At 47.3% G+C, this 144,179-nt stretch overlaps 2 protein-coding genes across 2 annotated transcripts in view; both read right to left on the bottom strand.

The window, feature by feature from the left end:
* The window catches only part of Loxhd1 (lipoxygenase homology PLAT domains 1), a 161,523-nt gene extending 118,398 nt beyond the window's left edge, over positions 1-43,125 (bottom strand). The window contains exons 1-5 of the mRNA XM_059246129.1: positions 42,996-43,125; positions 38,612-38,726; positions 30,880-30,960; positions 28,961-29,145; positions 7,623-7,721 (exon numbers count right to left, since the gene is read on the bottom strand). Coding sequence (XP_059102112.1) covers positions 7,623-7,721; positions 28,961-29,145; positions 30,880-30,960; positions 38,612-38,726; positions 42,996-43,125 — 610 coding nt within the window. The remainder of the gene's footprint in view (positions 1-7,622; positions 7,722-28,960; positions 29,146-30,879; positions 30,961-38,611; positions 38,727-42,995) is intronic.
* Positions 43,126-59,272: 16,147 nt separating this feature from the next.
* St8sia5 (ST8 alpha-N-acetyl-neuraminide alpha-2,8-sialyltransferase 5) lies at positions 59,273-130,134 on the bottom strand. The gene is made up of 8 exons (XM_059246610.1): positions 129,769-130,134; positions 107,879-107,986; positions 89,482-89,574; positions 77,027-77,113; positions 72,734-72,878; positions 69,622-69,734; positions 64,799-64,891; positions 59,273-60,414 (listed from the first exon to the last, which is right to left on the bottom strand). Exons 1-8 carry the CDS (start codon positions 129,897-129,899, stop codon positions 59,946-59,948), a joined length of 1,239 nt encoding a protein of 412 aa, XP_059102593.1. The 5' UTR covers positions 129,900-130,134; the 3' UTR covers positions 59,273-59,945.
* Positions 130,135-144,179: the final 14,045 nt, after the last annotated feature.

The following is a 144,179-nucleotide window of genomic DNA, read 5'->3' as shown; positions in this document are numbered from 1 at the left end:
AGTGAGATCTGCGTTTTCACACATCGGGCAGCCCGGAAGCACAGCAGGCACTGTGGCCAAGCCACCGCGGCTAGGATTGCTGCCGTCTTTGTGGAATCTCATTCTCTCAGTTACCAGCAGGCTGCTGAGAGAGCCCTGTGGATGCTGGGGACAGTTTGTTCATTAACCGTCCTATTGGAGCCAAGCGACAAAAGAGCCTCCCTGCTTTCTTCTCCGGCCATGCGATTGAGTTGTTCCGGACTTAACTATTGCAAATGTCACCGAAATGGACAGCTTTGTGCCCTTCCTCTGCACACTGGTAAAAACTGTGCTGCGCACACACACAGGGATAGTTGTTCATCTGGTGTACGCTCACCTTTAGTTTATCAGGCAACACAGCTCTCCAAAATGCTTACACGGTGCTAATTTCCACCTGCAATGTATGGGCATTTCCACTGCCCGTGATCACCACTAACATTTGTGCTTTAAAATTTTTATTCTGTATAGAATGCTATCTCATTATAGTTTTAATTTATATTTCCTTACTTTTTTGAGAGTTTGACCGTATGACATATATACATATATTCTGTGTCATTTAGGCAATGTGGCTCAGTCACTTTTCTCATATCTTTTGTTCCATTTTTTTTAAATTTCTTAGACTAAAAAAAAAAAAGTGCTGGGCAATGATGGCGCATGCCTTTAATCCCAGCACTCAGGAGGCAGAGGCAGGCAGATCTCTGTGAGTTCAACGCTAGCCTGGTCTACAGAGGGAGTTCCAGGATAGCCAGGGCTGTTACAAAGAAAGAACCTGTGTTGAAAATTTTTTTTAGACTGTTTGGTATTTTCTTTGATGCATGTCCATGCACATGCATGTGTATGTGCATGTGAGTACATGTGTAAATGTATGTGTGTGTGTGCGTGTGCGTGCGTGCGTGTGTGCATGCATGCGTGCGCGCGCGCACACACACATTTGGTAAATTGCCTATTAATTGCATCCCTAAATTAAGAGTCAAATTAAAAATTAATATCTTAGAATTTCTTTCAAAAATTCTGATAATATTTTTTCACATTTAAGTCTTTAGCCATCTGGAGTTATTTTTGTGCTTTGGGAAAGATAAGAATCTAATTTCATCTTTTCTCAGATGGCTAGACAATTGTTCAAACACCAGTAATTAAACATCTTATCTTTGCCCTCAGATTTATAATTTATAATGCTATCTTTCTATGTATTTCTAGGCTCTTTATTCTGCTCCATTTGGACAATTTTATTTGTCCTTCTTCACACAAATGTTTTGTTTTGGTTTTTGGTTTTTGGTTTTTTGTTTGTTTGGTTGGTTTGGTTTTTTGAGACAAGTTTTCTCTGTGTAGTTTTGGTGCCAGTCCTGGAACTCGCTCTGTAGACCAAGCTGGCCTCAAACTCACAGAGATCCTCCTGCCTCTGGATCCTGAGTGCTGGGATTAAAGGCATGCACTACCACTGCCTAGCCTGTTTTAGTTTTTAAAGATCTATGATTGGGCTGGTGAGATGGCTCAGTTCATAAGGCCATTTGCTACTAAGCTGGACAACCTGGGTTAGATTCCTGGGACCCACATGATGGAAAGATAGAACCAACTCACAGAAGTTGTCTTCCCATCTCCACACATGTGCCACAGCACATGTGTTTCTCACACATACATTAGACCAATTGAAGAGCTGTAGCTTAAAATTTAAAAATATCTACACTGTCTTAATTTCCGGCAGGGTAAATATCTCACATTATTATTGTTGTTCATACCGTTTCCTATTTTCACAAGTCACGTCTATTTGTTTTGTATGTGGAAGAAGCAACCACACTATGGTCCGTATGTGTGTGCCATTGTATAGGTCAGAGGACAACTTGCAGGAGTCAGCTCTCTTTCTCCACCGTGGGACTCCCAGGAATAGAACTCAGGTTGTCCGATTTGCTGGCAAGTAGTGTTACCTGCTGAGTCGGCCCACTGACGCTGTTCATACAGTTTCCAGTTTTTCAAAGCTATCTTGGCAATATTTAGCTTTTTATGGCTCTACATTTTTATAGCAGCCTAAGCTTCGTGTGTAGATGGAACCAACCGTCTTATTAAATAAGAAACACAGAGCCGATTCAGAGAAGAAAGCCAAGAGGTCAGAACTAAGAGCCTCACCTTTCCTGCTTCAGCCAAGAGAGCTCTCCGCAAGGGAGCTACTTCCTGTGTGTTTGTCTTTATAAAGACTTTCGGTTCTGCCTTCTCATTGGTTGTAAACCCATGCCTTGTCACTGCCTGTCTGTAAAGACTTCCAGGTCTTTGATGGTTGGGATTGAGATTAAAGGTGTGTGTCTCCAATGCTGGCTGTATCTTTTTACACACAGAGATCTACCTAGCTCTGTCTACCAAGTGCTGGGATTAAAGGCGTGCGCCACCACCGCCATGCTCTTGCTATGGCTCTAATAGCTCTGACCCCCAGGCAACTTTATTTATTAACATACAATTAAAATCACATTTCAGTACAAGTAAAATACCACCACATTTGTGTGTTGGCTTTACTCTTATAAAAAGAACCAGGAAGCCCATGCTTCCTGGCGGGTCTTTTCTCATCGAGACACATCTCTTCATTTACTTGTATATTCCTGTATATCTTTCAAAAACCTGTGTTTCCCAGAAAGCCCTCCCTCCAGAGTCATTCTTATGAACTAATTTCTAATGTAAATAGCATGTTTTACACTAAATATTTAAATCATTTGTTTTAGTACTTTTTCTTACTAATTTTTAATTGACTATCTTTAGTAAACTTTAATTTCTGTTGATTCTGATGATTTTTAACCTATATAAATCTTCCTGGATTTGGTGGGTGATGTTGCTTATGAAAATGAAAGGTTGTTAATAGCTTGTTGTAACACATACCTATAATCCCAGCATTTAGAAGATATCTCTGTTACATCATAAGACTGAGAGAGAGAGAGAGAGAGAGAGAGAAGGAAAGAGAGAGAGAGAGGAGGGAAGAGAACAGGAAAAGAAGTGAGATGAAGGAAGGACGAACAAAGGAGAGGGGAGCAGAAGGGAAGGGAGAGGAGGGGAAGGGAGGGGAGGGAAGGGGAGGGGAGAGAAAGGGAAGGGAGGGGAGAGAAGGGGAGGGGAGAGGAAGGGAAGGGAGGGGAGGGGAGGGGAGGGGAGAGGAAGGGAAGGGAGGGGAGGAGAGGGGAAGGGAAGGGAGAGGAGGGGAGGGGAGAACAAGTCTCTTCTTTCATCTTCAATCATTATAGCTTTCCTGTCTTCCTTCCTTCCTTCCTTCTTTCCTTTTTTTGGTTTTTTTGAGACAGACCAGGCTGGCCTCAGACTCAAAGATCTACCTGCCTCTGTCTCCCAAGTGCTGGAATTAAAGGTGCACACCACACTACCCAGCCTAGCTTTTACTTCATAATCTGGTCTTTTTTTTTTTCTGGCCTTAGGCCTTCTAGTACTGTAATGAATACAAATCATAATTAGCTCAAATATATCTAAGATAATTCTATTTTTTTCTTTTCGAATATGCTACTATGATAAAATCAATGAATAGTCTGCCTAGTGTTAAATTACTGTTGACTTCCTGGAATAAAACTTGTAAAACATAATGTTATCACTTACTCATATGTTTATTTAAAAATGTAGTGTGCTAATATTTTTTTAGGATTTAGGTTTTTTCATAAATGAATATAACTTATTTACTTCTCTCTTAATTTTATCTGCCTGATATTTTCATCAAAATTCATAAAATGAACTAGACAAATTACCTCTTTTTCTTTTCTTTAAAATAATTTATGGTAGATGGACATTAACTATTTCTTGAATATTTGGTAGTTTTTTTTTACATAAACAATTTGTGGGTCTGGAGTCCTGGGTAATTTTTAGTGGATGCTCTCATTGCTTTAGTGATGGAAACTAGCTTTCTGAAGGTCCTTGAGACAATCAAACCTTGTAGGATGCTGAGATGAAGGACCAGGCTAAGGACATATGGTGACATTAACAGGGCATGGACCCCAACTTCTTATCATGCCAAGGGAGAACCTTGTGCTTTACCAGGTACGGATGTTAATACAGAAAATTGGGATTGGTGTCAAGATTCTTCCAGGTCATACCCTTGTGAGACTCCAACTCCAGGACAGAGAGAAATGCTTCTCCAATGACGCAGCTTGAAGATTCTCAGCCCCTAGGTTAGTACCCCTCTCCAAAGTCTGCCATCTTACCTGGCTGCATCCCTCCTAGACAACCTAAAATGGGACAGAGGTCAGAGGCTTCCACACCTGCTATCAGCATTGTTAGCATCTTGCAACATATTCTATCCCAGATGATGATGGTGATAATGATAATGATGATGGTGATGATGATGATGATGATGATGATATCAGTAACATGCCTTTCTTTTCTTCCTCCTCATCCTCTTCTTCTTTGTTATTTTGAGACAGGGTTTCTCTGTGTAACTGTCTTGGCTGTCCTGGAATTCACTCTGTAAAGCAGGCTGGTCTCAGACTCACAGCTCTCTGCCTGCTTCTGTCTCTCAAGTGCTGAGATTAAGGTGTGTGCCACCACTGATCAACTCCTTTCTTCTAACAAAGTAGTTTGCCTACATCTTTACATTGGTGAATATGTACAGTGTTATTCCAGCCTCCTTCCTGTTGGTGAGATTTTCCCGGAATACTTCATGTTGCCTGATTCATCCCCAAATTTCTCCTCTCGTATGTTTAAGCTGTATTTTTTCTTTATTTTGATATAATATGAGAATATCTTTTTTTGAAAGAGAGTCATGTTAGTAGCTCAGGTTGGCCTCAAACTCCAGTTCTCCTGGACCACCTTCAAAGTGCTGGGATTATGTGTGTCTGGCCAGACAGTCTGTTCTTCACTAACAGACTTCCCCACTCCTGTGATAATCAATGTATTTACGTTTGCTGTCAGCTGGGTTTCCTCGTTGCTTCACTTGGATCTACTGAGTGTATCTTTATTCTCTTTTATTCATTCTGCTCACTTATGGATTATACATTTCTACTTTGGGTGTTTGCTGTTATCATTTTAATATTCACATTTAGCTTAATGAAGTCTGCAGTTGATAGTTGAACTCATCTGGGGATGGGGAGATGGGTAACAGACAATCTTTATAATGCTTTGTCCAATTTTCTTCTCAAATATTGATCTTAAATATTTTGGGTAAACATTCCTCACGCCCCTTATGTTAGTCATGGTTACGTTTTATGGTTGCTGCTCACTTAGATTTGTTACATGGCTATCAGTGTTTTGTTCACTTTTGTGTGTGTGAAAGAGAGACAGAGGTCTTCCTTCATATGTAAGGTAGGCTGGTCTTGAACTCAATATGTAGCCCAGGCTAACCTCAAACACCTGTTTCTATTACTTCAGTCTCCCAATTTTCAGTTATGAGCCTCCACATCCAAGAGTACGTAGTAGTGGCTGTTTACGCATGAGTGGAGGACACATAAATCCCATTTCTCTTTGCTAGAATAAACAGTTGTTAATTCCTCCCCCACCCCACCCCACACACACACACTTGGAATGATAGCTTATCTGGTATGGAATTGCTGCTTGAGATACATTCTTGCTGAGAATATTGAAGGTGTGATTATGTGGATTTATAACCTCTGTTGTTGATGATGAAGTTTTCCATCCGTCTACATGGTATTGTAGAAAGTGAGCTGCCAAATCGACTGCCTCTAAGATCTTTCTGTCTGCTTTTGGTTTCTTCATAGATTCTATTCAGTGACTTTAAACGGATGATTCCAATCTGTTGGATCTTAAGAAACCTCGTGCCATTAGCTCTTCGAATATTTCCTCTTGCCTGTGCCCCATATCCTCTGTTTCTAGAACTCCTACTCAACTTCTATCAGATCTCACTCCCTCCCCTGCTCTCATGGCTTTTCCTGTCCCCTTCCCAACCCTTTCTCCCTGCACGCCACCTGAGGGCTTTGCTCATACACGTACAGTTCACTAATTCTCTCTTCATCATCTTTAATTGCATTAACTCACCTATGAGATGCTTAAGTTTACTAACCATACTTTTACTTCCTATGGTTTTGTTTATTTTTCCTAATGTGTTGTTTTTAATGATGCTCTACCTTCTTCAATTCCTTCCTTCATGCTGTTAACAGCTTTAAAAAATGTAAGGTATAGGCTATCCCACATCACTCCATTAGCTGAAACCCCTAGGGATTTCATTCCAATTGTTGTGTGGTTTGCAGCTTCATCGAGCTGGATTGTGTCCTTAAGTGTTTTATAGTTTTGGAAAATAAATTCACCCCAACGCTTCCTCTGTGGGAATCTCCCACAGTCTTAGAAAGGTTTTCGCAAAGTGCTAATGGAGATTTACTTGCTATGAACCAAGTATTCTAATTTGGTTTCGCTGTTGTTGTTTGCATGCTGTTGTTTTGAGACAGGGTCTTATTATATAGCCCCAACTGACCTGGAGCTCACTGTGTAGATCAAGTTGGCCTAGAACTTACAGAGATCAGCCTGCCTCTTCCTCCCAAGTGCTGGGTTTAAAAGTGTTCACCACCACACCCAGACTGAACCAAATATTCTATGTGGGAGGAGAAGCGTTCTGAAATCACACATCTAGTGTGACAATCAGCCCTCAAGTCGCTGGGTTGCGTATGTTTTCAGTTGCTTTGTTTTTGGGTTCTGGCGGGGACACGGTGACGGTGCCAATGAGCTGTGGTTCTGCCTTTCACTGATGCTGTCACCGTGACTCAGGGGCTCCTGACCTCATGTGCGGTCCTAATTTCAAATCTCTTGCCTCATTCAGGACCTATGTCTCTTTTTCTGACCCCCAATGAGCATGAAAACCTGTCTTCTAGATAGATGAGCACGAAACCTCCTCCTTCTCAGAGCCAGTCTTGATTCGTAGCTAATACTTTGCTTTTGAGTTTCTCCTTCATGTCTGTTAGCTGACGAGTTCTTTTTCATTCCTTATAAGTTCAGCCATCCATGTTGAATTCTTTGATGTAGTCCACCCCAGATTTACACATCTCTGTAACTTTTCTGGCTCCTGTGCTATTCCACTAAATTGGCAGAAGTGAGAAAAAAACCACCCTCGCCAGCCTGTGACCTGAACTTCCTCCAGCACCTGTGCTGTGTCGGTGGGCAGCTTCCACTCCACCTGGGAGGCCAAGTGTTCCTCTACCCTTTAGTCCCACTCTGTATCATCCCACTTCACTACACTGAATTCGACTATACCCCACTATAATCCACATAAGCATGGAGCTTATAGCAATAAAGAAATTAAGTGAGAATAAATTCTTAGAAATGAGAAATTTGGGTTTATTCAATTTTAATCAATTCAAACAAAGGCATAACTTATTCTGAAAAAATCACACACACACACACACACATGCAGAGAGAGAGAGAGAGAGAGAGAGAGAGAGAGAGAGAGAGAGAGAGCCCTTTGGAAACCTATCGCACATATATACATTTGACCACATAAGATAGACAACCTACTGTTCAGGACAAACCATGGCAAATCACAGCACAAGAAGAGAAGAGGGAAGCTTGGCAGAAGGATCAAAAGGGGAGGGGCTCAAGCTGCTGTCCTCAGTGGGGATTCTAAAAAACAGCTGCTCTAGGAAGTAGTTCTGGGTATGGCTTGTGAGGAAATGATTCAAACGCATTACCTGTGTCTCCATACTCTCCAAAGATATTGATAAAGACATCAGCATCTGTCCCTGCACCAATCACGTCACCAGTGTATACCTTGATTTCATACTTGTTTCCTGGGAATAAGGACAGAGAACATCTTGCCTCATTAGGATCTCGAGAAGAGAAAACCATAGGTACATACATAGTTGCTGAACCATCCATCCTTCCCATGGATGTCCAGATGATAATGAATTATCATCATCACTATCATTACTGTCAATAACAGGGCAGAAGTCACTCAACATTGGCTCCAAAAGGTCATCACTAAACTCCATGTAATCCTTAAGTCATAGGTAAGAGACTTTCGGTTTTCATCTAACATATTCCCAAAGGGCCACCCCAAAACAACACCCACCATCATATCTCCCCTGAATTTCTGAAGTGATTCTAACTGGGTCCCCTACACCCCCATCACCTTTTCCTGTCCATTTTTCCACACGGTATAACAATACTGAAGTTCACTGGGGAGATTGGACTCTGGAGATGAAAATAAAACTTGTATATATCAAGGCCATAGACAACACAAAGGCTAGACTAAAATCATGGACAGTGGCTAGCAAAATACATGTTAAAAGACCCACATATGCTTCCTATGCCATTGCTGCATTCAGTGGACAAAAATCAATTCATCGTATCCCCAAACACAGCCTCAGTCATGGCTTCATAAGATGGGGTCAATACAGACTTGACAGTGTGCTGAGCTCAAGCCAGGCCTCAGAATCAGGAGTCTGTCTTAGGGTAGGGAATAAATGCCAGAAGATTATGTGTATGGTTAGGGCACTGAGATTCCTCCCAGACTTTCTTGGGTGTCAGCAACATGAGGACCGGGACCAGTCTCCCTTCCCTTCCTATGTGGCTTTCTAGTTTGCTTGTAGAAGGAACCCTTCCTATCAGATATGTCATGCCGAGTTCACTAAGCCAATTAAAAACTAGTTATTCTAGCCAAGGCCCCTTTGCCTACTTCCCTTAGACCCTTCCCTGCCCTCCACCTCCAGGCTCCAAAGGGATTTGCCCTCTGACTTCTCCAACTCCACTGGCATCTGTATGATGCCATTGAGTTTTGCTACTGAATGCCTCGTCCTGTCTCCTGTTGCCTGAAAGAAAGCCTCTCATTTCTTCTGACACTTAAAAAGGGATATATTTAGGACTCCCTTCCTCCTTCCCTCCTTTCTTCTCTCCCTTCCATGTCCCCTAGTGTACTGCTGGCCCTATGGGTAATGTGTTGGAATGCGAACTGAATTCAATTTCCTAAAACTTGAAGTCCCAAGGAAGTCATTGAGAGCAAAGGACTAAGGTAAGTCTGCCTGTTTCCCATCTCTGGTACTCTCTGAAGCACAGGATCAGCCTGGAGGGGTGATTACCACAGCATCTGAAAGGGGTGCACAGAGGACACCTCTATCCCTCCACTGCCTGGCAGATGGTCCTTGCTGGTGAGAACATCAAGCCTATAACAGATGTTCCAGCCTTCTCCACAGTCCTCACTCAGCAAAGCCTACAGAGGAAGGGGTGGGGTCCTCTGATCCTTGTCCCCAGCTGGAGACTCCAGGAGGAACAGTCGCTGTCAGAGCCCACCTCCTCTTTCTTAACCACAAATGCCCCTTGAGATAGCAGAAGAGGCCAGGCCTGGGAAGCCGATGGGGGACTGGCTGGAAACTTGGGCCTCGAGCGCCTGGAGCGTAGGTTAAAGACAGATGCCATGTTTCTCATGAGGGCTGCGAGGTCCTGCAGTTTGTAAGGATCAGGAAGACCTTACTCACAGCCAGCTGTTTCTATTCTTACCACTTCCAAGTTCCAGAGGCTCCAAATGGCCTTGGTTACCTTCTCCTCGTCAGAAGGGACATTGGTTTAATGCACAACCTGTATTTGTTACTTTCCAAATGCTGTGGTAAAACACCATGACCAAGGCAACTTACAGGAGAAAGAATTTATGTGGGCTTATGGTTCAAGAGGGTAAGTGTCCATCATGATGGGGAATCCTGGCAGCAGGTGGCAGAAACAGCTGAGACTTCACATCTCAAACCACAAGCAGGAAGCAGGGAGAGCAACCTCGAAATGACACAACTCTCTAAGCTCTCAAAGCCTGCCTCCAGTGATGTAATTCATAACTCCTCTAACAAGGCCACACCCCCTGTGTAGCATGAATCTTAAAAGGTCTTATTAATAAAAACAAACCTGGAGCCAGGTACTGGGGTCAATGCTGGAAGATCAGAGAAGCAGAACAGGCCACAGCTTCCTCACCTCGCCAATTCCTCAGCTGATCCTGTTTCCTCAGACTGGAAGCCTCTGAGTCCTCATCCAGAATGAATCTCAGCTGAACTGCTGCTAAAAGCCTAAAAACTTAACCAGCCTAGTTCCTGGTTTTCATGCCTTATGTACCTTTCTGCTTTCTGCCATCACTTCCTGGGATTAAAGGCGTGAGTCACCATACCTGGCTGTTTCCAGTGTGGCTTTGAACTTACAGAGATCCAGATGGATCTCTGCCTCTGGAATGCTAGGATTAAAGGCATATGCTACCACTGCCTATCTTCTATATTTAATATTATGGCTGTTCTGTTCTCTGACCCCCAGATAAGTTTATTGGGGTGCACAATATATCAACCATGCCCCTGAGCATCCCAAAACAGCTCCACCAACTGGGGACCAAGAATTCCAATGCCTGAGTCTATGGGGACATCCCATTCAAACCATCTCATTCAAACCAGCATACGACCTTCTCCAGCACTACTCTAGGGCTCCCTGCACACAGAGGCAAGAAAGACCCCTCTTACTGATGACAAGATGTCAGGTCACTGCAGCTGGGGGTACCAAAGTGGCACCCCAGGGGGCATCTAGAGGCCGTTTCCAATCACCTGGCAGTAAGGAGAGGCAGAGGGATTTCACAGGGACCCAGGCGTTGTGGAGCAGGGGTAGGATAAGAGAGGCGGGGAGACGTCTATAGTGAGTGTGTTCTGGATCATTCCAGAACACAGATTTGACGTCACCAGGCCAGATTATACGAGGAAAATTTTAACTCTTAAAGATTTTTGAACAGGAAAAAAAATAGCCACAAAGGAATGGGGTACCCTTTGGGTGAGTCCCCCATCCCTTAGAGACACCTAAGCAATTACTATGGGCCACACAGTCGGCTGGAGACTCATCTTGTCAGAGACACTATAGCAGAAATGCCGTTGGTGAAAGACTGTGGAGACACCAGACCTCCTTGACACTGGCTGGGGAGGGAGACCAAGAGATCAAGGGAACCATAGGAAAGATCTTTCCGGAAAATACCCGGTAGGACATGTTGTAGGAGTAGTAGACCATTTGATCTCCATCGCAATGACTTGGCCAACTCAAGGAAAGCCTGAGATGCAGGAGCCGAAAGAGGCCTTCAGACACACTGTGCCCAATCCTGCAGAGTCTGGATACCAAGCCAGAATGAAGCTAGCAGAAGCAGGTCAGGGTCAGGGCTCAAGAGCCCAGAACTGGGAAAGGGCACTGCAGGGCCTTTCCAGCTGAAGTGAGAATGGATCTGGGCCAAGGGATCAGGAAATTAGGTGGACGCTGTGGGAGAAAGGGGTGGGCTCTCTGCTGGCCTTTGGAACTTTCTAGGTTAAGATGGGGTTATGAGTCTCGAGATGGTTTCCTGGGTGACAGCAGACGTTTGATGTTAGGTGACAGTCACACCAAGGAAAGTATGAGAGAAGTCACAGGGATAAAGAGGTTCACCTTACAGTGCCATTATTCTCAAAGTCCCCTTAAATGGGCAATGAGAATTATTAGTTGCTTTCTACCTCCTCCTTTTACACACTTCCTCTTCAGCATAATTCCCTGATATATCTAAGTTGTCGATTTCCAAAACAAGGCCCAAGGGCACAGTGCCCCCAATGCAACACTAACTGGTGACTTGGGGTATTATTGACAAAGCAAGTCTTTACAAAAGCAAACAGTGCAGTGTGTGGAGCCTTCCTCCACAGGCAGATGCGGTCACACGGGACGTTACATTTGAACAGGAAATGTCCTCTACATGTTGGTCCCCAGCTGGTAGGGCTGTTTGGGGAGGTTATGTATGAAAACTTGGGGACACATGGCCACTAGGCTACAGAAGTGCATCAGGTCTTCAGAGCGATAGGTATCTGCTTCTGATTCTAACCCAAGCTCTCTGCTTTCCAACCAGGAGCTGTGTGCAAGTTTCCAGCACCTCGAACCACTCCTTGAAGCCATCCTTGCCACAATGGGCTGAAATCCCCAGACACCGGGAGCCTGGGGGTCCTTCTTCCCTCAACTTAGTTCTGCCAGGGATTTTGTCACAGCAAAGCAACAAAATAACTAACATACGTGGGCTGTCGTATGTAGAATTCGCCATAAGATCTGTTTGTCGATAAGATGGAAAATGTCCTCCGCTTTGGATGCAGGACCACATATTGAGGCTGGTAACCTGGCACCCTGAAACTGTCCAGAGTGAAGAGGCGATACATAGAGGGCTTAAGGAAACCCTCCCCAAAGGCCAGGGGGAGGTGTCGAAGCAGGGAGAAAGATGCCAAGAAGAGAGGGCTGAAAGAGGATTCTCAGGGGAAAGGTCACATCTCATCCATGTCAACAATGGTGACCCGCTTTCTTGGGTGAGCGAGACGAAGCATCCATGCAGGCCTTTGCAGCTTACAAAGCACTTGCACGGCTTTGAAGTCAGTCATATGATACAGGTAGGGCAGGCTCAGCTGATACCGTCATTTATAGACAAGGAAACAGAGCTCCCGAGGGTGGGGTGACCTGCTATGAACCATGCGTTTCTTGCCTTTGGACTCAGGGTTCTTCCTAAGATACACAGTGGCCTCCCCTGCCCTGTGTGGGGTCAGTATACTTTTTCTAGAAAGTGCCAGTTGGGACACCATTTGATCTCTGTTACAATGACTCAACTCTGCTGCTATGGCACAAACTCAACCACATGCTTTAGACCAGAGTTAAGTGAGGAGAGTTGACCATAAAGGAACGTGAAGACCTTTCTGGATGATGTCTGCATGTGGTAGTGGTTATATGGCTGTATGCCTTTCCCCAAGTCACCAAACTACACTGTATGGACAGGTGGGTGTTTAAAGACCTCAATGAGCTCTTTAAAAGTTTTTTAAGTAGCTATAGACCATACTATGTGAACAAAGTGGGCGCAGCAGTGTCCCAGTAAAGTTTTCTTGGTTGACACTTCACTGGAATCTCAGAATTTTGTGTAGCATGAGTAGAATTCTTCCTTTAGCTTCAATCATTTAAATATATATAAATCATTCTTTGCCCACACATAATTGATGACAGCTAGGTTTGTGCCCCCGCCCCCTTGGTTTTTCAAAACAGGGTTTCCATGTATAATAGCCCTAACTGTCCTGGAACTTGCTTTGTAGACCGGGCTGGCCTCAAACTCACAGAGATCCACCCGGCTCTGCCTCCCGAGTGCTGAGATTAAAGGCGTGTGTCAGCGCACTCAGCTGTTTCCAGGTCTCTTCGTGTGTGCTCAGGTCCTCCAGTCCTCACAGGAGAGCAGAGCTGTCCTGTCACAGAGTGAGCTGTCCCTGCTGGATAACAGGCGTTTGAACCAGTGGCTGAGAAGAAGCCCAGGACTCTAGAGACTGGAAACTAGTCCCTTTCTCTGCAGGTGTGGAGCCTGTGCCTGAGGTGAAGATAGTTTGGAGTCAGCTCTCTCTGTCCACCATGCTTCGTGCAGTGGAAGCTAGCCCTGGAAACACAGTATGACACATAACTACAGCACCAGTGCACCCCCACTTGACACGCACGTGCCTTTCACCCCTGGCCTGGCTCAGAGCTGGCAAAGAGCAGAGACAGAAGGAGTGGGGAAGGTCGAATTGGATAAGGAGAGTGATCAACGTGGAAAAACCTGCCTAGGGACAAACTGTGGGAATTGCTTCTTGAGCCAGCTCTAGAATTGGCTTGTGATTTGCCCATTAGGTATGCTACTTGTAAAAATTCTCCTGAAACTGACTCTGCTCTTTCAGCAGTGTTACCATAAGCCCATCCTGGCAGGCACACTTCGAAAGAATCCCTTCTTCAAGACACTCTGGTGCCATCTGTTGGACAATCGTATCGAGTACACAAACCTATAGCGAATATGAAGTGTCTCCTTATAAAGTTGTGTGGTGGAAAGAATACATCTTAGCCTGCATCCCTGCCACAAGGGCAACAGCCTCCCTCTGCTGGAGGTCAGTGCAAGTTCAGAAGAACACACAAGGAGGGGCGCAGAGCTGGTCTTGAGATAATGCCTAGCGCCCTCCAAAGCTAAGCAACCACAGCCCAAGCTGTGCTGTGGAGTGAGATTCCGTTTAAAGACACTTGTGCCTCATGGCCTCTTGCCCCGCTCAGTGGATACAAACACATGCCTGGCCTTGCGCAGTTTCCTCTCTGCAGGCTGGAGGCAGAGGCCCAAGGGCTACCACCCTTCCAACCGGAAATGTGTCCCTGGAGGCCCGCGGAAGCGCCTGCGTGGGCTTCCAGAAAAGGCAGAAGCTGGCAGGCCCTAGCTGCCTAAGCGTGGTGTGCCAGCCACCCCCACAGCCTCCCCTGCGCTGTCTGGAACAGTCAGCACACAGCAGCAACACAACACGTCTCCAGAGAGCACCCTGGTGGTGGGGGAGGCTCAGTGATGAGGAGTTGCCCCCCCAGATCTCGGTCTGCATGTACAGGTGAGCTTGGAGAAGCTGCTGGGCATGTTCCTGTCACATGTTGAGTACATGCCTGTCTCTGAACCCTGTGGCCCTAGAAGAGGGCTGTCTCACACCAACACCACTTGAGCCAAGGCTGGAGGTGTGCATGTGGCCATTTTTTTTTTTTAAATAGTCACAGGTAAACCTTGTCTTTCTCTTCCTTCCAAGCGTCCCTGGACTGTGTGTACACAGACTGAAGCCTCAGCCTTCGGGACGGTGACAGGGCCCTGGTGGTGTCATTTCACCCCACAGCCTGGAGCTCACACCCGCCGGGGTGTTAGAAGAGAGAACTCACAGGAGGTGCGGGGGAGGGAGGAGATGAAAACGCAGTGGGAGAGATTGGGAGGGGGAGGCGGCGTGCAGGGAGGGCTTCCCAGGAGGTAAGGATGTTCTCTCCCAGCCAGACGAGGCTAACACGACTCCTTCCTGCTCAGGTCGGGGAGATCAGGTGGGTAGCTGGCCACTGGCCTGAGAATTCAGCCCAGAGACCTTTATCTCTGACCCTGACCCTGACTCTACCCCTGCTGATTGTGCCAGTGTCTCCCATCTCTGATAGGTCCGGCTGTCTCCCCTCCCCTCCTTGTCCGGACTCCTCCTCCGGACTCCCCACAGCCTCTGATGGGCATTGGGAACTCCTGGGTTCAGAGACCCCAGAGCTCTCTCTCTTCCTTTGCCTTTCTCCACAATGCCCTTCTTTGTTCTCTCTCTCTCTTCCGGTCTGGCAAATAGGAGCAGTGTTTTCTATTTCCCTTTAAAAGGTCTCTACTTCGCTGCTATTGTAGACATACCCAAACAAGAGCCTCTTGTTACATCTGTCACCTCCGTCCTCACAGCAATGGGTCCCGCTGCAGCTTATATGTGCAATGTCCCCCAGGGACTCTGGTATTTTAAAACAGTTGAGCCCCAGCTGTTCTGCAGGGTGGTAGATCCTTTTGAACATGGCGCCTACCTAGCAGACCCTAGCTGGAATATGTAAGGCTGTAGCAGTAGGGCTAGATAGTTGTAGCTTGGCCTTGGTTCTGGTCAGTGCCATATGAGAAGCAGCTGCTACAGCCTCCCAAAGCCATGGGGCTACCTACAGCCACATCTTCCCCACCATGGTAGACTGTGTCCTCTCGAACTGTGAGCCAAAATCAGTCTTTCCTTCCTTTAGTTGTTACTGCCAAGTGTTCTGTCACAGTCTGAGAATGTGACTCTACAGGCCAGACAGTGACTATGCCACCATCTGACTGACGGGGAGAAAGGAGGCTAAGAAACTGGACCGAGTTTATGCTTGAGAAATGGTTAGGTCTAACTGAAACTCAAGAGATCTGAACCAACACTCTCCTTCATGCTGTATCAGCTCACATTCCAAGCGCTTTCAAAAGCACCCACTCCTGAGCCCACAGTGCACCCACCCCTGAACTGGTGTCTGTGGTGCCCATTGACACTTACATGCTCCAACACAGGCTCTGGGTTTAATCTCGCCGCAGCCTGGTTGACAGTACTTTGATAGAGGGAGACATGGCTCAATGAAGTGCTTGCCTTGCAGGCGAAAGGACCTGAGTTTGACCCCCAGGACCCAGTAAAAGAAGTAGGCATGGTAGTATATGCTTGCAATCCAGTGCTTAGGAGGCAAAAATGGGGGATCTCTGGGGTTGACCAGCTAGCTGGCCTAGCCTAGTTGTCAAGTACCAGGCCAATAAGAGACCCTTTGATGTCTACATGCACATGAACACACATGTACCAGCACAGACATTAACACACACACACACACACACACACACACACACACACACACACACAAATTTAAAAAATGAATAAAATGCTTGGTCTCTAATGGTTGTTTGTGGACAATCATCTACCCCCTCATTACCTCTATAAATACACAGTGTGTTTCTCCGTAATAAGCTGGCATGGTAGGATGCAGTGTAGAAGCTTCACATTGCCCTCCCCACCTCAGCCAGCTCATCAGCAAGCTCTGCAGAGCTTTCTGCACTTGAGCCTTGGTGTCCACTTGTTCCCACACTGGCTGTTCTGAGCAAACTTTCCTAAGCACCTCCACTCCTTCCCTGGGATCCACTGCCCCACTTGTCCCAGGCTTCCCTTCATTGCTACTGTTTGTCTCCTCAGACACTGCTCACCTGCAGCAGGAGGAACTAGAGCTTTGCTCAGCCTTTCTGGGAGTCAAGTGATTGACATATTATACATGCAGAAGTCTGAACACATGCAAACTGTGAGATCCCTGCACATAACAGTTTACAGGAAAGGAATGGTCCTGTTCGGTGTGCCTACAAGCACAGAATGCTTAATCATGCTAAAATATCCAAAATAGGAGACTGATGGGTGAGCTGTGATGTTCTTCCACTCATGGGCTGCTGTTTAAAATAAATGGTTAGAATTAGGTAATGCTGTACTGTGGTCACACATTGTGATGAAAATATATCTATATTCTAAGAGACTGAGACACTCGTTGGGCCCTACAGTGAAGTTCTCTGAAGACTTTAAGACTGCTATCCTACTATGTGCTCAGCCCATTTGTTTAACTTGCCTTAAGAGAACAGGGTAACAACCAACCTTACTTGCCTTGGACTTCCCATGTAACCAGCCCTTACCACCTAAGTAAAGGTATGTCTGTAATCTTAAGTTATGAACTCTTCCATGCCCCTGACCCAAAGGTAATGTATTTGTGTGTTTGTGCATTATGATAATCACTTGCTGAAAACAGCAAATATAGGTTGAAAAATCCTTATAAAACAAATATGGATCATCAATGTTGGATATCCTACATCAATATATGGATATCAGTTAGTTGATATCATCGGTTTGTTTGTTATCTGGGTCAGCTGTCATCAGTTGGAGTCAATGATTTAATCCCTCGTAAAACACTGTTCAAGTGTTCAATCCTTCTCCATGTGACACATTCCGTGCTGTTCAATAGAGAGCAAAGCCCTTTGTTAGGGACAGACATATAAAGGCAGATAAAGCAGCACTTGGACAAGTGTCTGACAGATTCAGACCCATACAAGAGACAGATGGGGACATCAGAAGACACAGGCAAAGCCAAATAGAGATTTCAGATCTGAGCTCGTTCTTGGTCAAATGATATCAACAGATTGCTTTATTGATTTCTATCCATAATGTGACACCAGTGTATTATCGATGACTCTGAGTTTAGTATTAATGTGTTCATAATGACTACACTGTGTGACTGAGTACTGAGTGAAAACGTGGTTACAAATCTAAATCTAAATTAACATGTTTAATATATTCATGAATCGAAATTTGGAGGGAAAAAAGAACAGGAAGGACTTTCACCAAGGGGTGACTCCTTACACAGGGATTGGTTTCCAGCAATGGGCTAACTGCTGGCTCCGTGTTTACATAGTGGTAACTCTGAGAAACATCACCTGTGAGTGGGGGTAGTAATATAATTCCTTCCTCATGGGTCATTGTAAATATTAAATGTAGTTTATGATAGATAGATAGATAGATAGATAGATAGATAGATAGATGATGGATAGATGATGGATAGATGGATGGATGGATGGATGGATGGATGGATGGATGGATGGATGGACAGACATTAGACAATTTGTTAAGAATTATGCCTGTCATGAGTAAGTGCCAAACAAAAATTGCCTACCACCATCTTCAGATAATAGAATTATGATATTTTGTTAGTTTTTGCACATTTTTCAGTACTTGGAGTTTGTTGGTCATGCATTTTCCTATCACTGGAACTAAAGAATAAGGTCACCTAGAGTCGATACTGGAGGAAGCCTCAGCCTCTGATTTGAAAGAAGCCCTTGAGAACCTTTGCCAATTTCCTGTGCCTTTGTGCTGGCTTTGGCACCAAAGATCTCCAGGAGGCTGGAGGGAAGATTAAGGAATGGATGTGGAATAAGGAGAGACTCAAAGGCCAGGGGTGGACTTCTAGCCCCCAAGAAGTAGGCACCTTTCTGAGACTCTCGCTGGGCTCAATCCAAACCACACCTGGAATCCAGGGGATGGCTACTAGGAATCCACTGGCGCTGGACTGGACACACACAATGGGGTTGGGACCAAGGCAGGGTCTGATCAAAAGTTTCTAGTTTCTTGGGCACAAAATGTAGAATAGAAAATATTCTATTTCCATAAATGAAAGAGTTATTTTCAAAATACCCATTTAAGAATCAAAATAACCAAGTTTGGAGAAAATCTATAATGATTCCATGCCTTCTCCGAAGGTTCTGGCTGCTCAGATGAGGAGCCTGTGGCTGGCTGTGGTCCTGGTAAGAGCAGAAGCCTCAGTGATGCTGGAGCTGGAGAGTGTGGGTGAGACACAGCCATCAGAGCCCATTGTTTTCCCAAGGGCTCTCATTCTATTGAAGCCCCACCGCCGCCGCCGCCGCCGCCGCCGCCGCCGCCGCCACCACCACCACCACCACCACCACCACCACGAATTCAGCCTGAGCTCAGCTTCTTCCTGGATCCCTCCTGATTCCACTTCCACCATGATCCCATTAGCCTAAACCATCCCCACTTAGAGCATAGTGGTTCTCTTCTCTGCCCTGTGGTTATTGACTCTGTCTTCTGAAGCCTCTAAGCTTACGGAGAAAGAGTTGCACACATCCGCTGTGAGCACAGGGTTTGGTGCATGGAAATAGCAAAACAGTTCATTCATCAAGTCACTGAATGAATATGCTTAAGAGCAATGTGAGCCAGCATGAGCCCAGGGCTCCCGCTCTGCACCACAGTCGGGCTGTGTGACCAACAGTGGGTTACTTGGCTCCCCTGGGTTTCCATTTTCTCTTCTGTAAAGTGGAGGAGGAGTAGATGAAATCCCTTTTAGTCCTAAAATTCTCTTTTATGCCTCACCAGAGCCTCATTGTGAGTGGTTCTCTCTTCCCACTCTTTCCGGAGATGATCTTCTGCAGTGCTGGGTGGGAGCAGATGGGGTGGGCGGGAAGCAGCAGTGAAGTCAGAGGAGGTGAATGTTTCAAGCCTGGCCCCAGCTCTCCAGGTCCAGGCCCATTTCCTGTCCCTGTGGGACTGGAGCCCCCTCCACAGGGTTATGAGGAATGATGATCCACCCTCAACAGCACCGGCAAGGTTTGCAGCTAGGTGATGGGGAAATGTCAGAGAGAGGGAGGAAAGCAGGGAAGGGAGGCTCTCCCTGCAGACTCCAGATGTTGTGGAGGCTGAGATCCCATCCACAGCTATCGTTTTAGTGAACTAAATGTCGCCTGGATCCTAGAGGGGACGGTGACACTGATAGTCCTTTCTAAGTCTGAGAGGCCAGAAGCTGCAGTCTGTATCTCAATCACAAGAACCAGGACAGCTCAGAATGTAGGAGAAGGGAGGAAACACCTGGGCTGCTGCAGGTGAGCTGCCACATCCAGGCTTCATGCTCAGGTCCCAGGATGATCTCAGAAGAGAGAAACTGATACTGCCCCTGTATTAGCGACTTCTGAATCCTTATGATTACAGAGCCTAACGGAAATGGTGTAAAGGAAGAAAGGTTTCTTCAGGCTCACTGTCTCGGAGGGTTCTTAGAGTCTACCATGTCAGGGAAGGCACAGAGGCACGGCTCAGAACATGGAGGTAGGGTCATGTGAGGAGGTTGCTCACATCACAGTAAACCAGAAAAGCCAGGCATAACCTTCAAACACTCTCCTTGAGCGACCCACCTCTGCCAGCCTGGCCCCCCACTTCCCAGAAGTTCTGTGGCCTCCCCAAAACAGCAGCATCAGCTGGGGAAACAAGTGTTCAAAATATCATACTGTGGGCAACATTTCCGGTTCAAAGAACAACGCCAAGTGTTCAGGTGAGAACATTACAGTGCTCAAGTGTGTGCTAAGTGTCTGTGCAAATGGTAGACTGGGCCAGCCAGGCTCTAACCACAGAGAACGGGGGTCACTCGGTAAGAAGATGAAAAGAAATGAGGGAGATGTATGGTGATATTTTATTTGTATTAAAATGTTATTTGTATGTTAATAAATAAAGTTGCCCAGGGGTCAGAGCTATTAGCAAGCCATAGGAAAGCAGGGCAGTGGTGGCATACGCTTGTAATCCCAGCACTTGGTAGGCAGAGCTGGGTAAGTCTCTGTGTGTTCAAGGATACAGCCAGCATTGGATACACACGCCTTTAATCTCAATACCAATCATAGAAAACCTGGAGGTCTATACAGACAGGCCGTGACGAGGCAGTCATGTGGTTGGGTTTACAACCAATGAGAAGGCAGAACAGGAACTCTATATAAAGACTTTAACACAGGGGTAGCTCTGGTTCGGAGAGGTAGGACCACTGCAGGAGGAAGGGTAAGGTTTTAGCTCTTAGCTCTGACCTCTTGGCTTTCTTCCTTGCATTGGTTCTGTGTTTCTTATTTAATAAGAAGGTTGGTTACATCTACAGAGATGTGCTTACAGCAGAAGAGAAGCACCAAAGGCACCCCTTCCTGTCCTACACCCCCAATATTCTACACCTGCTGGACCCCAGGCCACCTACCTGGTCCAGCCATTCTACAGAGGAGACATGTATGGAAGAGGAGCTGTGATCTGCTCCCAAGTCTTATTGCTACTGGCTTGGGAAAGCCAGAACCAGAACTCAGAGTGAGCATTCACCTCGTGTGCCTTCTGAGCCAGAGTGTTGCATTTTAAAAGTGATGATTCAATCACCCTGTGGCATTATTCTCTGGTACCCAATACAACTGTTTAATTATTCAGTGGTATCCAGAAGAACATGAGAAAGGCCATAACTACTGGTTCCCCTGGCAGAGCCTTGTGGTTATGTCTTTGCATTGATCCCCTGGCATAAGTGACCTGTTATTGTCACAGGTCATCATCAGTCACTGTCATTTGGCAAGGGTGTTGGTGCCACACAATCCTCTGGAAGGTCATGATCCACTGCTGGTCAATATAGTTTACACATGCCCTTCCTGTGCTAACCACAACCCCCACTTATTTTGTCCTCTCCTCAGACACACGGGATGGGTGGGGCGCCACGCCTGACATGGTCTTAATGAGACTTCGTGCACATCTGTAACTCAGTGTGCCAATCACAGTGTAGCACAGCATATTCTGTAATGAAGTCATAACCTAGATACCTCATGGAATGCCTGAGAGAAATGGTCGTGGTACTGAGAATAAACACAGTCCATTTCTACCTGTCCCCAGGGCCTGGGCCACCTCCAGACTGGCTGTGCCGTTGGGTATAGCAAAAGGTGGAGGGCAATTAGACTGGCAGTTCAGATAAGGAAAACGCTAGTGCTTCTTGAGAGATCTCTTTTCTCTACAAGCATCCCCTGGTCTCTATGAAGCATGTGGCAAGACGGGCTGCAACTGTCCCTACCACTAATCCATCAAAGATTAAATGTGTCTTAGGAGGTTTGTTCCTAACAGAGCCCAGGAAAGAGGTGCCAGCTGGGAGCCAGGGGAGGGGCAAGCCTGGGTCCTCTGGATAGAGGGGCTTTCTCCCACCATTTGTGACAGGGTCCAAGTGTGACACATTCATGAGCTATTAAGCATGGGTTCTGACAGCCTAGGCAGTTAATGGTTTCCCAGCCTGGATAGAATATGACTCTGGGTCTCAGAGGCCTGCCCCATGCTCAGATGGCCGAGCTTACCCAAAGTGATGTGGCGTAGGATCAGTACTAGTTTAAGCTACACAATCATTTCTACTTTTCAAGATGGATGACTTTGTGGGTTGGACCTAGACTGTGGCCAGAAGCTAGGAGTAACAGCGTGCTGGCAGGAGAAAGCCAGGCCAGGGTTGACCTATACAGGTCTTGCTCATGCTGCGGGACTACACAGACCCCCAAGGCAAACGCTATAAGACCCAATGCTGGGGCACCCCAAATATCTCATTATCCTGTCAAACCTTATCAAGCTCTGATATCTCTACATTTGCATCCTTCAGCACTGCCCTACACCCCACTTCAGCCTCAAGAATGGGTCAGTGGCGGCCTATCAGCCCTGTAATCTCAGCCCGTGTAACTCTGCATCAGGCTTACCAATGGCATGTAGGTCCTGTGCCTGGGAATGTCACAACAAAAGTGACAGCATTACAGTAGAAGTACAGAAATCAGTGAGTGGAAAAACCTGAGACAAGCAAGAAAGACAGCGTGAGAGAAAACCAGCATCGTATGGGACCTCAAGGGACATCCAGTATGGCTTCCTGGTAAGACAAGGAAGCAGAAATGTAGACAGTTACAAGTGACTTGCCCAAAGTCACACAGTGGGTGAGATGTGATCGCAGACCCAAGGGCTCTGCCTCCCAGGAGAGAGCTCTTGGCACCTGTCTATTGCTGTCTTTATAGGTGAAACACCACACACAACATGTGCCCCATAAACACAAACCTATTGCCAGCCGATGTTCATACAAGTCCTTAAGAATCAATGGAAGTGACAGGTGGTGGGGTGGGGGCAGGAGACACCCCAGTGTTACTCTGGGAGTGGCACAAGCTTAGTTAGAGATAGATAGGTAGGTAGGTAAGTAGATAGATAGGTAGATAGATAGATAGATAGATAGATAGATAGATAGATAGATAGATAGATAGATAGATATTTGGTCATGAGAGTTAAAGAGGCAAACAGCCATCCCTGCAGTGTGGCATTTCTTAGCTACTTATCCATCTCAAAACACCTGGGAGTTGCATCCCACGCTGTCAGCCAGAGAGATTTGCTTTGGCAGCTACTAAGGAGGATGCTGTGTCTCAGAGAGTGGGAGCCTGAACTTGGCTTCGGGCCCAGGGCTTCCATAGGTCTGGAGACAGCACCATGGCTGCTCTGCCCTTCTGATTCTAGGTTGTAAGAGGGGGAGTCATTCCAGACCAGACACTAAAAACCTTCCAGGAAGAGTCGGGCATGCGTGATAATGGAAGGGATGCCAAGAGGCAGATGGAAGGACAGAAAATTCACAGCTCCTCTGAAGCAGTTGAATAGCTAAGCCTGTGTTCCTAGGGATAACAAATGCAAATGTGCTGGAGAGGTGGCTGCCAGCCTTCCATAAATTCCAGAAGATGCCAGGTCCCCTGGTACCCTCTCTAAGTGGGAGACAATCAGGGAGATGGCTGCCAAGTCCCTGTGCAAGCTCCACGTGTGCCTGAATTGCTTAATTGTGTGTGCTGCCTGCCTGGACCATTCCAGAGCAGCACTGGGGAAGCCAGCCAATACAGGGACCCCACTGCCGCTGGTTCATGTGGGGACGCTAGGAGGATCCAGAATATTTTTCCAGTGGCCTTAAGTCCTGAGCAGGAATTGAAAACTTGGAGCGCAGCAGATGCTCTCTTTTTTTCCAGGCGAACAGAGACCTTTGACTGCAAAGTCGACATGATGCAATTCATTGTGAAGAAACACTTAATGACCATCCAGAATGAATTAAAAGAAGTAGGCCATCAAGATAGACAGAATAGTGTTGAAAAAGAAGAATAAAAGTACAGGTCTCTCAATTTCTGATTTCAAAGCTTATTATAGAGCAACAGGAGTGTACTGACTTGAGAATAAATATATTGACCCATAGAAAAAGAACAGAAATAACCTATGAGTATATAGTCGGTTATCAAGAGTGAAAGGCAACTGGATGGACGGGAAAAAATATTTATAAATCTTATATCTGATTAATATTTATTAATATTTAGAAAAATAAAGAACTCCTACAACTCAACAAGAACAAAATCCAAACAACTTGACATCTAAAACACGTGCAAAGGATTTAAATGGATAGTTCTCCAATGAAAATATGCAAATGACCAAGAAGCACATATGAAGAAATCATCAATATTATGAATCATTATGGAAATGCAAGTCAGAACCACAAAGAGATACAAATTTGTGTCTACTGGATAGTATTATCAAGACAATAAGCATTGGTCATGATGTAGAGAAACTGGAACTCCCAACACTGTAGGAGAGGATGCAGAAATGTTGCAAACACCATCAAAAACAGTATGGGAATTCCTCAAAATTCAATACATGATTGACCTAATCCTAAGTATAACCTACCCCGTGGTGTACATCCAGTAGAGCTGAAAGCGGCAACTCAACATGCACACCCATGTTCTCAGAAGCTTTATCAACAATGACCAAAAGGTACTAACAGTCCAAATATCTCTCTCATGTATATATACATACATATATATATGTGTATATATATATATAGAGAGAGAGAGAGATAAAATGAGTGAAGATGCAGTATATATTATATTAAGTATTGTTTATCTTAAAAAGAAATTAAGTTCTGACATATGCTACTGGGTGGATGAAGCTTGAAGGCATTGTGCTAAGTGAAATAAGCCAAGTATGAAAGGACAATTATTGCATAATTCCATTTACACGAGGTTATTAGAGTTGTCAAATTCAGAAAAACAGAAAATAGACCTGAGGTGACCGGGGCTTGGGAGGAGAGGGGCTACGTGCTCGAGTTTAATAAGGACAGAGTCTCAGTTTAGGAAGAGAGAAGGTTCTGGAGACAGATGATGGGCTGGTTAAAAAACACCTTGAGTATGCTTACTGCCAGTAAACTATAACCTTAAAATGATTGAAATGGTCGTTTTTGTTCATGCACGTTGCCCTACAACTAAAAACAGAAAAACAAGATGGTGGAATCAAAGAAGTGTTCAACCTGACCTGGAAAAAACCCCCTCCCCTTCTCTAAAACTGAGTTCTAGCCAGGAGAACCCTTCCCTGAAGGCCTGTATGGGCTGGATACTGTCTGTCAAGCAAGGCCTGGAGCAAGACAAACAGAAGACTCAGGGAGAGTGCTAAGGGTTCAATTTCAAAAAATAGTTTTCTTATCATCAATGCTGCTTTGCGGTGGCGGGGTCACCCTGGGAGGCTGAGAACTGCCTGTCACTCAATAAGGGTGTGAAGGTGGGAGAGGGACGCCCAGGACAGCAGGACGCCCAGGAACAGCTGACTTCCATGACTCCATAGAGCTCTCACAGAGCCAGACTAATTTGCCCTTGATCTTTCCTTGCCCAAGATATGGGCAGGAGGCAATTCAGCTGAGGATAAGCTGACCCCACTCTAGTCCCAGCCCTTTCAGCAATCTTCAATTGGCCTTGGATGAACCTCAGTGTAGTTAACACCTACGAGGACCTTCTTCACCTCACCCTCATCCTCAAAGAAGTGGGACCAGTTAAGCAAGGACTTAAGAAGACAGGCCATTATGGTTGGCACCTCCTGCCTTTCCTCTTTCTCTTCCTCCTCTGCTTTCAGAAGGAGCCAGTGCTGTTTCCCCAGGTGTGATCTGTACACTGGGTGGTCTGGGAGATCCCAGTATTCATATACGAGGATCGTCTAAGAAGGTGTATTCACATTATTGTGTACTGGTGTGTAGCTGATATTTGCATCTATAGAGAGCAGTATTTATGCCATAACTTTTGTTTCAGGCAAGCTCACACGGCTATTAAAAGGTGAATAAGGCCGGGCGGTGGTGGCGCACGCCTTTAATCCCAGCACTCGGGAGGCAGAGCCAGGTGGATCTCTGTGAGTTCGAGGCCAGCCTGGGCTACCAAGTGAGCTCCAGGAAAGGCGCAAAGCTACACAGAGAAACCCTGTCTCAAAAAACCAAAAAAAAAAAAAAAAAAAAAAAAGAAGGTGAATAAGGAAGAGTGATGCCTTATGTACATGGTGATTGAAGGAGGTAAAACCCTTGAAGGTGGAATGGGACTGACTAGGGTTGGGGAACCCTTGGGTGGTTTGGGGAAGGAGCTGTCTAATTAAGTCCCTGTTGTGGGTCCCCAAAGCCTGACAGCCAGGCTCAGGGAAGCAGAGGACAGGCTTTTTGGGTGGGTTGTGCTGCCTGACTTCCTTAAGAAGCCATATGGGGCATTTCTCAACCTGCTGAGATCAACTGAGAAGCCAAACTCAGTGGCTAGGTCTTCCATCTTAAGGTCCTCTCTCTGTGAAGTTGTGAGGCTGATCAATATCTACCTACTTTCTTCATGACCTCCTGCCTCTGCCTTTCTAACATCCTCTTTCTACTCACTGGGCTCCAGGAAAGGAGAAGGCAGTCCTAACAAGGCTGTCTCTCTGAACATTAGGAACATGTTGGGCACTTGCTCGAGAAGTGCATTCAAAGGGGAGCTACAGAGGAAAAGGCCTTCTGAGACCCTGTTGTGGGTCCACTACTGCCCTCTGCTGCTACCCATAGGGAAAGCTCTCCTGTGCCTGATACTTGATACTTAGATCCTGCTCCATCCTGCCTTCCCATTCCATGGCTGCCTGCTGACTGATCTGCTCAGTCGGAGGGTCCTCGGGACATCCTAGAACACCTGCCTTCCCTGAAGAGAAGAAGGTTCAGTTGAGTATCAGTCAGAACTTGTAGCAGTCCCCCACCTTGGGGATGGAGAAAAGAGTAACAGGTCTGTGAAACAACCATCTCTGTCCTATTACTGCCTACTATGCAAGTTTTAAATATTCCTCCTACTAAATGACATGAGTGAAAAACTAATTTTCTTCCCCATTTTTATCATTAAAGGCCTCCAATAGCAGCCCAGTATCAAGTCAGTGGGATTCCAGGTGAAAAACAAAAAGCCTTAACCTTTTGTTAGCTGGTATAGTTGAGTCAGTATTTGAAGATCCTTTTCATTTCTTTAGCTGGAATCTAGCCTGGAAGTACCAAAGCCTGATGTCCTATGGCCGGCGATGAGGCTGGGCCCACGCAAAGGCTCAGGCATCAGGTCAGCTGCACTTGACTCTCATGGAAAGCTAGAGGACCACTGAGCTGCATCCATTCTCTCTTAGTGGGGGACTTTCCAGGAGCTTTTCTCCCGATGGTGCTACCCCAGACTTTTGTGTGGCCAAAGCAGGAGGTAAGATGAGAAGCTGGAAGCGGGAAAATTCTAAGAACAGAGGGAGAGAAGAGGAAGAAACGATAGTTTGATGTGGACTGACCTGACAGATGCTGTTGACAACTCAAGACGTGTACAGTTTGAGGGGAATCTGTGAAATTCACCCCAGAGGAAGACAGGAAAGAACAATAAACAGACAATTCCCACATGCATGTGAGCACACCCTCCTCGAGTGTGCACACACACACACACACACACACACACACACAGAGAGAGAGAGAAATCATTTTACTATCCATAATATATCTCAGAACTCCATGACTTCATGTAAATCTCAAATATATATAATAGAATTTATCAAAAAACAAAGTTTAAAAGTGAACAGCTGTCAATAAACATGAAATGTTCAATCATACTAGTAACCAAAGAACATTGAAAGGCCTTTTTACGATCCAGCTGAAAAGTCACACTATACTAACCAAGTGTTGGTAGTATTGCATTTATGAGGCTGTGCTCGGTCCAATATCTACTTCCTGTGGCCATCTGGAAATGCGCATCGAAAACCTGAACCAGGCTAGTGAGATGATTCAGTGGGCAAAGGAATTTGTTGTCAAGCCTGACAACGAGAACTTGGTTCTTGGAACCCACGTGGAGGAGAGAATGAACTCCTTCAAGTTGTCCTGTGACCTCCACATGGGCAGTATGGCAAATCTGCATTTGTACATACATGCACTACACACACACACACACACATACACACACACACAAATACCAAATAAATTTTTTTAAAGCTTTAACTAATGGGCGTACTATTTGACTTAGAAATTCCACTTTGGAATTTATCATAGGGAAAGAGCTTTAAAATCTAAACAATGCATTTGGGTGTGTTTTTTTAGAAGAGAAACAGACCATAGATGTCCAATGATGAAAGATTCAGTGACCAAATGTCATGTTCTAGATCAGTGGTTCTCAACCTTCCTAATGCTGTGTGACCCTTTAATACAGTTCCTCATGTGACCCCCAACTGTAAAATTATTTTCATTGCTACTTCGTGAGTGTAATTTTGCTACTATTATGAATAGTAATGTAAGTATCTGTGTTTTCTGGTGGCCTTTGGGGATTGCAACTCACAGGCTGAGAACCACTGTTCTAGACCATACATGGCCACTGGAAATAGAAATATTAAGTAATATTTAATGGCATAGAAATAACCATGCTATAGAACAGATGACATGCCAGCCCATTATTTCATAGCACATATGCATGGAAAGGACTAGAAATTAATGCATCTGTCACTGGTGGGTGGTATTTTTCTAGGTGATGGGATTAAAGTATTATTCTTATTTTATATTTTCATGTGTCTGTTTTCTAAACTTTGTGCAATGATGAAATTTGGCTTTGTAAGAAAATAAAACCTTGATAACATTTTTTAAAAGAACCAACGAGGTTTCGAGTTTAGTGCAACAGGGATTATAGACGGAAATGCCTGGGGCTCGAAGTTGCTCAAGAGGTGGAAACTCGGAGGTAGGTAGGGAAACGGAAAGCTTAGTGATCAGAGGCGATGCTTACTTCTGCTGGATTGACTGGGGGTGGGTGGGACCTGGAGATAGCATGGGCATACGCCAGAGGGCAGAGCCAGTAATTTTGCTAATGTGCTGTTCTGCTGAGTGACTGACCATAGGGAAACTGCCCCTCTTCTCCTGCCCCAAAGTCCCTTTCCTCTTTCACAGACAAATACTAGCCAGCACAGATAGCATTTCACTTGGCCTAAATCAGGAGGAAAGCATGGTGTGCGGGGGAAAGTTGGACTTCCAGAGCACAGGGAGGAGCCAGGCCCAGGCAGGGAGAGATGATGGGAAGACAAAGCTAGCTACTGACCTCTGGGCATGTCCATGGGGTCGAAGCTGGCTAGGAGGTCACGACACCACTGGCGGTCACCTTCCACCTTGCTCAGCCAGCTGTTGCAGTTGAAGTAGTAGCGGAGATGGGGCCTCTTCATGTCGGTCACTATCACTCGGTCCAGGTACCAGCTGGCGTTCAAGCCTGTATTGTCATGCTCGATCCTGGGGCAGAAGCCAACACCCACACTTCACTGGCAGAACCAGGGCGTCGCCCCTTCCACACGAGGGCACCCAAGGGTTACTCCAGAGAGAGGGCCAGTCATTTGCTCCCTTTGGCTTTAAGCTTCCTCGTCTATTCACAGGGATATTTTGCAAGGAAGATGCACATATTAATGCCTGTCATATTGTCACCCTGCCACAGGAAAATATTTTCTTTCATGGGAAAATCAAAGTCCCCGGGGGTCTCGGTTGGAACACCCTGATCTGTGCCTGGCCAGTCCCGTGCTGTTTCCTAACCTTGATCTCCACCAGCCCTGCACCCTTTCTGTTCTGACCTGAGTTGTACATACACATCACCTCTATCAAAGTCAAGATAGAAACGGCAGCCGATCCAGTCCTTACTGAAGGAGGGCATGAAGGCATAAGCAGAGAGCAGGAGCTACCTAGACCTTTGGACTCGGCAGGACACAGCCCCTGGGGTAAACTGCCCCTCCCCTAACTCTGAGTCAATCAAGTCCCTCTCTCGGTGACTCTCACCCCGGACATCATCCTTAGTGTCATCATCCAAGGGTCCCGTTCTAGAACAACACTGTCCCATGGAAAGTTCACATGAGCAAAACATACAATTCTAGATTGTTCTAGTAGCCTTGGTTTTGAAGATATGAAGACACGGATAGAGTGGTTTTTAATAATACGTTGTATCTCCCACTTACCATTTTAGCACATAACCATGTAAAAATTTAACAACATGTTGTCCATTATTTTCTTCTGCTAAGTCTCAAAAAAAAAAAAAAGCCTGGTGTCTGTTTTATCCTCACAACATACTTGGTATGAGTCAGCTGTATTTTAAATGCACAACAGCCACATGCCTCCTGTACTGGGTGACATAGATACAGATTCTTTTGAGTCCGTGCCCCAAATCTTCTCACTTCTTACAGCTCCCACCTCTGCCTAATTTCTTCCCTAGAACATGGCCACTGGATGCCTGTGGCCCCTTGTGTCCTCTTCCTCTCCTAGCAAAGGGACTCTGTGGTCCCAAATTTTCTAGTGAGAGAAAGAAAAGTCAGGACTGAACTGAAGCTGCATTTGAGCCCTGTCCAGGCCCCAGTTAGGGGCAGTCAGACCACAGATGACCCTAAAGTGAGCATAAGCTGAATAGGGGTGGTTAGGGAATGATCAAATGCTCTTCCTCTGAAGGCAGGCTGGAAGTGATCCCTTTCCATACAATTTATGGAAACTCCCTCAGCGAGAACAGCATCAGGGGAATGCTCCATCCAAAGGCTTCTTGCCACACTGCTCTCACTGAGTGCATGGTGGTTGCTCTATGCACTGACTCAGTGAGTCCTAGCATTATATAGATGAAGTGCCATTTTTAGAGAGGAGGAAGCAGAGGCATGGAAAGATAAACTGTCTAAAATCCCACAGCTAAGAAACAGCGGAGCAAGACCTTGGACTTAGACCCAGAGATTTGCTCCCAATTATCATGCGTCAGTGTCTGTCAGAGCTCATGTCTCAACCGTGTGGAGAATTGTATCAAATTGTCCTATCCCATGAAAGCAAGTCTCTAACGGGGCAGTTTGGAGCTCTGTGATTCAGGATGGGGGCAGGAGGATGGGAAGACGGGACACAATTCCGGCTTTTAGTAATTCCTCAAATGTCAGCCAGTTGAGTATTAAATATCCAGAAAATGCCAATCTGATCATCCCACCACCACTGTGGTCAGGGACAAACTCTCACCTGATTTTATAGATGAGGCCCACATTATTGGTTCGCACCCGGAATACGTCAACGTTGGCTTTCTCGAAAGCGGATTCACTCCTGCAGTGAACATGTGCAGTTAGTCCCACTCATAATGTGTCGCATGGGACCAGGAGCAGAACCAAAGGCTGGTACACTCTTCTCCCTCCTTACCCTACACATGGGAAGAGCTGCATGCAACTAGCTACCATCCTGAGCTTTCTCTCTGACATAGTCTGAGAGGTGGACGGGAAGGGCAGGCAGGCACCATGCTTAGGCTCACATCCAGGTGTGCCTTTGATTGTTGCTATGAGTCACTAACACAGGCATAGTGGGTGAGACCAGCACTATTGTGTGGACATGCAAACTACTAGCCAGTAGAAGAACCAGGGTCTGTTCAGGGTAGAGGAGAAGGAGGGGGTGATGGATGCCTGGAGCTTCTTATCTGCAGGGACCCTTTCAGCTCACCCTCATCTGCCCCTTTCTGTGAGAAGAATTGCAATGGCAACCCCAAAGTAGATGCAGACCTTGGGTAGCAACCTGTGGCCCTGCCATTCCAAAGAGAATGGGGAAACCTTTGTCCCACCCCTAGTCCAGCAACCGCGGAGGTGGGAGCAGTTAGGGTAATCATGACTGCCATCTGGCAAACTGCAGTCAGAGGAAATACGCCTGAAGCGTGAGGCAGTGTAGAGCCCAGGCCAGTCCCAGCATCTTCACATCCTAAACTCAAGTCGCTTACACATGGGAGGTTCAAGGCACCTTGCCCCAGGATCTCCTGGAGCGGACACCTAAGTCTCATGCTAGCATCTATTTCATCTTCCACATGGGCTAAGAATCCAGCCATGAGAGCCCAGACCTCCGAGTAGCTGGGCCTTGTGGTTTGAGAGACTGTGCTTCCAGCCAGGGATCATGGGACCAGCACATGGCCAGAAAAGAGAAAAGCACAGAAGACATTTGCTTATGCTATGCTTTATACATCAAATGTGTTCTCAAACAGCCCACGAAAGTCTCACACCCTATACATACCCAGTCACCATTAGGAAACCTTTAAAAGGTTGGAGCTGGGGGTGTAGCTCAGTGATAGAATACTTTCCTGGCACGCATGAGGCCTGGGTTTGATTCCCAGCACTGTATAATAAAGAAGGTAGGGTCCAGTGGAGGGAAGTCAGGTCACTGAGGACAGGCCTTTGAAGGGGATGTTGGGGACCCATGGGGACTCTCCTTTCTCGCCTTACTTCCTGGTTGCTCTGAGCTGAACAGTTTCCTCCACAACTGGTGCTGACTTGCCATGGCCCCAAAAGCAATACAGCCAACGGATTATGGACCAAAACCTCCAAAACTTCAGAGCAAAATAGCCCTTTTCTCTTTTTAGTTGGTTTATTTTAGGTATTTATTACAGCCACAGAAAGTTAAATAACCTGAGCTCATAATTACTACTAGTCATCTGTTTTCTTCAAAATAAAGGGGTGAAGGGCTTTCTCCCCCAGGCCACAGGCTGAAGGTCAGGCACAGAGGGCCTTCCAGGTTCTTCAGTTCCCGGAAGCGGGGATTCTGCAAATGGACCCACTCTGGGGGAACAATCTTTCCTTAAGAGGCAGGGGCACAATAGGGCAGGGTCCAAGCCTCATAAGAAAGAGCGGAGCCCGTGAAGATATACACTAAAACAGCCTTGTCAAGGAGAAGAGAACCCGAGGAGAAACCTGGGGACAGAGAATGGGGAGAGGGGTGAAGGAAGTGACTAGGTTAGCTGTAGAGAAACAGAGACTCCCAGGCTGGTGGCACCGTCTGAGCTCAGGTGGGTGGTGCCCAGGGAGGAGGGGCGGGGCCAAGCAATGCCATTTTAAGTGCGCAGACAAAATGCTTCCTCCAAAGAACGAGCTAGTCTTCTTCCTGGGAAAATAGAGTTTCTGGATCCAGTGTTGAAAACGGAATCAAACCAAACCAGTGCTATGAAGGTCTGCTGATGTAGGGGTTGCATCTGTGGAGAATAACAGGACACCCCAACCCCTGGTTCTGTCACAGCAGCTGTGAAATAACTTGGAAAATACACAGACATCAATTCTTCACATTAAGATTTTGTGAATAAGAAACAAAAAAAGTGAATAAATGGTATTTTCTCTTTCAATACATGACACAAAGTAACAGATTTTTAGAATAAATCGACAAAAATTTCTGCATTAAGTAAACACCCTAAGGAATAGACCCTGGGAAGCTGTATGATTGAATGCTTTGTAGCTATTAAGAATCCTATTATAAAAAGAACACGAAGTTTATACTATAAGCTTAAAAACATGCTAAGATGGAATCTGTGAGCAGAACAATCAATGCAAATGGGACACCATCATCATCTGAAAACAATGAGTGGGAGAATTTATACAAATATACAATATCATGTCTAGAGGCTAAGACTATAAAGGCTTATTTGTTCTTGTCTATATGAATTTCCACATTTTCTGAAAGGAACACATACTGCTTTTGTGATTCCCCATGCTTCAGGGGCCCTCACCCCCCTCCTAACACCCAACCCAGCCCACAAGCTACCAAGGACACAGTCTCTGAAGGTCTGAGAATGGTAAGTCTCATCTAAAGGTGCAAGGAACCTGGGAAACAGACTACAAGAAGCAGAGGACAAGGAGAGAAATGTTGGGGTCCAGCCCCTCTATAGTCTTTTCCCAGAGTTCCAGAAGAGATGCTACCAGTGGTGGATTAATTAATCTGAGGGGTTCTTGAGTGAATCTAAGTACATGAAACTCTTTAGTCCATTCACTTTATTTTTCTAAGTCAATTCTCTCCACAGCGTCTTTTCTGCTCTCGTACTTAGCACCTTTTTTTTGCCTGATTTTTCTCTACTATTTTCTGCTGTAATCCCTAAGTTCTGTCTTAATTCTCCCATCTTGTTCTTCTCCATCTAGCTCTTCTCCATCTTCCATCTCATTCCCCTAGTCCTCCCTTCTAATCTTCCCTTTTCTCTCTCCCCAGTTCAGTTTAAAATACACATACAATCCACAGCTCTCTGGCTCTGCCGCTTTCTGGTTGGGTGGGGCAAGTCTGCTCGGTAGCTAGGCAACCTGCATCACAGCCAGATGTACCTGGTAAGTAAAAGCCCTTTAATTCTAGGTTAATGGTTAAAGGGAGATCTAGAACTAAGATAGCACTTGGAAGGAAGAAGGTTAAGCTTAATTAGCACATCTGCCAGGCCTGGGCAGTTGTCTCATTGTAGATTTTTATCTTCCCTCAGGAACCAACAGTCTGGATGCTTCAGTCTGTTCTTAGAAAGTCTGTGAAGTATCTCAGATAAGATACTTTCATCTGGAGAAGGTCCTGGCCAGATGTTGCTAATGACAATAATTACAGAAAGGTCTGAAATTAGGGGTCTGGCTGTGTGACTGCTTTTAGCACAGTTGGGGGATGTATAGCCAAATACTTTAATTGTATAGGGGAAATTGTTCCCAGTGAGTGATCAAACACACTGTTCTAGAGATGCAAAAGCTACAATAGCACATGAGAAATTCAAAGCAGGAAATGGCTAATATTCAAAAGCCAATATCACCAAGACTCCTTAAACCCTGGCTTTGTCCTCTGGAAAGGCCCTTGGCTTCTTCCGGGTATAGCTTTGCCATAGTCAGCTGAATTCCTACTTCATATTTCTGTGGCCTACAGCAGATGAGTGTGAAGGAAGGCAGCTTGGTTTCTGAGGTGCCTCTGAGGAGGATTCTGGAAGGGAAGTTCTAAGAGCTTCCTTCAGCAAAGGGGAGCCCTAAACGCATGTCATGCCCTGTTGTGCTTATTGAAAAATCAGCCCATGCTACTTCGCAGCCACTGTAGCGGGGAGCAGAGAAGCAGGCGAAAGATCTACCTGACCAGCAGGGCCAGAGACACTCCAGGCCATCTGAAGGCCACGTTGTTGGGGGCTGAGATGGTTCCTGGCCAGATGTGATACTAACTTCACCCATGGAGACCAACCTGTTCTTGGCATCTCCATCCTCAGAGAAGAAAGGGCTACAGGCAAACTTGACTGACTGTCCACTCTCAGGGAGAGACTGGGACTATCCCAAACAAATCCCCAGCCCCGCCCACTCTGGGATTGAGTCTGAAATGTCCATTTCTAGAAAGCCAGAATACAAATGCTGTAGAAAACTGACCAAGGCTAGGTTAGAAACCCCAAAGGAAACAGAAATGTAAGCTCTTTGCATTTCCCAGGGGTGGCGGGGCCCCACCATGGCTCCTGTACCTTCCTCAAATAAAGTACACTTCCCATATCACCACTCAGCAGGGACTTCCCCCAGAGAGAGCCTCAGAAGGCTGCACCTGGCATTTTAGACATCAGCTAGGCAGAGCTTCCAAACTAAAATGCCAGGCACTTTCTCACACACTGGGGTGTGACTTCTCAGCAGGAAAAACAACATCCATAAAATACATGAAATCTCATCCTTTTGCCGTATCTTAAACATGTAGCCTCCTGGGCAACAGGGGGAAAACAAGAAACCCAGAGGATGGAGACTTCCTCTGGAAATCATTTTGTGGGGACCTCACTGGGGTGGAGATTGGGTGAGGGTTCTCATGTGGGAACTAAGTGAACATCATCGTCTTTGCTGCCTAGGAGTCAGGCAGCAAAGATTTTCTTGAAATAAGAATTGTGTTATATTGGGTGAGGGGTGAATCCTGCTAGACCACGTGGGATTCTGTGTTCTAGGACACAGGAAAGGGCATGGGAATGAGCTCAAATCAGGATGAGACAGAAAAAGGGAGGACAGGAGACAAGAGATGAGAGATGTGACCAGAGGCCATGGAAAGGGGTTAGGAGGAGTGCCAAGAAAGATCAAGGTTGAATTTTAATACTGGGAGAGCTACAACTGACTTGTTTGCATTGGGCAGTGTGAAAGCTTTCTGGGGCCCAGAGCCATCAGAGAAGTCTTACATACAAAAGTGTGTGTGTGTGTGTGTGTGTGTGTGTGTGTGTGTGTGTGTGTGTACACATGTGCATGTATATGTGAAAGTGTGTGTGCATGTGTGTGTCTGTGCATGTGTGCATGTATACGAGGATTCATGCTGCAGGTCCCTCAGTGTGTTAGGCTTAGAGCTGGTTTGAGTGTGGAGAAGAGGAACGGGCAGACAGCGAAGTGTGGGGAGGCAGAGAAGGAGGCAGCCTATCTCACATTACATGGGGACCCAGAGTGACCTCACCTGCCACCCATGTGTGATGCATTCCAACCCCTCAGAAAGTCACATTTCCCCTCCCGAACTCAGTCCAGCTTGAGTTGCAGGGAGGTCATGGGCAGAATTTTACACAATTTTCTCTGTAGTCTTCTCCCTCCGTTTCTCACTGTGGCCAAATTCTGGCCTCAAGCTTCCCCTCCATCACGCTCACTAGCAAGATGACATCAGCTGCCACTTTGAACTCAGCATCCACGACGGGCTTTCAGCCTCCAGCCTTTCCTATACGCCTCAACACAGCAACGTGGCTCCCGCTGGCCGTTCCAGCAGCGTCCACCCGTGGGACCGCCACTGTTCATACCCTTGCAAACTGTTCCTCTGGGTCTGACCTATCTTTTGTATTCCTTTCTTAGCTGAGTTCATTTCAGCACTGAAAGCCTGCATAATACCCTTCCCTGTGAAGTGTCGCTCTGGCCACATGGTATTTCAGGTATCTGCTGAGTTCTGCCTATTCATTATGACCCGGGACAAGCACAGAGGCTCGGGAAACCCATTTCCACTGCAGAGCCATCACTTCCTTGCACAGCCCTCTCTGGTATCAGCAGCACCCCGCTGGTATCCCCACCGTTCCCACCTTCACCCTGCTGTTGAGCTGCCTTGACTAGCGGATCAAGCTCCCATCCACTCACATGTTTTTGCTTTCCAATCTCAAGCGTGACACGGATCTAAGGAGAGATTCTCTCCAGGAGTCTCCCCAGCAGACTTCAGTGGTCTTTGGGATTGCTGACTCCTGTCCCTAGGCTGGTCTGCAGAAGCTGGCTCCCATGCTCCTCCTGGCTCTGTCAACCCACTCATACCTTTCCTACCTGTGCCACCAGGTACCTGTTCTTATCCCATTGAGGGGGAAAACTGAAAGCCAGGCTCCCTGGCGGTGGGCACTTGGTCACAACCCTTCTCAGTGTGTTATATCAGTGATCTGGGCCTCCCTGAAAGAAAGTTTGGTAAACTGACAAGCAAGGGGGAAGGAAGCAAAGGATTCTGGGTACATAAAAGAAGGGAAAACTGTGAGAGCCCACTACAAAAAGATAAAAAGGTTGGTTTTACTTGAAAGGCAGGCTGGAGACTGCAAAAACCAGCTGGCCACCTTCCCAGAGCTAGTAGCATCTCCTTCCTCTGGTAGGAGGCATGGCAAAAAGGATGAGTATTTCATGTATTCCTTTTACCGTGCCCACATCATAGGAGGGAAAGACTTCCACGAGAGTCACGTGCAATATGAGTAGTACAAGGAGGCAGGTACCCTGTTCTGCAGAAATGGACAAAATAGCATGTTATTCCCATCTCAACATGGGATGCCAGGGCTCTTATTCAGTACTTACACATAACAAGACTAGTCTCCTGCAAAGCACAGTGTCTCCAGTCTCTTAGCACGGCCACTTCACCTCTCTAGAATTTCCCCCTCTCCCCCAAGAGGTCCCAGGCCATAAACTCTAGAGACTACAACCTGTGGTACCAGTGGCTCTAGAAGGGAGTCTTTGAATAGTCCAGGGCCACAAAGTCATGTAGTCAATTAAAATGTCTATACCACAAATGTGAATGAAGGACAAGATTTCCCACAGAAACACTCAAGGACTATGAGCTTCTCTCCCGGCCTCAGTTTTCCTATGAATGGAGTAAAACAGATCAGTAGATTTAAATGGCTGTGGAACTTTTTCCTCAGTTAGAATCCTGCTCAGAAACCCAGTGGGTCACATAATGAGAAGTGGGGCTGCTCTGAAAGATGAGGGCATAGTGGACCCAGACCCAGCTACTTAAATCTGCCCAGACAACACAGGCTGAGTGAAAGCCATCGAGCAAGACTACTCCTAAGACCCCTAGCCAACTCTGAAATCCTGTCATTCTGCAGTACGCTCTTGGGTCTCCTGTGCTCACTTGCTTGTGCATGTGAGCAGCGAGGGAGCAGACCAAAGAGTAGACAGCAGTCTCTGCCCTCCAGGGATATAGAAAAGTGAAGGGCTCAGGTGTATGCATAGCACATACACATACACATGACATGTGACTGAGAGTACATGGATCCCAAGCAGATTTAGTGTGATGCTGGCCATCATGAGACCTTGACATAGAGCATCTCAAGATCATGGCTCCCTCACAAATGCTCTTCGTGACATTCATTATCTCAACTGCCCAAGGATGGTAGATAAGGAAATCAAGGCCTTGGAGACCCTGAGATTTTGCCAAAGTTACATGGAGCAGGGCAGCAAAGCTAGTCCTAGACCCAAGTTTCTTAGTACTGATTGCTTATTCTCCAATATCAAGGGATATTCCTATGGATCCCTTGGGAGATCTAAACTAAGCATTACTGTTTACAAATTCTAGAATGAGACAAAGGAGAATTAGAAGGAAAGCAGCACTGGGCAATCCTCAAGATGATACTCAGATTGTTGACAGAGAACTCTTGTCATTCAACATGGCTGTGGTCCAACTGTCCCATCTCTACAGAGGAGAAGGCCACCATTAGGTTCTAGAATTTGGCCAAACAAACTAATGTCCCAGGACCCCAACAAGCCAAAGTGGTACTCACTTGCTGGTGAGATGGAGCTTGGGAGAGAGCCCATTCTCTCCAAAAATTGTGATGAACACATTGGCATCTGTCCCTGCACCACGAACATCCCCTGTGGCTGTGACCACCTCGTACACTGGAGGAGGAAAGAAAAAGATTGCAGGCTCAGAAGGTCACCCAGAATCCCATTCTCACAGCCCTGAACCTAGGTCAAATCCACACTAACTCCTACTGCAAGATCAAAAACTCCCTGTCAATGCCAGACACTGCTTTTGCAGAGGACTCTGAAAGCTTGGGGACAAGGCTGGCTTCATTCTGCACGGGTAAGCCACCTAAGGGCTGAGTATGCGGTTTGCCCCAAGTGGGTATATCTTTGGCAGGAACACTGAGTTTGCTCTCATGGTCCTTTTGAAGTTTACATGGCTGCTGCTAACACCATTCCGGGTCAGGGTGTCAGTACCTGCATACCATTCCAGGTCAGGGTGTCAGTACCTGCATACTTGCTGAGGGAGACTCTATTGAGATTCTTAGAAATGGCAGTGTGGTGGTTTGAATGAAAATGGCCTCCATAGACTCAAAGGGAGTGGCATTGTTTGAAAGGATTAGGACATGTTGCCTTGTTGGAATAGGTGTGGCCTTGCTGGAGGAAGTGCGTCACTGGGGGTGGATTTTAAGGTTTCAGAAGCTCAACCCAGGTCCAATCTCTCTCTCTCTTCCTGCTGCATGCCAATCTAGGTGTAGAATTCCCAGCTCCTTCTCTAGCACCATGTCATGCTTCCTGACGTGATGATAGTGGACTAAACCTCTGAACTGTAACCTAACTCCAATTAAATGTTTCCTTTTACAAGAGTTACTATGGTCATGGTGTCTCTTCACAGCAATAGAGACACTAACTAAGATCTGCTATAGCGGGGGGGGGGGGGGGGGGGGGGGCCCGCTGAGCAGGATGAGCAAAGGCATTCAATGGCCAGGAGTCTAAGTAAAACTGTAGGAATGTGTCTTGATCCATTTTTGGAATCAACTCCCAGAATCTAGCACAGATCCAGCTCGGGCAGTGTTGTTGCAGCCAATCACCCCCAAAGCCACGTCACCTCTGCTAAGAAGTGGGAACAGCCACACACCAACCTATCCAGCTGCTATCCCTATCTCCAAATGAAATGTGTGTCCCCATCCTGTTTTATGAAGAGACTCACTTCTGAATCAGTCGTGGGCTGGAAACGCTGATTCAGGGAACCGACCACGCATGTGTGCAGTGCGGGAGGCTGACCAAAAGGAAATGACTGTGTTGGGAAGGAGGAATTTGCTGGTCAAATGTGGGAAGGATATTTGAAATCTTCAGGGCGTGGGCCAGCTTTCCGCCACATTGTGGAAATGTACAAACACCAGTGCTTGGAGCTGTGTCATAACCAACAATGACTGAGGACTTACTGAGTGCCCAGCCCTGAGCTAGGGGCTTCATGCACATTATCACACTTGATTTTTGCTGCGAACCTATCCTCATTCCTACTTCTGGCCTTTTAGAGCAGGTCCCCCATTGCAGAATATATTTAAGCTCTCTTCAGGAGGTCTTGTGATCGGGTTGCCACTTGGAGGTTAAACATTCATTATTTAAAACTATCAATTGGCAGCCCATTCTACCAGAAGGTTTTGTCCCATGTACAAAATAGCAAAAGTGAAGTGTGGAGGGTGGAGAGTAAGAATCCTTCTGAGCACCTGTAGCATTCTGGGCCTGTGGAAGGTGCATCCCAATTATTATTCATCCTACTGCAAACCCATAAGCCTCTGTGTGCTGGGGCAAAGTGTTGGGCATCAGTGCCACAGAGATCTAGGGGTAACCACTTAGAACCAGGATGGCTCTGTACAAGTACCTACCTGCCTATAACACTGGATAGTAATATCTGCTTTGAAAAACTATTCTGGGAATTGAAGGTGTAGAGGCCCTGGTACATAAAAGATAATAAATAGCCTTTCTCTTTTGAAGCTATTGTTCATGCAGAAAAAGCCCGTTTCATCCAAGAGCTCTAACACCTGTTCCTTTGGCAGACAGTGTGTTAGCTCAAGCACCATGAACACAGTGTGCAGTGGGCTTAATTCTGAAGCCCTTCAGAAGCATCTCTGATTCTAATGTGGTCCTTCCTTGCCTGTGAAGAAAGGGATCTGCAGTGTCTGAGGGGTGATAGGAACACTGGATATCCCTGGTTCTGACAAAGCTTGGCAGAGGAGCCATGCATGGGGAAAGAAAGTAGCCGATGCGTGTCTCTAATGAGACTTGTGACAAGCTTGAGTCTCAAGTCCAGGGGAGCCTGTTCAGCAGCAGCCTCGAGACCTGCCTGCATCATCAGTGTGAACATAGGGCATCTCTGCGTCAAGCAGACACAGGAGAATGGGCAGCCTGAAGGAAATGCCAGGGCTGAAATTTGTGGAAAGAGGCCCAGAGGGGCTTAACTTAGAGAAGAGGAAGATCTGGGCTCCAGGACAGGGGTGGGAGAGCTGACTCACTAGCTCACTCAGGAGTACACGACTACTCCCCAAGTCAGACACTCGCCATATAGAAGTTGCTCATCTGAACTTAATTACAGCTAAGGCCATCAAGAAAAGGACAGAGTGAGTCACAGATGGAGATATGGCATTTGGAAGGCATCCAACAAAGGACTCACACCTAGAAAGTGTGAATAATTCCCGTCAATAAATAAGAAAGACAGAGGCTGCATACTTTTCATACACAATTTCTTTAAAAGATAGACAGTCACTTATCATAAGATGGTAAAAATTTCCAATTTTTCAGTTTTTGACCCAAGAGAGACAAAAACAGATGCACACAAAGCCATGAATACAATGTTCATAATAACCTATTCTCAGTAGACCCTAATGAAGAACTACCTAACTGTCCATCAACAGGTGAATGGGTGAACAAGCCATGGTATTTCCACACCCTAGGCTACCACGCAGCAATGAAAAGCAGCAAGCTACTGACACACAGGAACACCTATTCTTTACAACGCTGTTTAAGTGAAGCCATCAATAGCAAATATGACCTACTGTACAGGAGGCAGAAGAACGGTGCTTGGAATTGGGAACAGGAAGCTGGCTGGGAGCAACACAGGGAAATGTAGTCTCGATAATGTAAATATTCTTTACATTAACTTGTCTTATATACTAGTCTAACAGGACATTTAAAATAGATGTACTTCATAGTAAATTTCAGTAACACTGAAAAGTGCGAAAACATCTTAATGTGTCACCAAAGATACTCAAATGGCCACCAAATACAGGAGATACACAAACAAACATGTTCAGCACCATCATTCATCAGGGAAACAAAAAATCCCAGGAAGATGCCACCGTATGCCTGCCAAAATGGCGGGAATAAAGAGGACTGGCAATACCAAGCATGGGCAGAATGTGAAACTATTGTCTCTCTCTTACGAAATGGGGGTGCACAAGAGGCTATAGGCATTGATAGGTGAACACACGTTCACCCTGCAACCTAGAACTTCAACTTCCAATTACAAATCCAGGAGAAATGTGTGTGTGTGTGTGTGTGTGTGTGTGTGTGTGTGTGTGTGTGTGTGTGTGGTGTGTGTATGTCCCAGACCTGTACAGCTTTGTCCACAATAGAACAAAAATAAAGGCAGAAGGAACTCAAATGTTCATCAACAGGAGAAGGGTCGAATCACCAGTGATGTAGTTATAAAATGCAATTGTATTCATGAATAAAAAGAACAAAATATGGCTCATGTCACAGCATGCACAAACCTCTCAGGCAAGGTGTTAAGTGAGAAAGAAGACAGGCCCCGAAATACACACACACAGCAAAGTATGTAGCTCGCCCCTGTAATCCCAACACTGGGCAATCTCAGAGCTGAGGGCTAGCCTAGGCCACATAGTAAGTAAGTAGTAAGATGAACTGAGCTACATAGTGAGACCCTGGCTCCTATAAAAGTATATACTGTGTGACTTCTTTTATATGAAGTTAAAGAACAGGAGGGAAAAAAAAAAGCGGTTTGTAGAGATAGATTCAGCAGACTTGTTAGGTCTGGCAGAGGTACGAAGGAGCTCTGTGGGGGCTGTAAATGCCCCCATCCTGGTCTAAATCAGCAATTCCATGTGCATATCCACAAGTAAGTTCTCTTCTAGGTACTTATGCGTCCTATATTGTGTGCATACCGGTCCTCCGTCTAACTTGTTTTTTGATTCAAAATGATCAGTGCAGCTAGCTGAGAATACGAGGCAGTTCCAGCACCACAATCCTATTCTGTTCCATGGGAGCCTTGCCAACCAGCAAGTCGCCTGATCTCCTGCGCCATGGGGCCCTGCACTCCCCAACCCCCAGACACAGGGCGTGGAGAGAACTGGTAAGCAGTGGACCGGTCCACAGAGGATGGAACAGCTCCCACCACCTTACCCTTGGCCTTGTAGTACTCATGCTCCAGCTCGTCTTCGTCATCCTCTGAATTGTAGTTCAGCAGCTCCTCCTCGTACAGGCCCAGAAAGTCGATGTCTTTCTTCCTCCGCTTTTTCTTCTGGGGCATCATTTTTCCACCTGCCTCTTCTGGGACCCGGTAAGCTCAGGAATCCAACTCCATCCCTTCCCTAGACCTGTGCCTCTCACTCAGAGAACTGCAGAGCCCTCAGCCCCTCCTAGGGCTCCAGGTCGGGATGCGTCACACTGGCCTTGTTCCCTAGGTCTCCTGGGTCCCCATCCCAAAGCTTTGCCCCACTATTCTCCTCTCTGATCCCTCAGCCCAACACAGAGGTTTTTTTTCTTTTTCTTTATATTTTCTCCTTTCTGTCCCCAGCTCTCTCACTCTGCACCTGCCCTGGGCCTTCTCCTTGAGCCCTATCACTTATTGATGAAAATGAGAAGGTTGTCCTCTTTCCTCCCACACACGCCCCTTTGCAGAGACTCAAGTGACATAATGTCCCGGCATCCACACCTCTCACCTGGCCTCACAACGGGGAGGGTGGCACTCAGGACCCCTCCAGGCCACTCCGAGGGCAAGTAGGGGCCTACCTCTAAGGAGACACCTGAGCTTTGTAGCCCATGAGAGCACTGGACAATGCCCTCGACCAGGGTTGGTCCTGGGGAGGGCAGAGCTGGGGGAATCCACCAAGCTCCTGGGCACAGAGGATCAGTTTCTCTCCATTATGCATGAGTGCTGATCATCTTACCCAGAGGGCAGCTTCTTGTTAGATTGCTCTCTGTTTCCATCTCCCAGAATGCTCTCTTCTGGAAGTGACCCTCTTCCAGGCATATCCTGCTGCCCCTCAAAGCATGCAGCTAGCCCACAAAGCAGTTTACTGATTTATGAGTTACTGCCACAGTCAGCCTGGAGCTTAGGACCTTGAGTAAGTCCACCTATCCTCAGGTGGCCCCAGAAGGGCACAGATAAGCCAAGATGCACTTGCATGGGCCTCATCAAGTGTCCTCAGGGTACTCTGCTGTTCTCTATACTTTGGGAGAACCAGCCCCTGACCCTGCTTGGCCCTCTTCTCTTCCACCCTCAGCACTGGGGAATTCTGAGTCAGGGCAGAACAAGGGTCAGAGGTCCTTTCCAACCCTTAGTCAGCAAGCAGAGCTTCCTATGGCCATTAGACTCCTCCCCACCCCCACCCCCCTCATTTTATTATGTTTTTAAAAGAGATTCCTTGTAACCTGGGTTTGTAAGTTTTCTACATAGATTTTAAGATGCTAGAAAAATTCCAATTCACTTGAAACCCTGCCCCTCTGCCCTTGCAGGTGACTGTAAGGACAGAACTAACTCCGTCTGTGCTACCTCCTGGCTGTGCAGCCTGAAACACAGGCCTTTCCCCATCCATAAAGGGGGAGTAACGACCCACTATTGAGTATTTGGCCATTGGAGAAAAACTCATCAATCAGAAGTGTCTAGAGAATATTAAAGGTTAATCGGTGTCTCAACTCCTGCATCAGACTAGATGTCTGTTTCTCTCTCATATTTGTATGTTGAATATTGACATGAGAAAAAAATCCCCATATCTGGGAGAGGCTTGGAGGTGGGGCCCATGCAGGGAGATCAGGTCAGGGAGGTGGGATGCTTATGGATCAGTGCTTTAGAAAAGGGATGCCAGGAGCCGGGAAGATGTGTAAGTCAGCAAAGTGACCTTTGTGCAAGTGAGAGGGCTTGAGTTCTGTCTCCCTGAGTCCACATAGAAAGCCAGGCACCGAGGCATGCATCTGCAACCCCAGTGCAGGGAAGGCAGAGACAGACGGGTTCCTGGGCCTTGCAGACCAGCCAGTCTAGTCAAACCAATGAGCTCAAAGTCCAGCGGTAGACTCTGTTTCAAAAGGTAAGATGGATATTTTTAAAATATTGAAAGTCCCCTGAGTCTATTTAGTGTGGCCTGCATGTGCATGGGTAAGGGACTGTCTACCGGAGCATGCATGGCTTCTAAGGGCCTGCATCCCGGAAATGACTCTCTGTATCTCCGCACCATCAGTTCTCCATGCCCACAGAAGCCCAGCACAGGCTGTGAGTTTATTTGAGCTTCTGTTTCCTCTTCGTTTCTGGTCTGGGGGTGGGAGGGACCCATTACTTGTGGACAGCTCCCTCTCAATCCCAGCTGTGAGGTCTTTGAGGGTGGAAGAGCCCACGTCATGTTCCCTGGAGCATGCTTAGGACCTGTGCTGTACCTGGTATAAATTGGGTTCATGGAACGGAGAAATGAATGTAAGATGAAGATTGCAAGCAAGTCAATAACACAAGCAGGTTCAAGGCTTAGAACCCAGGAGAAAAGCAGTATGAGCTGGGCAGAACTCACCTTAAGGCAGAATGAATGTCCTAGAATGGATGTCATTCTTAGTACATTTTAGAGGGTAAGGAAGAGAGGGTCATTCATAAATAGATGGAAGGAAGGGACATCGGAACAGCAGTCAGTACTGGAACCTCCCCCCATGCTTGGAGAAGCTTCTTTCCCAGTCTGTCCTTTTAAGGTACCCAGATCCCTACCAAGGGAAGACATCGCTGACCCCAAACAGCTTCACCAGAGAAAGTGCAACCCTATTTCTTCCCTTACTCTGCAGAGGGATCACCAGAATCAGTGGAAAAGCTAGATGGGAAGAATGGTTTAATAGTAGGTGACATACGCCCTCTGCTGGTGTCACTTGGTTTGACCTCTGGAGCCTTGAAGATTGGAAATAACCAAAACTCATTTTGTAGTGACTGAGAAGACGCGTGTGCATGCACTCATGCATGCATGCATGCACGTGCGCATACACACACTCACACACACACACACACACACACACACACACATAAATCATTTTGCTTGAGGATCTAGTCAGGGACAATAACAAACCTTGTTTTTAATGAAATACCATTCAAATGAAATGTTTATTGGAATGTTTTTCATGACAGAAATTAAAGTATTTCTAGAGAATCCCATAGCATTAGAACACGAGAATAAAAAAAAAAAATCATGAGCTGAATCAAATCCAAACACTGGCCTGGACAGAAAGTAGAGTGGAACCTGCCGTACTGGGGCCAGGGAACGTAAAGTGTCCCTGACCTCCCTGACACTTGGGAAGAAGCACGGCTCTCCTATACGGTGGCTCAACAAACACATTCTACACAACCAGAAACTCCACCCCGAACACCTACCCCAAGACAAAACTGCACCCCATTTTCTGGGGACTCTGCGTGCATGCACTCACAGCGGCCATGGCTGCCGGCATGTGGGTCCCCAGCCCCCAGCTGTGATGTTGTGAAGAGTTGATGGCTTCTAGGGGGGAGGAGAGCTGATTTTCTTTAGGGGTGTGGCCACCTGAAAGTTGACCACATTCCAGGAGATGGTCCCATGTCATCCAGTAGTTTATGGGCAGTACAAATGGATTCAGTAGGTTATGAGACAGAGGGGTGGAGGAAGTTGGGAGTTGGAAGTGGGAGGGTGAATATGATCAAAATACATTGTGTGCATGGATGAAGTTCCTTAAAAGTCAATAAAATACATTTTAATGAGAACTAGTGTCTACCCATGATCTGTGTGATTGCATTCAGAGGTGCTCCACTCACAACAGCACTAGGAGCATCTCAGTGTCCATCAGTTGGCCAATGGGCAAGCAAATTGAGATACATCAGTCCAGAGGAATACTGCTTGGAACTGAAGGGGAGTGGATTGGACTTGGTGTGTGACTCCGTAGCAGGATGCTGCATAGACCTGGTTTTGACCCTACCTCAGAGAGAATAAGAGGAGAAAGGGAAGCAGGCATGCACGCTACACAGATGAATCTCAAAGGAATTATGTTAAGTGAGGAATGCAGGAGAAGGCTCTTGCTGTAAGGTTGCATTTATGTAATACTGTCAGAAAGATAAAACTATAGGTGCGGAAAACAGGCCAGTGGTGGCCAGAGGCTGGCACAGGGGTGGGGAGCAGGGGGCAGGGATGGACCATCAGAAAGCCTGAGGAGGCACTGCACGACTCACAGACAGAAGGTAGACTCCACTCATGTCTCTCTCTCATGGGTCCTGTTTTGTCTGACTTTCCCCATGCCAGTCTAGCTGGATCTAGTCTATGATACAGGCCTGGCCATTGGCTGGATCCTCACCCAAGGCTCTTAAGAACCCTGCACACTATTGGCAGGAAAGAGAACTTGGGGCATGCTTTGCAGACCCACCTCTCATCTCAGGCAGAGCCGAAGTCTAGACACGCAGAAGCAAGAGGAGGCCTTGGTGCCCAATGTACCCTCCTATCTAGATTTAGCATGAGCCCCCTCCCCACCACCACCATCACCAATATTGCAGTTCCTTCCAGCTTAACTTGAGAGTCTCTAGTCCCAAGCAGAGAAAGAATCAGCTCTCAAGAAATGATAAAGGAGCTGGGCAGTGGTGGGGCACGCCTTTAATCCCAGCACTCAGGATGCAGAGCCAGGCGATCTCTGTGAGTTTGAGGCCAGCCTGGTCTACAGAGCAAGATCCAGGACAGGCACCAAAACTACATGGAGAAACCCCGTATCAAAGAAAGAAAGAAAGAAAGAAAGAAAGAAAGAAAGAAAGAAAGAAAGAAAGAAAGGAAGGAAGGAAGGAAGGAAGGAAGGAAGGAAGAAGGAAGGAAGGAAGGAAGGAAGGAAGGAAGGAAGGAAGGAAGGAAGGAAGGAAGGAAGGAGAAGGGAAGGGAAGGGAAGGGAAGGGAAGGGAGGGGAGGGGAGGGGAAGGGAAGGGAAGGGAAGGAAAGGGAAGGGAAGGGAAGGGAAGGGAAGGGAGGGGAAGGATAGAGGAGTGAGCAGACCACAGTGTGGAGTAGGAGCGGATGAGCATGCATAAATATGATGAACGTAAGCCTTACAGCTGTCTCCTACCTGTGGGCCCTGACTTACCATGTGCTCCTAATTTCTCACTCACAGTACCAGCTGGTCTTCTACCTCAGAATGCATGCATGCCCTCTTATCCTGGGGGGAGAGTGTGAAGTGCAGTGCTGCAGGGTGGTGGCCTTCCTGTCCCCAGGAAATGTGAGCTCCCACACCCACTTTGGGCCAACCTCTCGCTGGCTCCAGCTGCCTGAGGTAGAGGGTGAGTTCGGGCAGTTGAGGACAGATTCACAGGTGTAAATGGTAAGTAAGTGGGTCTTGGATTCTTTGTTGGATCTGTCTGAGAAGATCTAAAGCTTCCACTTCTCTTGTCAAGCTCCTGTGCTAAGTACAGGATTTTACTTAGAATCTCTTCTGGGTCAAGTCGCTCCCCAGCTTATATACTTTAATGATGGATCACACCCTTAGAATTAAAATTTGACTTCTCCCAAATGCCCACAGGCTCTCTTTTCACTCTCCACCCCAGAAGCACAGTGGCTCCTGTGTGGCCCGTTTACACCTTACTCCTCTTTCTGAGTGGCTCACCATCCTGATGGGAAGCCCACACAGTCACCCCATTGTCAAAGGCAAACACCTTAGCCTCACTTCCTTTCCCCTGTGTTCCTCTGGCCCCAATTGCACCCCCTGGTGGCCACCCACCTCTTCACCCTCCTGACAGAACAACATTTCCAGAAAATGACAGGCACACAGCATTCACCCTCCTCTTGTTCCATTTCCTAGAAAACAAATGCCAGTTCCACGGCTCTGTTTATGGCCTCCAGTGCCTGGTGCTGTCTACTGCTCTAGCCCTGCCTCAGTCCTCTGCACCTATCCTACATGATGACACTCAGAACTCTTACACCCCATCCCATACACCTGCCGGTGCCCTGCCCTTCTCAGACAGATCCAATCAAGAATCTAAGACCCCGTTACCGCTCACACCTGTGAAACTGTCATCAATGGCCCCAGACCTCCTGCTTGTTCCTACCTCTGTGATTGTACACAGCTTACTGCTTTGAAATCGCTACTGGACCCACTCATTGAGCAAGCAAGACTCGGGGAAACGATGCAGGTAGTTCGATCCCTGGTGGTAGCTGAAGTCTGAGGCAGACTTGTGACTAAGCAGCTCACTATCAGTTTTGAAGTTCTGCACATATGACAGATGACAGTGTTTCCTGTCAGTTACAGCCCATTACAGTTCATCACAGGAGCCCACAATACACAGGAGACTCAGACTATTTGCTCATCTTCCTTTGTCCTTAGAGAGATGGCAGCTTTCTACCTTCCTGATCTCCCTATCTTGGGGGCTGCAGGTTCATACACACACTAGCCAGCCCCTCCTGCAGGTTTGGACACACACTAGCTGCCCACTCCTACAGGTTTGGACACACACTAGCCTGTCCCCTCCAGCAGGTTTGGACACACACTAGCCTGTCCCCTCCTGCAGGTTTGGACACACACTAGCTGCCCACTCCTGCAGGTTTGGACACACACTAGCCTGCCCACTCCTGCAGGTTTGGGCACACACTAGCCTGTCCCTTCCTGCAAAGCTGAGCCATTTCACAGGAGGACTGTAGGCAGAAGTTTTCCTGTGTCCTGCAGCTGCTTGGCCCCAAGTAAACACACAGAGGCTTATATTGATTACAAACTGTTTGGTCTATGGCTCAGGCTTCTTGCTAGCTATCTCTTTCATTTCAAATTGACCCATTTCTATTAATCTATGTTTTGCCACATGGCCATGGTGTTACCAGTCTGTTGACATGTTGCTCCTTGGGTGGCAGGCTGGTGTCTCCTCCAACCCCTCCTTCCTTCTGTCTGTATCTCTCTTGAATTCCCCACCTGGCTCTATTCTGCCCTGCTATAGATCATAGCAGCTTCTTTATTAACCAATGGTAGCAACACATATTCACAGAGTACAGAAAGACCATCCCACAGCAGAAGACTTGCCCATGTGCCCCACAGATGATTATGTTGGCTCTTCCTATGACACTGTGGCTTTCTTCCAGGCAGACTCCCTAGGTATGGACATGTCACCCCTTGGGATAGCAAGTCTAACCTCACCTCTCCCCAACTGTGCACCCCACCTCCATTCCCAAGCCTTCTTTGCCCTGAGAGAAGACTCTCTTCCAAAATTCTACTTTAAATGACTTGTGGACAATCTGTGTGCTATATGTCCCAGAAACCAAACCTCAGAATCATGGCCCTCCATCATCTCAATGCTGTGACCTGGGCCCCTTGGTGTCCTGAGCAAGAATCAGGTCCCAGTACTCTGGGAATCCATAGCTGCTCTGGCTGGTCCTGAAAGAGCTACTGTCACCAAGCTCGGAATTAAGAGTCAGCATAGAGGCCACTGCCACCCTTCCCACAGGGTGGGGGGCAGGAGGGGCTCACTGCACAGTTCCTTCCATTAAAGCTCTTTTAAAATAATTCTAGCTGGGTGTGGTGGCACACACCTTTTATCCCAGTACTTGGAAGCAGAAATGGGTAGGTCTGTGAGTTCGAGTGAGGCCAGTCTGGTCTTCATAGCAAGTTTCAGGCTAGCCAGGGCTAGATACATCTCAAAAAAAAAAAAAAAAGCAAAATAATTCCACATGCTCTGCCATCCCTATTCTGTGTTTGCCTCAATATAAGGGCCCAAGAGCAGTTTCACTAATGTTCTGCCCATCCATCTGGAAATGTTGCACATGATCCAGTGCCTCCTTTGGGAAGTAGCATCCTCTGCAGTCTGATGCCAGGTCTAGACTCTCCAACTTGCTTTCTTGCCACACAGATCTCTCACTCCTCCAGCAAGTAATACCACCCTTGGGAAGGGCCAGGGACTTAGGCATCTGTGCCTCTCCTCAGAAATCTCTGCTGTCACTGAAACTGCCCTCCGTAGTCACACATCACACCCTTGTGGACTTGTCTTCTTTCTCCACTTATGCCTTGAGGTGTCTCATCCTGTCCCTGTGTGCTGTTGCTCCACTGGTCATCATCGCATCCCCACAGGCCTAGCTAGCCACCAGCAGGAACCTCCTGAATGGCCATGGCCATGCCACAGCAATCCTGCACCCCACATTGCAACCGGGGTGAGCTTTTTCAGAGGCGATCTGATGATGTCCTCTTCCTCTGTCAAGGACTCTGAGTCAACGCTGTGAACCTGGTGCACCTCTTCACCTCAGACTCGTCCTGTGTCCAGCGCCTCGGTTTTATCTCCAGCCAGCTGCGTTCTTTCTCTTCCCTGGCAGGAGCCACACAATCCTCCCAAAAGGTTCCTAAACTCTCTCCACCTGGCCAGGTGCAGAATTGCAGTCTTCTACTAAAGCTGACTGTGAGAGCTCTCCATGGTGCTGCCTGCAGGGGCCTTGCAGGGCTCAGAGCTCCTCTGTAACACCCTCTTGCATTCCAAAAGCATTAAGAAGTCAGGCCCAGTGCTCAGAAAATATTTGGTGAATGAACGATATAACAAACAGCATGCATTTCATAAATGACATTAAACAAATAAATGAAATACGACCACCTCCACCCACCCCCTAGAGCATTCACATATTCATTTATTCAAAGGTTTTATAGAAATCCTGTATTACCATTTGAACACTTGTTCTTCTTCATCTGGAGGGCTATTTTGGTAGTCTGTGGAATCTTTAGGAAGTGAGATCTAGCTGTCAGAAGTATGTCACTGTAAGTGGACCTGATATTCAGCACCTGGTTCCACCACAGGAGCCTATTGCCATGGACTGGGCTACTCCTCAATGCATAATGCTGATAATTCACTCTCTGCCAGAATGGGCTGAAAGCCTCTGAACCTGTGAGCTAACATGACTCTCCCCCTTTTAAAAATGTTTCTGTTGGCTGTTGTGGTAACTAACACATCTTCTTACAGAAGAGCAAACGTACTTGCCTTCCTCCAGTGTACTAAAAGACACTGCCTAGGTCTCAGGGAGGACCTTGTTGGGAGGCAGATTGATCCAAGGCTTTCTCAGAGGCCCTGGTGAGAGGGTAAAGGAAGTATTCATTCTGTGTCCTTGCCCAGGAGTGGACTGGGCAAGGTCTAGCCTGGAGGGTGGGGCAAGGGCCTTGAAGGAGTTAAGATTCAGTTTCTGGGAACCCAGCTTTCCTCACTGAAGGGCTGTGGTTATCAATCCCAAGGCAGCGGTGTCTGAGGTACCCCACATTCTCTTTGCCAACATTGTCTGATTTAGCTCTCTGCTTGCCTTGGCCCGTTCTACCCTTGCAATAGTAAATAAGATGTTGTACTTCTTAATAAGCTTGCTTGGCATAAGACATCAGCTTATGCAAGACCTCCCAGCCCCAGTTATCTGTCCTCTTCATTTCTCATCCACAGTCTCACCTTTGACACCTCACCATTGGGGACCCACATTCCTGTGGGTTTGGATCAGACCCTCAGAGAGCATCCTTATGATCTATAATGCTTGGAGTGTTTAACATTTTACAAGTGTCATAATGAAACACTTAAATGTCTGTTGCCAACAGCTGTCACCAAGTTTGTCTGAGAGAGAAAATGGTCTTCCTACTTGGAAGGTGGAAGCTGGCAAGTGGTCTGTGACTCGTGCTTAGCAGAAGACCAGGCTTAAACAGCTGCACAGAGGAAATAGTAGCAATGTGTTCTATTGTTGATCGTGAGCTAGGGAGATGAAGAGCTAGAGAAGGGGCAGCGTGAAGGGATGGATGAGAAAGGTAAGGAGTGCCTATGTTGGAAGGTCAGCCAATGGCTGGACAGTCTGCATAGGAGACTGCCCGTGAGGAAGTTGTTTTCATCCCTCCCCCATTATCTCTTACCCAGGAGCCCCTGATATGATGTGACCATCAGACACCATGGAAAGGACTGTGTTCAACACCTGGATAATAACACCTATAAAACAGAAATAGCCCCACAGCAGGAGTCTGAAGACAGAGGAACATGAAAACTATGAGCCCTTGGGAGCTTTCACAGGGAAAGCATCCATTCCCAGAGCCAATCTGAGGGATGGAGGCCATCCTACCTACATCTCACCAGGCAAGCAGACCCTGGCTTGCGTGAATCCCAGACACATCTTTATGTAGTTCTATTAGAGATGCATTCAAGAAACTGGTGTTGAAAGAAGTTTCGTTGTCATTATTTTATGAAGGTAGCCAGTGTTCCAAGAGCTCTGACTCTGATAACAGCCCCCAACCTTGACGGTGTGACTTGTCCTAAAGAATAGCAGAGCTGTAAGTTTGGTCCTACAGCAGGGACTTAGATGGCCTTGATGAAACACCACCTCTCCACTTGGACCTGCAGATGCCCAGTGTGTGACTGAAAGCAGGGTGAGAGCTTGGCATCTCCACCTTCCCTTTATGTCTGTCTCCTTTGGATCAGATTCCTGCTCAGCTCTAGGTAACCATGTTCACCACTTAAGGAGTACCTGCCGATAGCCATAGCAACAGGTTAGCCCTGTATCTGACCTAGCTCATCCCCCTTTAGGACTGAAGGTATCAATACAAGTCTGATAAGGAAGTTACTGCCAACTTTTAAAACATCTTGTTCCAGATCCCTGAAATGGCACCTGAAAGTTCCCATTAATTGCCCTAAACCCTGTGGTCTCCTTGGATTTCAGGGACAGTGACCTTGCTCAGAAACCAGCAGGAGCATGAGATGGCTAGCTTTGGGGAGGCTGGTGGGAGCTGCCACTGGGACCCACAGCCTCCTCTGCATGGCCACAGCTTGAGGGCTGGCAGTGCTGGAGCCATGTCCATTCCTTCTACACTCCTGTTTCATTCAGGCCTGTGGGCTTCATGACTGTCCTCGTGGTCATCTGCTTCCTCTCTTCCCACTGAGTACAGCCATTCAGGCGGTGCTTCTAGTGTACCGGACTTGCTCTTCAGACTGGAATGAACACCAAAGAAGCTTCTACACAGACACTGGACAAGGGTAAAGGTTAGGCCTGGATCAGATACCAGATCATCAGGATTTCCCCCAGCAAGTAGAAGAACACCATAGGAGAAAAAAAAAAAGCCACTGGCCACCTCCACCTGCTCTAACACCTCCTACCTTGGGAAAGTGTAGGTGGCCAACAGGAATCTTCCATCACCAGTGACTTGGGATTTGTCCTAGGTTCTTCCCAGGGTATAGCCAGGGTCAATGAGAAAATAGATGGCAGATATATGTAGAGAGCGAAAAGGTTCAGTTGCAGAGAAGAATAGTCATATGCTTAACTCCACAAAATAACCCAGTGTCTGGGGTGTGGCTTAGTGGGAGAACGTTTACCTAGCATGCATGAGGTCCTGGGTTCAGTTTGTTGCACAAGAAAGAGAAGATGGGTAAAGAGAAATCAACAAAGGCCAAGAGTCACCAAGCTGGGTTCCAGATGATGCACCGTTGGCTGAATGACAAGAAAGCCATGAGCAGAGCAGATATATCAGCAAGAGGATGTGCTGGCCCCACTCACAGGGATGGGGCAATGTCTCTTTGAGGCTGAATATGAAAGGAACCTGTTCTCTCTCTCTCTCTCTCTCTCTCTCTCTCTCTCTCTCTCTCTCTCTCTCTCTCTCTCCCTCTCTCCCTCCCTCTCTCTCTCTCTCCCTGAAAGGGGGTGGGGGGAGTAGCAAGAGAGAATTATCAAGTCAGAGGAAAAATCTAAACAAGGGAGTTCACTTATCTCCAAAAATGAAAACTTCACTTACAGGAATTTCAAGAAACCCGAGGAACAATGTCCTAAGCACCAAGATTTCTACTTAGATCTTTTCATATTGAGTCTCTGGGGATGGAAAAAAAAACCTGAAGTATGATGCCTCTTTGCCTTATTAAAGACAGTCGACTAGCACTGCTTGGAGGTTTTCCTGTCTCCTTAGCTGTATGTCTGGGATGGAGGGACCTGGAGCTATCTTGCCCTTGGACTTATTACAACACACCTAATTGCCCCTTCATCAGGAGGCTTCATGTCACCTGATGACTTCTGAGCCTTGTAGATTTGGTCTTTGCTGGCAGACTGTTAGCTGCTACTTCTTGCTTTACCCAGAGCCTGCTACCAGCCTTAATCTATTAGAAACCAGACCCATGCTCACTAGAGCCGAATGTAAGATTAAAGCAGAGGTCATGCATGGCTTGCCTTCTGCAAAATGGGCCTTGAGATATGGTTTACAGCATCTATTTCTGTGGCTCAAAACTCATTCTCCATCCATCACCCCAGTCCTTGGCTACTAGGGGCTAAGGGACCATTCTGGGAAGTAGTCAGGGCAAGTGAGGTGAGTGTCAATGAAATAGCAACCATTCTCTCCCTTAGTGAGCTTTCAGGATCTCCAGGGCTTTGTGAACTTTGTGGCTGAGGGTGGATTTCTATGTTACCATGGGAACACCATCAGAGGGAGCAACAGGGTCCCGTCTGATCAGAATGAGCAGTTGAGGCAAATCTGAGTTCTACCAAACTGGTTCCAACTCAGGCCTTTTCCAAATGCAGAGAAAAAAGATGGGTATAAGAAAGGGGATGCTGTAGCATTCATTGCTGAGGCATGACTTCTGGGTACCATCTTCCATGTTTGTTCCAGGCAACTGGGGTAAGTGGGCAGAAGCATGGGATTGAGTCAGAAGGCCAGGCCCTCACCCAGGTGGACTCGCTGTGTAGCCCAGACTAGACTCAAACTCCTGGTCACTCTGCCTCTGATTCCTGAGTGCTGCAATCACACGCCCCCAGGATGATAAGCACCCAGTCATGGATGTTCTCAACACTACTCTGCGGCTTTGTGTCAGTGCCAGGGGCACAAAGACGAGCTTGGTTCCAAGCTTTCCCCTGGAGAAAACACAAACCATCCACTGGGGGTCTGGGGACACTTAGCTGAGTGCTCTGAGGATATCCTAGTGGAAGTCAGTGCTAGTTGCCACAGAAGCACAGAGGGGAGAGTGTGTGTCCTACTCCACACAGGGGATGTAGCAGGAGTCATAACCTGACATCATTTACAGAAGTGACCATATAAGAACCAGCAGCAATGGGCCTCACTAAAGGTATTTTAAGATGCCAGTTCTCAGAATACATGAGGATCCCTCAAAAGAGTCTGAGTTATGGTAGTGGCAAAGGCAAATACAGGAATGGAATGAACTCAAGGGATATTTGTGCTGGAATTGGGAACCAATAAAAAGAGTGTGAAGAAGGAAGATGTCTGGGCAGAGAGAACCCGGGTTCTCTGTCTGTGCTGGTACTGTGCCAAGGATTGCACAACACCATGTCACTTAATCCTGGAAACACCAATGACCTGAAGTTCTTGTCTCTTTTAGATGATAAATCAGACCCTATAGGGGCTTCAGGGACTCCCCAAGATCACAAATCTACTGAATGGTGGAAGAGACTCTGAGTCCAGACGCTTCTACCTACGTCAGTAGAGAATAGACAGGCTGAGAAGTCTGAGATGCCATGCAGAGGCAGATGCTCAGAAGGCCCCAATGGACATGCTTCTGATGTTCCTGGGGAGTGCTAGCCTGTGGGTGAGGACGGAAAGGATTGGTGGCACTCAGGAGATGCAGTTTCAGCAGGAGTGCTGCTATTAAGAAAGCCCTGAGGAAGAGTCACAGAGGATGAGTGACGGAGAACCTGCAGAGAGACGTTGAGAGGCTGAGCCATATCAGGAGGAAACAGAGTGGGAAAGAACATGAGGACTGGAGCCAACCTCATCCAATAATTACATGGCTGTCAGGCAGGATGAGACCGAAGGCAGAGAGCCTTCTTTGGCAATGGCTATCTATGCTGCTAACCTTCAGAATTCAGATTTGACCTGTCTGTCCTTCCCTCCTTCCCCTCCTGCTCCTCTCCCTGGTGACTAGGAACCTGGTCTTGAGAGCTCTCCACACAGCGAGCTCCTGGGAGTGTTTGAGAAGGGCTTCTTTCTGCATCAGCGCACCCACGTGATGGTAAGTACCAGAAGGGCATCTTCAACCACCACATATCCCCGGGAACAAGGAGCACGCAGTAATACATGGCTGAAGTCAATAGGATGCTCTGCAGCCTCTGCTTACTTCCCAGACTCAGCGATATCTAGGGTTGTTCCAAGCTTCTCCGAGTCTGGGCAGAGATGTGGCAGCAGCAGCAGCAGCAGCAGCAGCAGCAGAAGGTTCCAGAAGCCAGCCTGACCTTGAGCCTCCTCCCTTTCTGCCTGCCTAAGCACTGAGTCACCTACTTGCTGCTGCTGCTGCTGCTGCTGCTGCTGCTACCTTTCAAGCCCAGAAATGCATTTAGCACAGAGGAAGACATCAGCTGCTTGGTTCATGGGGAACTGATGTCCTTAAACTAATTTAACTGGTAGTCTGCATTGTGTGATGCGATGGGCCAGAGAGGTCCCAGAATCAATGTCCAGGTCTCTTTGGGATAAATGTTACACATACTGACTATAGCAGAAAGCATGTGGTCTGAAAGTCAGGAGACTGGGTGAGCCTCTAGCTGGCCATGTGCTCTGGGGCAAGTCACTCATGTTATTACTTAACATGGACCCTTTTCGGGTATCTCTCCTTGGTCTAAAATGTAGAGGTGGCCTTAGTTCTCCTCCAGGGCAATGGTGCACCAGTAGAGATCAGGGCTGGAGAGAGGCGCCGGAGAGCGGAGGCTGCCTCCTGGGCCCCAGGTTTGGAGTGCAGTCTGAAGAGTGCTGCAGAACCCTCCCTTGGAGGCTTGGCCACAAGCAAGTAAGTGCTTGAGTCACTAAGCCTCAGCCCTTCACCTGTACCATTCTAGCCTGTTCACCTGAAGGGTCTTGTAGTGAAGACGGGATACTGTGATGATGGTGAAGGTGGTCAGTGTAAGGCTACCACAGGAGAGAGTAATGACACAGCAGTTTTAATAGTAAATGCTATGTATAGCTTAGATCCACACATCACGGATGTCCCTCAGCAGTCACTGTAGAGACCCCACAAGTCCTTTCTAAGCCTCTACTTGAAGAGGTCAGGAAACTGACACTGAGGGACGAGAGGAATCTGCCTTGAAATTCATAGGCAGAAGTACCACTATAAGGCAGAAGGATGTCCTAACCCCCTCATGCATGGGCATGAGATGGATCTGGGTGTGCCACCCCCAGCTCCTGTGAGGGCTCTGGCTAGGGCAGGTTCTAAGCACCTTCAACTAGGGAGACCCTGATGTCTGGCCAGGCTGTTGCCCACCTGCAGTACACCTATTCCCTGGGCTTTGTCCACGGCAGACACTCAGTCTGACCACTGAAGTCTCTTCTTTACTCTAGGTCTGTCTCCTTAAGTGAGACAGAAGGTCTTGGAAACCTTCTAGCTCTGACATTCCATGGTTTTAAGAAGTGGACTCAGTTAGGTGTGGACTTTGGCTGTAAACCTCAGTTAATCTGGATCATCCTCAGAACTCTTTCCTTGGCAGAAATAGCCAGAAAAGCCATAAGCACATCTGTCCTTGTGTGGTGGCTCCTGGTTTACCAATGTGTGCTGCCCTGTGTGCTTCTGCAGCTGCTTCATGACCTCACATCCCTGCAGACTAAGGTTTGGGGTCTCCTGGGAGGGCCTCAAAGTCAGTTGGGACTTAGCATCCAGACAGCGGGGTGTGGAATGAGCTCCAGGCACCTGCAGGACAGAGCCCAGAGGAAGCAGGCTCAGAAAATAGTAAGAGGAGAGAGTTCCAGTTGGCCAGAAGCCTCAGGGCCAGCTCTCTCCTCAGCTGGGCCTGTTCTGGTACCTACAAAGTGAGGTCAGGTGTGGGGGTTTCTCATAGCTGCTCCTCTGAGTGGCATGCTGGGCTGAAGTGCAGATGTGGTCTGTCTGCTCCTCTGCAGAAGACAGAGATGACACTTCTGTCAGGGAGTCATCCCCAACCCAAACACAGACCAGACCAACAACAGGCTTTCTAGAAATATCTAAAGGGAGGGAAGAAAGGAAGGAGGAGAGAGGAAGAGGGTGGGGAGGGAAAAAGACAAAGGGAGGGAAAAAGACACAGGAAGGGCATTCAGCTAAAGTCTTCCCCACACAATCCACAATTCCACAAGGCAATCCACCAACAGTGACCATGGGCACCACCACACTTTGGGTGGAAACACACAGGAGGAAGCAACTGGAAGAAATTTCAGATGTGGATGGCGTAAGGACCTCTCAGCCTAGGCACAGCTGGGATCCCTAACCCCGGGCCTGGTGAATCCCTGTGTCTGAAGACAGCAGGCATGTGACCTGTGTGTGCCACCTTCACAATAGAAACAGCAGGGATGTTGGTGTTAAAGCCCCAGCTAGCTGCCATCCGCCAGGCTCACGTGACAAGGAGCTTTCCAGCTGACGATTTCCTATTCAGGAACACAGTTTAACAAGATTCTGCAGTATTCAGGGACATAAAGAGGAACAGATCTTTATAAATAACTCCTGATTAAAATGGAGCTGAAAATAGGGAGACAGAACAGGAAGCAAATTGCTAAGCACTTATTGAGTCGATAACATCGGCTTGGAGATCTTAGTGCAAATGGCTGGTCTGGTTTATTTCCTTCTTGTCAAAGGTTAAATGCTGGAACCTAGAGGCACCAAGGCTGTGTGTGGCCAAGAACTGTTTAAAGGGGGCACGGCTCTCAGCTACTGGAGTCCTAGGTGATGCTAACACAGGCCTGGATTAGACATCCCTGAAGTCTTTTGAGTTCAGCCAGGTAGACCAGGATACTTGGCCACTGTTAGTTCCCTAGAAGGGCTAGCCTCTGAGCCCTGAGATTCTAGATGGTGATTCATGGCTGAGTCCTTGGTATGAAACTTGGGCAGCCAAATGTCCGAATGAGACCTGGACTGTGCTCTCTCCTGCTGAGCGAATGTCTCACCTGCTAGTCTATTCTCAGAAGGGCCTGACTTCGCTGCAAGCCGGCCACCACAGTTCGTGTTCTCTGGGAAATTGAAACTGCGTGGAAATGTGCTTGTGAGGCCCCTCACCTTGGAGCGTGGCTCAGCAAGTAAATGGAGGCACAGGATGGAGCCTCAGGGCAGAGCTGACTTTGCACGGGTTCTGTCCCTGACTCCCCCCACCCCCAGGCCCCAAACACAAACCCTAAATCCTTAGGGAGTAACAACAGCAGGGCCGGGGAACCCCAAAGGGAAGCGGATGGGAGCTGAGACGCCCGAGATGGGCCTGTCTGTCAGCCATAATTGCAGGTGCCTGTGTGCACATGGAGGATGCCCCGGCTATGCAGGTGAAGGAAGGTGAAGATCTCAGAGGGCATGGCGTGGAAGCCCGGCTTGGGCTTGACGTTGTCGTAGTAGTGGTGCGTGATGTGGAAGCCCGAGGGGTTCATGGGGAAGGCCCAGAAGCCGAACAGATGCACCTCCTCACAGAGCTCCAGGGCCGCCGTGACCAGGATGAGGCCAGTGCTGATGCGCTTTGCGCGCACGCCCAGGCTGAGCCAGTAGCGGGACATGCTTGACAGGTACTGCGGGTGGAAGAAGTAGACCTGCTGCTGTGACCCGAAGTCATCCAGCAGGTACTTGACCCGGAAGGACACGAGGGTGTTGCGAACGTTGTAGAACGCAGGCAGCAGCACTGAGGCATTCTTGTACATCTGCAGCACTCTGAAGAAGGGCCGCCGCCACTTCTCCAGCTTGTGGAACCTGCAGGGTAGCAGAGTGAGCAGCAGCAAGCCCTGTGTATCATCACAGCCCTGCCTCCCCACCTCATCCCTCACCCCTGCCCCCTCACCTCACCCTAACACCCCCCACACACCTCACCTCACACACCCCCTCACCTCCCACCTTTCACCCCCCTCACCTCCCACGTTTCACCCTCTTCCCCTCCGGGCTCACAGGGCTGCCTAGCCTCCCCTCTTCCGCCTCCCTTTCCTACCTTTACATAGCTATTGTTTGTTTGTTTATTCATGGAGGGGGCACGTGCCACAGAGCCTGCGTGTGGAGGTCAGAGGACAGCCTGCCAGAATTTGGTTCTCTCCTTCCATCATGTGGGCCCTCATTGTGCAATAATCTTTTTGTAGGCTGTGAAGAAGTATCATTCTGATTGGTTTAATAAAAAACTTAATGGCCAATAGCTAGGCAGGATTTCCAGGCACAGAGGATGCTGGGAAGAAGAAGGGCAGAGTCATGAGGAGGTGCAGAGGAAGCATGACATGTAGGAGATGAAGTAACAGCCATGAGCCCCAGGACAGTACATAGATTAATAGAAATGGGTTAATTTAAGTTATAAGAGCTAGCTAAAAACAAACCTAAGCTATCAGCCCAGCTTCGTAATTAATAATAAGTCTCCCTGTCATGATTTAGGAGCTGGCTGGCAGGACAGAGAAAGATTCACTACAAACACTGCCCAACATGGGGCACATATTTCCACATAAGACCTAAGAAAGCTTAAAAAAGGTTCCAAACACACAAAAACAGAGCCAAACGCAGCTTCCTAGTCCTGCAGTCTCTCATGCGGGCCACAGTATAGAGACGCATCTTCCAGCTGCTGCCTGCAGGCTCCAGCCACCAGGGCACCATGAGCTAAGCCGTATGGTGGTTTAAGTTTAGCTCATGCAGACAGAAAAGGTTACAGAATGCAGTAAAGCAGATCCAGACAGGAAAAATCCTCTAAACAAGTTACAGTGAGTTTAAAAAATGTGAGTAGGCTTAAAAAAGAAAATGGGTATAGACAGTCATGGAAAAAAACAGTTAATAAATAATAAGATAAAGTCTTTAAAGAAAAAAATAAAATGACATAAAATGGACAGCCATGTAAAGATGCAAATACGGAGTCTGGATCCTGTATGGTGTTGTATGGACTTTAAATGTTTTGATTGCCGATGGGCAAACAATAACTGCTGAGAGACACTGGATTATAAAAACTACTAAATTAAACCAACTTATATATTTTTAAAATGTCTTAACTTCAAAAAATATAAGAATACGTTAAGTTGGGGAAGAGGTTATGCTTTTGTTTCCACATTGGACAATGAAAGGCTAGAGATCCATTCAAGATTGATAGAGATCAGGTTTGACTGGGGGAGACCCCCTGAAAATCCTGGCTGCAGACATAAAGAAATAAACCTAGAAAAACTATAAGATAGGTGGTGTATGTTTTACCTGTTCAAACATAAAACAAAAAGTCATCTTTGGCTGGTTTGTGTACAACACACAGTCCATACTTTTGTTAATGCAGGTAGCAGGTATGTGTGTTATCTTTTAAAGTTTATGTGTTTTCAGAGCAAGGGGACCAGGCACCAATGAAAGCAGGTGGCCCTTTGATCCAGCCTCTCAGAGTGCCTCTGTTGGAATTTCCTCAGAGTTCTGCAGCCAGAACAGTTTCAAGGCTGCTGGCTGAGATGGTCCAGCCTCACAGACTCTTTTAACCAGGACTGCAGATAAGCCTTGTGCTTTTCCATTGCACAGACACTGGACAACAAATGTTATAACTAGTTTTCCCAGGACTTGACCATTATCTCAATTTTCTCAGGTTCCCTAAAGATGTTTTCATCCACAGACATCAGGAAGTAATCTAGAGAACACAACACCCATATTCCCAAGAGACGGGGTAGGTGGCTTTTGGTTATTCAATGGGTTATGGATGTTTGCTATTGTTTAGGGGGAATATAGAAATACAGGATAAAAAGACAACTAACCTCAAATATTTTACATTGGTATGGATTTGGGTATATTGATACAAATTTAAAGTTATTTTTGTTATACTGAATGTATGTTTCTACTCTGGTTTGGGGTATTGTGCTTATGCAGCTTATTTAAAAATGTAATGTGTAATTTTAAAAATACAGGTTAGTAGATAGTCATTCATAATAATCAAACTTATAGTCATATTAGGTATATTTTCAAAGTAAAACAAGATATATTTTAAATAGATGGTCTTCAAACACTTCAAAGACCTACAGAATATGGCATTTAAGATGTTTTAATAATGTAAGGCTTTTCATGACAGTGAGACACATCTGCTCCTGGCAGCACCAATCTACTTCAGAAAAGGACAATGGGCATTGAAGAACTTCCAGTTGTAATTTACTTTCTTTGTGGCAAAAGTTAGCCATTTGGGCAAGAAACTGTCCTTACCTCAACTGCTGACAGTATGCTGTCCAAACTGGACAAGCCGAACACACACACACACACACACACACACACACACACACACACACACACACAGAAAAATGCAATTGTCAAACTTTGCCAAGACAAGGTAGGTCAGTCCTTCAAAATTCCTGCTTTACAGAAAAGTCTGTCAGATATTCTGTAGGCTGAAGATGTATGCCCCAATGTTGTAACTCTGTAGAGGAACCTTGGGTAACTAACTGTTCAGGCAGCCAGCGACCTCTGTCATTTTGGAAGTAGCTTGCTTTGCACTTCCTGTTTACTCAGGTAATATTATATCCTTCTGGGATCTTTGATGGATTGAAGACTAGATAGTTATAATTTTCCTTAGTTATAATAGAAGATTAATTAGGTACCAAACTTTAGACTCCATCAAGAGAGGATAAATAATGGAGTATTTTCTCTAAATTTGCCAAATACAAATGGACTGGACATTGTAAATGTAATTCTTACTTGATAAATGTTCTTACTGTATATGGTTTCATTTGTTAAAGCTAATACTTTTCCCTTCCTATTTAGAAATACCTGATAATTGTTCTTATTGTACATAGTTTTACTATGTTAGAGTTAAAATCCTTCCTTTTTATTTAGACAAAAGGGGGAAATGTTGTGGAATAATCTTTTTGTACACTGTGAAGAAGTGTCACTCTGCTTGGTTTAATAAAAAGCTAAATGGTCAATGGCTAGGCAGGATTTCCAGGCACAGAGGATGCTAGGAAGAAGAAGGGCAGAGTCAAGAGGAGACAAGGAGGAAGCATGACATGTAGAAGATGAGGTAACAAGCCATGAGCCTCAAGGCAGCACATAGATCAATAGAAATGGGTTAATTTAAGTTATAAGAGCTGGCTAAAAACAAACCTAAGCTATCGGCCAAGCTTTCATAATTAATAATAAGTCTCTGTATAGTGATTCAGGAACTGGCTGGTGGGACAGAGAAAGACTCACTACAGGCCCTGGAGATTGAACTCAGGTTGTCAAAATGAGCACCAAGAGCTTTTACCCTCTGAGGCATCTCATGGCTCCCAGGAGTATGGCTTTTCTTGAAGATGGTATTTTTTTAATGGGCATAAGGAAGGAGACAACATGGGCTGAATAACTAGTGTTGAGCTACAGGGAGATAACAATGCTCAACTTAGAGGATCAGGGCAGACAAGGAAGGCATGGAGGCTGTGGCTGGGTAGTAGAGCCTCACATCACTTCCCTGCTGTTTCCCCTAAGATTGGGAGTGACCATCTGACCCAGCCTTCTGGACTGGCTAGGCCTTTCCTTGGTATCTTGGCTTCTGCCTACATGTCCTTTCCAGTGACCATCCATCCCTCTGCAGCAATCTCTGCTTTCTGAAGGCTCCTGGCTATTGGTATCTGATATAATTTAGCAATTCCTCCCCTTCTCCCGTCCCTCTTACCCACACTCTAGCCAGGCTAACTATGTGAGCATTGGGGTTTCAACACACTAGCACCTGCAGACCTCTCAGGCAGACCCACAGAGGGCAGCCAAGTGAGAACTGAGATCTTTGCATGATCACACCCCCATACCTGGACATGGCCTGCCCCCAACCCACCTGAAGTGTCCTTGATCACCTGTAGGTAACACCTTCTCAGACCTGCACTGCCCAAAAGAAACATGATGCAGGCCCCGTGTATGGAATTAACAAGAAATCAGGGAAGTTATTAAAAATAATTTTCATATTTCATTTAACCAAATATAAAAAATACTATTATTTTAGCATGTGATTAATGTAGAAATCAATAAGATATGTTAAGTCCCTTTGTATGTATTAAATCTTTGACACCCAATGAATGCCTCATGTAGACGGCACATCTCAACAGAACCAACCATGTTCCCAGTGCCCCATGGTTGTAGGTGACTGATGGCCACCAAAAAAGAGCACAGGTCTAGAAAAAGGACCACTGACCTGTCAATGATGATGCTGGGGTTCACAGTGACTACATCTGTCTTCTCCCCCACATCTGTGGTATACTGCCCTGAGATGGGGGGCAGGTTGCACCTGCAGAGAGAAAGCCTCACATAGTTAGGTGGTCAGTTATCTTCAGGTGGCTGGGAATAGAGGAGGAAAGGATATGGTTACAGGTCAGAGAGAGGCCGAGGCCACCAGCTGGACAGGATATCTATGGCCAGCTAAAGCAAAGGTCCTTCTGCCCTTTATCAGAAATAGAAGAGCAAAAAATCTCCAATCCTTGGTCTCACTGAAGATACAACCATGGAGATGTTGCAACTATCACCGAAAACATGTCCTTGAAAGCTGTGGTCATCTCCGCATCTCTGGAATGGCATGGCATTGAGCAGGGAGATACAAGAGCATCCCCTTATCTGGGGACTCAGGGCTTCTCTGAGGAAGCAATGCTTGAGCTAAGGGCAGAAATTAGCAAAAGTCAGCTGACAGAGGGACCAAATACCTGCATGACATTCAAAGATACACCAACACCCCTTGGAAATACAACACTGAGGTACAAAGTTGCACAAGTGTGTGCAGTGTGAACTGCAGAAGGCCCTGAGGGTAGAAATGTGGAGTCACCAAGGCAAAAATACCCTAACTTCTAAAACTGGGTAACATGTATCTTAATTGGCAGAAGGGGCACTATAGCTGAGAATACACTAAGGATCCTGAAATGGGAAGACAATTCTGAATTATGCAGGTGGGTCCAGGGAAATCACAAGAGCCATTACAAAGAAAATGTGATATGACAAGAAAGGTGTTTTAGTCTGCTAGTCAGGGTTCTCTAGAGGAATAGAACAGATAGATAGACAGATTGGATGGATGGATGGATGGATGGATGGATGGATGGATGGATGGATGGGTGGGTGGATGGATGGATGGATGGATGGATGGATGGGTGGGTGGGTGGGTGGATGGATGGATAGATGGATGGATGGATGGATAGATGGATGGATGGATGGATGGATGGATGGATGGATGGATGGACAGACAGATGGACAGATGGATAGGTAGATAGATAGATAGATAGATAGATAGATAGATAGATAGATAGATAGATAGATAGATAGATAGACAGACCTAAGAGAGAGCCCAAGAAACACTGTGGCAACTTCTTCATGTAACCATGTTTCTTGGAGTCTTCTCAAATTAGCATAAATTCAGAACCAGTATCCCATAGACCCTAGACCCTAGAAAATCTAATTGTCTCCTTTCCCCCTTGTAAAAGGCCACAGGTGCCTCTGGGGAAGGACAGGAGAAAGGCTAACATAAAACTCTTAGATATTTAATCAAGATCTCTCCTTGGGGGAACCTGGCTTTCCTTCATTCAAGAGCTTCTGGGTCTGCAAACTGGCTCACATCTGGAGACTGGCTCACATCTGGAGACTGGTTCATGAGCCTAGACTGCCTTTTGCCATCAATGTAGCCTTTCTTTCATTTGTTTGAGAATATTTCCACTTGCACAGATCAAAAGGAAATGCAGTAGGCTTCTTGTCTATTTCATGTCTGGATACACCATGGTTGATTAGCCAGTACCAAAGGCCCATAGGAGTCATTTCACCATAAAAATCACTTTGTGTGTGCTGCCTGTTACAGGCTAAGCCACTGTGGACATTGTTTTGTGTGTGCTGCCCATGGAGATAACGAGGATCACCTTGCTTTTAGTGATTCAGTACTGCCAGCTGCCGCTGCTACTTTGCAGCCCAGTCAGACCCACTGCATTAATGCAGCCAACTGAGCAGCAGCACCTGCAACCCTAAGGTCTGACACAAGGAAAAGGGCGACAACAAAGCTCTTCAAATGGGCTGCTGCCCTCTCACCCGTTTGCATCTCACAGGATTAGTGAGGGGCGTGTCTTCTGGGCCTTCCCATTGTGGAGGATTAGGTTTTATACAGCAGACCCACTGTAGGATTCCAATTTCCCTGAGCCTTAAAATCCCTTCATCAACACTGAACCAAGGTATACCAGGCATCTCCAACTCCTTTTCAGTAGACCATCTTTTAACAAAAGCTTCAGCCAATCATTCAAACAAACTTTTCACACCTTTTTTTAATACGCAAATTTCCATGTTAAACCTAGAATCTTCACTCACTGGACCCATGTCAATAAACTCAGCCTGATTCACTTTTATCTTCCTTCTACCATTATCACACACCCTTAAATTTCATTTCCACACATTTCCCCAGACGTCTGCTTGAATGAATTAGCAAATTCATTAGGTTCTTCAGTAGTAGGGCTTACCTCTTCATGGACCACACTTTCTATGTCCCTTCTAGGCCTGCTTAGCCTTAAGTCTGGTTATAGGTCTAAAGGCAACTTTTGGTGGGCCTGAGGAACATCAGTATAGTCTTGCCTGGCATCTCCTTCAGAGAATGTCACTGCCAGTGTAGCAGACCATGGAGGGTTAATTTCCTCAGTCAAAGGTGGAAAAGGCAATATTTCAGGGGAGAGAGGTGGGAACACATCTTCTGCCGGAGGGTGGAGAGACTCCTTCCTCAGTTGAGATAAAGCCTTGAGAATCTGAGGGTTCAAAGTTCTCAGTTTCAGGAAGGTTCTCTCACACATTTACATCCCAAGTTCCAGGACCCCCTTCTTTATCAATTAATGTCATTCCTTTAACCACTGACAGCTTCCGAAGAATGGACTTGAGTTTTCTCTGTAATGTAGCCAACCTTATTATGAGGGCTTCAGATTGATTTTCCACAACTTGAGCTCTGTGGCTGCTAGAGAGAAGATTCTCTACCATGGCACACTTGGAACCTTTAGACTATTTATGTGCATCCAGACCCCGTCAATTTCATTAGCATCATTTTTGTCCTTCCCATATTCTGAGATGCTACAAGTTGGTTAATTTTATCACAGAGCTCATTCTTTTCCTTTGTCAGTTCATCCAAAGGTGCTAGGGGCAACCACCGAGCATCATCCTTGCCCCTTTTTTTCCAAAAAATTTGTCAAAAGTTTTACATACAGAGTCACCAAATCTGTTGTCTCTCACAATTGGTGAATCAGGATAATCAAATACATGTCTCCTTAAGTTTATAAAATAGTTCACACCACGGGCTTTCAGTGCTCCCCAAGCTTCTAGGAGAGGCTTCAGTAACTGTAGGTGTTGGCAAATTGGAAAACCTATTCTAGATACTTAAAATTTTCATCCTTGTATATCTGTTGCTCTAGAACCCCTTCTGGTACCAAAATCTGTTTTAGTCAGGTTCATATACATATCTATGGGAGTCACATACAAGTTTATGGAATTTATTAGAATGGCTTACAGGCTGTGGTCCAGCTAGTCCAGCAATGGCTGTCTACCAAAGGAAGGTCCAAGAATCCAGTAGTTGTTCAGTCCATGAGGCTGATGTCTCAGCTGCTCTTCAGTCTACACCAGAATCCCCAAGAAGTAGGCTCTAATGCCAGTGAAGGGATGGACTTTCCAGCAAACAAGGAGAACGAGCTTCCTTCTTCCTTGTCCTTTGAAAGGCTTCCAGCAGAAGGTGTGGCCCAGACTGAAGTTGAATCTTCCGGTCTCAAAAGATCCTTATGAAAAGTGGGTCTTCCCACTTCAAATGATTTCATTAAGAAAAAAAAATTTCTCACAGGTACTCAGTTGCTTGGGTTTTAACTAATTCCAGATGAAATCAAGTTGACAACCAAGAATAGACATCCCCAAAGGAGAGAGGAAGCATGTAAAGTGGGTGTGGTGGCAATCCCAGTACGTGGGAGGCTGGGCAACAAGATGGCAGTTTGAAGCCATACTGGGCTACTCAGTGAGTACTTGTTTCAAAAACAGGAAGGAAGAGAGGAAGGGAGGAAAGATGGGGTAGGGACAACAATAGAACCAGAGAGAGAGAGAGAGAGAGAGAGAGAGAGAGAGAGAGAGAGAGAGAGAGAGCAGGAAACGCTGTCATGCTGGTGTGAGCCAAGGATGCAGGCAGTGCCTAAAGCTGGAAAAGCCATCAGCCTCTCACCTAGAGCGTTCAGGAAGAGACAGGGTTGTCACCTTAACCATATCCCACCAAGACATCTCATCCCCAGAGTGGAAGACTGTAAACCCTGTCTGTTTCGAGTCACTGGCTTCCTGGTAATTTGTCATAGTAGCAGAAGAAATTCCTACAGCCCCAAATAAGGTAAACTGAACAACAGAGTGTCTATGGTTCCAGTCCCCATAAGACAGACAACCTAGCTGACAGGTGTCAAATGTCCCCTGAGAGTGACACCAAGTTCTTTAGGAGCCTGGAGAAGGGTATAGGTGGTGGAAGAGCAGCCAGTGCTCTTAACTGGTGAGCCGTCTCTCCAGCCCTGGAAGCTTTCATTTTCAATTCATTCTCTCTGCCTGGGCTAACGAGGAAAGTAAGGATCCCCACATTGAAAGAGGGGCATGCCCCATAAGAATAGAGAAATGCAAAGACCCCTTGCTGGCTCATTAGAGTCTGGGTGAAGTCACAGGCATCCCTCCTCCCACCGGTGTTTGCAGGGGGGCAACCCATGTAGGGAGTGGGGGCTTTGGGTTCACTGTCAGCTCTACAGGGATGTTAGTTTTAGGATCTCCCATCCAGAATGCCATGAGCCTTTCGTACACCCCATTCTCCATTTTGAAAAGTAGAAACTGGGACCCCAGAGTCCAACAACCTGTTTAAAGGAATAGGGCTAGAAGCATAAAAGGTCCCTAAATCACAAAAGTGTGCTTAAGGTGGCAGCAGAGCACAGGGATGGGTACAATGAGGGGGAAGGGCTCAGAGAGGAGGGCCATGGAGGCAGCAGATGCACCTCCAGGCAGCTCCCTTACCGGAAGACAAAGTCAGCACTGTTGATCTCCTTCCCGCAGCCGCTGTTCTTCAAGATGCCTCCATTGCCCACCACAGCGCACTTCTTAAACTGAGATCGGTAGTAGGGCATTTCCTGGAGAGGTACATGCACGGTGTCACAGCCCACGCCACCCCACCTTCACCTGAGGCTTCACCTCTGCCCCCAAAATATCCCCTCTATGAGCTCTACCCAACGAGGCAGCCTTGTCCTGAAGGTGAGAGAAGAGGGAACCCAACTTACTGATGAGGAGGGGGAAGAAGAGACTTGCTGCATTGGGTGACTCCTCCCATTTCTGACACCAAGGAGTCTGCAGGCCTGCTTTGCCCCCAGCACCCACCAGCCAACCAATTGCTGAGGGTCCCACAATGCCTTAGGAATTGGGCTCAATCAAAAGCAGCTGTCATGGCCCTCTGTGGCACACTTGAGTCTGTGACCCACTTCCCCTGTGGGGACAGGTCCAGGGTGCCAGGACAGGGAGAGCACTTCAGTCTCAAAGGCAATAGGGGGAGAAACAGAATGAGCCACAGTAGTCCTAGGAAAAGTCATTGGGGGTTTCTTGTGTTAACCACAAGTGTGTCCTAAACGTGCAAATCAAGAACTATTTGGAAACAGCCATTTCTAGACTCCATCTAATAGGCACAGAATCAGAATCTCTGGGTGGGCAAGAAGCTGGAATGCTGACCCTTTAAAGCCCCAGAGATACCACTAGCTAAGGAAAGCTGCTGTGTGTCATGACTCAGGGGCTGGAAAACCACGACCATGGGCCACATCTGGTCTACCACCTTTTTTTGTATAGCCAGCAAGCTGAGACTAACATTTGTATTTTTAAATGGTCAGAAGCCACTCAAATAAGATGTGTGACTTGTGGACATTACATAAACTTTCTGATGTCTGTGCGACTGAGACAAAGCCTCCTTCTTTAGTTTACTCATGATCGTGACCATTTTTATGAGGGGACCACAGTGGCAAGTGGTGGTGACGATGATGACAAGGCTGTTTACTATCTGGTCGTTCCCAGAGAAAGGTGCAGAGACCCTGCTGTGTCCCCTGACCTCAGCAATTCACGCCCTGGCTCTCCAAGGACCCACAGGCCAGCCCAGGCTATGTCACATGCTGCTGTGACCTGCTTAAGAGGAAAGCTTATCCACCGCCCACCTCGAACACTCACTCAGGGAAGGCAGTTCAATACCAGCACTGTGCTGTGCCTTTGGCTCATTCCCTGAGACCAAATCTTGCCAGATCATTCTGGTATCAGTAATGGGACATACATAGAGATTCTGGTTTTATCTTGTTAGCACCTCCCCTGACCCGCCAAAACATGCAGGGCATCCTGAAACTCGCCTTCCAGAACATCGCCATGAACACACCCTTGCCACCTGCCTCTCAGCCGAAGCCATACCACCCCAACACCACAGAACCATTCAAACCAGCCACAAGCACAATTTCTGTATCTTCGTTTTCCAAGAGTCCAGAGCTTGGAGCTGTGCCAGCTGTCAGCTCAGTGATGAATGGGTCATGGATGTGGACCCCCCTCACCCTGTAGCCCATGGGCAAGGAACTACTATTGCTATCACTGACCAGCCCACCTTCATACAACACCTCTGATATCGTAGATATCTGATATGGTATAAGCAACCAAAGCTATGACTGCTCTGAATCCCAGGGTCATAGATAGAGACTGAGACCCTAAAGGGAGAAAAAGATCACCCAAGTGCTACACTAACAACTGGCCAGGCAAGATGAGCCGACTGGAATAGTAGTGGCAAGTCTGTTGTGGAGACAGCTAACCATGTTCTAACTGGAACTGGGTCCCACAGCACGGAAGAGAATTCGCATCTGATACTACAACCTGGTCAAAAGCTCATGGCCTGGGAGGTCTTAAGGCCCAGTGAGGAATCTGTAGCTGTTGACATACTAAATGGACATGATGTGCCCATCAAATAGCCGTCTAAGAATTCCATGTGTCCCTACATGTCACTGCCAGCTTTGTTCAGAGAGATTCCTTTTGCAGCGGGCAGTGTGTGACATCGCAGATATTAATAACTAGACAAAGTGCTGAGAATAAGTGATCATTTATGGCCAACCATAAATGGGACATCCATATCACCTTCTCCAAATCTCAGGGAACATTGTGGAAAGGAGAAAGGACACTGTGGAAGAGCCATAGGACAGGGTGGAGTGTGGCAGAATGCTGTCTTCTGGGCATCTGGTTAAGGCTTGATGGTGGCACTCTTGAATTTGCAGTAGCTGTGATTATCACACGAGACTGGGCCAGTCAACATTCTGTTATGGAATGGGGATGGACTTATGAGCCCCAGCCCTCCCTGAGGATCTACAGGTAGTTAATGATTGCTAGGGAGGGAGAGACATTTTCTTCAGCAGTGTGCTCATGGGAAAATTGCCCATGCTCCTGTATACAACCCCAATAAAACCCATTGAATTAGCTGGACAGTGGTGGTGCATGCCTTTAATCCCAGCACTCGGGAGGCAGAGGCAGGCAGATCTCTGTGAGTTCGAGGCCAGCCTGGTCTACAAAGCGAGTTCCAGGAAAGGCACAAAGCTACACAGAGAAACCCTGTCTCGAAAACAAACAAACAAACAAACAAACAAACAAAAATCCCATTGAATTACTGAAGAAAAAAGGATGAGAGGAGACTGATTGGGAACGGAGGGGCATGGGAAGTAAACAAGAGAAGGTGGTGGTGGAAGTGGCAGGAATATGATCAAAATACATCATAGCCATGTATGAAAATGGCATAATAAAACCAATTATGTATAACCAATAAATGATAAGAAAAGGCGTTCTTGCACAACGACCCCAAGGTTATCTGATGTGGCTGACATTCAGGCCTGGCTCTGTCCTGGGCCTGCTTTCTGGTGCTCGCATGCTTCCAGTGTGTTTTTCTCTTGTGCCTGACTCGGGATCAAGCTACAATTCATCCCTCTTCTAGATAGCTGTAGAATGTCCTCAGCACAAATTTTAGAATTTTAATTAGGCAGAACTTTAACCTCTTTTTGCCCCAAATCATACACCCATAGCTAGTTGGCATTGACCACCAGCTGCCTCCCAGACCACCATGTTGGGGGCGCACCTTGGGAAACATTTGGAAGATCTCCTGATTGATGTGATAGAAGCCACTGGACTCCACCTCATACCTGAGATTCGTCTCAATTGGAGTGTTCTTCTGGGTGGTGAAGAGAAAGCCAGGGGCGTTGCAGCACCTGGACAAGGTGGACCTGTAGGCATGAAGACAGGGTGACACTTGGCAGAGCTTAGGGGGGCCCCTTGCTTTCCATCCCATTCCCATACTCACTTCCTCCCCACCCCCTCAACATCCCCCCTGCACCTGGGCCTCTCTGTCTCTCTAGGACCCAGGTTAGCTGCCTATGGGAAGGCTCTGGCTGCCACACTTCCTTGATGGCTCCTGTCTTTGAAGGCTCTGGCACAGACTAATCACATGCTAATCACCTGCAGTTAGTTCTCTTACGTCATCACCTGTCACCAGGTGCCTTTCTACCGCCGGCTGTGTGACATGTGCGCCCCTTAGAAGTGTCCAGGCACAGCTTGATCTCTCGCCTCTCTTCTTCCTCGTCTCTCCCCTGTCCTCTCTCATGTCCCCACTCCAACACAGCCTTTCACTCTCTCCCTCCCACCTCCCCCAATAAACCTTTTGCACTAACTCTCTTGTGCATGGCATGTTTACTTAGTGGCACACCCTGGCAGGGCCCGCTGAAAGGTCCCCTCTTCACCTTTCTTTCTCTTTTTTATCATTACACCTGCCTTCTCAGGTCCTACACCTCTCTAACCTCACCTAGCTCTCGGCACAGACTTGTACAAACCACCCTGTGACAGTCACACCAGCCAGGCCTTGACCAACGCCCGCTCAGCGACAGCAAGGCTCCCCCTCAGAGTTCACTGCTCTGGGACATGCTCTTCGCCCCCCCTCCCCTCCACTCATCCATCAGCCTGAAGCCAGAGCTCTTTAGGGTCTCAGCCCCCATGGCCAACACTCAACAAAGATCTCCCCTTATCAAGCTATAAACCAAGGCCTGTGTGGTCACCCAAAGTGTCACGTCAGACAGTCAGAAGCTGGCTTAGAGAAAGGGCAGGGCCAGAACGGGGACACTGGGTTGGTGCCAGATGCCTTCCTCAGAAAGTGGGACATGGCTCCTGAAAGATGTTTCAGGAATTCAGTATAGAAAGAAAAGAGGGGGGGAGGGAGTGTAGTGGGTAGCCATTCCAGCTTTGTTCTGGAAGTTCCAACCCCCATTGAGACTTCGGCAACTGTCACGCCTACAAGGCGGGGCCAAGGGAGGCGCCTGGGGACCCGAGATCCGGATCGGCGAACGCTCTCTTGGTTCCAGGACGCTGGATGGTGGAGGTAGACAGAGGAGAGCTCCAGAGAACACCGCTGGACTGTGATACACCTTCCCCAGACCCCGCGACCTACCTATCCCTTAATTTGTAAGTTACGCCATTAAATAAATCTCCTTTTAACTACGTGGAGTGGCCTAAATAATTCCACCAATAAGGGAGGGAAGAAGGAAGGAAGGAGAAAAAGTCCCAACATTTTTGTCTCAGAAACACTCAAAGCTGAGCTAAAGAGGAGTTAAAGCTCAGACACCAGATTTAAAATAATATAAAATATAAAATAAAAAGCCTGAGGGAAATGGGGCTGTTGAAGCAACCTGGTTCTCTTTCCTTCTTCAGGACTTTCCAAGAATGCTCCTGAAAGGGTTAACTCCTGGGCAACCTTGCCCCTGCTTGGAAACTTAGTGGGCTCTGGCTATGGTTGTGGGCACAAATCACTGCCTCCTTGAGTTAGACTGGAGTACACACAGCTCCAGGCTCAATCCCCTGCAGTGTCCAGGGAGCCCTGGGAGAATGGACCTCCTCCACAGAGCCCTGTGATGACCTCCCACAAAGCCCTGTAATCTCTCTCTGTCTCTCTGTCTCTCTCTGTCTCTGTCTCTCTGTCTCTGTCTCTCTCTCTTTCTCACACACACACACACACACACACACACACACACACACACACACACATACACACACTCACACACCATCTTCCCTCACACACACAGCTCCAGGCCCAATGCCCCCAGGGTCCATGTGGCTCCTGTAATGACCACTGCCAGGTCCAGGAGGAGGTCTGGAGTGTCCTCATGAGCTCTGAGGTGGAAATATGAGTTGGCACTTAGCATCCAGAGGCCTGGACTCTGTTTTCTTCTCTGTGGCCTGCAGCTGTGGGCCCCAGGCAAGTGTCTTTCGATTCTAGGCCTCAGTTTCTTCATGTATAAAATGCAGGGGTGGCCCTTCTGTTTCTGACCCTCTGTAATTCTGTGACTCCAGCTTGTCCAAGCCAAAAGGTTAAATGTAAAGGTTAAATGACCTTTTTTATGATTTTACATCTTGCTGAGAAATCTTTACTGGGAAACCAGCTTGCTGCTAGTCATGGAGTAGCCTATCTGTGGAGAATTGGATTTTAGAATGTGACTAAGGCTTCCAAAGAAAGGCTGAAGCCTGGCACTTGAGGAGTGACAGGTCAGCATTACAAACCGTTGTCTGGACCCTTCAGCTTTGTAAATGCAGAAACAGTCTTGTCTGCCAACTGGAGAACACCCCCGTGTGAAACAAGCTGTCACACGCCTAATGTGTGAACCAGGATGGCAAGTTTGCAGACAGCAGGATGAAGGACAGCTCTCCTGCACCTGGAACGCCAGCACCTCACGCCTGCACTGCACCAGGTGCCCGCCAACCTGGATGGAGGAGCATTCCGTTTTCCAGAAGTTTGAAGTGAGAGCAAACGGAGTCAACTGATGGTCCTAAGGCCTTTCTGTTCGGAACACGACAAGGTCCGATGACACCTTCTTTCCCACACTTAAGTCCACTCCACATCCTTAACCCGAGGGTCTATGCTCCCCACAGCCTCACCCCACAGGGCTCTCTGCTCCCGATAAGCTCTCCCCCACAGCCTCACCTCACAGAGCTGGCTCACAAACGGAGCTCTGGGTTTCTATTGATTTATCTTGTCCTGTCATGTTAGCATTGTTTTTGATGGGAGTCCCCCCTATGAGACCTCTGTCCCAACTCAGCCTGACCCACATCCTTGCACACCTCACTGGCTCATTCTGTCCATGCTATTGATCAGCATCCACGTGTTCAAGCCTCTCCCGCCCTGGGGACATCTAGAGGGAAGAGCATAAAGGCATACATCAGGGGGGTAGATCCTGGGTCTGTTCGGCACACTCTGACCCTTTGCCCAGACCCACTAGAACTTTCAGGGCAGGTGGATCTCCTCAGACCAGGGCTGGAATTCTGTGGCTTCCTTGAGGCTTCTGATACCTGCTCATTGGGGCTCATTAGATCAAATAGTTATATTTCTAAAAGCGTGCGGCTTTATACTCCTATCTATCCCTACACACCTGTAACCTCAGCACTTGGGAGTGAGAGGCGGGATTAGGAGTTTGAAGCCAGTGTAGGCTGCACAGTTAGACCCTGTCCAGACAGAGAAAGAGCGAGGGAGGTAAGAGGAGGTAAGAGGAGAAGGGAGGAGAAGAGAAGGGAGGCGGGGAGAAGAACGGAGCAAACTTCCTGGCCTGGAATCACCACAGACTGAAGAAAGTCTTGATAAAGAAAGCACAAATGCTTGGTGACGCCCACTCTCGACAGCCTCCTCTACAGGGTTCCTTCATGTCAGTAGCTCCTCAGGACATTTCAACTTGAACCCGAGCGGCTGAAACCCAGTGTAGACACCAGTCACCAGAACCACGTCAATTTCCTAGTGTAAGGTCTACCTGCCCTGGACTGACACCTCAAGCTGGCAGCAGGGCTAGCAATGGAGATAACTCCACAGCTCATCATTAACCAACAAGCAGTTATGGATGTCTCTCATCTGTTTGGTTCCCATGAGAGCCTGAAAATACAGCTACTGCCTCTTCCGGAGCTTACTCTCTGTTCATTGTGGTCAGAGAGCAATTTAAAAAATCAACAGCCAGGCTCAGAATCAGGCAGAAGCATGATGAACACAGGGCCTCCAAGAAGGTGGGTAGAGCCGCAGTCCCAGGATGGGGAGGTGGGACAGGGAGACTATAAGGGCTATGGAGAGATCTTAAGTGAGTACCTCCCTCCTAGGAGCCTTAGTGTACACCAGCCTGAGCTAGACGTGACAGCCCCAACCTTGTAAGGCTACGCACGACAAGGACCACAGCAAAGCATGGGGGCCATTGGCTGAGCGGTTGCTGGCCTTGCTCATATTCCTAAGGCCCTTGGGGCCAGCTCCAGGCGGGATGCCCACTGAGAACCAGGTGTTACAGATGATGGATATTTGAAGAGGTGGCAGTGGGGACCCACGCCACGAGGTAGGCAGGCAGATGACAATGCATACTTGAACAGGTTGGCTTCAGAGGTGTCCATTGCCCACTTGCATATCTGGAGGCTCTTCCACCTGTCAAACAGTTCAGACTGCTTCACCCTGTGGGAGCAGCGGGTGGAGATGAGAAGGTCAGGTCACACCATGTGTCGGCCCTGTTTCCAAAGGCCCTCCCCTCCCCCGCCCCTGTACGCCATATCAGCGGCCAGTAGGCTGCTTTCCTTATCCTTGATGCGAGGTTCATTCCTGAGGGAAGTGCAGAAACCCAAGAGCTGCCCTTCGTGTGCAAACTGTGCAGAGCCAGCCATTCCTTAGCCAGCCACTGTCCCCTACCTTAATCTTGCCTGGATTAGGCATCAGACCTGAGCCCTAGAGCCAGCCCAAATTATTCAAGCTAGCTGATCCTAAGCCTACCTCCGAAAGGCCTCACCCAGGCTTGCCCCTCACTCTTGCCTCTGGTGGGCATGGAACTCCACCCTACCCCACCTGGTGTGGCCATGCACAGGTGCTGTGTTTTCCTGTTTCTAGGAATCTCCCGTGTCCAGCTGTGGCAGTGCACGCCTCTAACCCCAACGCTCAGGAGACAGAGGCAGGAAGACTATGCATTCAAAGCCAGCCTGAGCTACACAATGAGCTTGAGGCCAGCCTGCACTACAAAATGGGACCCTGTAACAACAACAAAAAAAAAAAAACCCACACTCCCACACACACTAAAAACCTACATTCTTAGTCACTCTACATCTTAACTACTCTCACCTCAAGCAAGTAGACCTTTCCTGTGTGCTTCCCCTCAAAGGCTAGCACCATCCTCTTAGAAACCACAGTTTATAAATGAAACAAGACCGGAGCTGGGTGGTGGTGGCACACACCTTTAATCCCAGCACTCAGGAGGCAGAGGCAGGAGGATCTCTGTGAGATCGAGGCCAGCCTGGGCTACAGAGTGAGTTCCAGGATAGGCTCCAAAGCTACACAGAGAAACCCTGTCTTGAAAAGCCAAAAAAAAAAGAAACAAGACCACTTCCAAATCGAAAGTCTGCCCAAACCATGCACTGCGCACAGCACAGGGTCATGACCATAGCACCCCCTTTTCAAGTGTAGGTCAGGAGGAGAAGAGAGATGAGCCTCTCTGAACACCTCCAGGCCTTACAATGCTGGCTGATCCCAAGCACCCTCAGGGAAGGGAAAAATGTCTAAATAGAGGTGATTCTCCCTTGCACTGAAATCCACAAAAGAATTAGTATGTAAATTATAAATTTATTGGTACACATTTATAATAGTCCATTCTGATGAAGTTTCAGTACTGGCAAATGTAGATACTTGATAAATGTGATTTGTTTGTTGAATGAATGAATAAGTAAATAAACTATATCAAAACCAAAAATGATGGAACTGAGTGTTGTGGTTACACATGCTTGCTACCTCAGCACTCGGAAGGCTGCTATAAGGGGACTTCAGATTTGAGGCCAAGTTGGGCTACATAGCAAGATCCTGTCTCAAAAAGACTAAAGAAGGAAATCCTATGGAACCTGAGGGCTGCTTCTGTGGAGAAACATTCCGTGTGTGTGTGTGTGTGTGTGTGTGTGTGTGTGTGTGTGTGTGTGTGTGAATTAGAGGATAACCTGGGCATTATTCCATCATTCTTGGGTGCTATAAATCTTTTGTGTGTGCATATGAGACAGGGTCTCCATTGACCTAGAACTCATTGATTAGGCTAGCGCAGCTGCCAGCAAGCTCCAGGGACATTCCGTCTCTGCCTCTGTGGCACTGGGATTGCAAATGTGCACCACCAAACCTGGCTCTTTAAATGCTCGTGCCCCCTCCTTGTGCTTGCAAGGCAGGCACTTCGCTGACTGAGACATTCCTCAGCCCTGACATCAGGTCTTAGAGCGTCAAGTTTTATAATATTCTGTCCCACACTCCCTTGAGACAGCATCTAGAAGTTGCCAGTCACTACCTTAAATCTGCAATCACCTTGATTCCAGAAACAGCAGAGCCTTGGAGGTGAATCTCCTTAGGAGGGGAACCGGGGCTGTCCTCCTCAACAGTATCAATCATCTGAAAGACACCGGGCTGCTCCCACAATCCATGACAAGCAGGACCAGAACTGAGGTAATGATCAGACTGCTTAATCATACAAACCTCTCGACTGACCTCAGCTCTTCCTCTGTTTAAACCCATTTTAGAGCTCCAAAGATATGCTGAGATGCTGATGTCTTCCATTTCCCCAGTACAATTAACCTGGTCCATATTTATTAAACTCCCTTCCTGTCTTTCCAAGATTACTTTGTTGGATTTTGGGGGGAAATGGTTGGGCCCAATCTGTTGGAAGCCCCTCCCCCAAGTCAGGGTCACATCCTGGGATGTCAGTACCACTCATATGCATGTGCTGGTTAGTTTCTGTCAAGTTGACACAAGTTAGGGTCATCTGGGAAGAGGGAACCTCAACTGAGAAAACGCCTCCATCAGACTGACATGTAGGCAAGTCTGTGAGGGATTTTCTTGATTGGTGACTGATGTGGGAGGACCCAGCTCACTGTGGGTGGTGCCACTCCGGGGCTGGTAGTACTGGATGGTATCAGAAAGTGGGCTGAGCAAGCCATGGAGAGCAAGCAGATAAGCAGCACTCCTCCATGGCCTCTGCATCAGCTCCTGCCTCCGGGTTCCTGCTTGAGTTCCTGCCTTGCTTTCCCACAGTGGTGAACCTGGAACTGTAAGATGAAGTGACCCCTCTCCTCCCCATGCTGCTTCTGTCCAGTCTTTATCACAGCAATCGGCAATAAAGTAGGGTGATGTGCCAACACCAGCCATCACTACCTCCTTTCTCACCTCTCCTTTTTAGACAGGGTCTAACCTTGAAGGCCACACACTGCTCCAAGCCCTCCGTCCCACCCACGTACTTCTGTGTCTCTATCACCTTCTGCTCTTCTTAGTTATTTCTTCCCATTGCAGTCAAGATGTTCCCCATTCCCAGGCTGTGCCATGAGGGACAAGTCACTCCTGAGTTCTTGTGTCTGCACGTGTGGAGTGAGCGATCCCAGCCCTTGTCACCTCCTAAGAGACTCTCCTTGCTGTCACCAGATGGTCACATTTCCTCATAGTGTTAGCTGCGGGGTGTTTACCCACCAACCCCACAGCTCCCCAGAGTTTTCTTAAGTGAGAGCAGCAGGAAATATTAGATAGAAGGACTTAGAATGTGGAGATAAACAGATAGAAAATACAGGATAGCCTCGAGAGGGCTTGGAACTTATTCCAACGAGCCCTGACTGTCTGTGCCCTAAGGTATTTATAGAAATGCCAAGGGGTAGAGCAAAAGACCTCCCCCCAGCACAGCCAAGTGCAGACCATCTCAGACACCTGCACTCAGGCCTGTGAGCCAATCATCCCTCTTTATTCAGACCTGCTGGGGAAAGCCACTAGGAACCTGAAAATCGGCTCCCACAGTTAGCCCTTTGTGAGTGGGACACCAAAGCAGATCAAACAAGAGGAAAATATGTACAAGGGGACCTGCTTCCCAAAGTGTGTCCCATGGAACTCTAGCACAGTTTAAAATTTTTTTAACCCATATATTTATGGCCAAATGTATTTGGAAAAGCCGAGTTAAAGTCTAATACTTTCTTTTACTCTGAGAATTCTCGGCTCATTTAATATGTTCTCCTATATTGTTTCTTTTCAAGAAAGGAATATTGCACACAGAGATACTGGACCATGGGAGCCTTATTTCTGCTGAAATCCACAAGCCCTGGGAACACAGGACAGAGTGTACATTGCACTCTGGCACAGGCATGACCAGGACTTCTCTTTCCTAGGGTAAGCAATGCGCCTCTGCTCAGTGTCCTGGCTGGGGGCCTTTAGTTACCCACAGGTCCAGGGCTCTTAGAGGGTCCCTTAAGGGGGTTGCTCCAGCTCCACCATGGGTGGGAGGTGACTAGCCCCTAGGAGCAGAAGGTTCACCTCTTCCTTTAACCGGAACTAGTAACATTTGTCCCCAAACATGGCCAACCACTCACTGCCTCGGGGAGTACACATGGCAGATGGATGAAGGGGTAAGTGCAGGACAAATAGATGACGGAATCCAAGGATTTGGTCTGAGGTGAAGATCAGACACTTCCTAACCACAGGACGCAGAGCCAGGTTTTAACTCTCTGAGCCTCAGTTTTCTCATCCATGCAATGGGCTTCATAGATTTTTTTAAATAATTTATGTTTATTTAGGTGTATGAGTGTTTTGCCTACATATATGTATATGCACTGCATGCTGGCATGGCCAGAAGAGGGTGCTGGAATTCTTGGAACTGGAGTTAAGGACCACTGTAAGCCTCCATGTGGATGCTGGTAACTAAACCCAGGTCCTCTCTGCAAGAGCAGCCAGTGCTCTTAACCATCTCTCCAGCCCCTTGTAGACTGTAAAAGTTATTAAATAAGAAAACACAATCACAAACTGGGCAGGTGCATGGCGCACAGGAAGTGGCCTAGGTTGTTCTTATTGAACCGATTTGACTAGGCTCTCTCCTAGCCCCCGTACTTTTTATAAAGCCTACACGCTCTCTTTCTACACCCTTGATCTTTCTCCCTATATGATAAATACCACAGGGCAGGAATCAGCCTGAGTTCCTCCCTAACTCTGCACTGAGATACATAGCAGGTTTTGGAAAGAATGTGTTGAGTATAGTAACAGACTAATTAGTTTCCTGTCGAGTCTGAGTTCAAATCCACTCTACTTATCGAACACCTCTACATGGCCAGACATACAAATACAGTAGTAAGCACAGCATCTCCCTACTTGTATGGAGATTCCATAACAACAACAAAGGCATATTGGAAAGAAATATAGACTGCCTTGTCTGGGAACGGTAAACTTTATGAAGAAAAGTAGAGCAAAGGACTAGGGAAGTGACTGTCACAGGTCCTTCTTGAGGAGGGATGCCTTACACAGAATCTTGAAATAATGTAGAGGCATGTGACTATCTGGAGAAAGTGTAGCTCAGTCAGAATGAGTACCAAGGCCCTGAGGCAGGAGCATGCTTGGTAGTTAAAGAAAGTTAAAGCAAGCCTTTCTTGCAGCTTTCCCAAACCTCCCACAGCAGCCCCACCCCCTCAGGCCACAGGACATCAGAGAAGAGGTGCTATCACCCAGCAGCACCCTGGCTCACCCACTGCTCCTCTCCCCTTACCTCCCGCAATTCACAGCCCCCTAGAGCAGGATCCACTACTGACTCACACACTTCAGAGAAATGCAGTTCTGTCAACAGTCCAGGTCAGGGGCCCAACGTTTGACTGTCCTGAGCATCCAGACCTTATTCCGGATGTTTCCTATGCCCTTGTCACATCCTAGACCAAGGTTGGGGCTGGACACCCAGCCTTGAATTCTGGCTCCAACCCCAACTCACAATGTGACCTGGGTAAGTCATTTAATCTCTCGGGAGACTCAGCTGCTTCGTCTGTGAGACGGCTCTTGCACCCTAGGCCCTGCACATCTCAAAGGTTGTTCGGGAGAGCAAATGGAGTCATGTGTATAAAAATGCACTATAGGTTGCTTTACTGATTCAGAACCATCTTCACCTTAAAGATGAAGGGCTGACCCAAACTGTCTCTCCTTTCTCTCATGGCATCACCGACATTCCAGAAGAGAAACAAAATCATTCAAACTTACCAGGATAAATAGAGTGACAGGGAGGGTGTCTCTGTGGAAGAGAATTCTCAACAGGCCCACAGAAAAACAGAGGGGCTGAGTCAAGGACAGGACAACAAGGTCCCCTTCAAAAATTCTAAAACCAGGAGCAGTGGGCAGGGGCATGGCCCTAAAGATGAGAACCAGTTGTAAGTGACCATGAGCCATCAAGGCGTGGCTGGAGATCAATGTTAGAGTACAGGCCTAGTCTGCATGAGGTCTCGGGGTAGATCGACCTCCCCCTCCAGAACTGAAGAGAAAGCAAAACAAACAAAACCATCCAGTCCAATCCACACCCTGCAGCTCCCCAACCAAACATTTGGTGTCAGACAAAGGGAGGAAAGTAGGGACATCAGACAGTCCTTCCTTTCTAAAGCCCATAGTGCCCCCAGTTAAAAACATGAGCATCCTGCAGCACCTTCTCGAACATCATCAGACACAGAACCCCTACCAGCCTTTAAATGTTTTCAGTGTGAGTGTGATCCTGCAACCAAGGGTAACTGAACCTACCTGGAGGGAAAAGAACAAGATAAACTGTCGGGCAAAATGGCCACAGAGAAAACTACTGCAAAACAAGAGGCCAAAAAGACATCCTTGATGTCCCAAGAGATATCCAGGACAATGCCACATCCTTGACAGTGAGGCGAGAGTGCTCTAAGAACAAAGCCCAGGCTCTGGGCCGAGAGCGTGCTAAAGGAACTGGGAGATGACTTTAAGGAATTTTACCAGGATGGAGAAGCAGAGGGTGAGAAGAGAAATGATGAAATTAAAAGATGCACAGAGACCCTGTCTCAAAGAGATGGGGGGGGGGGAGCAACTGAAGAAGACATCAGACATCCATATCCACACACAGAGAAAGAACTAGAAAGTGAGAGCGGGAGAAGGAGGGAGGGAGGGAGAGAGGAGATCATTTAGACAGGAAAGGACCCGAATCCTCCCCTCTCACCCACTGCTTTCTGGGACTTGACTTGAGAATGGGCAGGAGTAAAGAGAAAAACGTGAATCATTGCTGGGTTCTAAACAGAGGTGATTCCAACCTTAAAGGGAAGAGGTGATCTTAACAGTCTTGTCTTTTGTGGTGCAGGGTCTGGAGACACTGTCTGTAGTTGATCAAAGAAACAGATCACTTAGGGAACCCGTCCACAGAAGAGCTAGAGCTAAACAGTGTAGCTTGGATTAGTTTGTTTTCTGTCATTAAAACAAAATACTCGAGGCTGAGTACTTAAAAAGGAAAAGATCTATTTAGTTCATAGTTTTAGAAACTGAAAGTTCCAGATCAGATGGTCCCATTAGCTTAGCCTCTGGAGAGGGCATCAAGTGATGTCACAGGACAAGGCAGAAAGCTTAAGAGAGTTAAGAGGCAGATTTAATCTTTTATAACAAGGTAATATCTGTGTGTGTGTGTGTGTGTGTGTGTGTGTGTGTGTGTGTGTGTGTGTGTGTGCGCGCGCGCGCGCGCGCGCGCGCGCGCACATTCAGATGCACAGGCATATGTGTGTGGAGACCAGAAGTCAGCTGTCTTCCTCAGTCACACTCCACCTCATTTTGGGGGACAGGGTCTCTCACTGGACCTGGAGCTCACCAATTCAGATAGATTAGTCAGTCCAAAGAGATCCAGGGAGCTTCCTGACCTGCCCCTCCAGCCCTGGGGTTACAGGTGCACACCACCACACCTAGCTCTTGTGAGTGCTGGACATGTGAACTAAGCCTTCATGCTTGTGTGGTGTTACCAATTGAGCCATCTCTCCAGCCCTGCAACCTAGTCTTGAGGAAAGTCACTCATTCTGTGAGACCATCTTTAATCACTTCTAAGGGTGACGCCCCCAATAATCTAATTGCCTCCCTCTAGGCCTCACTTCTTAAAGGTCCACCATCTCAAGTCTCTAGCACATAAACCCTTGGGTACAAACCACATCCAAACCATAGCACCCTTAAACTGAGGAAATGTGAAGAGGGGTTTGGGCCTGAGGGAAGGAGGTGGTGTTCTCACTTACCAAAGTTGAAGATCTATGAACATGGTTGGAGAGGGGGGATGATCCCCACCAACATGCGTACATTACCGAGGAGGGTAGTGGTGCAATACAGAAGAAACAGCTGAGAATCCAAGGGAATGATGCAACATGAATTGCTAAATAGTCTTATAAACAGAAAATCTGGAGCCAGATGTTGGGGTGAAAGCTGAAAGGTCAGAGAAGCAGAACAGCCAGCCACTAGCTTACCTCTACAAAATTCTCAGCCTCAAGAGAGAGACTTTCTGTTTACTCATGCTTTGTATACTTTTCTGTGCCCTTCCATCTTCCTTCCTTCCTGGTCCTGGGATTAAAGGCGTGTGCCACTATGCCTGGCTCTGTTCCCACTGTGGCCTTGAACTCACAGAGATCAGAATGGATCTCTGCCTCCAGAATGCTAGGATTAAAGGATTAACAGGCTACTACTGCCTGACCTCTATGTTTAATATAGTGGCTGGCTTTGTCCTCTGATCCCCAGGCAAGTTTTATTGGGGTACACAATATATCACCACAGAATGGAGCTAGGGTGAGAAGGCTGGGTTGGCCCTGGATTTTTAGTACTATAAGCTTTTGTGATTTACCTCATCACAATGATAATCTCGCTGCCCTCCCGTAGTTCCTCCTTGTCTTTCAGGGCCTATTGCTGCATTTGCTGTGTTAGCACTCCGTTCTCATCCGCTTTCTCCACCCACTTGTTCATTGCACAAGGACATGCTGAGTCCACACAGTGTCTGAGATTCCTGAGTTCAGGGCCTGACTTCACTGAGCCTTGGCCTGGCAGAATACACAGACTTTGGAAAGCCTTCTGGACCGGAGCTTCGAGAGGCATGAAGGACCTCCCAGTTCAGAGAGTAGGGCTTTCTGCCAGGGGCCATGGCCCCATGCTACTCTGTTTGGCCTCATTGCTGGACTCTGCACCAAGTCCAGGCCAGCAGGGTAGGGAAGGAAGCCAGGGAGGCTGGCACAGGACTTCTCAAGCGAAACCCCCATGTGGGTGTGAACATGGCAGCAACTGAAGGCTTAACTTTGAAAACAGAGATGGTCAAGGATCAGCAACTGACATTGTCATGACAATCAGAGTGATTCCCCTCATTTCAGACACTGTCAGGAAACAGGGCACTTTCCCTGTGGGGGATTTCTGGCTGGCTGATTTTTACCATTGATTTGAGAGATTTTTGGATCAAAATTACTCCTACAGGAATCACACATCTCCTTGTGTCCTCAGACAAAATGCCTGCTGACACTCTGTGTGCCTGAAGGGATATGTGTACATCCACCCAGCTGCCTCCATCCACAGATGGGATTTGACCTTTTCCCTATTATTTAGGTCAGTCCTGCTGTGATGCAAGTTGTGGGATGAGGCTGGAGCTCAGCAAAGTCCCAGAATGCCCAGATAATATCAGGACTACCTGTACTGAGACGCCAGCCTCTGAGCTCTCTGATCTCTCCCGTGGAGGACCCACAAACCCTTGGTGTGGGAATTCAGGAAGGGAGGCCTGGGGCTTGTTGTTCCCTGACACACCACAGATTCACACAATCGACACCCTGTGAATGACTTAGTATTGTCTTTACCCCTTCTTATACTTCCACAACTCAAGTCGCCAGACAGGACAGCTGTCATGGAAAGAACAGTCTAAGCCAGACTGACTAGCCTGGGGCCGCTGGGATTGCTGTTCATCCCAGGATTCCATCCTGAGGAACGAGACAGGCAGCCCCAAGATAGAGAACTAATACAACCACGGAAAGACGAAAACACCACCAAAAAAAAGAGCCCACGACCAGCGACAAGCATGGTCACGGGCACAGGGAAATCTGAGATTGCCCTTCACATCCCCGAAAATATTTGTCTGTAGGTTCAAAGCAAAGTGTCTTAGTAATTTCTCATCCAGTATCTAAATATCAGCTGTAATGGGAACTCTTATCAGCTGAATTGTGTCTCCCCAAAATTCATATGTTGAAGTCCTGACCTCAGTGTGACTGTATTTGGAGAAGTGATCTTTAGAGTCAAAACTAGTGGGGAATGAAGTCACTGGGGTGGACCCTGGTCCAGTACAACGTGTTCTTATAAGAAGAGAGTGAGATACAAGACACAGACTGTCACTGTGAAAGGATGACCTTGAGCAAGCCAGGAAGGGGGGCCCTATGACTCCTACCTTTCATCTTCCTGCCTCCAGAACAAGGAGGAAGAAATTGATTCATCTGGGGCTGAAGAGGTGACCTGGTGGTATAAGCACTTCCCATGCAAGTGTGAAGAGTGGAGTTCAGATCCCCAGAATCCACTTTAAGTGCTGGGTAGGCATGGTGGCCTACCTATACTGCCAGCCTCAGAAGGCTAAGACAGAGGATTCCTACCACACGCAGGCTAGCAAGACTAGCCATATCATTGAGTTCTGGGTTTGACTGAGAGACCCTGCCTCAATTAATAAGATGGAAAAGCAATGGAGGATGATTCTTGACATCAACACCTAGCCTCCAATGCACACACACACACACACACACACACACACACACACACACACACAAAGAAAAGAAAAAAGAAACTAAATGACTTGATAATGGAATTTTGTGGTGCTGGCCCCTGATGTAGGAATCAACAATATCATATAGAAAATTAGGTAAAAGCAGAAATAGTTTATGAAATAGATAGCAGGCATCAACTAGGGGGTTGGGTGGCACTGGCACTCAGTAGGCATGAGTACTCCACCATAGTCAGACATTTCTCTCCTGCCTGCCAGTTCCCGAATAACTACTCAGAGGCTTAATATTAATTATAAATGCTTGGCCAGTAGCTCAGGCTTATTATTAACTAGCTCTTACTTTTAAATTAACCCATAATTCTTATCTATGTTTAGCCACGTGGCTTGGTACCTTTTCTCAGTATGGCATTCTCATCTTGCTTTCTCTGTACCTGGCTGGTAACACCTGACTCTGCCCTTCCTCTTCCCAGCATTCTTAGTTTATTTGCCCCACCTATACTTCCTGCCTGGCTACTGGCCTATCCACATTTTCTTAAACCAATTCAAGTGACAAATCTTTACAGTGTACAAGAGGATTATTCCCTAGCACTCCACTCTCTTTCCTTTCATTCTTTTTCTATGGCAACAGCAGTTTTTCTTACACACAGACTCTGTGTCAATGAGCTTTCCACTGCTATAGTGTGCATGAGGTAATAACTTGGAGGTTAGCGGGCTGTGTTGAGGCAGCCTGCCATCCCAGGGAGCAGAAGGGAGAAGAAAGCTGCTGTGTTCATGACCAAGTAGAAAGGAAAAGAGACCAGGTTCCTACCAGCACCTTCAAGGGCCAGTCCCAATGACCTTGAGACCTCCCACATGGCCTTACCTCCTAAATATCCCACAGCTTCTCAATAGCATCACCATGAAAAACAGCCTTCAACACATAGACCTTTAGGAGACATGTAAGGTCCATAGCAGACTCCTAAGAAATAGCCTTCAACACATAGGCCTTTAGGAGACATGTAAGGTCCAAATTAGCAGATTCCACATGCAGCTGCTGGAATTCCCAAGAGTGAGGCCTGGATTATCTGTATAGGTTATGGCCCCATATTGATCAGATAACTGTGTCCTTTCTAGAGATGGATAGAGACTATCTCCTGTTGTCTGTTTTGCCCTGGGCTGAGCACATACCACTGTGGTCCCAGCTCTCAGAAAGTCCACAGCCCGGGGGGGGGGGGGAATCTGACATGAGTAACTCTTAGGAGACAAACTCTTAGGGTAACGGGGAACTTGACCTAGGGTGGGTGATGCCAGCCAAGGGTTTACTGCTAAGAAGTAGGTAATGCTGCCTCCATTTTATAAGTTAGGAAAGGCTCAGAGAATTTAAGTAATTTGCCTGGTAATTAGAGCTGGGCAAGACTCACAATCAGCTTTCAGTCCCAGGTCTGCCTGAACCCAAAGCTTATACTTTCTCCATGGCCCACACTACCTAGCTTCTAGCTGCTAGCCATGGTCAGAGTCCTTGGAATCATGTCAGGGGGCCATGAGTCCACAGAAGCATCCAACATTACCTCTGTATAAATTTTATTTTGTCCATGTCCAGATATAATTGTTTCTAAATAAATTCAGACCCTGACATAACTACTATCATCCAGATCCCTCTAGGTAGGTCTGCTGGATTCCTGGGAGTCATAACAAGAGAATATCCAGCTATGAGGCTCAGGCCTTCCTTCCATTGGCTGTAGGAACACTGTGGGTGATGGACTGTGGAATGAGATGGAGTAGGGGGTGCTCCTTTGCCGTTTCTATAAAGGTGTATTGAAGGAATCTCCACACAGAGCTGTTGTTATGCACTGATGATCTAGAAGGATATACTGGGCTTTCAGGAACTAGAACTTGATGTCTGTGTGAGAGAGATGTCACCACATACCATTTGCAAAACTTGGATTTTGTATCACTTAAATAATTAACAAATCAAAACTTTCAAAGAAATTAAAATTGTAAATGACAACATCAAGTGGACAAGGCTTAACCCAACAGTACAAAATGCTGAATTTCAGGTCAGGCACTCCTGGGCCTCTTGGATTTCTACTCAACAGGAGCCCTGCAATGATAATTGAGGAGGCTGGTAACTGAGCTGAGGACTTTCACACCCAGTCAGCAGAGGCAACCTGGCAAACCTGGTCTTTGCTATAAAACAGCTCCCAGGGCTTTCTAACGCCAGCAAAAGATCTAATTCCCAGGTTATGACATCTACCTTGTGTTTCTTGTTTCCTTAGGTTCTGGGGTCTACCCACCCACCCCACCTCCACATGCCCACTCCTAGCCCAGGCACACTCACATGGACAGCACCTTCACCTCCAGGATCTCCTGCCTCAGCTCCAGGCATCTCGTGGAGTTAAATTCTAAAGGCCCCTTGTAAAATTCAAAGTACCTGAGAACCAACAGAGACAAAAATTATACAGAGAAACAGACCGGCTTTTCTAGAACCTGCCAAGGGTCCTTCTGAGAGAAGGAGCTCATCCTAGTCCAACAAATAAAGCAAACCAACCCACCCCATCACAGGACCCAGGAGGAGGCTGGCTCTAGGTAGGAGCAACCATACTGTACTATAAGCATGTAGAGGAACAAAGCCCACTTTAGCCAACATTGAAAGGCAGGCAAAGGTTTCATTGCAAGGCTGTGCGGGATGTGACAGGGGCAGGCTTTGTGTGCTCTGATCAGATAGAGCGGGAGATTGGCAGCACCCAGCAGCCAATCTGGGAGGCAAGCAGTGAGTTGTCCCATCCTTTCCTGTCCCTTTTGCCTTTCTCTCACTCTTAGGACAATGTCCTACAACACAGCCCCAGGCATAGTTGAGATTGCCACAGAGCATTTCCATTCCCATCTGCTCCCTTAGTGCTCATGCTCATACAGTGCTGTCTCTGAGACATGGCTACTCTTGCCCCATCTGCTTACCAAAACAGCTGGTGTACCCACAACCCTGGAGTAAAGTGTCACCTTCCTGGGCCAAAGCCAGGTGATCCTTTCCTAATGGGCCTCTCCCACTCCCAAGGTGGTTCTGCAGCTGGAGCATATGGAACCAGGAGTGTGGGGTCCTAAGACTGCCTAGGTCATGAATCAAGAAGACTGTAGGGCCTGCACACTAATCGTGGGGTCAGTGGTCTCTTGACAAGTAACCCTCAAGAACCAAAAGTGGAAGAGGCACCTAGAGCCATCACAGAGCCAGAACCAAGTGCTGGGAATTTAGGAGCTTGTCTCAGCAGTGGTTACCACACAGGCACCCCATTGCCAAGCCAATGCTACAGACATGAGTGTGCTGATTTAAAAATCATAAAACATGGGCTGGAGAGTATACTGCTTGCCTAACATGCTCAAGGCCACAAAAATAAATAAAAAATGTTCTGTACAATCAATTGTCTCCTATTTCCAAACTCAATTGGCTCTGTATCTTTATGTCATGAAAGAATTAGGCAGCGTTCCTAAGAACTGGGAATTGAGGATCTCCGTAATATCAAACTCACTCTCCCTCTGTTTCCCTCTTGCTTCTGAACTCCTTTCTCTGTCTCTCTCACTCAGCAAACTCAGGTTCAGAACCTAGGTCAAAGGCCTAGACCTTTGGGAGCTCTCATGTGGTACTTACCCCTGGGCTCTACACTCTGTAACTTAATTAGAACAAATAATATCATATTATCATAATCTACCTCTTGTCTATGGCCCTTCCAAATGAGGAGCATCTCAAATGCAGGGATTATGTCCTTGTTATTTCTCTACCATCTGAACTACAGAAACAGGCATGCTAGAGACCACATTTCCCAGACTCCTTTGAGGCTAAGGCCCTGGAAACAACTTAGGTCCAACCAATCAGAAACACATTCACGAGACCAATTCCAAGCTGCTCCTTGAAAAGCATGAAAAGGAACCTGGGGCAGACAGAGGTGGCATGATTCTCAAAAAAACCTGGTCATGGCAATAGCTTGTATGATGGCATTTCACAATGCCATTGCTCAGTGTGATGGCTGTTCTTGGTTGTCAACCTGACTACATCTGGAATTAACTAAAATCCAAGTGGCCGAGTATACCCGTGAGAGACTTTTCTTAATCACATCATTTGAGGTGGGAAGATTCACTTTCAGTCTGGATCTTCTGAGGTGGGAATATCCACCTTTAATCTGGACCACACCTTCTGGTGTGTCTTAGTCACTGTTCTACTGCTGTGAGGAGACACTATGACCAAGGCAGCTCATAAAATACAGCGTTTAATTGGGAACTTGCTTACACTTTCAGAGGTTTAGTTCATTATCATCATGGTGGGGAGCATGCAAGCAGTTGCTGGAGCAGTAGCTGAGAGCTACATCCTGATCCATAGGTAGAGAGAGAGAGAGAGACTGAATCTGGGCTTGGCATGAGATTTGGAAACCTCAAAGCCCACCCCAGCAACACACTTCTTCCAACAAGGCCGTGCCTCCTAATTTTTTCCAATAGTGTCATTTCCTGGTGACAAAGCACTCAAATATATGAGCCTATGAGGGAACAACCACCACAAAAGCCCATGCCAAGCCCAGAGTCTGTCTCTGACTCTCTCTGTCTCTCTCTCTACCTATGGATCAGGTTGTAGTTCTCAGCTACTGCTTCAGTGGCTCTCTGCACACCACCATGCTCCCCACCATGATTATAATGGACTAAATCCAATTAAATGCTTTCTTTTATAAGAGATGCCCTGGTCATAGAGCCTCTTCAAAGCAATAGAACAGTGATTAAGACAGAAAGAAATTCGTACCAGGAGTGGGGTATTGCTGTGACAAGCCTGACCATGATGTTTGTCGTAGGAATATGGAGGATTTGGATGACTGGAGTAGAAAAGCTATTGAACGCTTTAAGTGGGGTTTACTGGGCCATCCTAGTAGGAACATGGATGATAGTGGTGCTGAGAGTGATATAGATTATGATGGTTGGGCTCAAGAGGTTTCAGAAGATAATAGTATTAGTAAATGGCCTAGAAACTGTTCTTGTGATATTTTGGAGAAGAATGTGGCTGCTTTCTGCCCGTGTTCAAAAATATCTGCCTGAGGTTAAATTGAAGAGTTTGGGATTAATGGAAGTGGCAAAGTAGATTTCAAGGTAGCCTAGTATTGTGTTGTGTAGTTATTGGTAATCACTCTTATGCAGGTCTATAATGAAAAGTAGCAAGCCAGCAAGAAGCACCCCTTCATGGCCTCTGTATCAGCTCCTTGCCTCCAGGTTCCAGCCATGCTTGAATTCCTGTCCTGACTTCCTTCAGTGATGAACTACAATGTGGAAGTAGAAACCAAATAAATCATTTCCCCAGTTTGCTTTTGGTCATGGTGTTCTCTCTCTCTCTCTCTCTCTCTCTCTCTCTCTCTCTCTCTCTCTCTCCCTTTCTTTCTTTTGGTTTTGTTTTATTTTGTTTTTTGTTTGCTTTGATGTTTATTTTTTATGAAACAAGGTTTCTCTGTGTCCTGGAACTCACTCTGTAGACCAGGCTGGCCTTGAAATCAGAGATCTGCCTGCCTCTGCCTCCTGAGTGCTGGGACTTAAGGCACCACCACCCAGCACTTGGTGTTTCATCATAACAATGGTAACCCTAACTAGGACCTGGTGTGTGGATCTGCTAAAGGGTGTGGAAGAAAGAAGCTTTTCATCTCTGCCTGCTTGCCCTTTCTCTCACAGGCAGTCCATTCCTTCACTAGCCTTAGAGTCCACTTCTTCATGATTCTGATGTGTACTGAAGAGCAGCTAAGACATCCAGTCTCATGGACTGAATAACCACTGGATTCTTGGACTGTTCATCGGTAGACAGTCATTGTTGGACTAGCTGGATCACAGCTTGTAAGCCACTCTAAGAAATCCCCTTTTATATTTTCTATATATTCATTTTTCACTATACTCATTCTGTATTTCATTGTTCCACTAGATAACCCTGACTAATTCAGCCACTTACTCACTTTTCTCAAAGATTCTGAGCTGGGAGTGCCCTTAAGAAATCCCTTTCTCCTGTAAGTACCTGACAAGCATTCTGTTATCTGCAACTAAGAACAAGGGGCCAGCTTGGGGCCACCAGACAAGCCCATGACCTTGGCTCTGACTCATGTAGTTTTCCAGTCACAGTGGAAAGTAAGGTCTGATGTCTTGCAACAAGCAGTCTCGTTTGCAACCAGACCCTGCAGGTGTCAGCTAAGCACTGGAACCGAGGGTTGGGTGAAGTCACCATCCTCGACTGCTGCTCAGAAAAACTCCAGATACAAATGTTGTCAAGATAATTAAGTCTAGACCAGCAGTTCTCAACCTGTGGGTGATGACTCATTTGGGGGTCTGATATCGGATTATCAGATACCCTGCATATCAGATTATTTACATTATGATTCTTAACAGTAGCAAAATTACAGTTATGAAGTAGTAACAAAATAATTTTATGGTTGGGGGGGTCACCACAACATGAAGACCCCTATTAAAGGGTTGCAGCTTTAGGAAGGTTGGAAACCACTGCTCTAGAGTCTTCAGGGAGCTGGAGACTTGTAGACACGACTCCTGTGTTTACAGGCCACTGGGAAACTTCTTTCTGCCTCTTTTCTCTCCTAGTTTGAACTAAGGCAGCATCTTACATCTGACCAGTCAGCCTCCCCTCTCCTCCACCCAACCATCCTTCCTTTTCCACTCCAGCCTTTATCTTTCTCCTGAATCTCCAAAATCACTCATACAGGCAACCAAGCAATTCTAAATGATCTTGTGCCATGTGTCTAGGGGTTCTTAGGTTGAGAGGTTTTCAGAGCTGGGCTCATATCCTTTATTAGCCACTGCTATAATCTGAGTGCTTGTGGCCCTCCAGAATCCATACATTGAAATCCCAAACCCTGAGATGAAGGGATTAGGAGGCAATAGGATCAGATGAGTTGTTTTTTCCATCCTATATTTATAAGGTAGAGCTCTTGTAAAATTCCTTATAAAACAGAACTGAGAGGATACTTTGTCCCCTCTACCATGAGGATATGAGGAGCAGGCATGTCTATGAACCAGGAAGCAGATCTTCCTTTGAAATATGGACTCTCAGTCAAATCTCGAGAAATAAATTTCCATTGTTTATAAGCACCCCAGTCTCTGTATTCTCTTTCAGTAGCGTGAATGAACCAAGATAGCCATTTTAGCCTTGTCATTTCCAGCCTTAGCCTCCAGTCTGTAAAGGCTGAATGCTGCGTGAGCCACAACCATGACACTGCTGACATTTCCGGGAAAGTGTAACACACGGGAAGCGGAAGAAGTAGTCGTCCCCACTGCCCTGCCATTGAAGGGCAAGTGCTGCCAGCAGATGCCACCGGGGGACCCAGGGAGGGTGACACTTGCTTCTCTCCGCTCAGCTGGTCGATAGCAGAGCTGAGTCAGGGATGAATAACGCAGAAGTTTCTCTGCCATCTGTTCTAGTGACGCTGCCTTCTGCTGAGCTTACTAAACCTCCTTCCGCCTCCCCATGGCTGCAGCCCATGCCAAGTCCTGCCTGGGTGTTAGATGTCCTTGATCACCCTGCCTCGGCTAAGCACTACAGGTATGCAGACTGTGTTGCTGTTGGGCATGGCAGCACACCCCTCTAATCCTAGCATGTGGGAGGCAGAGGGAGGCTGATCTCTGTGAGTTCCAGGCCAGCCAAGGCTACAGAGTGAGATCCTATCTCAAAAACCAAAAATAATGTTTCTGAGGCCTTGATCCCTGGGCCCTGCCCACCCTACAGGGAGTGTCCCTTCCATGGTTCCTAGAGACTGTGACAGACTAGCCTAGGAGTGCCTCTGCCATGGCACTCAACCAAAACAGCCATTCCTTCCTTCTCCAGCTTCCACACTCTGTGCCGTCATTCCTTGGCCTAACCACCCTAGGGCCAGGTATAGGCAACCTTGACCAGTCCCTATACCATAGAACCTGAAGAAAATATTCCAGCAGGCTAATTCTAAAACTACATACCCTGTCATGCCAGTTCCTCGGGCCACTTGTCCACACTGCCACCATGTTTCTGCTGCCTCCTAACTGGCCTGGAGCTTCTTCTCATCAGCCCAGCGTGGTGAGCTGCGCCCTTGTTTCCAGGAACTAGTGAGTATAAAACCCCTTCCCTCCTGACAGGCATTTGCATATTTATATCTTACCATTTCTGATGAACACAAATCCTAGGCCCCTGAAACACCCTTGGCCAATCATCAAGCTGCTTGCCGACTGTATCGGAAGCCGCCGCTTTGCAGCCAGGAAAAGGAAATCAGCGATCCCTGCTTCTTTCTCCCGCCCATGCTGGGCTTTGCTCTTGGGTGCGGACTCTTCCTGCCTAATCTCTACCAATGACACGTTTGATGACACAGCATTTCAGGGAGCACTGCCACACTGGGAACTCCAAGATTCTGCCTGTGGCGGGAAGTCTGAAGGGTGCATCTGGAGGAAGCTGTGCAAACTGGGAGTGCTCTGAATCCACAGAAGGGATGCTCGCATCCTTTTGTGTGGGGGAAGAACCCCACATGAGAGTGACAGGTGTAACATGCAAGAACAAACCGTGACCTGCAGAAAGAATTACGCATGTGCGTGAGAGTGCCTAGGGGAGGGATGGCCTGTGATGAGATGCTACTGAGACCTCTCAGAGTCATGGGATGGGGATAACTTTCAAATTGCCTTTTCTGTGTTGTTTCCTGCAATGGAGTTAGGAGTCTTTTGCTACTGAAAAATTGCTGACGTATGTTCTTTGCTTTTAAATTACAGACCTCCCTATAAATACCTCCGACTTCACGTGTGCGTGGGGAATCTGACCAAAGCGTCCCTCCGCCTTCTCAAAGTCCCCAGGCTTTGTAAGCTAGTGAGTCACCGGCTCTTCTTTCCATTCTGGAAACACTATCTCTACTCAGCTCAAAGGAGAGGGACCTGGCACCACAATTGGCATCTACAGGTATAAATAGCCTAAGGGCCGTGTCAGAAACCTAGCTCCTCTCCAACACCATTTGACTTCCAAAAGTCAGATCCAAAGCTGGCTCCAGGCTGCGTCCATCCTGTCTCTGTTCCTGTGCCCTCAGGGACCTTGTGGGATGGTCAGCTCTAACTGCCTGGTCATCAGGTGACAATCTCCGTTATAAGAAGACAAAGGCTGGAGGGTCCTGGTGGCTGGGTGTGGCTTTTCTTCTCTCACCCACAGGAGGGCTCCAGCTTTGCGTGCTGAGGCCCCTCTCAGCAGGTCGGAACTGGCCAGCTGAGAGGCCACACTGGGCCACTAATCTGCTCCACCCAGCCTTTCCTTATGAGCCCATCCACAAAGGCTCCCTTGTTTATTCTCTCCTCAGTCTGTCCAGGGCTGCATCCCCTTCCCAGGGTGTCGGGATAGTCACAAAACTCTAGGCCCAGGTAACCAATGGTTACCAGGTAACCAATGCTTAGGTGTGAGATGGGGGCCACAGCATTCTCTTTGTAATCATGTGCCACTCAACTGCAGACACTAATGGTATCTAAGAACCCAGAATCCCCAGGAGGTTCCCTGTGTCATATCAGAATGCAGTTGGTAGGGGCAGGGGCAGGAGGAAGGAAGGGAAGCTGCCACAGACTGTCAGTCTGGACCCTTTTGTTCTGTCGGGCCTGAGGCATTCTGAGAGAACTGCGGTGTGATTCCACCCTACTAGAAACACTGCTAGTCCATGTGGCACCTCTGTGCAAACAAAACTAGAAAGCCCTCCAACCCCATTAGTTAAGCCACAGGCCAGCAACATGGCTCACTGGAGTGACGGTGGGCTGGGTTTCAGCCCCACCTGATTTCCATCCTGCCCAGCTGTGTGAGGCAGCCTGCCCCTAGACCCTTAGACTGTCTTGCTTCATTCTCTTAGCAGCTCAATGAGACATGCTTGAAATTCAGGCTGCAATCAGTGAGGCCGTTTTCCCAAGGTCATCTGGCTAGTAAATTATACCAGAAAAAAAAAAAAAAAAAAACCTCAGGCTTCTGGGCACCCAAGGTCTTCATCACTTCGGTGCATTCCTTTTCCCAACTCTGACAGCCATGGCTCCCCGGGGGCTTTGTCAGTAAGCAGCCCCCTTCTCTCCCAAAGGTGACAGCCCCTTCAGCAAGATCTGCGCTATTTCCAGCACACGAGCAGTTGCTGTTTGGAGCCAGCACACACCCCATCAGCAAACGTGCAGAAAGCAGTCGGAAGGATGCAGCTTGACAAGTACCAGGGCCCTAAGTGTCTTCCTGGACAGGTGCAGAGGGACACAGGGCTCCCTACTACCAGCCACCAAAGGCCGCAGCTGCCAGGAGGGGTCATTGCAGAGGCCCTCCATGTCTGCTCAGCAATCTTGGACTTAACCTGCTCTCTATGGGATGTGATTTCCCTTTGCCAAGAATCACCAGAGCTAAAAAAAAAAAAAAAAAAAAAAAGGTCTCAAGACTAAAAAGCAGCAGGCCTGGTGATGTGGCTCTGGTGGCAAGAACTTATAAATCCAACCACTGGGGAGGCTGAAGCAGGAGGATCACAAGTTCAAGGCCAGCCTAGGAAACTTAGGAAGATTCTATCTCAAAATTTAAAAAAAAATTAAGAATATACAATAAAAGAAGGCTGTGAATATAATTCAGTAGTTGAGGATTAGACTTACCTGTGCAAAGCCCTAAATTTAACTCCTAATACTGCAAAATAATAAATAGCAAGTTAAGAAGTTAATGAAATAAAAGCTTGCGATTCTAAATGCAGCTCTGGATAGTCCTGTGGTCAGTCTGCTCTCCCACACTCTCTCCAAAGTCTGGGCTGTCATTTCTGCCATTGGCTGGGGTCTGGGTAGGTCAATACCTCCCCAGGAGCAATAGCAAATTCAGAGACTTCACTCTCACTTGCCCAGCCACAGGGCCTCGATCTGGTGGCCAGCACACTCCCTGCAAGGTGACCCTTTCTACAGCAGCCCAGGGAACCCGGAGAGCACCCCGGTAAGGTCCAGCTTAGCCCTGGATGCTCAGCATGCCCAACCAGCACTGGTTGGGGAATTACTGACCCTACTGGGCTTCGGCCACCACCCCTAGTGCTAAGCCCAGAGCAACACCACAGTCACCTCCTCCTTCTTCATCTCCCTTCAAATCTCTGCATTGGTAGTGGCCCCGGTCTCCACCTCAGCATAAGCTATAATTTGTTCTGCCTGACTCATTGATGCCCAACTCTGGGTCAGGGCTGCTCTTTTCCTTTATGTCTTTCTAGTTACTTCTAGCACAGGTCTACCTGGTCACCTTCCTGCCATCCCTTCTTTGTGCCAAAGTCCCCGGGCATATCCCCACCTACCCTAGACGATGACTTCCAATGATTCCTCATGGCCTGCCTGTGCCCCTCAGTGTTGGGGAGGGCTTTTCTCTTCCATTCACTGGAGGTTGGTTGAGCTCCACAGTGTGCCAGGCTATCTCACCCCTACCAGTGAGCAGCTAACCAGGCAGAGTCCCCTGCCTCATGGAAATTCTCAACACAGTGGCAACTAAGGCTGAGTGAGTGCTACAAACACAAAGCAGGTTTGAGCCTGGAGGGAATCTGAGAACAGTGGGCCAGTGAAGGCCTCTCCAGACAGGGATGCTGTGGGGTGTTTTGTATGCTGTAAAAATGTGTTGCTGTGATTGATTGATAAATAAAACGCTGATTGTCCAGTAGCCAGGCAGGAAGTATAGGTGGGACAAACAGAGAGGAGAATGCTGGGAAGAGGAAGGCTGAGGCAGGGAGATGCTGCCAGCTGCCGCGATGAGGAGCAGGATGTAAAGTACCGGTAAGCCACGAGCCACATGGCAACTTATGTATTAATAGAAATGGGTTAATTTAAGATAGAAGAACTAGATAACAAAAAGCCTGAGCCATTAGGCCAAACAGTTTAAATAATATAAGCGTCTGTGTGTTTATTTTATAAGTGGGCTGCGGGAGTGCCGGGGCTTGGCAGGACCCAGAGAGAAACTCTCCAGCTACACAGGGAACATGGGGAGGGTGCAGCCCTAGCTAGGCACATGTACAGCCAGCAGGAACAGCCAGCAAGAGCCGGGCCAGCTGCAGACATAGCAGCAGCCGAGGGGCTGGGACAGGGTGGAAGCATCAGAAAGGCTGGGTCATGGGGCCACCCTGCTGGACAGGAGCTTGAAAAGCATGTAAGCAGGGACCAACACAATCTGACTTAACCGTTCACGCTGGCTGCTGAGGGGGTTCTGAGAGGAGGAGACAGTGCATGGTACCGAGAGGCTGCAAGCGAGGGAGGGGAGACAAACCCAAGCAGCAGTGCAGAGATGAGCCCTACAGAACTGTGCTGGTGGCTGAGAGTCAGCACTTGAAAGAGCGAGATCTACAGTAACCTCTGGGCCTTCCTCTTCTCCCAGGAGTCGTGAGCCGTAAAATGACATGGGAGAATGAACGGGTTTGGGTGTGAATGGCAAGGTGAGCGGCCACGGAACGCCTGCTGGGACCTTCCAACATCAAAGGGAGCTAACGTGTAAGAGTCAGCCACAGACAGGACACCCGGAGCAGAGGACAAAACACGTACTCCAGAATCAAAGGACAAGGAGACTCCATGAGCCCTTAGAGAAAGCAGGAATGGGGGACAGGCCTGGGGTTAGTCCTGTTCACATGGTAGCAGCATGAGAAGAAAGGCGTGTGAGAAAAAAGAAAACCAGGACATAGAGCCCAGGGACCAAGAGCCTTTCCAGGGCACAAGGAGTAGCTCCACCCAGTGCTGATGAGGTCAAGAAAGAAGGGAAGGTGCCACTGATCTGGCCACTTGGAGGTCACCAGTGACCTTGACAATAACAGGTAACACTTCATGGGCATGGGTTGAGGCGAGACTGGAGGTGGGTGGTGTTAGCAATGGTGACTATGAAATCTTGATGAGAAGTGGAACTGGGGGATGTCGAAGACTGGGTCCCAGGGCAGGGGAGAAGAGGAAATGACATGCTTTCCAACACACTGGGGGGAGCTGAAGGGTGGATGGATGGACATTAGTGCTCTGTGAAGTGCAGAAAAGCAACCCCAAGATCCCAGTTGAGCACCTGGGAAAGGTTGACACTCAGTGTGAGGAAGCACTTCCAACAAGGAGGCCCTAGGTAAAGGATGGCCTCTAGTCAGTTTTGTGAGCCCCATCATTTACTATCCAATGGCAGTCTTGGTGTCCATCAAATTAGGAGAATGTGCAGCTTCTAGGTGAAGCTATAACTTTTAACTTTTGCCCCCTGATTTGAGTATCAAGTAGACATGGGCTTCCTGGCCCAATCCCAGCCTCCTTTTCTTTTCAGTCTCCATTTCTTTCTGTCCTCCTGCCTTTGCCAAGTCCTGGTGTGAAGTTCTCGGAGACATTGGAGCAGGCAAGAAGTGCAAAACCACGAGGGAGGAGAGAGGGAGAGAGGGTGGTGAAGGAGGAGGAGGAACAGGGTGCCTGGGCACCGCCTGGTGCGGTGAAGAGCCACTTCAGAAGAAGGGGTTGTTCCTGACCCGGCCCTGTTTGGCCTGCTACAGAATAAGATGATCACTAACATTATGAGTTTTGTGATGGAGAGCCACAGGGTAGCTGTGGGGAAATGTGAAGATGGGGAACAAGTGTCAAGCTGGTCTCCCCAATGGTAGGGTTTGGGGATACCTGTGGGATAAACAGGAGGGTGGTCAAAGGTGTGGGGAGAGGAGAGATGAGCAGTAGTCCACACATGTGCAATCTAGCCTCATGGCCCTTCATAGGATGGATGTTTAGGAAACCGTAGTTTGCCATGATCTGTGGGGGGAGTTTTGGCTTTCTAACACCAAGAGATCACCCACTGGGCACCTGGGTGGGCTGCAGTGGAAAGCCAGTTTTTGTGTTGACAAAAGCAATTTACAAGACCCACATGTCCCGGGCATCCGCTCCAGCAAAGCCAGCAGGAGACTGATGGCATATGCTTGGCTCCACCACCTCCAAACTACGTGAGTTTTGAAGTCAATCAAAAGCCAGTGAAGGAAGAGGGTTCACTCAGGCTTTTCTTCCATTTTAAGGAGACACAACCCAAATTTGGGGTGCTACCTCTCCAAGACAATGCCCTGGACAAAGGGCGAAGCTAGGATCAGACCCTGCCAGGAACATCCATGCAGGGGGCCTCAGCAATGTGTGCATGAGGCAGAGCAAGCTCTGGTGACCTTACCTGTGTGAGGCTTTTTAACCTTGGAGCCCTTGGCCTGCTTCTGAGCAGGTGACTGACAGCCTTTCTGTCAACTGAACAGTTGAATTAATGCCCCTAGTTTACAGGAACAGAAATCGAGGCACAGAAAGTTCATGAAAGTGAACTCATGAGTGTAGAGGTCTCATAAGTCTAGGAGACTCTACTGAGATTCAGTTATGGTCCCCAAATCTCAGAGGCTGAAAACCCATAAAGCAATCCCACTGAAGGAGCCACCTGGCACAGCCCCCACTTCTACCAACAGCCTCCTCTGCCTGAAGCCTGATACTGTCAGGCTGTGGGAGGTCTACATCAGGTACGTGGGATGAAAGGGGGAAGACACCATATTTGCTTTGCTTGTGTGTTTCCCCAGCACCCAGCCAAGCACATTCTGCCAAACCCAGCTCTCCAAATTTTTCTCATTTGGATGGAGCCCAAGAGCTCTTTCTCTTTTTTGTGCCCCCTTTGCTTTTCTAAATAAGTGAAAATTCACCAGAAAGGTTCACACCAAGCCAGCCTGCACCTCAAGCTACTTCATGGGTCGGGCGTATCTTACAGCAGGCAGAAATGAAGGGCAGTCGTGGGAGCCAGGCTATCAGGAGGACTGCTGATCAATGCACGGCCTCCTCACTGCTATGCCTGAAGTTCCACTGAGGAAGCAGGATTATTTTGAAATGCAGACACCCGCCCTCAGGTGCAGACGGAGACAAGCATTTTCCATAAAAATCAGGAAAATGCTAAACTCAGAGGTCAAGGAGTCATGAAAAAAAAAACCTTCTGAATAATGGGGAGGACAGAAGACAAAAGTAGGAAGGATGGGGAGGGAGTGAATGAGCCAAAAGAGTATTGTGGCAGAAGCCAACAACACAACTTCCCCAAGGAAACATGGAGACAGGCGGTCTACTTAAGTCCTTTGCATTTTGGCCCAGCAGTCAAGGGCAGAAATAGATGGTATGGATGGATGTAAGTGGCGCTCCCTATCATGAGTGATCTGCCCACAATCCTGTTACACCTCCCACCAGAGCTGGGGCTCCAGTGTTAGCTCTACCCAGGCTGGCTGCCCCTCCACCACTTGCCGCCCAGAGGTGACTCAGTCTCCTCACCTGTGACATGGGATAGTAATAGTATCCAATGCAAAGGTTTGAGGGTGAGAACTGCTGGCAGTGATTCCCAGATGTGTTCAGCAAATGCTTGGCATACAACCACACCCTGGTGATGGCAGGCTATAGGCAGGGTCCTCCAGGCCCAAGCCAAGTCTTACCTACTGCGGAAGTCCCTCTGACTCTCACACTAAGCTCCATTGCACTTACCATCTGCATCTCACAGTTTAGTGCCTAATTATGCATTGTCTCGGAACAACTGGGGAAGAAGTCACATAACAAAGTACAGAACTGAATTCAGTCAGGTTCCTTCCAGCCCTGAAATATGAGAGTTCCACTGCCACGCTCCACAGGACTTAATAGACACACACATGGCTGATCTCACCTGCTGTGGGATGGTCTGTGTGTCAAGTGTGTTGCTGATTGGTCAATAAATAAGTCACTGATTGGCCAGTGGCCAGGCAGGAAGTATAGGCGGGACAAGGAGGAGAATAAAGCTGGGAAGTGGAAGGCTGAGAGAGAGACACTGCCAGCCGCCACGATGAGAAACAGCATGTGAAGATGCCGGTAAGCCACAAGCCACGTGGCAAGGTATAGATTTATAGAAATGGATTAATTTAAGCTGTAAGAACAGTTAGCAAGAAGCCTGCCACGGCCATACAGTTTGTAACCAATATAAGTCTCTGTGTTTACTTGGTCGGGTCTGAGCAGCTGTGGGACTGGCAGGTGAGAGAGATTTTTCCTGACTGTGGGCCAAGCAGGAAAACTCTAGCAATACTCACCCTTGGCTCCTGACCCTCAGTCAGTTCTCTCAGACCTTTGACTTCACCTCTCTTGTCTGCTATGCTGGAGACCCTCCTCCATTTTCCAGCCTAGAAGCTAGTAAGCCATGGAGAGCAGTGTCTAGCCACAGGCAGCTTGGTGGTGGCAGTTGGACCAGCCTGGCTTTAGACCTCGGGTTGTTTTTCTTGGGTCACCTCTCATTTCCTCCTCTGGCCAAGGTTGGGGTGGAAGCCAGGAGGCACCAATGAGGTCAAGGTTGCACCTGGAGCTCAAGGGCCCAGAGGGTCCCAAGATGCATGCATACGTGCCAGCCCACATCTCCATGGTGAGAAGCTCTTTAGGATTTGGGGTGTCTGAGAAAGCTCAAAAGCATATACGTGCACTTTCCAAAAAGTCCATGTGTGCGACGGTAGAAACTGCTTCCAGGGCAGGCGTATCTTACAAAAGGCAGAATTAAATGGAAGTCAGGTGAGCTGGGCTATCAGAGAGACCAAAGGAGGAGATGGTAGAGGAGGAGTGGGGGAGGAGGGCGGGACTGGCAGGCAGACAAGTAGAGCAGAGTACAGCCACATGACTGAGTGAAGCCCTTGTGCCATAGCTCTAGGCTAGGCTGTCAGCCATGGGTGATGGACAGCTCCTGGAGTGGGGGAGGGGGTTTTCTCCTGCCTTAGCTGCCACGGCACCGTATGACTTGGGGGTATCTTCACCTGAGATGGCATAAGGAAGTGGATGCAATGTTGCCCACCCTGTAGACAAAGTGGGCAACCACCAAAGAGACAGCTACCTCCCCAGAGAAGCCGCTAATCAGACAGACAGGTTGGACCAGAGGAGCCAAGGCATCCTGGCCCAAAAAGGCAAGAACTCTGCCTTACCTCCCAGAATTGCCTTATCCGCTGCCAGGCATAGGGATATTGGGGAGGGTTTCTCAGTCAGTTACCACAGGTATATGTAGCCCACCTTCACTGACTCTTCTCTGCTTTTTACACACCCCTCCCCAACTTTCAGTCTCCCCTTTTCTATCCAGGATCCCAGAATCCTCAAGTCACTCATCCATCTGCTCTTCTCAAGAGAGAATCTTGGATCGTTCCAACCTTTCTAAAGACAGCATCAGGAGACGACAAGGGTGACTCCAGAAGCCAGATCTGGAAACAGAGAAACTGGAGTTTGCTTTCTTACCAGTAGCCTCTATTTCCCACTCAGCTCAGCCTCTCATGCTGTCCCCGTGTATTGAGTATCTGCTACAGCAGGTGCCACTGTGTGCTGAGACAGTAAGAGGGCTCACAACCACTGCCTAGCTGAGGAGACAGAAATGTGAACTCGTACTCTGAACACAGGAACTGTCCTCAAAGACTCTCCTAAACACTCACTTAACATTTGTTGGTTAACAACTACTCCATTCTTCTGCTCATTAAAGCTGTTCCACTAAGGATGCTTACTGGGAAAAACTTCATAGACTTGACTCGAATTCCATGAAGCTGTACGCCAATGTATATTGTATAACACAGTTTTCAGCTCAGCCCGAGTTCTGGTATGTGTCTACCAGATCTGACCAGCCAGGATTTTCTTGAAGGTTCTGTTTGGAGTTTTTCAGGCTGGATCCTTCTCCTCGTGGTTCCTGCTTGAACAGAGACTAGAAATCATTTGCTGGTGTACTCCTCCTCATCCTCTGGTTATATTTGGTGTCTCCTGACTTCCTTTCCAACCCTGTTAATAATAAAATACTAACAGGCTGCATCACACTTCCATATACCACATACAACTATAGGGAGTAAAATATGGCAAGCACTGAATTATTCAGTAGGTGAATAATACCACAAAGATATTCTATATCCCAGATATAAAGTTGTTAGCTGAGATGACGTATATGACGTCTGTCCTTGTTAAGTTCTCCCTGGGGACTGCTGCAGGAGCTGCCCAGCCCATCTTAAAGAAGGCACAAGCTGCTCTTTCATCCAGGTGAAAAATCTCCGATGTGTGGCCTTTTCCGATTATGTTAATTGTGCCTCCCACACATGAGAACCACACACGCTGCACAAAGTCTTTCACACATGGGGCCAGCAGTGAGGCAGCTGCTGTGCACAGGCCAGATGTCACAGCTAGCTCCTTCTGATTCCTGCCCTCCTGGTTAGCAGACACCGTCGCTCCGACCCTCACAAAGAAGCAGCTGTGGGATTTAGTTCAAGTCATTTTGTGTCCATACTTGTCACCAGTTTTCCATCAGCAAAATCAACACCTGACACACACACACACACACACACACACACACACACACACAAATGTGTGGTAAGAAATTCAAAAGCAGGACCACTACTGTGTGAGCAGAGGCCTCTGGCTAAAGGAAACTCTGCTAGTAACCATGTGTGGCTCACAGCTATTCTTTAAACCAGCTCTCTGGAGAGGCAGGCCTTACAAATGGCCTCAGCTTGGCATTGCATCTTGTGTTAAAGAAAATTCAAGTGGTATGGCCGGCTTATGCTTTCTAAATAAACTCTCTTTTTAGGAAAAGAAGAAAGTTGAGACTTGAAATTGGAATTATTCCAGAAAATTTTGGGGTATGTGGTCAAGGCACTGATTCTGTGACCAAGGGGATTCTTGGTCAAATGGCAGCACTCCAGAGGGACCTCGGGTGAGGGGGTAATGTTTGCTGGATGAAAAGCCTCTGAATTCCAAAAGGAAACAGACTCTAGCCGTGTCTCCACGCCTGAGGAGTCCCAGATGGTGGGGAAGGGAGGCTCTGATTATAAAGTGGAAGAGAGAAGAATAAGAAAAAGGGAGATGAGAAAGGGAAGGAGAAAGGAATGTGGGCTGAGAAAGGAGACAGGAAACAAGAGAAAGGCAGGAGACTTCATATGAGGAGGGGGGAGAGGAGGGGAGGGAGGGAGCGGGGAGGAGGAGGGGAGCAGTACTGAGGACAGGGAAAGAGAAGATGCTGGCAGTTGGGAAGTGTAGGGACAGGTCTCATACTTTGGTTCACAGCTTTGGAAAAGTAAAGACATGGTGACAGTGTCAGAAACCAAGTGGGCAGATGTTCTGAGGTAGGCAGGGGGGTCTGGGTAGGGTAGCATGCTACACACCATGGTCAGGCCTCAAGGGTCTGATGCTGGCCTCTTGGGACCACAGCTCTTCCTGTGTAAGCACAGAAGGAGGCATGGGCCCCTGGGATGCCATGGTATGGTAAGCGGTTAATCTTTGGTTGTTAAGTATGGTATTTTGATGAGTCCTTTGAGATTTTCATACACGGCGTATAATGTATTCGATCATATTCACTCTTTGTTCCTCCCAAGTCTTCTTCCTACCCAGCGCCATCTCACTTCCCGCCCTTTTAAAAATTTATCTCCCACTGGGTCTAAGGAGTGTTGCCATGTATGCATGGGCATGAACCACCCACTGGAAAGTAGTAGACCGGTGGGGACCCCTCTCCTGAGGAAAACTGACACTCTCTCTCAGAGAAGTCATCGACTGCCAATAGCTGCTCCGCTAGAGGTGGGGCTCATGAGCCTTCTCCTCTCCATGTTGGGATGTTGACTGGCTTGACCATGTGCAGGTTTTTCTTGTGCAGGTAACCACAGCTGCTGTGAGCTCATGTGTACAGCAGTCCTGTAATGTCACAGAGACACCGTTTCATCCTGGTCTTCTGTGACCTCTGACTCTTAGAATCCTTCCACCCCTGTCTTCTTTAATGGTCGCTGAGGGGTGAGTGTGTGATAGCCCATCTGTGGCTAAGCACTCCGCAGACACTTCTTCTCTGCACTCTGAAGAGTTGTGAGTTTCTGCACTGACCACCATTCACTGCACAGAGAAGTTCTCCAGAGAGAGCTGAGAGCCGCCCTGCTCTATGGATATATACCTTGTTAGATTCAATGGTTAAGGTCAAGATTAACTCCAAAGAAAGCTCAGGCCTTTTTCTCGGGGAAGAAGATCTAACAGTTAGTTCATACTTAGAAACTGAAAAAAAAAAAATCAGAGTACAAAACAGCTTAATCATCCCCTGGAAACTGTTATGTGGCGGGTTCCTGCCATACACAGCTCCAAACACAGAAAACATCCAATCTCATCCACACAATTCCTCCTTGCAAAGGATGTGTTCACCTAAGAATATTCCACTTTTATGCATTCAACAAACATTGTAGCACTCCTCCCATGTAGGCAGAAGGCCCCTCAGTTACTGACTTTTGCTTTAAATGTTACAACAGATCAAGAGGAAATGAACAGGAGAAGATGAAATGAATGTCACAGCACTGTGCTGTCTTGAAAGAAGTGACTCTGTCCCAACCCTGGGAAACCTCTATATCCAGGCAGTGAACTTGAAGCATCAGGGAACCCCTGCTCAATACCCACTCCCTGATGCTGCCACGCCCTCGTCCACATACAAGCAGTTGCCAACTCAAGTCTGAAACCTCTGCTGTATAGACACAGCTCTGTTTCCCACCTACGATTGGGGGCTGACGCTCAGAGCTCCCATCCTACCCGACCCAGAAGACAAGACCAGTGTCTCCACAGTGTTGGGGGGAGGTCCTATCCATCATCCCTCATATCCATTCACCCCTCAAGTAAAGGGCACAGGAGGACCTCAAATACAAAGAGCTGTGGAAAAGAAGACCGAGGCGCTCCTCCCCTGAGGCAGCTCTAGGGACAGGCCATGGGGTAAGGATGGCAGAGCGTCCTCCAGGTGGGCTCCCCCTTCCCCCGCCAATCACCGGGGTCTGTACCTGGATCTGAAGTCACTGATGCTCTGCTCTGTTGAGCTGTCGCTGTCATTAAAGAGCCCAGTCCAATTGGCCTGCTGGTCGCCCCTCTGCCAACCAAACTGGAAGCCTCTGGCAAGAAAATGAGGCAATCGATATACACACTTACATGTTAGGTTAGGCCCGTCTAAGGGCTACATTCTGTCGTTATAACCACGTGACACAATTCCTTGATTATACACCAGGAGGACGAGATGGTGATAATTCCAACCACGGAGATAATGGTGGCAAGCCGTGGCCCTCTGTGTCATCTTTACTCCCCTGCATCCTTCCCTCACTCCATCGTCTCTAGAGCAAAGCACACAGTTTACAGGCAGGGAAACTGAGGCTTACTGAGACTAAAGTCACAGGGCTCTTCTGCCTCCTCTCTGTGCCCTCCCTCAATTCCTGTTTCTAGAGACTTAACTGAAAAGAATTCCATCATCAGTCCTGTGCCAGACATAACTTCAAAGACTTTAATCCACCATACAAGGATCCCACTTCTGGTTTAAGAGGGTGGACTTTACACATTTGTATCCACTCCCTCCCAAACCTGAGGATGGCGGCAGCAAAGCAATGAGCTAGAACATGAACATGGAGAGGAGGAAAGAGAAGGGACCAGAAACCATACTGGAAGACAGCAAGCAGATGGGCAACTGACTCGGGCCAGAGAGAACAGCATCCTGATAGGCTTCAAGAAGTGGATCCATTCTCAGGACGTAACTCCAGAAGGATCAGGAATGCAGAGGGCCAGGGCATACAGGTGGGCATGCAGGATGGTGCCCAAAGCTGGAAGACTGGGTTAAGTTCATAGAAGGAGCAGTTAAGTACCCTCCCCTACATGTGTGTACACACAAACCCTCACATACCCGGTCCCCTTCCCACATACCCCACAGACAGCAGTAGACCTGCTCCTCAGGAAGCTGGCTCGTGGAGGGGTACTGTGACCAAAGCTGCCAGTGCCCAAGAACCTGCCCTGGTGCTCTAGAATCCTCGTGGAGCACTGCCGAATCCGAACCTCTGGTGTGGTGAGGAGTGTGGGTCTCATGAGGGGAAACTGATCAGCTTCAAACATGGCTAGGAAGAAAAGGGGGCGCCCTCTTAGGTACCTTGGGGCAAGCTTCCTCCAGCTAGTACTGGGAACCCCTGGGGCTGGAGAACCCTCTGTTGTGGGACTGTCCTGTGCGGCAGAGGGTGTTGAATGATGTCCCCAAGTCTGTCAGCTGCATTTGGCCACCAACTCTCCTGTTATGATTGTCAAATGGCTCCTGGGAGTAGAAATCACCCATACTGGAATGACTGCTATACAATAATGCATAGAATTTCCAAAACCCTCTAGTAACTGCCTGGCCCTTACATATGAGGAAACTAGTGACCACTTCTGGTGAAGAAAGTTTGAACTTCAAAGTCAGAATAGAACTAAGAAGGAAGGAAAAAGGGAACTCCAGGCACGGGGAAGAGGAGAGAGATGGAAAAAAAACTGGGGAAACTAGTTAATAAAAGTATTCATAAGTAGCCTCTTAGCTAAGGAATGAGGACAGCAGACAGTTTTTGGAGCTGTTCCATTCACACCCCTCCAATTGCCTGATGCCCTCAGTCAATTCTCTGCACTTCTTCTGGTCTCTGTCCCCAAATTTCAAATGAATAAACAGTCTAGGATGTCTCTGGAGTCCTTGAGTGAAAGTGTCATGGAGACAAGCCATCTGCTCTTGTTACCAGTCAGCTGGCTGAGGTCATGTTTGCTCTTCTCTGAATCACCGGAGACAAAGAATAGCATTTCAGAATTGGGAGGCCTGGGCCATTGAGCCCCAAAGGCTTAGGAGCCTGGGATGACAGATTCAGATGCTTGTAGCTCTTAAGCCCCGAGACTAGAGGCTTGTGGTTCCAGATCGTAGCAGACAGCGGCTTACAGTTCTCGGTGCTCCAGTTGCTTGCTGATCTGGGCTGTGACAAGCAGCATCTAAGCACATGGCAAGTAGCATCTGTTGGGTTAGCAGCAGCTGCAGTAAAAGCACTCAGCACTTACCTAAGCCATAGTCCCCAAGGGTGCTGGAACCCTTGGTCCTCAACGGCACCTGTTCAGCTCTCAAGCCTTGTGTGTCAAGACCCTTGAGCCTTGGAAGTTCTCTGGAATCTTCCAGTAACTGGAAGCCAGAGTTTGCTATAAAGCCTTCATAGCCATCTGCTTGCTTCTCCATCTTCTCTGTCTCTGAACCTTCCCCATCACTTGATACCTCGGCTCCCTGCAGGAACTGCTCCAGCTCACGCTTAAACTCTTCAGCTGCCTTCTTGCCAAAGCTGCTGCTACAACTGCCATTGTTGCCATAGCCACGGCCACTGCCACCTGCTCCTCATGTTATCAATTCAGCCTGTCCTACCCAGGACAAAGACCACAAGCATGCGAGAAAAGACCACTTAGGAGACGTCTTTTATTGGAACTAATGGTGCAACACAAGGAGGCAGAACAGAGAACGCTGACTCAAAGTACATGGCACAGCCCAGTCATGTTGCCACACTCAGAAGGGGTGAGGCATGCAAACATGGGATTGTATTTTGCACCAGTAACAGCACACCTTCCAGTTTCCCCCAGACCAATCACAATCCTTCCTAAGAACTAGTCACAAGTCATGTATAAGTACAGCTGGTATCTGCCAAGGCCAAGCTTTGCGCTGAGTCACTGGGGGTATACTATTCCTCATTCTACCTGTTGAAGGTAGGGCAGAACTCCCCAGCTGCTAGCTTGGTTATCTAGAGATCACTGAGGCCTGGAATGACCAGAGGGAAGTTTCGCCGGTACTGGTGTAGTCTGGAGTAGTTATAACTGGAACAAGTCTTCCTAAACAGCCGCAGCTGCCAGCCATGGTTGAAAGTGTTGCTTGTAGCAGGAGAGGAGTTTCTTCAAGGTGTCCATAAAGTAGTCAAAGCCACCAGGCTGCCATATGACAACCCAGTCGGTCACCTGGAGAAGAGCTTCTGAGCTGACTGCTCCCTGCTCAAGGTAACAGAGCATAAGGGAAGAGTCCATCAACTGTCAATCAAGGGGGATGAATGACTGGCTTCCCACAATTTTGCTCATTCACAAGGGGGGAAAAATAAAGCACACTCACAATAAAGACCTAGGAAATAAATACTATTTTCAGTATAACAGTGCTGAACACCCAGCTATAAACCCTTAGGAAAAGCTGGGTCGCTTTGATCTGCTTACTCCAGTGCCTACCATCTCCCTCCTTGGGAATCCTGCTCACCTGCCACAAGCATGCTGACCACCCACCTTCTAGCCAATTCTGGTCTGAGTCCTCTTGGGACCCTACTAATGGATAGCTGCATACATGAAGTACTCTATTTATGCTTTGCTGAATGGCTGTTGCTGTGTTCACCCTGTCTAGTCTCCACAACCTGGAAGACAGGCAAATACAGTTCCTGAGGCCAAAGAATGCCCATCTAGCTGCCAGGCTATTTAGAAAAGAGCAGCAGTCCACTGTGGTACAATTCTGCAGCTGTCCATCAATGTGTTTACTGAAGTGAGTATGCTTTGTTCTTTAAGAAATCAGTGAGGTGTCTGTCAGCTTCTGGATGGGGTTTGCTCAGGAGAGGGGCATTTGTTGAGCACTTAGGAGGAACAGGTAGTACACATGCAGAAAGTCTCATTATCTTCAGTTACAGATGAAAAACATGAATCTCAAAGAGATTTAGTCACATGCCCAAGAGCCTGAGGCTAAAAAGTGGGCAAGACCACTGCCTAGGGCCAACTTCAAACACTCTTATTTCTAAAAGCCCTTCCCAAACTATCCATAGGCCAAGAAGACATTTCTACCTGAGATTTTGCCAACTAGCTGGCTGTGCTGGTTAATTTGTCAGCTTGACAGAAGCTAGGGTCACTTGGAAGAGGGAAGCACAGGTGAGGAAATACTTCATTAGAGTGCCCTGGCAGAGAATCCGTGGGGATTTTCTTGAGTAGTGGATTTGATGGGGGAGGGCCCCGACCACTGTGGGTGGTGCTATTTCTAGGCAGGTGGTCTTGGGTTATATCAGAAAGCAGGCTGCGCAAGCCATGGAGAGCAAGTGTCTTAGTTAGGGTTTCTACTGCTGGGATGAAATACCATGACCAGCAAGTTGGGGGTGGGGGTGGGGAAGGGTTTATTTGGCTTATAGTTCCACATTGTTATCCATTACAGAAGGAAGTCAGGACAGGAACTCAAACAAGTCAGGAGCCTGGAGGCAGGAGCTGATGCAGAGGCCATGGAGGAGTGTGGCTTACTGGCTTGCTCCTCATGGTTTGCTCAACCAGCTTTCTAATAGAACCCAGGACCACCAGCCCACAGATGGCACCGCCCCCACCAACCACTAATTAAGAAAATGCCCTACAGCTGGATCTTATGGAGGCATTTTTCTTAGTTGAGGTTCCCTCCTTTCAGATGACTCTAGCTTGTATCAAGTTGACATAAAACTAGCCTGGACAATTGATCCCTTGTCAACTTGACCCACAAACATATCACTGTTAAAGACATAACTTTTCATTTCTTGTTCATCCCTAAGATCACACATTAAAATCAACATCACAATATAAAACATTTTACAAACTTAAAAAGTTCCGTAGTCTCTACAAATTCAAACACTTTAAAATTCAGTCTATTTAAAAATGCAAAGTCTTTTTTAAAACCTAAACTCTATTTAAAAATTCAGTCCCTCGACTGTGGGCTCCTGTAAAATTAAAAAAAAAAAAATAAGTTAAATACTTTCTTGCTTCAAAATGGAAGAACCAGAGCGCAGTCACAATCTGAACAAAGTAAAACCAAACTCCAAAAGTGTAAGTAACTAAACGTCCAATTATCTGGGAGTCACTCATGATCCTCTGGGCTCCTCCAAGGGCCTCGGGTCACTTCTCCAGCTCTGCCCTCTGCAGCACACACAGCTTGTTTTCTGGGCTCTGGCTGGCTCCACTCCAAAACAGCTGCCGTTCTTGGTGGTCGTTCCATGGTAGTGGTATCTCCAAAATGCTGGGGTCTTTGCTGCAACTGGGCTGCACTGTTACCAACAGCTTCTCTTGGGTTCTTTTCCTGGTGCCAAGCCTCGACTACCCCTCCAATCATTGGCCTTCAGTCTCCACTGAAGTTGCATGTGCACCAAAGTGCAAACCTCAGCTGCTTTTCATGATCCCTTCATGACTTCAAAACCAGCAACACCTGTGACTCTTACGCTACAAAGTTCTGCTGCCAGCACAAAGGTACACCTCTGGAACACAGCTTCTGTGTGATGACTCTCAGGAAATACTTCCCAGGGGATTTCACCTCAGTGATGCTGGTCTCTTCCTAATCACCTCTAATTTCTTAGCCCCAGCTGACCAACATCAATTATCCCAAAGGTAACGCAAAGGTTTTACTTTGGTGTTTCTGGTCTCTTGTTTATCACAGTGATTCTTCAGCTCCAGCCAACCTGACACCATACAGTCTTCACATAAAAGGCCTGGTAGAGTCTTTGCTTCCCTCTGAAACTTCACAAGCCCAGGCCTCCATCATCTGCACTGCTCTCAACATCCTTATCTTCCAAGCTCCCATGAAACCTCTCACCAAGCTTTAAACAATGACTTTTCCAGTAAGTTCCAAAGTTCTTCCACAATCCTCCCAAAAACAACATGGTCACGTGTGTCACAGCAATACCCGTTGATCCTGGTACCAATTTCTGTCTTAGTTAGGGTTTCTATTGCTATGATGAAGCACCTTGGCCAAAAGCAAGTTGGGGAGGAAAGGGTTTATTTGGCTTACACTTCAGCATTGTAGTCCGTCACTGAAGGAAGTCAGGACAGGAACTCAAACAAGGAGGAACCTGGAGGCAGGACCTGATATAGAATCCATGGAGGGGTGCTGCTTACTGGCTTGCTTCCCCTGGCTATGTTCGACTTTCTTTCTTGTAGAACCCAGGACTGCCAGCCCAAGGATAGCACCACCCACCATGGGCTGGGTCCTCCCGATCAATCACTAATTAAGAAAATGCCTTACATTTGATCTTATGGAGGCATTTTCTCAATTGAGTTTCCCTCCTTTCAGATGACTCTAGCTTGTGTCAAGTTGACATAAAACTAGCCAGGACAGCAATCTAGCAAGCAATGTTCCTCCGTGGCCTCTGCTTCAGTCCCTGCCTCTGGGTTTCTACTTGAGTTCTTAACCTGACATCTCTCAATGATGGAGTGTGATGTGGAGGTGTAACCCAAATAAACCCTTCCTCCCCCTGTTTCTTTTGGTCATGGTCTTTATTACAGCAGTAAAAAGCTAACTAGGACACTGTTTTACAAGTCGATTTAAATAGTCTGGCAAGAAAAGCTTTCCCACAGACTGCTCAAAAGGTCAGCTAACCACACTGTCACCTTCCCACCCACAAAAGACAGCCTCTCCCATTTGCACAAAGACATACAGTCACTAAGTGCAAGGTCCAAGCAGCAGAGGAGGCACTTGCTATGCTAAATTAAAGGGACAAAAGCCGGCTACCAAAGAGGCTGTGTGTCTCAGTCAGGGTTTCTATTGCTGTGAAGAGAAACCATGACCATGGCAACCCTTATAAAGGAACCCACTTAACTGGGGCTGGCTTACAACGTCCATTATCATCATGACAGGTGGCCTTCAAGCAGATAAGGTGATGGAGAAGAGGCTGAGAGTTCTACGTCTTGATCCTCAGGCAACAGGAAGTGAACTGTGTGCCACATTGAACATTGCTTGAGCATAGGAGACCTCAAAGCCTGCCCCCACAATGACACACTTCCTCCAACAAGGCCATGTCTACTCCAACAAAGCCACACCTCCTAATAAAGCCACTCCCTGTGGGGGCCATTTTCTTTCAAACTACCACAGCGTGGCATGTCCCACTTTTACAAGGTTTTCGACTACAAAGCTCATTATCTTTGTATATGGCACTGAAGTTAATCTTTTAGGCTAATAATATTTTCTGATTTATCTAAAAATTGAATATACTATTTCCAAAGCCAATTGTTACATAATCTAAATTTCATTCCTGAGCTAGGTATAGGAACTGTCTTTATTACTCAATTCAACTGTCATGAGAAAGGTGGGAAAGGTTTACTTAACTGGATAACACAGGTAAGAGAAGTTTCCTTCACTCCTCCTGTAAGTAGCAAACATTTCTGAAGCCTCCACTGTGCTCCAGAAAGGCTAGCCACTGGGGTGACTAACGGAGAGCATGTTCTTGTGCTTGGAACACTTATCTTGAAGGTGAGGTGGTAAAACTAATCCATATGAAAATCTCAAAAGCAGAAAAAAAATACACACAAAGACTAAGCTACCACATACAGAAATTCAAGCACTGGTAGGTTTATGGTGCCCCCTAACTGCCCACAGCTTCTTCTAGATACATGCCTGACAAAATAGTTTGGCTCATGATTTCCCAGTTATGAAATAAGAGACAGATCCATGGAGGCTCAGCTTTCTACTGTTGTGGTAGTTGCTGATGGCAAACACCAGGTTCAGCAAGGACCCCAGTGCATGACCTTCAGATAGGGAATTGAATCCTCTGCTCTCAAAATGATCCCATAGATCATCTGAGGGTGGGGGGAGCTGCCTAGGCTTAGGGTAGCTACCAAAGAAACTTTGGGAAAAGGGAAAAAAAATCACTTCTCAGAGAATTCATAACAGGAAGAATTTCCCACTAGCATTTGATTGCCTCCACTGATAATATCCTTCAAAAACTGTTTGGTGTTATCTTATTTAAAATTTACTAGTGGGTCTGAAAAAAACTTACATGCTGCCCCTTTTCTATTTTGTATACAGCATGGGGTGAACTTTCTCCTCTGCCACACTCCCACTGCCATTCTGTCCTGCCCAGTAAGCCCCTTAGAAAGGACAGCAAGTATTGAGAGGAGAAGTGGACGCAAACCCCCATCCCTAACCCAGAAGCTGTCTCCAGATGATAACCACTTGCAAATGGAAAGAATTGGTTTTCTCCAACAAAGTCTCACTGGGTATACAAATCACTCTGAAGAGCAAGAGCCACACTCAGCAGTAGACGGTCAACACAAAATAAACTCAATGGCATCTTTGGAGGGTCCTTGCCTCATAGCATTTTGTTAGGGTATTATTTTATTTTTTTAATTTTTATTTTATACCTTACAGTTCCTTTGCATATATGTTATGGTTTGCAGTTTTGTGGCTTAATGGGATTCCTGTGTGTGCCAGTGTGTCTCTGCATCTATGTGTTTCTCCTGTGTGTGCCAGTGTGTCTCTGCATCTATGTGTTTCTTTTTCTTTGGCTTTTTCTTCTGTTTGTTTTTTCCTGCTCTGATTTGTTTCTTTTTTTTAAATCTCATTTTATTTTTATTGTATTATTATTATTGAGGTACCACGTTGTTCTCTAAGGAAAGACAGAGTGTGGATCTGGATGGAAGGGAAAACATATCAGAATATAGTGGATGAAAAAAATCTATTTTCAGTAAAGGAAAAATAGAAAGAGAGTGAGAGAGAGTGCTGAACCTGGACTTCAGAAGTTTCCAGAAAGCAAAAGGCAGATCAGCTGAGAACACTGTGGTTCAGGAAGTCCCCCAAAGGTCTCATTCCACATAAGACCTTCAAGGTCTTCACATGACCTTGTGGGTAGAGGGAAGGCACCTCAATAGTGATAAATTTCTGGTTTATCGAGGCTGGTTGTGGTGCCTCGAACCTGGGATCTCAGCACTTGGGAGACTGAAGCAGGAAGATGTTGAGTTTGAAATCTTGTCTCAAAATTAATTAATTAATTAACTAATTCCCACCAGTGGCAAATAAGGTTCAATAATACCTTTAATTAAATAATTTTAAATGATCGACTTCTTTCTCAATAAGCCAAGCTTGTGAAATGAAAGATATAACAGTCTCAGTTATTAATCATCAAATATTTAGCATTGTGCATCACAGGTGACCGAGAGCATATTTTTTACCCATTCATTCTATTTTTGTTACATTATATCACATATATTCTATCATATCATTCTGTACTCATCACAAAGCCATGAGTCTGGGTGCCAAGGTTCAGTAGGAGTCCTGACCCAAGTTCTGAATTCCAGCCAGAGCAGTTGTTCTCAACCTGTGGGTCCTGACCCCTTTGGGGACTCGAATGATCCTTTCACAGGGGCTGCCTAAGACCACCAGAAAACACAGATATTTACATTATGATTCATAAAGGCAGCAAAATTATAGTCATGAAGTAGCAACAAAAATAATTTTGTGGTTGGGGGTCACCACAACATGAGAAACTCTATTAAAGGTTCCCAGCATTAGGAAGGTTGAGAACCACTGAGCTAGAAGGGAGCTGGACACCAAGACAATAAATAACCTGCTGACCAAAGAATGTGAAGGGCATGGTGGGAAACAATAACCAATAGAAAGAGGGACACAGGGCTTGGCGTGTGTGTGTGTGGGGGGGGTGCTCTGTGAGCAGGGACTTCTGGGAAAGAACGCCCTGCAAGGATGGGCAGCAAAGACCTGAAGCATATGGCCTGGGAAGCCAGGGCAGGGTGGCAGCTGGTGAAGCCTCAGTTCATGGAAGTGATGCCACCTGTCTCTGCTCCCTTGAAGCTTTCTCCAGGGAGGTGGCCCAATTTCAGAAAAGTCCCGGCGTTTCTGGGGAATTAATAGTGTAATCAGAAGGCTCCTCTCCATGGCTCTCCTGCCCCTCACTGCTGACTGATGCATGATTTTCTCTCAACACTCCAGAATAACTTTACTAGAAAAACATGGGGTAGGAGTAGGGAGTGGGGGGTACCATTCATTCTCTCATGGTTTGTCCACCTGGCATGATCGATCGTGCTGGCCCCCAACTCTCCCTACTTCCAAAAAGGGAAGGAGGAGATTGGCTAGCTGGTGGCAGAGGAGAGCAGATGAGGACTCTGAGTGGACGAAGAGTGTGGTTCCTTGAGTCCCTCCTGGGGAGCAGCTGGGCCAGGAACAGTCTAAAGCCCTGGTGTTCTGCAGAGCCTTTTGAAGGGTACAAGACCCACAGTGCAGAAGACAGGGAAAAAAGGAGGAATTCCTGGGTGTCATCCAGCCAAAGATGGGTTCAGGGAGGAACACAGAGCAAGCTCCATGCTGGGCTCTCGGACCAGTGCCACAGCAGCCATTGATTGGATTGCATTGGATTAAGGCTGCCTCCAGGCCCAGCACTGTTATTCTCAACGTTTGGCTGGAATTCAGAACTTCTGCTGCACACCCCATTCTCTCCCTGCCCAGCTCCCACGGGACACCTCTAGGTGACACACACACAGTGAACACTTGGGTCATCCAATAATGCCACATCCTTCCCAACCGGTCTTTGTTAACTACCTGCCCAACACTGATTTCAAGGAGGGGCTGCTTACAGGAAGTAACAGTTAGGGTCGGGGAGAAGGATAAAGAGTACATGCCAGTCTTGGGTACATTCACAACAGATAAAATGCCCCGTGAGGCTTCATCTCTTGAAGATGCCAAGCTGAAGACCAAGCCCTTACCTAGGGAAACTCTGGGGATCATTCCAGATCCAAATCATAGCACTTCCAAATCCAGTCTCTGGAATCTGGCTGTTCTCCAAAACCACATTCTCCATCGTCCCCCCTAGTGCGAAGCTGAGTTGGTGTTTAATGAACAATCGTTAAGAAAAGGAGTTTCTGATTTCTTTTGAGTGCATCCAATCACTTGATTCCTAATGGGAGTCCCTGTGCTGGGTCCTGAGAAATAAGAGGAAGAAAGCACCTCTTACCCATGACCTTACAGGCTGTGTGGCTTCACAAAGGTTCCTCTGTGCCGTAGCTTGGGTCCTCAATGTCCTACAAAGACCCACCCGTTGAAGGTCACCAGCCTGAGGTGCTATTGAAAGACTGTAGACTCTTTAGGGGTGGGTCTTAGATACTGTTCTGTTGCTGAGAAGAGACACCATGAGCACAGCAACTCTTACAAAGGAAAGCATGCAACTAGGGGCTGGCTTACAGTTTCAGAGAGTTAGTCCTTTGTCATCATGGCAGGAAGTGTGGTGGCATGCAGGCATGAGGCTGAGATCTACATACTGATCCACTGGTGGCTGGCAGAGAGAGACAGAGACAGAGACAGAGACAGAGAGAGACTGGGCTTGGACTAAGTTTTTGAAACCTCAAAGGCCATCCTCAATGACACATCTTCCAACAAGGCCACTTCTCCTAATCTTTCCTTAACATTTTACCAACTGGGGACTAAGCATGTAAATAGTTGAGCCTATGGGGGCCATTCTCATTCAAAGCTCCACAAGTGGGGTCTAGAGGAAGGAAGTTGGGTAATTGGGGGTGTGCCTTGAAGGGCAGACTGAATTCCAACCACTTCTCTCTCTCTAGTGCTCCCTGGCCATCATGAGGTGAGCATCCTTTCTGCTACGAGCTTCCACCAAGACTTACTATCTCACCATAGGCCAGAGCAACAACATAGTCAACTATGCACTGAGCTCCCAAATCTGCAAGTCCAGACAAACTTTCCCTTCCCCAATCAGCTTCTCAGGACCGCTGTCCCCATGGCAGCTGAACAGGACATTTACCATCTGTGCACGAGGTTGAAAGAGAGAGGGCTGTATCTGTTGAACAGGGCTGAAGCATGGGGTAAATAGTGTATCCTCACTTTGGAGTTAGAGCCTGGCGTATGACTCTTCATCAATATTTACAGTAATAAATATTACCTAATGAGCATTTCTCCTAGTGTGTGGGTGGGTGGGGTCGGTAGGATAATCATTAGGGTTAAAAGCTACGTGGGGAAATTTTTAGGTGAGAGGTAGATGAACTTGAATAAAGAGGAGAAGCTAAAAACCTTTACAAGGCTAACTTTCCCCCAAAAGAACATGGTTCAAAGAAGCCTGGAGAGAGATAAGCAAGAAACAAGAAATGGAATACAGGAGTGCATGGGGGTATCACCACGCCCCTGAAGGACACTGGAGAAGGAACAGAAACTCCAATTCCCCTTCGTTCAGGGCACATAGCAGGGCACAGGACCATACCAGAGGAGGCCCTCCACTCAGGCTCGTGCAAGAAGAGGCCTGATACAGAGAGCAGGCTCTCAACACACTGTGTTCACTGGCTCCTCTCCAGCCTCACTCTCAGCCCTGTGGCAGGTGCTCACAACCAGCTGGCCTGACCAACCAAGCTGTAAAGCCAACAGCATAGCTCCTGCCCCAGGCCAGTCTGCTCACCATCCTTTCTCCTTTCTGGGACACCCCACCCCACAAGAGCCACACTCTGGATAGACAGATCCACCCGCCATGGCCCCAACCTTTTGGGCTGCGTCTGTTTCTTTGGGAAATGGAACAGCAAGCTTTGTCGCTGGGACAGAATTGGGGGGCGGAGGGGAGCTAGCCCCATGATAAGAGCCTCAAAATACACACAAAGGATGGGCACAGAGGCAGGCTGTCCTTTTCCTTGACCCAATTTCCTAACCTCAAGTCTCAGGTGTGCACCAGCCACATGGTGCAGCCTAGATTTGTACCCTGCGGGCACCAGAAAAGAGGAGGCTGGGCCGTATATACAAGTCCTCTACACTTGGCACAATCAGAAGAGATCTCGGGTCTATTCACTATATTTACAGACAAAGAAAGCCACAGCCCAGTACTGGTCATAGTGCTGAGTACAGCCAGCATGCGTGCGTGCGAGGAATTCAGGGGACAAAGGAACACTGTGGGCTAAGAATGGAAGGAGTGGGAGGACTTAGATGGTCAGGCAGCCAGCTAGGAACAGGAGCCTTGGGCACAGAATGAGTTAGGGCAGAAAGACTCTTGACTGAGAACAAAGACACTAGGCTTCAGGCTGACTTCCAGCACAAGCTGACCATCAGGAGGGAGACTTCCGTATGGGTGTATGGGGTGGGCAACAGAGTCATTCAAGGAGTTCGGTTCCCAACAAAACAGTACATACGCAGCATGGCAGTGCTGTGATGTGCCTTCCCACCCACAGGAATGAAGACCCCTTCCTCATCTGCAGGGCATACCATGAGCTGACAGCCATCAGCTCTCAGCACCCCTACCCCACCTTGGAAATGTCTTAGATAAGTCTCCTTCCCCAAGACTGTGTCATGTTTCAGGGACAGCCCTGAGCCAATAACTGATCCACAGAGCCAAAAGACTTAACCTCTTACTCCAAATCTGGGCAAATGTGAAGCCCCGCCCTGTGTTCGGCTGAGGCTGCCTGTTTCCCCTCCTTCTCCTCTTCTTTGGTCTTGGCCCCCAAAGCTCTCCTCAGTGGACATCCTGCATGCTGACATCTGGCTCAGAGGCTGCTCTTCAGAGAGCCCAGCTCTATCTGCAGCACCCTTCTACACAGACACTACGACAACAATGAAAACATCCCGAAGGGTCTTCTTAAACACATGAAGATGACAAGGAAAGAAGTGAGGGATGAGTCTGAAGCCAGAGCTACCCAGGGGACATCAGCCAATCCCAGGAAACTGTGGCACCCACACAAGAGTACCAAAATGTCCTACCTAAGGTGAAGGGTCAAGCTAGAACCTTCTGCCTAAAGCCAAGAACACTACTACTCAGAAGGCAAGAACGAGATTGGGAGAAGAAGGATATGGGAAACACATAAAACAAAATGGCAGAAATTAATCCTTAGTTGTCGGTAATCACAGCAAATACACATGTGTTAAGTTATCGAAGTAAAAACCAAAGATTGTGAAAATGGATACACAAACTGTGACTGCACCCTGGTGACAACAGGCATAAAATAAAAGATGCAAATGCTGAAGAGGGGTGGTCAGCACCATGAATATCACCTTCTCTCCACACATTTTGAGCCAATACAACGTTTAAAAGAAACTCAACGAGTTGTATAGACTTTGGGTCTGGCTCATTTGCATGTGTGGTATTTTTATTTATTTGCAAGGGCTTTCTGGCTTTTGGTTTTAGGTTTTGGTTTTGATTTTTTTGAGACAGTGTTTCTCACAGCCTTGGCTGTCCTGGAACTCACTCTGTAGGCTAGGCTAACCTTGAACTCGAAGATTCTCCTGCCTCTGCCTCCTGAGTGTTGGGATTAAAGGCGTGAACCACCATCTGGCGCTTTTTTTTTTTTTTGAATTTGTGAAGTTTTTATAATAAAATTTATTTAAAGTTTTTCTTTTTTTTTTTAAGAAGGTAAAAGAAGCCAGGCATAGTGGCGCACACCTTTAATCTCAGCACTCAGAAGGCAGAGGCAGGTGAATCTCTGTGAGTTCAAGGACAGCCTGCTCTACATAGTAAGTTCCAGGACAGCTTAGGCTATGTAGGGAGACCCTGTCTCAAAAAAAAAAAAAAAAAAAAGAGGAGAAGGAGGAGGAAGAGGAAGAGGAGGAGGAGGAGGAGGAGGAGGAGGAGGAGGAGGAGGAGAAAGGAGAAAGGAGAAGGAGAAAGGAAAGGGGAACAAGAAGAGAAGGGTAGAAAAATAGAAGGAGGAGGGAAAAAGAAAAAAATGGGAAATTCCAAACATTTCTAAATTTAAAATCTCATTGTGCCTCAGTTTCCCCATCTAAAAAATGAGCATATAGTCGTTGGTATTGCCATCATCCCCCAGCTGAAGAGGTATAGTTGAAGAAATACTTTCCTACCTTAATGGCTTATATAGATAGTAAGAAAGACTGACTACTGAATAGATAAGTATCCAACATAGGAAGTTCGAAAAATACATGACAGAATACAACCAAAGCATAATCACAAATGAAACAGGAAATGCTCAAGAGAACATCAACACAGGAAAAGTCACATCATTTACAAAGATTATCAAAACCATATAAAAAGCAGATGGAAAGCTAGCCCAACAGTTGAGAGCATATCCTGTTCTTGCAGAGGACCCAGTTCCTAGCACCCACATCAGGCCTGTTACTCTAACTCCAGGGAATCCAAAGCACTCTGCTAGCCTCCTTGGGTACTGCACTCACATGCACAAACACACACTCATACACATAATTAAAAATAAACATAAGGATCTGGAGATATGGATCAGCTGTTAATTGCACTTACTGCTCTTTCAGAGAACCTAGGTTAAGTCCTCAGCATCCACACAGTGACTCACAATCATCCATAACTCCAATCCAGGGGATCTGACCCCTCTTCTGGCCTTTGGGGGCACTACATGCATGTGGTACACATGAATACATGAGGCAAAACACTTATGCACATAAAATAAAAATAAGTAAGTCAATCCTGGGGCTGGAGAAATGGCTCTGCAGTTAAGAGCACTGGCTGTTCTTCCAGAGGACTCACATTTGATTACCAGTACCCTTGTGGCAGCTCACAACCATCTGTAATTCCAGTCTCAGGGTATCTGACTCCTTTTGGCCTCTGAGGGTACCAGGTACAATATGGTGCACAGACATACATGCAGGCAAAACACCCATACACATAAGAATAAATGAATTAATAAAATTTTTAAATAAATAAAGTGGAAAATATAATTCATAGAATGAGAGAAATGCCTTGTCAATGTCTTAGTTAAGGTTTCTATTGCTGTGAAGAAACACCATGACCGAAAGGCAAGTTGGGTTTATTTGGCTTACACTTCATCATTGCTGTTCATCACTGAAGGAAGTCAGGACAGGAACTCAAACAGGGCAGGATCCTGGAGGCAAGAGCTGATGCAGAGACCATGGAGGGGTGCTGCTTACTGGCTTGCTTCCCATGTCTTGCTCAGCCTACCTTTGCATAGAACCCAGGACCAGCAGCCCAGGGATGACACCACCCACCATGGGCTGGGTCCTCCCACACTGATCACTAAATGAGAAAAATGCCTTTGCAGCTGGATCTCAAGGAGGAGGCATTTCCTTAACTGAAGCTCCTTCCTTTCTGATGACTCTAGCTTGTGTCAAAACCACCCAGTACAGTCAACAATACATAAGCAACTTACATTTGGAATATATAAAGGATTCTTACAATTCAATAACAAAAAGTCAATTAAAACATGCCAATTTTAAAATAGGTGAGAGACTTGAATAGACATTTTCCCAAAGAAGAGTACACACAGCCAACGACCACATAAAAATTTGTTCCATCCATTAGTCATCTGAAAAAAGCCAAGTCAAGCCCCAGGGAGATACTCTTCAGAAACCATGGGGATGGCTGTGACCAAAAAGACCAATGATGAGCTTGTCACCAATGAGAACCCAGAAGGCTGGCACACGGACGAGTGTGGAATGGTGCAGCCACTTTGGAAACATCTTCCCATGGTAAACACTGGCTACCATAGGATCAGTAACTCTACTCAGACACAAAGCCTAGAGAAACAGAAATGCCGCCGCCACAGAAAAACCTGCACACAAACTAGACATCATGGCAAACGTACAGAAACAACATCAAGACCTGTGAGTTGAAGGATGGATAAGCAGCCCCCCACCCTCACCCTGTCCCCCTCATCTCTCCAGCCTCTGATCCCAGAGGCAGCTCCTGTCTACTCATGAGTGCCGGCTTTCATTCCTCAAGGAGCCCTTTGTGCTCAGCCCACTGTCACTTGTCACTCTGTTCCCTCCTGTTCCATCCAGCTCTATCACACTGATCAGAGAAGGGACCATGGTGAGGTCTGAACCCAGGACCTTGCAAACGCCAAGACCTTGCACACACCAGCTCTACCACTCAGCTACACCCATAGTCCTAAAGACCAGTATTTTTCTAACTAAAGGTGTACTCCCAATAAAACCAAATTTAATAGATTATTCTCAGATTTAAGAAACAAACAAACAAACAAAACCCCTTTTTTACTATGGTACAATACACAGCCTGGGGCCAGCAAGATGGCTCAGCATATAAGGTTCCCTGTAGCCACACCTGACAGCTGGAGTTTGTTCTCCAGGATCTACACAGTGGAAGGAAAAAATTGACCTCCAGCAAGTTGTCCTCTGACCTGCACACTCACACCACGGCAACTGCACAAACACACATGCAATAAATAAACAAGTGTAAGAAAATTTACGTAATCTGAACTTGGCCATTTTACCCAGTTGTGAGTGCACAGCCAGGAGCAGGAAGCTCATCCATCATTTTGTTTTTTTTCTTCTTCCCCAACAGAAATTTTTTGCCTATTAAATGATGACTAATATCTCATTCTCCTCAAAGCATCCAGCAACCACCTTTCTACTTCCTGTGTTTGACAATTCTAAATACCTCACCAAAGTGGAGTCATACAGCACCTGGCTCTTCTGTCTGTCTCATTTCATTTAGCATAATAGTTTCAAGGTTCATCCATGTTGCAGTCTGTGTTAGAACCTTCTTCTTCTTAAGGCCAAATAATAGTTATTTACATATGGGAGAGAGAGAGAGAGAGAGAGAGAGAGAGAGAGAGAGAGAGAGAGAGAGAGAGAGAGAGAGAGAATATCACTGTAACCCCAGCTGGCCTGGAATTTTCTGGGATTAAAGGTGTATCTCTCTGCTTCCATTACATATACATTTAATGAAATGGAAAAGTGGGTGTTGGAGATTGGATCCAGGGCCTCATGCATGATATGCAGGACACCATTACTGTTGAGCTACATCCCTATCCCTAGAAAGTTCTTCTAGAGACTCTTTTTATTATTTTCATTTTTTGTGTATGTGTTTGCCTGTGTGTGTGTAAAGTGTACCACGTTTGTGCAGTGCCCACAGAGGCCAGGAGAGCTTGTTTGGTCCTCTGGAACTGGAACTACAGATGGTTGTGGGCCATCATGTTAGTGCTGGGAACTAAACCCAGGTCCTCTGCAAGAGCCTGCTGAAACCATCTCTCCAGCTCCCCTACGAAGTTTTGTTTTAATGAAATTGAGTAGAAAGTATCAGAGCACATGTCTCATAGTAAATCCAACTATTCCTTCACAGAATGTTTGCTGTCCCCAAGGAGAACATATTTTCTTACTACACATCACAGCCGTAGACGTTGAGAACACGCTGATTGGATGGTGAGCGACCCTAAAACCCTCATTGATAGCCTGGCCGTTCCCCTTGGTCATTTCAGAGTTCCTTCCCAAGAGTTGCTGGCTTGCTCCAGACAGACTTCCTTCCATGTCCAAGCAAATACAAACTCAAACTCCCAATTCTCCATTCTCCGACACACTCCTTCTCACACTCACCCCGACTTTGTTCTCCACACTCTGTCTCCCTGCTGGACAATGCAGCTTATCTCTGCTCTACGTGGACTGCTCAGTCTCCCTGCTCTTCCTCACCCTTTGCTCACTTTGCTGGGTTTCTGAACCTCCCTCCCACCTCCACCTGTGCCCAAGGATCATTCCTCTTTCTTCAGGACTGCTTCCAATGTCCTCTGTAAGCCAAATAAACCCTTTCCTGAAGCAGCTCCCTCCTCGCCCTTAAGGCCCCTTGTCCAGGCCTCCGTGCAAGCCCTTCTGTCTTCCTCACAGCCCATGAGTTACTTCCCTTTCTCCACACCTGGGGCCTTGCACACACTGTCCTCAGCACTTCCAGTGGTACGCAGTGTACAGCAAGTATTCAGCAAGTACTTGGTGTACATTAAGCACTCAATGTATAGTAAGGACTCGGTGTATAGCAAGGACTCAGTGTACAGTAAGTACTCAGTGTACAGGAAGTACTCCGTGTACAGCAAGTACTTGGTGTATAGAAAGTAGTCGGTGTATAGTAAATACTCAGTGTATAACAAGTACTCAGTGTACAGCAAGTACTCAGTGTATAGTAAGTACTCAGTGTATGGTAAGTCTGAAGCAGACATGGGAAGCAAACACACCACAATTTTGCTCCTTCTGGTCATTTCCTCCCAACCCATGGTGTGTGCCTTCTGTTCCACAAAGATGGCACTCACGAGGCCATCATACTGCTCCCTTTGTCTCCCACCCAGGTTCGTCCCTAGAATTTTAGTGGCTTATGATGGACCTTGTCAAAAGGTTCCATTGCACATCCCAAAGAAAGACTGAGGGTTCAACATTAATAAATAGACAAATAAATAAAACACGTCAGCCCACATCACCTACTTCCTTCTGTAGCAACTTCACAGCACTAGATGAGCTTGCCATCCTTGTGCCTCTAGCGTGGTCTTCAGAGTCCCCTGAGCTGTGTCCTCACCCTTGAGTGGCTGTGTCTCCTTCTCCAAGCCTTCCCGTACAACACCCAGATAACCTTCCTTTCCAGGTCCTCTATCAAGTGACTGCCCTACTCAAGGACCACATGTGGCTCCCCATGACCCATGATCCAAGCTCAGTCTGTCCTCAACCTTCAGAGCATTTCACTGAAGCCACTAACCACTGCTATGTGACATGTCCCCATATGCCCCCGCTACATCATGGGATCCATCTTTTCATTGTGTCTCTACACCTAAGTATACACCCATGCATGCATGCATGCACGCACATGCACACACACACACACACACACACACACACACACACACACACACACATGCACACCTACTCCTATCTTCAATCCTTTGTTTATTATCCATACTTACTAATGACTTCTTATGACCAAACACATATGTGACCCGTGCATCCTAAAGCAAACTGTAATCCCCACCTCACAGATTCTGACACAGTGCAGTTTTCAGCCTCAGCACCACTGACATTTGGGGCTGAGACGTCTTGGTTGTTTGTGGCAGGCAACTTGGGCCTTGAGGATTTTTCAGACATCTCCCTTGGCTTCATCCTCAATGACAGGAGCATCTCCTCTGCCCCCGTGACAACCAAAGAAGGGGCTACTCTAATGTCTGAGGGCAAAATTGACCTGAGAGAGACCTACTGGCCGGTAGCATCAAGTGGGGCTTGCTATTAGTCCCTCATGGGGTCTGTTAGAGAGGCGGGTTTCCAGATGACAACCTAGAAGGGAGTTCAATCCAAGGGCCCGGGAATCTGCATCTCAGGGCCTTCTCAGGGAGCTCCATTGCAGGCCTTTGCTGTTTCCAGATAGACACAAACAACACTCCCCTGGAGCCAACTCATAGCAACTATAAAGTGTAATAAAATAGGACACATAAGCAAATGGGTCAGTCACGAGACACAGGATCAGGGAAGCCTGGTGACAGACCAGAAGTGGAGCCAAGTATGACAGTGCAGGTGAGGGAGAGATGGGAGGGGACAGCGCCATGCCTGGAGCCTATGCTGGTACATGTCCTCTCCTCTATCCAGATCTTATCTGCTTTCAAGGCCCATGAGAGCTCCACCTCCCCCATGCAGGCTTCCCCAGCTTCTGCAGCCCATCAGACATTCTTCTCAGCCATGCACTTCTTATCTCATTTGTGGCCATTTCTTTCCCCAGATAGACTTAATCCCACTGAGCACTGAGACTGCACCATCCCCTTCTTTATAGCATCCCATCCTTGGTTCCCTTCAAGGATGGAACATACACCAGTCTTGACTGTTCGGTTGCATTAAGTAGAATTCCTGGAGGGAGGCCTGCAAGATTTTACCCGCTGTTTAGCGATCAGAGTCCCTGAGAGATGGAGAATGGGAAGCAACCAATACACCTGCTAGGCTCTGAGCAACCAGTCCATCCATCCAAACTCAGGCAGGGTTTGCCAGAACAACTAGGCAATAGTGTGATTGGTGACTACTCTGACCTGATGTCCCTTTGCCGTCCCACTGGAAGCTCTACGGCCCCAACAATTCTGGATAGTTACCAGCAAGGGGGCAGAAACGAAGAGCTGACCCACTGAGAAGCGGGTGCCAAAATCCAGCAAGGCTGCACAGCAGACAGTTCAGGAACCATCTTAGTGGGCCCGACCAAATCCAGCAAGTCAGGAGACTAGAAATTGTTTTTAGAGACTCCAGTGCCACACAGAGTACGTGAGAGAGAAAGTTGTCTGGGGAAGTCTGGAGCAGTGGGTGGCTGGAAATGAATTTGTATGAGGCAAGGGGCCACATATCCCCCAGTTCTAGGGAGTTACAAGCAAGGGCAGCCAGACTGCTTAGCTCTCCCACTGGGAGCGGATCACTAGCAGCAACCCTCACCCTCCCACTCTTTGGGCAGCCCAGACTGGGAGCATATGCGACCAACACAGACCCCAGGACTGAGAAGAGAACAGCACTTAATTACTGGGGCACTTCTGAGATGGGATGTGCGTTTGTCGAGACATTTTCATTCCTCTCCATTTGAATGGAAGGCAGTGAGTTAGGCAGGCACTAGTGGTGAGGGAGGGGCTCCTTCCACCGGGGACTTCAGCATGGGAGCGTCCAGAGCACAGCTCCCACCTCCAATCTGGCAGGTAGGCGGCAGCAGCTCAGGCTCCACCAGGCAGCAGAGCCACAGGAACCTGGCATGTCGGTGTATCTTCCACACACTGAGACTGAGACTGTTCCTGAATTTTGAGTGGCATCTTCTGCCCTTTCTCTTCAAGGAGTTTGGCTGTGGATGGAGAAGGGGTGAGAGAGCCCAGCCTCTGCGGCCGCTCTGACCTTCGGTGCAAAGGATGAGAAAGAACCCTCTACTTGGGAGGTCATCAGCTTGTCTCACAGATCTAGAATTCACTGTCCCTGTGCCTGACCACAGACCAACCACTACCACCCCACCTAATGCAGGGTTCCTGGGGAGAAAGAAGCCTTTACCTCCAAGGTCCCCTACAAAAATTTATGACTTGACAAACTAAGAAGAAGAAAAAGAAGCCTTTGACCCTCCGGTTGCAGCCAAATGACCAGGGAAATGTAGGTTTGGGGAACAGCGCAGCTCTGGGCATGCACATGCATTTATGGTCAGCTTAGCTGCTTGGCATTCCAAGGTGCTGCCCACGTTCACAACAGAACAAAGTTCACACACACACACACACACACACACACACACACACATCCCCATAACCCCACCACAACAGGCACACAGCTGGCGCTGTCCTCTGGCTGGCAGCAGAGATGCCATAAGGCACACCATGGAGGTACTCCGGCTAAGGGCAGACCTCCTGTCACCTGCTCGGGGAACGATATGGCTGGCCTTTTGGCTACCTTTAGGCTGGGTGTATTCTACCCCTCAGACTTTCTTACCTCTTGATGTAGCTCCTGCTATACAGAATCTGCTGCAGCAAGGTCACCAAGGCGAAGGCGCAGATAAAAATGAAGAGCAAAGTTCGGTTCCCCAATAAATCCCGGTTGGCCGAGGGGTCTGCGTAGCGCATCTTGGCGGCCCGGCGCTGCGGACGCACCGTGCGGGGCGGCGTGGCAATCTCGCGCGCTGTGCGGGGCCCCGGGGGGCGTTAGGTGAACTGTCACGGTGTGGCCAGAAGGACGGAGGACTTCGCGGGGTAAAGTTTCCCGCGGGCGCAACTGGGGCCGCGGTGGCGAAAGGACAGGGCCAGCCGCGAGGAGATCCGCCGAGCCCCAGGCCTGCCCTCGCGTGCTGCTGTGTCTGGGCGCCGGTGTCCCGCAGCCGCCGATCTGCCCGTGGAGGGGCGACGGCAGGTGCGCGAGCCGGGTCGCCCTCCCGCCGAGGTGACGACCAATAAGGAGCAGGGCCGGCCAGGCGGGGCTGAGACTCTGCGCTGCGCACCGCCCCCTCCGTGCTGGCTCGGGATCCGGGGCGCCGGACGCTTGGGGCCGGCCCGGGGACAGCGCATCTGATCCCCGCGCCCGCAGCCAGGGAGTGCGAAGGTTGCCCTTCGGTGCTGCGGAGGCGAGGTGGGCGAAGCAACCTGAGGACGCGGGGCTGTGGGGAGGGGGAAGGGAGCGGCGGAAAGGGCTGGGCTGGAATCGTGGGGTTCGGAGGAGCGCGGGGACAAGAGCAGACTGCAGAGCCAGCCTCGTCGGGAGATGAGCATTTGCATGCGGCGCGTAGGGCACTGAGTCACCGCGGCGGCCGCGTCCGCGCGCGCTGTTGGAGAATCCGCGGTGAAAGCGGAGCAAGGTCAGCCGGGCAGCCCTTCAAGGACGGCGCGCGCTGCCCCTGCATGCTAATTGCCTGAGAGGCTGTCCCTAGGGCCTCGACTCCCGACTCCCGCTGAGCAGAAAGTCGGGGTCTACCCGCCGCCCCCCCGCCCCGCCCGCCAGGGGCCTCTACCCTCTCACCATCTGCAGCTCGCGGCCTTTCGTCAATAACCCTGTTGTCACCCAGACACTGGGACTTTGTCTCATCCTTGGAACTATTCATAGACCGGAGGTCAGCAGCCGGTCACCTTCGGGTACTACGGTTCCCCAAAGCTTTAAGAAGTCACTAGGTCCAACAGTGAGCACTCCGTGCTTCAGCGTAAGCTGGGGAAAATTATTCCAGAGATGCAACGGGAAAGCGGTGGTATCACAGAAATCCTTACCCCCGAAGAATACCAGCCCTAACGGGTTCCAGGCTCGCGACAGCCCTTCCATCCCGACACCGCATAGGCTTGGGAGTCAGTCACGTGCTGTGAGGATCCACTACTCAACTCGTTCTGTATGCTAGGGCGCCCTTCCCAGGACCTTCTAAACACTCCTGAGGTTCCTGCTTTGCGCTCAAAATTTGACAAAAACTCAAATCACAGCAAGAAAAAGAATTTTGGGGAGAAATACCCAGACTCCAACTCCTTCAGCCTGTGCATTTAGCAATTTCCTTTTTGACCAGAAAGACCAAGGAATGCATACTAAGCTTCTATGATTAGGGAGCCAGCAATAATTGCAATTTGTGTTCGTTCACAGGACTGAAATATTGAGTATTATCTTTAAAGAATGTGTGTAATTTTCTGTCCTCTGCACCTATCTGCCATAGGCTTTTTAGCCAATTAGTGGGATAATCTAGAAATCTGGAGGGCTCATCATTGTCTGATTAGCATCCAATCCATTGATGTTTTACACCTCAACCTATAATCGCTCTCACATATGCTAATGAATTTTCACCTTCTATCTTCTATCACGGTCTACAGTTGAATGGGCCAAGTGCAAGTTACCTAGCGGGGTTTGCCTAGCAAGGAATCCTTGAACTTCAGATTTCCTGTGCATGCTGGGAATGGGGGCCTATCAGTGTACCCCAACAACAGCACTGACTTAGTGCTTCTCTCTTGTTTTCTTCAATTCTTGCTTTCTCTTTTCACAGGCTTTTGTTCTGTAGCCCAGGCTGGCCTCCAACTTGTGATTATTTTCAATGATGGGGTTAAGGTGTGTGCCACCATAGTATGCTCAGGTGTCTCCAAACTTTTTAACAGGGGTACCTGCATACCACTTTCCACTGGGTCCTCCACATCCAAGTTCCAAGCTGACAGAGCAGGGATTTCCACCTCGTTACTACCAACAGTCCAGCTGGTTACTTTATGTCATCCTCATGAAAGGTTAGAGAGGACAGACACAGAATGGGTCACTTGATGACAATGTAAGCTTCCTATTCAGCTATGGAGGGGATCTCTAGTCTAGAAACCAGAGTCCCCTGTCTGCTTCTAAACTGGTATAGTTAGAGAGCAGAGCAGGGAAGGGAAAGAAGGATTAAAAAGTTAACATTTTTGGCACATGGCTGGTCCTCTGCATGCGTAACCAGGGAGCGATGCATTAAAGAATGCCAGGTGACAGATAAGCATCTCTTCGGCACATTACTGGGACCAATAGGGCAGGATGGACAAACATTCAGAGAGTCGGGTTACTTTAGTTCTGGGAAACTAGTTCAGTTTTCAGATCTGTCACTGTTCAACCATATGGAGGTTGAACATACAAAATAGGGTGGCTAGCCCTCCCTGCAGCCCTGGTACCTTGTTTCCTTTCTCACCCTGCTCATCCTCCCTCCCCATTCTGAAAATTGCCTTTGCATGCAAACTTCCCTGGAGAAACAAAACAAATCCATTTTACGGTAATGAATCCAAGTGATCCCAAGAACCTTTTCATTGAAGTATAATACATTTATCAAAACAGCATGAACCATCAAATGTATAGCTCACTGAATTTTCATAAGCTGAGCACAGTGATGTAACCAGAATACAAACCAGAGAAGTCCTCCCCACCCACCAGGATCTCCTCAAGCTCCATTATGGCTACTGTGCACTCAGGTGTTCTGAGGATCAAACTCTAGGCATCAGGTCACGTCACAGAGCCAGCTCTGACGCCTAATGCCAAATTAATGTATTTCCTGTTCATGCAGTTTCTGTAAATGGAATATTGTTTTTATATCTGGCTTCTGTAGCTCACTGTCAGTTGTGAAATCCATCCATGTCATTGTCTATGTATGAGTGTATGTAAGTGTATGTACACCCTCTTGTGCACACACCTTTACCTGTCATTCAGCCAAATATTAACACAGGTGCTGCTGGGCAGAGGGTTTTCATATGTCATCAGCCTGAAGTCAGCTGGTTTGAGATCAGTAAGTTGCTTTCTATGGCCCTGATCACAGAGTCCTTGAAGCAAACTGGGCTCTTCTATGGAGGTGATTTGAATCATTCGAGGGATTGATTTGAGACAGCACTCAACTGATGACTCTGAAGATAGAGGAGACCTCTTGGCAAAGCACTAAAATGCCCTCTCGGAGCAGAGACTGGCTGCCAGCCAATAGCCAACAACCACACAAAAAAAGACTGAATTCTTCCAACAACATGAAGAGGCTTCAAAGAGGGTCCTGGGCTCCAGCTGCCCTGACCTTGAAACTCATCAAAAAAGAGACCTCCAGCTGCACAACTTGAAGCTCATCTGTGTGCTCCTCACAATACTAAATATGTGGTCCTTTCACAACAGGACAAAATGGGTATCTAGTGTGAAGTTGGAGTTCGTGCAATCTTTCTGCAGTATAGTACTGTAGCACACCTGTTTATCTTTCTTTTTGCTTTGTTTTTAGGGCCTCAGACTGAACCCAGTGACTTATGTATGCTAGGCAAGTATTATACCACCATACTACTACATGTCCAGCACTATCATTTCTACTGTTGATGGACATCTCACAGCTGTTGCCATGAAGCTTCCAAAGACTGCTCTTTGATGGATGGATGCATGCATATCTATTGGGCATCTGTATTTGGAAGAGAATTTTTCAGTCAGACAGTGTATGTATGCTCAGCTTTAGTGAATACTGCCAAATGGTTTTCCAAAAGGATACATTGTTTTTAAATAGATATTTGTTTTGTCTTGCCATCACCAAATGAGGTGACATGAGCATTAACCTTCTAACCTAATAAGGAAAAAAGAGCACCAAAATTATTGAGTGACAGTAGCAGCTCCAGAGGTCCTTACTCTCTGTAACTTGCATGGATTTGCAGGGAATAAGATTGATGCAGGTGTTGGGTACAGTTGGGATTTTGTGGCAACACCTATGGGGTGGATCTCCATTACTTGATACTCTGCAAATGGCCAGCAATAATCTAGTACATCTCTGCTGACACTGCTTATCTAGCCCAATGGCATTTGAAATCTGATTTCTTCGGATCAAACCAAAGAGTTATATTTAACTCACCCACAAATGTCTTGCAAGTCTAGTGGAATCAGAGAACTAAGGTCATGAAATGAACAAGTTTGAAATCTTTGATGCTACTAGCAATGTGAGTCAGACTCTACCTTAGGCCAAATTTATTCTCTGATTGTAGAATTGCAGCAAACACTCAGAAGGACTTACAAACAAAAGAGTAAACACGTGGCCAAGTGATTACAGTGCCAGATTCAGTGAACACCATTTTTATATTGTAATGGCCAGGAATGGGGACAGCTGCATCATTGTTTAAAACATACACTCACACACAATTAAGCCAAGAACAAATGTCAACACTGGCACAATCTGCTAAATTACTGATAACTGATGGGTATTACTCATGCTGTGAGCATTGTCTCCAATATAAAATAGAAAAGCTTAAAAAAAGGAAGGAACTTAGCAGTTTCTGTGGGCTTTTATTTCATGCAGCCCAACTGCAGCCTGCAATTATGTAAGTGACATTCCACGCATGTGTTCAAGGAGTGTGTGATAAGGGTGTGCCATTCTTGTGCCTCTTTACATTTGTGTTAACGAGTCAGGCCTTTGAGGGGCTGTTCTTGGCTTTGGGACAATGTTTGTGATAAAAGCATCTGTTGCCATGTGAGCAAATTGCTCTGGTTACAGCCTCATAATCTACAGAGCTGGGCTAACCACCACAGAGTTTACTGCAGGTGCTGGGTTTTACCTCATCCATCTTGATTTTCAATCACTTAGTGTTGTGTACGGGAGCTATAATTTCTACCCCTTATTCATTTCTATTAATGAAGTATGGGTTATGTTCCAGGTAATGTATAAGTCATTTGTAATCCTGAACCTTCCTGCCATGGCATCTTCAACCCCAGAAGCTGCTCTTTCTCACCTTCCAGCAGTCAACCCCTATATCAGAGAGCAGAAAGGTTCTGGCCCACCTCAAGTTTGCCGTGTTCCCATCGCTAGCCAGGCACAGTTCATTGTGGGATAAGGTTATTTGGGTCTCACTTAGATGACATGGTAGCTTAATTGAATGCCAAACCTCCTTCACTCAACCTAAAGGCTGGGTCCTGGGAAAGAAACATGAAGTCCAGTTCTACTCTTTTGAGAAAGACCACTAGTGAACGGGGCTGAGAGAATAAACAGTTTGGGTGCTTATCAAGTTTAGTGCTCCTTTAGTACCTAGAAAGGGACAAGTGTCCCACTATGATCATCCACTTCTAAAGCACGAATGAATGCCCCCAGTCCTTATAGCTGGCTACAGCAAGGTGTCAGTGTCATTTAATCATCACCCTAAGTTCTAAAGCTCCATGCATTCCATAGACATGACTGGAATGACCCCTATAGACAGGCATTAGTTTGTGCCTTCACAGGAGATTAAAGTCTAGTGAGGGAGTCAGATGGACAATCCTTGTAGGTAACTGGGACTAGGAAGGGCGGTTGGTAGGATGGACCAGAAGGAAGGTGTCTAGAGGAAGTGCTTGGGGGCTGCAATGAGATGGAAAAGGACAATCAGGTGAAAACAATGGGACTAGGTGTTCTAGGTGGAGACTGCAATGTGAACAAAGGCTCCAGTGGGAGCTGTGGCCCCATGGGTCTTAGAGATGAGGGTGGGCCAGAGGCAGAGCCTTGCAAGTTGGGGCTCCATCCATGGACTACTGCAAAACTGCATTGTAGCTAATCAGTCTGCAAGCTGATGGAGCAACACTGAGGGAGCAGTGCTTCTGAGGCATAAGCCTTCTGCTCACTACAGACATCAGACCCCACTCCCTGGCGTCCATTCCCTCACCCTATCAGTCCTGCCCAACATAAGACCTTATTCTTATTCTTTGCCTTCTTCCATGGAAGCAGGAGTAGTGAAATGTGATCACTGCTTTGTAAAAGCTGTCACCATATTAAGTGACTCATCATTCAATTCATTTGAGATTCATGGAAGTAGGTTAAGCATGTCTAGGGATGGCCCACTGCAAAATCATGCAGTTGCTAGAGCTTGTGTCTAGTATGCACTGTCCTTGCCTTCTGGGGCCCTTTGTCCTCCAGTCTCCTTGTAAAGTCCATGTTCCTCTCTGCTTACTCAGTCTCTCCTCCTGGGAGAGGCTTTGAGGACTTTCATCTAAACCCTTGATGGAGGGATTACCTGTAGTATCATCTGAAAATGTAGTCGATATTGTGATCCTTTCAAATTGTGCTCCCAGCACTGTAAAGGAACATACAAACAAATGACATCTTAATCACGTCCTCAATCATTTTCAATTCAGTCTACTAGGGCTGGTTTTCCGAAGGAACATATGCTTGATTTTCTAACAGAATTAATGGGAATAGAATTTGTTGTATGGAATTTTCTTCCTTCTACTAGCCAATACTTACGACTGATGTGCTCTGCCTGAGAACCTGAGAAGAGATCACTGACCACAACACACACAGTCCTCAATTTGACCATCTGGCTTTGCTATGATATGGGTTTGGCATGACTGTCATTCCCACGGGCCAAGTGTACATGAATACCAGCAACCAATAAGATTGCAGAAAGACCAGATGTAACTGTTGCAAGTTTCATGAAGCATAGTTTCTGAGGTCAGTACTCCACTAAGTTGCTGTAATGTGGAAGCATGGCCAACCCACAACCCACATAGCTGGCCCACGGGCTGTGTTGCTGACTCCACTCTATACTGGGATATGTAGAACCTCTGTACATAGTCCCAGCCCACTGACCTGAATAACACAAAAGGCCTTCCCTTGTGTTTAGACACTGTCTCCACAAAGGCTTGATAACTTATAACATATGAGCCTACTATCCACTGCCAACATATTGGATTTATTTACCCTTGAATTGAACCTGGAACTCAGTGTGACATTAATATGCATTAATGACTCTGACTGTGACCTACAGTCTCATACATACTTGTCTCTGGTCACTATGGGTCACAGAGCAAGTGTTCAATAGGTGGTTTGATATGACTCTACCTTTCTGCCTGGAGACAATAGATTCTTGGGTCTTTAAGGCCAGTGTCAGTTAGCAGAGCAGGAGTCACAGAGAATTAATTAGCACATCAGCTGTGGTGTACCCACTTGTGATTCTCTACTGGGGAAGTAGACTGAGAGGGTGCTAAGAGAGAAACTGGGAGATCCTCGAATGCACGGTCATCATCATCAAGCTTACAGTGAAGTAATGAGTCAGGTCAGCCTCCTTCCAAGGGTGGAATCAGATTCTTTGTTGTGACTAAATACCTTGATGTTTGACTGCCAAGGCTGTGACAAGGCTGAAGGAAATGGCTGGTGTGTACCAGAGTTGGGGAAGTTGAGTACTGAGGTGCCCCTAGAGACCCTCATGTTCCCTCAGGATCAGGTGCCATAGTAAACCCTGTCATCTTCACTTCCCAGCTCTGTCTCCTCTGTGGTGTACCTCACAGGATCCTGGGCCACCTCTAGACAAGCACGGTGAAAAGAGCATGTGCTTTGGAGCCTGCCTCCACAAGCCTCTCTCACCTCCACCACTAACTAGATTTGCTGATCTGGTAAGACATACTATCTCCCTAACAGTCTCTGAGCACTGTCCTGGGGACCTGATGTGCTGTCCATTTCCCACAGGACAGGAGGGTAGGGCTGATGCTCAGCATGCAGCCATGAAAGTTTCACATACATGCTATTTGTGGGCCTCTAAAGCCCTGTGTGGGAAGTCACTGTGTCTGGTTCACAGGTTGCCTCTGTGATTCTCATGAGAGATGACTAGTCCAGTAGCACACCCTGGTCGTGGCAGATTGGAAGCTGTTTGTTGGCTCGGAGACTGGCCAGTGTGACCCAGAGGTGATGAGACCTAGTAGGGGTTTCAAACTTACCCACAGTCCCATGGATATCTGAATGCAAGTTTGGGCTAGAGTACTGGTTCTTTTAAGAGATTATCTTCACTAATATTTATCAGCCTTGCCAGGATGTTTCCTAAACAGACACATAAATGCCAGCCTTGTGACACTTGCTAATAAAAACCAAATCCTTTGGCTTGATTGGGTTGCAGTGGTGCCTAATAATAGCTGCAAAGGCAGATGAGGCTTAGCTAGCCATGCAAAGAATATGTAGGACATTCAGAGCCAAGAGACTGTAGAGCAGTCAGAGCCAATGACACCATCAACAGTCAGGGCAAGGACAAGCCTGGCCTATTACTGCAAGCAGCGTTTGCAGTGGGTAGGGCAGATCAGAAAACCAGTCAGCCCCATCCTGGCCACATCAGCAAAACTAGGGAAGGTCATGCTGTCACACATATAAATACACTGGACAACAACTCTGGAACAGGCATATATAGGTGTATGCTGAGGGTTCAAAGAAAGTTCCTTACCCCTTCCCCAGATGTTCAGATATTTGTTCAGATGGAGATCAGGTCCCTTCTTGTGTTGGAAATACAAACCAACAATTTATTAACTCTGGACAGAGGACAGAGGAATGATTCCAGGACCACTAGGTTCTGTGCTGTCTTTATGAGAGGCTGGCTAAGGGAAGGGAGGCACAGCCTGAGTCTGCTTGTCTACTCTGAAGCCTCTATTCAGCTGTCACAGCATCTTTGTCCCATCACAACTCCAGGTCTTGTCCATGAGCTGTGAAGTGTTCACCACAGAGTCCAGGTTTCCCTCCCTAGGTGCAGGGAATGACTGAGTGTTCCCTGGGTGAATCTATTTAGTCATCATAATCTGGTGAACAAGGAGCTGGGACTGTAGCTGACAAAGACTCCAGTGTCACCTCCTGGCCTAGGACTCTGTAACAGCCACACAATGGAGGAAAGAGGAAGAAGAGCACAAAGGTGAGCTCCCCCTACCAGTCTTCCCTCCTGTTTAGGAGCTTCTCATCCAGTGTCATCCTAGAGTTCAGGCACATGGCCACACCCTGATTTTGCTCACTTTCTGAACCATACTAATGAAGGAAGAAAAAAAAAAAGCAAAAGCTGCCCTGAGCCCTGAACCGGCATGTCGGTCTGCATCCATGATGACTTCAACATGAGCTCACTCCTGTCTCTATCCCCAGCTAGAGACCGACAACCCCACAGCTCTCCAACACGCCTGAACCAGGCCCTCCTTTTGCATGGTACATAGCTATCTGTCCATGTATCCCATCATTTTCCTGCCCTGTTGTTCTGGGGAGGCCAGGAGTCTTGCTTCTTTCCCTCCCTGCCTCCAGCCTTGGACTTCCCTTTCATCTCCTGAAGCTCCATCCCTGCTAGGGTGAGCAAAAGCAGGCTGTTTCCACTCCAGCACAGAGCCACCATGCAATGAGCAAAGCAGACCTGAGAGCTAACACACTCCTAACAGCAGCTTCATACATTCTCATGAACACCAGATTCTATCCAAAGCCTTCTCTAGGGCAACTCAAGGCCCCAGCCAAGAAGGCATTCTGCCACCCTAGCAGCTCCCCCACTTCCCTCAGATGGCTTCTGAACAAAGCTCAGGACCTCATCATTCAATCAGCTCAGCCCCCTTTAGTGACAGGCCAGTCACCATGTTTAGTCCCTAGGGTTGCAGGAGTGCCATGCCGGCACACAGTCCACTTCTAATGAGAATTACTCTGGAGAATGTCAATACTTCCTGAGCTGAGGGGACAGCATCTACATTCTTACTTGGATATGCCCTTGCATTCCTGGCTGTTGCCTAGATCTGCAGGTCCTGGACTGAGGTAGGAAGGTAGTTAGTAAGTACAGGAGGGGAGAGAAGAGTGGGCATTCAAAGTCCACCCAAGCCTTCTGCACAGTCTCTGGCACTGCCATACCAGGAGGCTGTCCACCCTGGCCCCCAGGCCTAGAATTTTGTCTCCCTTGCTCCCACCGGAGCTAATGAGGCCCTGGGTCAGGAAATCACTAAGAGCTTTGTGTGAAAAATCAGACTTGAAGGTTGCTATAAAAAGGAGTGAAATAACGATGTGCCTTTTCATCTCTCTTTTGCTCCATCTCATTCAGCACACACTTCTTGTAACAGCTACTCTCTCACATTTACAGTCACTTCCTCCCTCCAAGGTGCTTAATTAAAATAACTTCTCGAGGTCAGCCTTGCAGCCACATGAAGAGGGTAACTGCTCCAGGACTAGGGCTGAGCTCAGACGAAGCATCCAGGTTGGTTCCTGCCATGTCCTGCCCACTCTCAAGTCAAAAGCAACAGAGTGAAGAGACCTGGACACCCCACTCGGGTGATGATGGCAACACCTGAGGACAAGCTGAGTTATGAGAGCAAGAGAAAATGCATGGAGAGAGCCCCTGCCCAGAGACAGCACCTAGATTCTGTTGGGCAAGCTGTCAGGGCGCTGTGTAGCGTGGGAAGTTGCTTTCCCTCTCTGAGCCTCAGGTCCCTTATCTACAAAGTAGGATATCTGAGGGCCTTTCCAGTGCCGGGTCCACAGCTAAGCCTCTTCCACATTCATCACTATCCTAAATCACCTCCCTTTGCCTCCCACAGCAACTTAACTTGGCTTACCCTTGACTTAGACGTCTATCAGGCTGATGTCTGGCCTCATCTAAGAACTCTGGACTTCTTCCAGCCTCCTGGGCCAATACCTGCCTAGAAGTTTGTTCTCCATCCTGCCCCCAAGATCTCAATGCCAATCTCATGTCCTGTTAAAATCTCTCATCATGGAACTGGAGAGATGGCTCAGCACTTAAGAGTGGGTGCTGATCTTGAAGAGAATTTGAGTTCTGTTCCCAGCACTCATTCTAGCAGCTCATAACCACTTTTAACTCCAGCTGCAAGGGATCCAAGGGTCTCTTCTGGATTCTCCAGTTGCTGCACTTACATGTGCAAACACACACACACCCCTCTACCTATTCATTCTATTTGAGAACCCTAACACACTGAGTAATTCAACTTCCTCATTTACTTGATTCAGTGGCTGAAGAATCCGTGAGAAAGAGAAAGTGAGTTAGAGAGCATTTGCACATGTTCACCAGTCTTTCTCGTGTTTTCCTTTGTGAAAAGTCTGTTTTAAGTAGTGTGTCCACCTCATGAAGCCATACTTATATGTCCACCTCATGATGCCACTACTTATCTTTTATGACTGATTTGTAGTTGTGGATAGATGACAGATGATAAAAAGATGGATATATAGATGAATACTTTACAGATGACAAGTATAGATAGGAAACAGATCGCTGATAGCTGATTAATGATCTGGAACTTTTGCCAATTATATATGACTTATAAAATTTCTCTGCAGTATGTGGTTCAGTTTCATTTTTAATGTTTTTTATTATCCAAAATTTTTCATTTTGATAGTCATCTCCCCCCCCCCTAATTCCTTGGGACTTTTGTGTCCTAAGAAATCTCCTACAAAATTGCAAATACATCTCCCAGTATTTTCTTTGATAAGCTTTACAGACTTACCTTTCGTAGAGACAGGATACAGCTCAAGTTATATTCATGAATGGTGTGGGGCAGGGGTTGCATCTCACTTGTCCCTTAAGAATTTCCACCTTGATCCAACACCATTTACAACATTCTTCCCACACTAAATTGGTACTTTTATTAAAAACCAAGTTGCTACATATCTGGGTTTATTTCTGAATTTGATATTTTATTCCATTTGTCTACTCAACTACAGATATGTAATAACAATTTCTCAGTATAGCTTTCTAGTACATCTTGAAATATGGAAGTATACATCCTCCAACTTTAGTCTTTAAGATCATTTTGGAATCACATTATCAATTTGTACAGTCTGATAAAATTCTAAGAATGTCATTTAACAATGTCAAATCTTATTCATAATAAATCTTTAAAACTATGGGCTTAGAATGTATATCTGTCTGTCTGAATATCTGTCTATGTATCTACCTACCTACCTATCATCTTCTATTTATCTATCCATTTATTCATATATTCTTTAGTTTCTCTCAAATAGTGGCTTATTTATTCATTCACCTATAGACTGGGTTTTATGTATCTCGGCTGGCTTCAAACTTGATATGTAGGTGAAGGCAATATTGAATTTCTGATTCTCCTGCTTCAATCTCCCAAGTACTGATATTTTCACAAACACAGCCAATTTATGTTCCCCACAGTGCTGGGGATAAACTCAGGACTTCATGGGTGCTGTGCAAGCACTCTACCAACTGAACTACATCCCTGGTCCAATTTTTTTGAACACTTTTATATTAAAAAAATTATTGAGAGTGCAGGGAGTTCCCACATATTCCATATTCAGTTTTCCTATCACAAACAACTTGCATCCATATGTTGTACCTGTCAAAATGAATGAACAAACATTAATACACTACTGTCCAAAATTTACTCAACATTGATCTCAAATTCTGAGAACTCATCAAAGACACATTAGTCATCATTTTTCTCTGTTGAATGACTTCAAAAGCCTGGAGGAACACTGGGCAGGCAAATTTGCAGAATGTCTTTCACTGAAGACTTCTCTGATGCTTTTATCATGGTTCTGCAGTGTTGCTGGTTCTGCAGCTGGAGTCCTGCTGTCTCTGATCCCAGGGGGGCAGGGATCAGCAGACACAGAGTCAATAACACAGACTCTGGGAGGTTTGCAAGCAATCTCTCCTTTATTAAACAAAGGGCTGGAGTTTTGTGTGTAGATTTTTTTGGTGGGCTTCGCTCCTAGCTACTGTGGTGTTTCTTGGTTGCCTCCGGGGCTGCACGTCATCCTTTCCAGTTTGGAGTTTATGGGTCAGGTTTCCTCTGGCCAGAGCACTCTCTGTGCATGTCACAGCTCTTTGATTGCTTAAGGCGTAGCCCAGTGCTTTTGGCCTTACCTGTCTCATATCACCTTTTTAAATCTTATTTTGGGGCTGCTAGTGGGAATTAGAGTTCTTTGCTCTAATCTTGTCACCCCCACTTCAGGGGTCCCTCAACATGGCGACTGCGCCTGTCTTAGGAAGGGCTGCCTAACAGGCTCTTACCCATCTCTGGCTACCAGCCCTCGAAGGGTGGTTACCCTGGAAAGTGTCTAAGGTGCAAGAGCATTGGACTGAGGCATCAGACAGAGGCATCACAAATTTCCGTGAACTAGGTTCTTATTACTTCCTTAGAGGGGGCGATGATCAGGGTATTCCAGAGCCATTAGCAGTTGCAGGGTCATTTTGTTGATACAGCACTGTTGGGAAACATGCTGTAGGAAACACTTAAACAACACAATTATTAAGAGTACCATTCCAAGCCGGGTGGTGGTGGCGCACGCCTTTAATCCCAGCACTCGGGAGGCAGAGCCAGGCGGATCTCTGTGAGTTCGAGGCCAGCCTGGTCTCCAAAGCGAGTTCCAGGAAAGGCGCAAAGCTACACAGAGAAACCCTGTCTCGAAAAAAACCAAAAAAAAAAAAAAGTACCATTCCCCCTATCATTCCCCATGCTATAATTTTTGAAGAGTCAAGGATTGATTTTATGTGATCTCAAATTTGAGCAAAGAATGCTGTAGACATCTCCAGTGGTTTCATACACGTGGAGTTCAGGCTTAAGATTTCATTAGAGAGTTGTACCATAAGGTTTAAAAACTCTTTGTTCCATGTTCCCAATATGATTTCCCTAAACTGATTCCTGGCTTGTGTTATATTCAAGACTAGATAAGGGGTTTTTAAAAAGGAGAAAAATTGGGGATCACAGTTTCCTCTTACCAGCCATCTTAATGTCAGGATTTCTTCATCCAATAAATCTAGTTGTTGCTGTAAATTGAGTATAGCTGACTGGAAATGGGAATTAATCAGCTGTTGAGTACTTAATGCTAGGGATGATTCTTCTGTGGCAATATTAAGTGTAGAGGTAGTGGCTCCCATTTGAACCAGGGAGGCTGTGGCTGCTGCCCCATCTGTCACAACAAGCAGAATAGTGGCCATTATAGCTGCCATTATTCCATGAGGAGTAATGCACAGCCTTGTCCAGCTCATGGAGATGGGATTTTCTAGGATGCCACATAGGCCCTGAGGGTCTCAAACAATGACCTCAATGTGGTCACAACTTCCTGCTGCAGCAGTGACATTCAGCCCAGATGTTAAAGGACAATAGTGTGTCTCTGCTACCACATCAGTCAAAGAAACACACAGACTTCAACATGGATGATCTGGAGAGGAGGAGGTGAAGGCAGGAGGCAGTCCACTGTGAGCAAAATCAGTTAT

The sequence above is a fragment of the Peromyscus eremicus genome, chromosome 19, assembly GCF_949786415.1.
Source record: "Peromyscus eremicus chromosome 19, PerEre_H2_v1, whole genome shotgun sequence".
Lineage (NCBI taxonomy): Eukaryota > Metazoa > Chordata > Mammalia > Rodentia > Cricetidae > Peromyscus > Peromyscus eremicus.
Note: the sequence above shows the minus strand (reverse complement) of the source record. Positions and strands in the feature narration are given on the sequence as shown.

What these genes read in the sequence shown, in the direction of transcription:
- St8sia5 (XM_059246610.1), bottom strand. Translation starts at nt 129,899, where the DNA reads ATGCGCTACGCAGACCCCTCGGCCAACCGGGATTTATTGGGGAACCGA. An exon ending in AGCAGGAGCTACATCAAGAG is followed by an intron (nt 107,987 to 129,768) that starts GTAAGAAAGTCT and finishes TTTTCTTGCCAG; the next exon opens with AGGCTTCCAGTTTGGTTGGC. An exon ending in CCCAGCATCATCATTGACAG is followed by an intron (nt 60,415 to 64,798) that starts GTCAGTGGTCCT and finishes GCTACCCTGCAG; the next exon opens with GTTCCACAAGCTGGAGAAGT.